General features: G+C 43.0%; 1 protein-coding gene across 2 annotated transcripts; it reads right to left on the bottom strand.

Annotated features, from left to right (window-relative positions):
• Positions 1-20,167: 20,167 nt before the first annotated feature.
• On the bottom strand, positions 20,168-86,264 carry LOC129831343 (angiopoietin-1-like). 2 transcript variants are annotated; one of them, XM_055894673.1, is made up of 9 exons: positions 85,013-86,264; positions 58,198-58,353; positions 57,583-57,704; positions 54,969-55,201; positions 44,382-44,506; positions 43,300-43,401; positions 40,636-40,802; positions 26,384-26,514; positions 20,168-22,647 (listed from the first exon to the last, which is right to left on the bottom strand). In XM_055894673.1, the coding sequence occupies exons 1-9, from the start codon at positions 85,439-85,441 to the stop codon at positions 22,484-22,486; spliced, it is 1,629 nt and encodes a 542-aa protein (XP_055750648.1). In that variant the 5' UTR covers positions 85,442-86,264; the 3' UTR covers positions 20,168-22,483. The 2 variants fall into 2 exon arrangements, with proteins under 2 accessions (XP_055750648.1, XP_055750647.1); XM_055894672.1 differs by having other exon boundaries at positions 44,382-44,509; positions 85,013-86,262.
• Positions 86,265-127,063: the final 40,799 nt, after the last annotated feature.

The following is a 127,063-nucleotide window of genomic DNA, read 5'->3' as shown; positions in this document are numbered from 1 at the left end:
CTGCACAGTGGAATGAGTCCCCATCATTCATCTCCCATCCTATATTTCCATAGTGGCTGGAGTCACTCACAAGACACTATTGGTGTGAAGTATGCCACGGGCGCTGCCGACCCTAATGCTCCTGTTCATTGTGTTTCTGGAACCCCTCTTCCCCCCGCCCTAGCCCCTGTGTGGAGGACATTCCAGACATGGCTGTCAGGTCAGCGCAGGAGCTGAGGGATAAACAGCAGTTTGCAGGCAGACGTCATTTGTTTAACCTCTGATTAGGCCCCAGGAATGTCAACGATGAAGATACACCAGAGGGCCCGACAGCATCGTTTGACACCTCTGCCGTCTGTCATTGCAGACAGCAGTGCATAGAGGGGCCGAGTAGAGGTGAAGACAAAGGCAGCTGCTCCGCACCTACGGGTCCTCATTATCTCAGCACCATTTGCCTAAACGTCCTGTAGGAGGACTCGCTCATGTCTCTCTCCTCTGTGTTTCTTCTCTATTTGACTTGGTGTGGAAGACTAAGGTATTGTCATAAGAGAGAATGGCAAAATGCCTCTTTTTGTAGAAATGTAGGACCCTACTGTGCAAACACTGGTTTAAACAAAGTTGTTTCAATGTAATTTGTCAACGTGTTGTGCCGTGGAATCAACGTGAAAATACATTGGATTTGAAAAAAAGTAATCAACCTGTACTGTTTTCATCAAATTTCAACCAGCGTTGTAAATATTCAAATTAGGGTAAAACTAGGGTAAAAATTAGGGTAAAATACATTGACTTAATCTGACTAACACATTGTTACATCAATCTAATTTCAACATAATCCTCAGGACTATGTACATTTAAATTGTGTTGAAAATACTGCGTAAAAACATTATTGTGTTGAACTTCATATTTGATTAGACATATTTGATTTGACCTTTTTTCAATGTTGATAGTAAAATGGTATGTTTGAATCAACATCATCGTTTCAACTATAATTTATCCACGGTTCATTGGATCTTTGGACGTTTAGAAGTAACCATTAGCCCTATAAATATGACAAATTAATGATACTAATAACACACTTTTGCCTTTGGATATTGACTTATATATTATTCATAATGTACAGTATACAGTTGAAGTCGGAAGTTTCACACCATAGCCAAATACATTTAAACTCAGTTTTTCACAATTCCTGACATTTAATCTGAGTAAAAATTCCCTGTTTTAGGTCAGTTAGGATCACCACTTTATTTTGAGAATGTGAAATGTCAGAATAATAGTAGAGAGATTGATTTATTTCAGCTTTTATTTATTTCTTCACATTCCCAGTGGGTCATAAGTTTACATACACTCAATTAGTATTTGGTAGCATTGCCTTTAAATAGTTTATCTTGGGTCAAACGTTTCGGGTAGTCTTCCACAAGCTTCCCACAATAAGTTGGGTCCATTCACAATAAGTTCTGGCCCATTCCTCCTGACAGAGTTGGTGTAACTGAGTCAGGTTTGTAGCCTCCTTGCTCGCTCCTTGCTCGCATTTTGTTGTCCTTAACCTTACTAGGGTAGGGGGCAGCATTCGGAATTTTGGATGAAAAGCGTGCCCAAAGTAAACTGCCTGCTACTCAGGCCCAGAAGCTAGGATATTCATATGACACAGTGGTTGGATTAACAAGAAGTTTATCTTTAAGCTGGTGTATAACACTTGTATCCTTTATGTATGTTTATTATGAGAATTTATCTTTTGTTGAAATTCACGCTCTGCAATTTCACCAGATGTTGTTTGAGACAGTGGATTATTGAACAAAACGTGCTAACAAAACGGAGGTTTTTGGATATAAACATGGACTTTATCGAACAAAACAAACATTTATTGAGTAAATGGGAGTCTTGTGAGTGCAAACATATGAAGATCATCAAAGGTAAGTGATTCATTTTATCACTATTTCTGACTTGTGTAACTCCTCTACTTGGCTTGTTACTGTTTGTAATGATTTGTCTGCTGGGCGCTGTTCTCAGATAATCGCATGGTATGCTTTCGCCGTAAAGCCTTTTTGAAATCTGACACCATGGTTGGATTAACAAGAAGTTTATCTTTAAACCCATGTATAACACTTGTTTGTTTCATTAATTTTTATAATGAGTATTTCTGTTTTAGAATTTGGCGCTCTGCAAATTCACTGGATGTTGGACGCTAGCGTCCCACAACCCCTAGTGAGGTTAACTTCTTTGCGCACGGATCCCTTTTACGGGATAACACAGTTTAGCTTGTTGTTAATCCACCTATCGTGTCAGATTTTGAAAATATGCTTTACAGAGAAAGAAATCCAAGCTTTTGTGAGTGTATCAATCAATGCTAGAACAGCTAACCCCAAATTAGCATGGTCACGAAAGTCAGAAAAGCAATAAAATTAATCGCTCACCTTTGATAATCTTCAGATGTTTGCACTCACAAGACTCCCAGTTACACAACAAATGTTATTTTTGTTCGATAAATGTTACTTTTATAAAAAAAAAACGCCATTTTGGTTGCGCGTTATGTTCAGAAAACCAAAGCCTCGTTCCGTTCGACGAACATTCCAAAAAGTATCCGTAATGGTCGTAGAAACATGTCAAATGTTTTTTTATAATCAATCCTCAGGTTGTTTTTAACAAACATAATCGATAATATTTCAACCGGACCGTCACCTATTCAATAAGAGAGAAAAAGAAAATGGAGAGCTACCCTCTCGCGCGCAGGAACTATTCAGAAGACTAACCTGACTAACTAAATTTGCTAATTTTTCAAAATAAAAGCCTGAAACTATGTCAAAAGCCTGGTCACAGCCTGAGTAAGCCGTTGGAAAAGGAATCTGGTTGATACCCCTTTAACTGGAAGAAAGACAGGCCAGGAAACACAGGTGAAAAAATATATATATCACTTCCGGGTTAGATTTTCTCAGGTTTTCGCCTGCAGAATCAGTTTTGTTATACTCACAGACAATATTTTGACAGTTTTGGAAACTTTGGAGTGTTTTCTATCCTAATCTGTAAATTATATGCATATTCTACGATCTGGACCTGAGAAATAGTCTGTTTACCTTGGGAACGTTATTTAAAAAAATTCAATAATCTGACCCCTAGCGTCAAGAATTAAGCCATTTTGCCACAACTTTGGAAGTATGCTTGGGGTCATTGTCCATTTGTAAGAATTATTGGCGACCAAGCTTTAACTTCCGGACTGATGTCTTGAGATGTTGCTTCAATATATCTACATCATTTTCCACCCTCATGATGCCATCTATTTTGTGAAATGCACCAGTCCCTCCTGCAGCAAAGCACCCCCACAACATGATGCTGCCACCCCGTGCTTCACGGTTGGGATGGTGTTCTTCGGCTTGCAAGCATCCCTCTTTTTCCTCCAAACATAACGATGGTCATTGTAGCCAAACCGTTCTATTTTTGTTTCATCAGACCAGAGGACATTTCTCCAAAAAGTACGATCTTTGTCCCCATGTGCAGTTGCAAACCATAGTCTGGCTTTTTTTATGGCGGTTTTGGAGCAGTGGCTTCTTCCTTCCTGAGCGGCCTTTCAGGTTATGTCAATATAGGACTCGTTTTACTGTGGATATAGATACTTTTGTACCTGTTTCCTCCAGCATCTTCACAAGGTCCTTTGTTGTTGATCTGGGATTGATTTGCACGCATCTCCATCCTGAGCGCGGAAACACATTTCACGACGCTCTCGATGAACATCTTTTGTGCGGACTGCTTCTAGAGGCAGTGCTTCAACACTTTGAAGGGTTGTCCATATACTTTAGTGCATCATGAATTTGGCATCCTATTTATAGGGCTAATTGTAACTACTTCTAATCTTCCAAAGGCCCAATCAACCGTGGATGAATTAAAGTATACCTAGCTGCACATTGAGACGATGGTGTCATTTGTTGGGCAAGTCAGATGTTAATGTAGCCTACATAAACATAGCTTCATTCCGAATTGACTTTCACATACAGCTTGTGTAAGAAAAGTTAGGAGTTACTTTCAACTATTCAATGCTATTTAGTTAGTCTACACAAATGATTGTGGAAGCTGATCAAAGTCTAAATGTGTTTACGTGATAGCTCAGCTGAAACGAACACAGCTTGTTTCCAAAGCTAATTATGTACGGTGTCTTCAGAAAGTATTCATACACCTTATTCTACCTTTGATTACAGCCTGAATTCAAAATGGATTAAATAAATACAAATTGTCAACCATCTACACACAATAGCCCACAATGACAAAGTGAAAACATGTTTATAGAAATGTTTGCACATTTATTGAAAGTTAAATACAGAAGGATCTCATTTACATGAGTATTCACACCCACGAGTCAATGCTGTGTAGTAGAACCTTTAGCGGTGGTTACAGCTTTGAGTCATCTTGGGAACGTCTGTATCAGCTTTGCACATCTGGATTTGTGGATTTTTTTTATCATTCCTCCTTGCAGATTTGATCAAGCTTCTTAAGTTAGACGGGGAGCGATGGTGAACAGCAGTCTTCCCACAGATTTGAAATGGGATTCATGTCTGGGCTTTGGCTTGGCCACTCAACAATTGTCTTGTTCTGAAGCCATTCCAGCGTTACTTTGGCTGTATGGTTGGGGTCATTGTGTCCTGTTGGAACGTAAATCTTCATCCCAGTCTAAGGTCGTTTGCACTCTGAAGCAGGATCTCATCAAGGATTTGCCTGTATTTTGCGCCATTCATTTCCCCCTCTCTCCTTACCAGTCTCCCAGACCCTGCTGCTGAAAAGCATCTCCATTTCATGATGCTGTCACCACCGTGCTTCATGGTAGGGAGGATGTTATAGACAGGTGATGACCTGTGCCTGGTTTTCTCCCTACATAGTGCTTTGCATTCAGGCCAAAGAGTCAGACCACATAATATTTTGCCTTATGCTCTCAGTCTTTCACATGCCTTTTTGCAAACAGGTGTGCTCTCATGTGCCTTTTTCTCAGGAGTGGCTTCTGTCTGTCCACTCTCCCATGAAGCCCAGATTGGTGAAGTGCCATGGAACTTTGTAGTTTTGTCAGAGTGGTCATTGGCTTCTTGATCACCTCCCTGAGCAAGGTCCTTCTTGCCCGGTTGCTCAGTTTGGTTGGACGGCCAACTCAAGGCAGAGGCTGGGTAGTTAAATCTTTTTTTTTTTTTTTTTTTTTTTACATTTCCCAATGATGGAGAACACTGTGCTCTTTAAATCTTTCAACACTCTAGAAATGGTTTATCATCCTTCCCCAGATATATGCCTCATCACAATTCTATCTCGGAGATCTACGGACGGTTCCTTGGACTTCCTGGTATAGTTTCTGCTCTGACATGCACTGTCAACTGTGGGATCTTACATAGACAGGTGTGTAAATCATGTTCAAACGATGTAATTGACAAGAGTTGGACTCTAATCAAGTTGTATCTCAAGGATGACCAAAGGAAATTGAATGCACCTGAGCTCAATTTAGAGCGTCATAGCAAGGAGGTGTGAATACTTTTGTAAATGATATATTTCTGTATTTAATTTTCCATAAGTTTGCTAAAATGTATAAAAACATGTTTTCACTTTGTGATTATGGGGTATTGTGTGTAGTCGTAGTGAAGAGAACCTGCACAGCAGAGCTTACTTACTTAATTTCTTATGGCTGGGATCCCGTTAACGGGATCGATATGACAACAGCCAGTGAAAGTGCAGGGCGCCAAATTCAAAACAACAGAAATCTCATAATTACAATTCCTCAGACATACAAGTATTTTACACCATTTTAAAGATACACTTGTTGTTAATCCCACCACAGTGTCCGATTTCAAAAAGGCTTTACGACGAAAGCACAACATATCATTATGTTAGGTCAGTACCTAGTCACAGAAAAACACAGCCATTTTTCCAGCCAAAGAGAGGAGTCACAAAAAGCATAAAAAGAGATAAAATGAATCACTAACCTTTGATGATCTTCATCAGAAGACACTCATACGACTTCATGTTACACAATACATGTGCAACGGCTGCTCTCCTCCTCTTCGTCTGAAGAGGAGAAGCATGGGTCGGACCAATACGCATCGAGGTATGCAGTCATAATGAATTTATTTAAATGATAGACAAACAAGAAACACTTGAGAATTTACAAAATAACAAACGCAGTCAACAGACCTGGACACGAACTTACATATAACGTGAAGAACGCATGAACAGGAAACAGACTACATACAAAACGAACGAACGAACGAACGAATACCGAAACAGTCCCGTGTGGCTTAACATACAGACACTGACACAGGAGACAACCACCCACAACAAACAGTGTGAAAACACCTACCTTAATATGGCTCTCAATCAGAGGAAATGAAAACCACCTGCCTCTAATTGAGAGCCATATCAGGTCACCCCTTTAACCAACATAGAAACACATAACATAGACTACCCACCCAAACTCACGCCCTGACCGTCAAACACATACAAAATAACAGAAAACCGGTCAGGAACGTGACAACATGTATGTTCTGTTCGATAAAGTTCATATTTATATCCAAAAATCTCAGTTTACATTGGCGCGTTATGTACAGTAATATTTTGCCTCAAAAACATCCGGTGATTTTGCAGAGAGCCAAATTGTAACGGCTTTCCTCCTCTTCAGACGAGGAGTAGCAAGGATCGGACCAATACACAGCGTGGTAAGTGTCCATATTAATTTATTATAACTGAACACTAAGAAAATACAAAATAACAAAGAGAATGTAACAAACGAAAAAACGAAACAGTCCTGAAAGGTGAAAACACAAAACAGGAAACAACCACTCACAAACACAGTTGGAAAACAGGCTACCTAAGTATGATTCTCAATCGGAGACAACGATAGACACCTGCCTCTGATTGAGAACCATGCTAGGCCAAACACATAGAAATACAACACAAGGACAACATAGAACACCAGACATAGAATACCCACTCACATCACACCCTGACCAAACTAAAAATAGAAACATACAAAGCAGTCTACGTTTAGGGCGTGACAGAAATACTCATAATAAACATTGATAAAAGATCCAAGTATTATACATGCCAGCAGCATACCACCCTGCATACCACTACTGGCTTGCTTCTGAAGCTAAGCAGGGTTGGTCCTGGTCAGGCCCTGGATGGGAGACCAGATGCTGCTGGAAGTGGTGTTGGAGGGCCAGTAGGAGGCACTCTTTCATCTGGTCTAAAAAAAAAATATCCCAATGCCCCAGGGCAGTGATTGGGGACACTGCCCTGTGTAGGGTGCCGTCTTTCGGATGGGACGTTAAACGGGTGTCCTGACTCTCTGAGGTCATTAAAGATCCCATGGCACTTATCGTAAGAGTAGGGGTGTTAACCCCGGTGTCCTGGCTAAATTCCCAATCTGGCCCTCAAACCATCATGGTCACCTAATAATCCCCACTTTACAATTGGCTCATTCATCCCCCTTCTCTCCCCTGTAACTATTCCCCAGGTCGTTGCTGCAAATGAGAACGTGTTCTCAGTCAACTTACCTGGTAAAATAACGGTAAAATAAAATAAATAAAAAATGGAACGTTAGATAAACCTCTCCTTAATGAGGTTAAGCCTCTCCTTAATGAGGCTAATAGCCCATAATGGCTCTGTACAACATGACAGTTTGGGAGTAGGCTACAGTACTACAGTAAGAGCAAAATAATCCTAACATTTCTACACCCTAATTTTAGTCTAATCAATACCCAAATGGAGATTCAGTGAAAATACAAATCTCGTTGATTTATCAAGACCAGTCCCCATGCTTGTCTCAGAGCAGTGCGAAACGGTGCTGAAATAGTTGACCACATGCGGGTAGGCTATTGCTTCAAATCCTTTTGCTTCTATCTTCAATATGCTTTAACAGCCACAATGTCACAAATAACACACACAATTCTTAAAACTCTGAGAAGGGAAATAGGAGTCTCTCTCTCTCTCTCTCTCTCTCTCTCTCTCTCTCTCTCTCTCTCTCTCTCTCTCTCTCTCTCTCTCTCTCTCTCTCTCTCTCTCTCTCTCTCTCTCTCTCTCTCTCTCTCTCTCTCTCTCTCTCTCTCTCTCTCTCTCTCTCTCTGGACAGTGCTATTCGCAAACACAATCATCAGATGCCTGTGTTACACCGAATGCGAAAGCCCGGGGCCATGAACAGGTACAGTAGGCTACAATACTGTAAAGTATGCCTAGTAATGCTAAAAACAATGCTTAAATAATTCGACTTCTGGTCATGCAAAGATTTTTGAGAAACAACAGATGTCGGTGCATATAAGTGTCTTATATCGGCTGAAAGATTAAATTATTGTTAATATAACTGCACTGTTCAATTTACAGTAGCTGTTACTGTGGAAAAATGCCCCGCTATTGTTTGAGGAGAGCTCCTAAAAACACTTTTTTTCACCGCGATAGGTTTGATAAATTCACCTCTGAAGGTCAAATGTGTACTTACATTCTGAAATCTTGCTCTGGTTTATCATCCAAAGGGTCCCAGAGATAACATGAAGTATCGTTTTGTTAGATAAAATCATTTTTCATATCCTAAAAAGGTCCATATAGCATGCACGATCGATTTTGTATTTCCACTTGTTCAATTTGTGAAGAAAGGAATCTGTGAAAATCTCACCCTAAACGTTGTTTCAACCAGTCAAATCACATTCGTATTTATTCCTCAGAGATCCTACAACGTAACCAGACTTCACTATATCATTAGGGGTGTAGTATATCCTATAGGACATAACATTTGATGTCATGGCTCGCCGATGACGCGGCCTGTCTAAATAATCACCAATCGGGGTCAAACAAAGCTAGCTAGATAGGCAATGAGCTCGGCTTTATGGGAGTATAACCCTGTATCTGTTGCAAAATGTAGGTGCTAACCTTTTACGACAGCATGCCTTTTCCTTTTGAAAAAAAATTATAAGAATATTCAGAGTTATGAAGTTATGAAGACTGGTTGTTTTGCAAATGTTGAACTTATAATATGGCTACTAATACTGGAAAAGCTAAATCAAAGTCCAAGTATACAGATTTGACGATATTCTTGCAGAAAAATGTAATATGAATGCAAATGTCTCCTTCAAATGTACCTGGGTGACTTCACACTAAATGTCATGTAGTTCGCTCATACTTCAAGTTATCCGTCTGAAACTTTGCACATACACTGCTGCCATCTTGTGGACACCATCGGAATTACCACCAGAGTGATGGCTAGAACTGGGACCTTTTTCTTGCAATTCAAAGATGGTGGTAGGGGGAAAAAAAGTTTTTATTTTCTTCTACCAGATGTATTGTGTTATATTCTCCTACATTCAATTCACATTTACACAAACTTTAAAGTGTTTCCTTTCAAATGGTACCAATAATATGCATATCCTTGCTTCAGGGCCTGAGCTACAGGCAGTTAGATTTGGTATGTCATTTTAGGTGAAAATTGAAAAAAAGGGGGCTATCCCTAAGAAGTTTTAATATTTAATAATTTCTGCCCTCCGAATTCATACAGTATCTAAGGGGCATTTTTCGTTATAGCAAATCTGCTCTGTGAGAATATCTAATAATAATAGTAATAATTACTTTGTAAATAAGGATGCATTATGAAAGGAAAATGACATGCATAAGAGACAGTGGTAATATTTTTCATTTTAGAGACTATAATACATGTTATCTAGGTCAGGATAACCAAAACATTTCTTTTTTAAAGAATATCAGAAAGAATGTTGGTACTTCTTTTTTTGATCCAAAGCCATGAATGAGTGAGTCACTCAGCTTTATGTAGGTGCCGAGGCTATATGACTGCGCCATCAACTTGATTATTTAGCAGACTTGCTTATATTCTTGCTTATATTCAGTCAACACATATACAGTATCTTAAGAATATCATGGAATATAATTGAACATTTTTGTTTCTCTTAGAATAAAAACCTTAGTGTAACAACAGTTTTAGTAAGTAAGTAACAGCTTCTTCTGACCCAGTAGAAACCAAAAAATAAATGTCTTTTTTTGGGTGTGACTGCAGGACAGAGGAATAGCAATTCTTACATTATTATTCTAAATTCAATGACATTATTTGTCCTCATCATTCAGTTCATTGAAATGTTGAAGTCGTGCACAACTATCAGTTTCTATTTGGTTTATATCGCCCATGCATTGTCAGGTAGAGACACATTAGGCCTTAGGACCCAAAATCAGTTCTCTAACTCCCCCATGGAGTGGTCTGGAGCAATGAAGCAGTGACGCAGGGTAATGTACTAAACCACAAAAGTCCTGTAGGATGCGTACACTTTCAGAGTTACAGTTACTTGGTTATACCATCCTTAATGACATCACAAAATAGTAAACCATATGACAGGATTATTCTTTAGATCCCCACAGACCATTCTTAATATTCCTATCTTATGAATATTGTGCCAACGTTCATTCTTTGGCCGTTAGAGTTTTTGTCGGCAAAGGTCTTCTGTAGACAAAGGGACTTCTTTCCCAATACTGCAGGGCAAGAAAGAGAAAGTTGTGTCTAAACTTATGACCCAGTGTTAATTAAGGTGTCAAGACCGGCACAGCCCCCCTTCCCCTCTTCTGTGGGAGAGAGGAGGTCTGGCTATCTTCAAACATTGGCCTAGCTGATGGGTCTTTTGATCAACTGTCAGGAGTCATGACAATGTATAGACTAAAAAGTACATTATTTTCTTTAGGAATGTAGTGAAGTAAAAGTAAAAGTTCCCAAAAATAGAAATAGTAAAGTAAAGTACAGATACCCGAAAACATTTCCACTGCTCCATGGCGGCGAGCCAGTGTACTTTTACTTAAGTACTTTAAACCACTGCCAGAGCGTTGATGATTCATCATGCAGAGGCCATAGAGAAGCCAGATTTAGACATTGGATATAATTTAACAGTTCCATTTTTCTTTTTTTTCTCCCACACTTATAGCACAATTTTTTTTATACGTTTTCATGTCTTTACTGAACACACCGTGTAAACGTTCACAGTGGAGGGTGGGAAAAGTATGTGAACCCTTAATAACTGGTTGACCCTCCTTTGGTAGCAATAACCTTAACCAAACGTTTTCTGTAGTTGCGGATCAGACCCGCACACCGGTCAGGAGGAATTTTGGAGAATTCCTCTTTACAAAACTGTTTCGGTTCAGCAATATTCTTGGGATGTCTGGTGTGAACCGCTCTCTTGAGGTCATGCCACAGCATCTCAATCAGGTTGAGGTCAGGACTCTGACTGGTCCACTCCAGAAGGCGTATTTTCTTCTGTTGAATCCATTCAGTTGTTGATTTACTTTTGTGTTTTGGGTCATTGTCCTGTTGCATCACCCAACTTCTGTTGAGCTTCAATTGGTGGACAGATAGCCTTACATTCTCCTGCAAAATGTCGAGATAAACTTGGGAATTCATTTTTCCGGCAATGATAGCAAGCTGTCCAGGCCCTGAGGCAGCAAAGCAGCCCCAAACCATGATGCTCCCTCCATAGTTTACAGTTGGGATGAGATTTTGATGTTGGTGCGATGTGCCTTTTTTCTCCACACATAGTGTTGTGTGTTCCTTCTAAATAACTCAAATGTAGATTAATCTGTCCACAGAATATTTGCACCTGGATGTTCCCCAGTTCCCCAGTTCCCCACTTTTGCAAACTTCAGACGTGCAGCAATGTTTTCTTTTGGACAGCAGTGGCTTCTTCCGTGGTGTCCTCCCATGAACACCATTCTTGTTTTACGTATCGTAGACCCATCAACAGATGTTAGCATGTTCCAGAGATTTCTGTAAGTCTTTAGCTGACACTCTAAGATTCTTCTTAACCTCATTGAGCATTTTGCGCTGTACTCTTGCAGTCATCTTTGCTGGACGGCCACTCCTAGGGAGAATAGCAACAGTGCTGATGTAACGTCCTGACCAGAGTTCTTATGTGTTTTGCTTGTTTAGTGTTGGTCAGGACGTGAGCTGGGTGGGAATTCTATGTTGTGTGTCTAGTTTTTCTGTTTCTGTGTTCAGCCTAATATGGTTCTCAATCAGAGACAGCTGTCAATCGTTGTCCCTGATTGAGAATCATATATAGGTGGCTTGTTTTGTGTTGGGGATTGTGGGTGGTTGTTTCCTGTCTTTGTGTTTTGTCTGCACCAGCTAGGACTGTGACGGTTAGGTCGTTTGTTATTTTGTATAGTGTCTATGTCTAACGTTAGTAGCTTGTGTATTGCACTTTCATTTGTAGCTTCACGGTCGTTTGTTGTTTTGTATTAGTTTGTCAGTATCTTGTCTTTGTGTTAATTAAATTCATGGAAAATTAACACGCTGCACATTGGTCCTCCGATCCTTCTCTCCTCTCCTCGTCCGAGGAGGAGGAAGAGCTAGACTGCCGTTACAGCTGAACTTTCTCCATTTATAGACAATTTGTCTTACTGTGGACTGATTAACATCCATGTTTTTAGAGATACTTTTGTAACCCTTTCCACTTTTATGCAAGTCAACCATTCTTATTCTTAGGTCTTCTGAGATCTTTTTTGTTCGAGGCATGGTTCACATCAGGAAATGCTTCTTGTGAATAGCTAACTCAAATTTGCGAGTATTTTTTTATGGGGCAGGGCAGCTTTAACCAACATCTCCAATCTCATCTCATTGATTGGACTCCAGGTTAGCTGACTCCTGACTCCAATTAACTTTTGGAGAAGTCATTAGCCTAGGGGTTCACAGACTTTTACCAACCTACACAGTGAATGTTTAAATTATGTATTCAACATAGACAAGAAAAATATAATAATTTGTGTGTTATTAATTGAAGCACATGTAACGATCGTCGTAATCCTCCTCCTCGGACGAGGAGGAGAGGCGAGAAGGATCAGACCAATATGCGGAGTGATTAGTGTCCATGATTATTTAATGAATCGAAACTGAACACGAAACAAAAGAACACCATGAAACAATCGACAAACAGTCCCGTGTGGCACGAATGCAGACACGCGATACAACCACCCACAAAACACACGTGAAACCCCGGCTGCCTTAGTATGATTCTCAATCAGGGACAAACGATCTACAGCTGCCTCTGACTGAGAATCATACCAGGCCGAACACAAAACCCCAACATAGAAAAACACACATAGACCAACCCACCCAACTCACGCCCTGACCAACTAAATAAATACAAGAAAAAAGGAAAACAGGTCAGGAACGTGACAGCACACTATGTTTGTCTATTGTTGTGACTTAGATGAAGATCAGATCAAAATTGATGACCACTTTATGTAGAAATCCTGGTCATTGCAAAGGGTTCACGTATTTTTTCTTGCCACTCTAAGTATTGAAAGTACCAAATCAGGATGTTATGTCCATTTGCCATATATGATCACAGGAAGTCGGATTCCGAACCCAAAAGTTAGTGAACCATGTCCAAATGGCACAAGAAATGTCCAAATGGCTTTACAAGTATTGAAAGTACCAAATCAGGATGTTTTGTCCATTTGCCATATTTGATCATAGGAAGTCGGACAATATAGCATATGTGTAATGGATGCTGTCCAATCGCTCGTTGGTGTTGATTTCAGCCTGTCCATTTGGTGATGATTGTGGACTACGGAAAAAGGAGGACCGAGCACGCCCCCATTCTTATTGACGGGGCTGTAGTGGAGCAGGTCCACATTACCAATAAACTAGAATGGTCCAAACACACCAAGACAGTCATGAAAAGGGCATGACAAAGCCTATTCCCCCTCAGGAAACTAAAAAGATCTGGCATGGGTCCTCAGATCCTTAAAATGTTCTACAGCTGCAACATCGAGAGCATCCTGACTGGTTGCATCACTGCCTGATACGGCAATTGCTCGGCCTCCGACCGCAAGGCACTACAGAGGATAGAGCGGAGGTCAGGATAGATATGACTGTTCTCTCTACTACTGCATGGCAAGCGGTACCGGAGTGCCAAGTCTAGGACAAAAAGGCTTCCCAACAGTTTTTACCCCCAGGCTATAAGACTCCTGAACAGGTAATCAAATGGCTACCCGGACCATTTGCATTGTGTGCCCCCCCAACCCCCCTTTTACGCTGCTGCTACTCTCTGTTTATCATATATGCATAGTCACTTTAACTATACATTCATGTACATACTACCTCAATTGGCCCAACCCCTCAGTGCCCCCGCACATTGGCTAACCGGGCTATCTGCATTGTGTCCCGCCACCCGCCACCCACCACCCGCCAACCCCTCTTTTATGCTACTGCTACTCTCTGTTTATCATATATGTATAGTCACATTAACCATATCTACATGTACATACTACCTCAATCAGCCCGACTAACCGGTACCTGTATATAGCCTCGGTACTGTTAAAGCCTCGCTACTGTATATAGCCTCGCTACTGCTATTTTTCACTGTCTTATTACTGTTGTTTTTATTTCTTTACTTACCTATTGTTCACCTAATACTTTTTTCCCCACTGTTGGTTAGAGCCTCTAAGTAAGCATTTCACTGTAATACAACACCAGTTGTATTCGGCGCACGTGACAAATACATGTTGGTTTGATTTGAATTGATGGTAAATCCCTCATTAAATACATTGGAAATGTACACTGTCCATTTGCAATCAATATATTACAATGGGCATTTACCAACAGGAATTGGACATGCTCTAATACTGCGAAATGCCCAATTGACTGGCTTGTTGAACTCGGGATGGCCGAGCAGTGATAGTGGTTCCTCTACATGGCTCGTTGGTGTTGATTTCACCCTGTCTATTTGGTGATGGTAAATCCCTCATTAAATACATTGGAAATGTACACTGTCCATTTGCAATGTATTACAATGGGCATTTACCAACAGGAATTGGACATGCTCTAATACTGCGAAATTCCCAATTGACTGGCTTGTTGAACTCGGGATGGCCGAGCAGTGATAGTGGTTCCTCTCCATCACTCATTGGTGTTGATGTCATCCTGTCCATTTGGTGATGGTAAATCCCTCATTAAATACATTGGAAATATACAACGGTCAGACTTCATTCCTGGCCTACTATTTGCACGGTTGCTGCGGTCAGACCGAGCAAGCTACGGTCAAGTGGGGCATCTCCTTGAACTCGGCAAGGCCTAGAGACTATGGTGATGCCATTTATTTCCTTTTCTGTGATGATTTAAACCTGCACATTTTGGGATTTCAGCCCTATTTGATGGTAAAGTTCATACTTCCCCTTTAGGATATGAAGAGAACCATTCAATCTTTATATGTTGATATCTGTAGAGGTACAAGTGACCCTGAACATGTGGCAAAAGGAATTTTGAAAATTGCCTTCACAGAAGCAGAGTTAGAGCATAACATGTAAACCCATGTTATCCTTAGGGAGAAACTCGGATGTGTCAGACTACATGAACCGGCGTGAGCAGCTAGAATAACGCTGTGGCTTATCAACTCCAACCTCCCGCTGATGAGCCCATCGAAAACGGCGTGTCTCTTTGTGACCCAGAGGCGGCAATATGTCCAAAGCATGTTGAAATCACTACTAGTCAGGCTTCATTCCGTTTCTACTATTTGCACGGTCGCTGCAGTCGGACCGAGCGAGCTACAGTCAAGTGGGGCATCTCCTTGAACTCGACATGGCCTAGAGACTACGGTTATGCCATTTGCCAACACTTTCAGTGTTTATTTCAGCCTGTCCATTTGGTGTTGGTTCATCACTGTTTAAACTTATTGGAAATTGATAATAAGTCAGCGATCAGGTCACCCATCCATCAGTCAATAAGATATCCTACTGACACCAAACCAGACTTTGTCCAACTTATTTAGAAGCCATCTATCACATATAACTATTGCAGGTAACTATTGCAGGCTCTGTGTATCTGTAAGCCCCACACTATGTCACTCGATATTGACTGTGTGTGTGTGTGTGTAAGTACAGAAAATCACAGAAATCAAGTAGAGCTCCGAAACCCGCCTTAACAGATTCGACTTAACACACCTCAACTGGACCTATAACTTTTTTGGGGAAAACCCCTCATTTTTTAAACCATCATGAAATGGACGTTGTATGATTTTTCGTAAAGTACGATAGATAAATGTCTGGTTCTATTTTTCCTTACACCCTAGGCTTATGTACTTCAACGTGAAGCGGTCAAATTAGCGCTGTATAATAGTTTTCAACCTTTAATCCCACAAAATGTGCATTAACTGTTAGAGTGTTGTGGCCTCGACACCATCTTGTTTCTGGGCTAAAAGTACATTTGGCCACCCCTGTGCTCACCGAGTTTCGTCTTTGAAATCTGCTCCGTTTCCTGGAAACAGCCATGTCCATTTGGTGATGAAATGTCCATTTGCCATATACAGCCAGTTGCCATCAGGTGAAATTTTCCAGAACAGCAGGAAAAAGTCCCAAAATTTAAAATGCTATATTGCGGAAACGGTATGTCCTGGAAACTTTATTTGTTGACTTTCCGGAAGACCAGGCCCTGGGGGACGACCTGAGGCCATTGGCCTATTTTAATAACACCCTTGGACATCTAGTAAGGGACTGTCTATGTGCCATATGTACCACGCACGAGGGAAATGCTACAAGTGTCCCTTTTTCAGGGCAGGAAAGTGGTCCAATTCACACACTTATCAAGAGAACATCCCTGGACATCTTTACTGCCTCTGATCTGTCGGACTGACTAAACACAGATGCTTCATTTGCAAATTATGCAATTTTTGCAAATGTATAAAAAATTAAAAATAAATATCACTTTTACATACAATACTAGTCAAAAGTTTGGACACCTACTCATTCAAGGGTTTTTCTTTAGTTTTACTATTTTCTACATTGTAGAATAATAGTGAAGACATCAAAACTACGAAATAACACATATGGAATCATGTAGTAACTAAAAAAAGTGTTAACAAAAATCAAAATATATTTTACATTTTAGATTCTTCAAAGTAGCCACTCTTTACCTTGATGACAGCTTTGCACACTCTTGGCATTCTCTCAACCAGCTTCACCTGGAATGTTTTTCCAACAGTCTTGAAGGAGTTCCCACATATGCTGAGCACTTGTTGGCTGCTTTTCCTTCACTCTGCGGTCCAACTCATCCCAAACCATCTCAATTGGGGCGAGGTCAATGATTGTGGAGGCCAGCTCATCTGATGCAGCACCCCATCACTCTCCTTCTTGGTCAATTTGCCCTTACACAGCCTGGAGGTGTGTTGGGTCATTGTCCTGTTGAAAAACAAATGATAGTCCCACTAAGCGCAAACCAGATGGGATGGCATATCACTGCAGAATGTTGTGGTAGCCATGCTGGTTAAGTGAGCCTTGAATTAAAAAAATCACTGGCAGTGTCACCAGCCAAGCACCCCCACCCCATCACACCTCCTCCTCCATGCTTCACGATGGGAAACACACATGCGGAGATCATCCATTCCCCTACTCCGCGTCTCACAAAGACACGGTGGTTGGAACCACAAATCTCAAATTTGGACTAATCAGACCAAAGGACATATTTCCACCGGTCGTGTTTCTTTGCCCAAACAAGTCTCTTCTTCTTATTGGTGTCCTTTAGAAGTGGTTTCTTTGCAGGAATTCGACCATGAAGGCCTGATTCATGCAATCTCCTCTGAACAGTTGATGTTGAGATGTGTCTGTTACTTGAACTCTGTGAAGCATTTATTTGGGCTGGTAACTCTAATGAACATCCTCTGCAACAGAGGGGGGAACTCTGGGCTTTCTTTTCCTGTGGCGGTCCTCATGAGAGCCAGTTTCATCATAGCACTTGATGATTTTTGCGACTGCACTTGAAGAAACGTTCAAAGTTCTTGAAATGTTCCGCATTGACTGACCTTCATGTCTTAAAGTAACAATGGACTGTTGTTTCTCTTTGCTTATTTGAGTTGTTGTTGCCATAATATGGACTTGGTCTTTCACTAAATAAGGCTATCTTCTGTATACCACCCCTACCTTGACACAACACGACTGATTGGCTCAAACTGTCACGTTCCTGACCGGTTTTCTGTTATTTTGTATGTGTTTGACGGTCAGGGCGTGAGTTTGGGTGGGTAGTCTATGTTATGTGTTTCTATGTTTGTTTAAGGGTGACCTGATATGGATCTCAATTAGAGGCAGGTGGTTTTCATTTCCTCTGATTGAGAGCCATATTAAGGTAGGTGTTTTTACACTGTTTGTTTGTGGGTGGTTGTCTCCTGTGTCTGTGTTTGTCGCGCCACACGGGACTGTCTCAGTTTATGTAGTCTGTTCCTGTTCGTGAGTTCTTCGTGTATTTATGTAAGTTCCATGTCCAGGTCTGTCTACTCCGTTTTGTTATTTTGTTAATTATTCAAGTGTATTTCGTTTCGTCTTCGTCTTGTTGCAATAAATCATTATGGCATCATACCTCGCTGCACATTGGTCTTCTGATCCCTCTCTCCTCTCCTCGTCCGAGGAGGAGGAAGAGCTAGGTGTGCCTTGTTAATGCTACACAAACGCATTAACAAGGAAAGAAATTTCACAAATTAACTTTTAACAAGGCACACCTGTTATTTGAAATACATTCCAGGTGACTACCTCATGAAGCTGGTTGAGAGAATGCCAAGAGTGTGCAAAGCTGTCATCAAGGCAAAGGGTGGCTAATTTGCTCCATTGCCCGGAAGTCGTTCATCGCCTTGACCATTCGGGAACGAAGGAAGGAGAGAAGATTCGATTTCAATCGCCCGCCCAAGGAGTCCACCTTGCCTCCAAGGCATCCCGGAAGTCTCCGAAGGCTCCGTTGCCAAGAGAACCCGAGGCTTCCCGAGTTCCCCCGAGAGTCTCCAAAGTCTGCCGTTTCACCTCTTCCAGAGCCAATCCAACTATACAGGCTTCACACTAAGCTGCCTGTATTGCGGGACTACTGGTCATTTCATCTCCACCTGCCCACTAAAAGACCAGGCTCACCGGTAGGAGCGAGTACTCTGGTGGGCCATACGGATAATTTTTCCTCTCCTCTTACTCACACCCCTTTTCATGCCATTTTATGGTGGGGAACCAGTCGAAATCTCTCTGGGTACTCATCGACTCTGAGAGTTTTATGGATGCTACCCTGGCGTCCGAGCTGGGCAACCCCACTCAGTCCCTCTCCATTCCCATGGACGTTAGAGTGCTGGACGGGTGCTCTATAGGCCGGGTCACCCACAATTCCACCCCCATCAACCTACGTGTGTCAGCGAACCACAGCGAGACAATCCAATTCCTGCTCATTAAGTATCCTCAGGTTCCCGTGGTATTGGGATTCTCTTGGCTCCAGTGACACAATGTCCCCATTGACTTGTCTGCTGGTGCCATCATGTGCTGGAGCCCGTTCTGCCACGGTCATTGCCTGAAGTCAGAGCAGCCTGCCCCGGAACGTCTTCCTGGGGGCTCGGAAGTTGCTACGGACCTCTCCGCCATCCCCGCGGAGTACCAGGACCTCCGGGAGGTGTTCATTAAGGCCCGGGCCACTTTGCTTCCACCGCACCGACCCTATGACTGCGGGATTGACCTTCTCCCAGGCACCACTTCACCCCGGGGACGACTGTACTGGGTCCGGAGACCAAGGCTATGGAGACCTACTGTACATTAAGGACTCCCCCTCCTGCGCAGGGTTCTTCTTTGTGGAGAAGAAAGACAAAGCCCTGCGCCTGTGCATCGACTACTGGGGCCTCAACGACATCACGGTGAAGAACCGCTATCCGCTACCACTCATCTCCTTGGCCTTCGATCCGCTCCAGGGGGCCACCGTGTTCTCCAAGCTGGACCTATGGAACGCCTACCACCTGGTGCGGATACCCCCTGTTTGGCCAATAAACATCTGTGATTCGAACTGACTGTATCTGGGTCTTATCCTGAGTCGTGATACGTATACACAGTTCTTATGATTATGTTGAAATTAGATTGATGTAACAACCTGTTAGTCAGGTTAAGTCAATGTATTTAAATTGATGTTTTACCCTAATCTCAATTTTTACAATGCTGGTTGAAAATAGATGAAAACAGTGCTGATTGATAACTTTTTTCAAATCCAATGTATTTTCCCACGTTGATTCCATTTCACAAGACATTGAAAAATGACTTTGAAACAACAGTGATTCAACCAGTGTGAGCCCAGTGGGAACTGAGAGTGTATGTGTCAAAGGAACTTGCGGTGAGAGAGACTTGCGACTCCAAAAGCGGTCAGTTTCAAAATCAACACATTGTACATAAAAAAAACACCCAATGCATAACCAAATTGAAAACATTAGTGCATCACATGCTTTTTTTATTTCGTCCAAAAACATGGCATTTTGACAACTTGTTACAAAAAAATGTAGTTTAAATAAAATAGCAAATCTACAGTTTAATGAGGTAAAAGCAGAGTCATTTAAGGCACGTTTCTCAAATGTTATTATTATTGCTTCTACATTTGATGCTCAACTTCAAACACCACAGTGACTCTGGAGGAACAAAAACGAAAAGGAGTAGCTTTCCTCAGGAAAGTAATTTTACATATGCACTCATTAAATTATACCATTTGAGTATGTTAATAAACATGTCATTTTATAGTAATGAGTTCCAGATACCATGTTTCCTTCAACATGTATATGTAGCCTACCCTTAGTAATACTGTATATTAAACCGTACATTCTTTCTTGTTGTTTCATGCTGGTAGTAATGCAATACAAGTACACACACTACACTTAAATGAATCATCCATTTCATGCCTCAGCTAAGCGTTATTAAAACGACAGTTTCTAAGCTGCATTGATGAAAGAGACAGATCTGTCTGGATCTGGGGTTCAGTGCGGTTGTCTGTCTCAGCAAAGAAACATTTGAGGGACATTGTGGGGTGTTTCCAATAAAAAACGGGACTTATCTTTTGGTCAGTGGTTAGAGCTCAACATATGGACAGACCACATTTCTGTCAAGGCCCTATAGCACCTCCGAAGTCATAAAAAGGCGATTACTCATGACATAACCACTTCCCCTTTTTAAAGCCATAGGATTGCAAAAGCAAAGCAAACTGACGAGTACCATTTGAAGGGAATGAGACTGTGGATTGAGTCATTGTAGACAGCATAACATTTAAACTGATAACACATTTGTTGAGTAGATTATTATATTTTACTCTAATGGCGCCGATCCAAGCACACACCATTTCTAGGTAGGGTTTTATATGTGGTCGGAATGGTCCAAATCATCTACACTTTGCTATTGCCCAATACTATCGTGTTTTCAAATGTAAAATCCAAATCTCTCAGGAAAGTTAGAATTACACCATCCATGTCTACACGTTTTAGGGGACTAGATGTATAACAATACTTGAGATGGAAAACGGACCATTATCATACAAATATACATAAGATAAAGATAAGTATGATATAATATACACTACCTTCAAATTGGTTTGGTATAACAAATAATGTTGTCCTTCTCATACACAGTTCTACCGGTTGCTGTATGGCAACGCCTTAATATTACATGCAACCTGTATTCACTACAGTATGTTCTTTTTCGTATTTAAATGAGGAATGAAGATCAACAAATATTGAGCCTTGGCAACCATTGGTTGTTTGTCAGCCAACAGCAAATGCAGATAAATCCCCATCCGTGGCCAAATCCAATAATAACATGGCATCTTGAACTTGGAGGATAATCATTGCACTCTGTCAGGACAACAACTATATGTGGCAGCAAAAACGTATACTGAGCCATACTTTTTCTCAGAACTACCTTTGGCTTCCGCAGTACATATTAGACCAACATTTTATATGGAAGGTGACCTTGTAAGCTGTAAGCTTGTGGTTTTCCCTCTCCAGAAACGATCCAGAGAGACTTATGTAAAAAAAAAAAAAAACCATCACGTCATTCCAAATGTATTAGGCTATAAAGGAATAAAAAGCATTGAAATACAAAACATTGTTCATTGTCCCAATGTCTTTGTGCAACGCCTCTATAAAAATGTATATATCTCCCGTATGGTTGTGAGGACATTCCAGATGCACAGAGTTCATAGGGAGCCATGTCGTCTGAAAGAGTCTATGCAGTCTCTCATGTAGTCTATGGGTAGTCTACATATACAGGCAACGCCGCCATGTTGCGGTTAGTTCCCAAGAAGGAGAGAAGTCCAGTAGTCCACAGGCCTGGGGTGAGAGCTGAACTCTACTTGAGTTTATGCCTCAAATATAAAAAATGTGAGCGTAGCAGTACGTCCTCCAACTGTAGCAAGTTCACCACTCACAGTTCAGCTATGTGATGAGACGGGACCCCTCTTCTCTCCAACCACACTTCCAGGCTGACTCCTGGAGTAGAGTTACCAAGCAACAGCCAGGTGGTGTAGAATTCACCTTCGCACAAACTCCAAAGTCGTTATGGTGAGACGATAGTAACAGGGTAAAGCAGGAAGACTTCCTCCCAATCTAGTTGTCCCATTGGTCTAACAGAGAGCGTGGGCAGAAGGTCTAACACTGCATCTGAAATGGCACCCTGTTCCCCATATAGTGCACTAATTTGAACCAAGTATTGCACTATATAGGGATTAGGGTGCCATTCCAGACGCACTTGATGTCTATGAGAAGTCCAGTGGTCGAATCATCATGGTTGTTGCTCGTAGCGAGTAGCTGGGACCCTTAAAGTAGTGCCACTTGATGCCATTTAGCTTCCCGACGTGTTGCCCTTTGGTGAAGTACATTCCGTTGAGGTTGGACGGGCCACAGGCGTCGAACCACCAACCTGGGCAGAGCAAGAAGGGGGGGGGGGGGGGGGGGGGGGGTGCAGGGTGAAAGACTGAGATTTTTTTTAAACCCCTATGACAAAAACAGACATTAGTGTGTGTGAAATGCTAAAAGAAAGACCATAAACGTCACATTGAATTTCTGGGTCTGCAATGTTGAACCTTGACAGTGTGCCAACGTGAACTCCAACACTAGCTATAGCAGTGGTTCAGACATAATCAAAAAGGTATCTGGTCACTGTGGTGTAGGTACACAGGGGACTGCCGATACCTGTTGTTAACCACTTTTGGGATCTGTTTACACCCAGTGGTATTTAGAGAAAGTAAAGGTGGATGGACTCAAATAGGCTCTGTTGTGAATGGCATTTGTAAGAATTGCATTCCCTGCATATGATGCTGTAGCATCCCTTCCTTCTTCTCGCTTAACCTTTGCATGTACTTTTTATCCTCTTACTAATTTCAGCAAAATACATTGCTAGCACCAAAGAGCACATGAAAATGAGCAACACAAATCTTTCCATTTCAGGGAGGCATAGTGTGGCTGGTGTGACGTGTCAATCGGAGGTTTGGGGCATAGCCTTTCCCCTCAGGCCTAAATACCAGTGCCAGTTTGGGCTGTGACATTTCACAGAAGACCTACCAGTGAGTCCCACAGTTAGTACCGCTGTCCTTGTCTTTAGCATGGGTGTCACGTTGATGAAGGTTTCCCATTGGCTCCCTGTGACTTGTGTTTCCAGGGCCGAGGTTTTACTATCTTGTAAAAACAGCTGCCCCCGCTAGAAACAGTTGGTGATCTGTTTCCAGAACCGGATAGTCTTTTGTCATTGTCACCTCAGTACACTAGTGAACATACAGTAGGTCTGGGTTAGGTCTGTTCAGTATGACTGAGATTGTACTGTATATATGTAAAATCCTCATCAATCTACACACAATATCCCCATAACAACAAATGGAAAACAGGTTTTTCGAAAATTTTGCAAATGTATTTCAAATGAAAAACTGAAATACCTTATTTACATAAGTATTCAGACCCTTTGCTATGAGACTCATAATTGAGCTCAGGTGCATCCTTTTTCCATTGATCATCCTTGAGATGTTTCTACAACTTGATTGGAGTCCATGGTATGTAAATTATATTGATTGGACATGATTTGGAAAGACACACACATGTCTATATAAGATCCCATAGTTGACAGTGCATGTTAGAGCAAAACCCAAGCCATGAGGTCGAAGGAATTGTCCTTAGAGCTCCGAGACAGGATTTTGGAACCACCAAGACTCTTCCTAGAGCTGGCCGCCTGGCCAAATTCAGCAATCGGGAGAGAAGGGCCTTGGTCAGGGAGGTGAATAGTTATGTAAATGTGATATTTACGTTTTTTTATAAATTTTTTATGCAAAAATGTATAAAAGCCTTTTTTTGCTTTGTTATTATGGGTATTGTGTGCAGATTGATGAGTAAATCAATTTTAGAATAAGTCTGTATCAAGGGGTCTGAATATTTTCCGAATGCACTGTATGTAGGTCAGTGGAGGCTGGTGGGAGGAGTTATAGGAGGACGGGCTAATTTTAGTGGCTGAAATGGAATAGTGGCTGAAATGGAATAAATGGAACGGAGTCAAACATGTGGTTTCCATTTGGTTGATGTGTTTGACACTATTCGATTTATTCCATTCCTGCCATTACAATGAGCCCGTCCTCCTATAGCTCCTCCCACCAACCTCCTCTGATGTAAGTAATTGCCATACTTCAACAGACCCGGTCAAGTCTGACCTTACTTTCTTAATCTTTTTTTCCTCTTTGGTTACTAGTGTTTTTCTCAGTGTGTCTATTTCTCCCACCGCTTACTACTGCACTGAAAATATGTAAATATTATTACGGTGAATATGGTTAAAAAAATCAAAGTCAGTTCCCTGCTAAGCACACTGCTGGGTTGTGGGACTGGCTGGTTGAATGAGGAAAATATGAGGCCCTTAGATCGGAGTGGATAGAATTGCCCGATCACCAATGTTGTCTTGCTTCTCCTGCCATCGACCATAAGCGGTCTACAAGCCCAGTCCTCCACTGGGGAACTGTCACACAGTGAGTAGGGTCCCCACTCTCCACTTACACAGTCCGAGAATTAGAGTCATTTTGAAATCTCCCTGACAATTGGTGCCCGACTCATGGACGTTTGTGGTGCTCACTTGAAACCCCTAATGTGCTGTTGTGTGGAGTGGTGGGTGCAGAAGTCAGAGGATGCAGTAAGCTCCACACACACGCCTCATTACTCTGTACTGTGGTACAATGCCACGTGCACAGGTCCGTGCCAAAATAACCCAACCAAGTGTCAGGGTTTGAGCTAGGCGGAGTCAGGCTGGTCTTGTAGTCGAACCAAGTTCTCTAGACAATTGACCAGGACGCATTACCATACGAACAAAAATATAAACGCAACATGTAAAGTGTTGGTCCCATGTTGCATGAGCTGAAATAAAAGATCCTGGAAATGTGTTTACATTCCTGTTATGGAGCATTTCTACTTGCCAAGATAATCCATCCACCGGACAGGTGTGGCATATCAAGAAGCTGACTAAACAGCATGATCTTTACACAGGTGCACCTTGTGCTTGGGACAGTAAAAAGCCACTCTAAAATGTGCAGTTTTGTCACACAACACAATGCTACAGATGTCTCAAGTTTTGAGGGAGCATGCAATTGGCATGCTGATTGCAGGAATGTCCATCAGAGCTGTTGCCAGAGAATTGAATGTTAATTTCTCTACTATAAGCTGCTTCCAATGTCATATTAAAGAATTTGGCAGTGCGTCCAACCGGCCTCACAACCGCAGATCCACCCAAGCACAGGACCTCCACATCCGGCTTCTTCACATGCAGGATCGTCTAATACCATCCACCTGTACAGCTGATGAAACTGAGTCTTTCTGTCTGCAATAAAGCCCTTTTGTGGGGAAAAACTCACCCACTCACTCACTGCCAAGTCATGTAAAATCCATAGATTAGGGCCTAATGAATTAATTTCAATTGACTGATCTCCTTATGGACTGTAACTCAGTAAAATTGTTGAAATTGTTGCATGTTGCATTTATGATGTTGTTCAGGATAAGATGAATCTTCCTTTCTGCCATGAGGTGGTGGTTTGTGGGGACTCTTCTTGTGCCATCGCTCAGTGTGGTGCATTATGGGGTCTCCCCTGCCAGATCACTAAATAGCACAGGAGGTTGGTGGCACCTTAATTGGGGAGAACGGGCTCCTGGTAATGGCTGGAGCGGAATCAGTGGAATGGTGTTTGATGCCACATGGTGTTTGATGCTATTCCATTCGCACCGTTCCAGCCATTGTAATGAACCGTCCTCCTCTCAGCAGCCTCTACTGCTAAATAGTGCATTATGGGTGAAGTAGGCAAGAATTGTCTTTCTTTCTCGGCATCAGACCTGTCTAATTCTCACTTGAAACATCGTTTTTGGTGTTTAATAGGCTAAACTACACATTATTTTACATATGACCCCAAGGTGACCTGTTCATTCAATTTGTAGTCTATAACATTTCAGATTTAGATGTGATTATTTATCCCTAAGTAGTTTGGATGTAGTAAACTACTTTTTCAAAGTAACTTTAAGGGTGGCTTTAGTGTAGCTTAACTTCTTCCATTGTGACGTAACTGGTAGCTTGGTACACTACATTTTCAACACTACATTTTCAACACTGCAGTGTGGTGCGTTATGGGGACACTGGTACTTACCCCCTGTGAGCATGAGGGCACACTTGCACATGCAGTTGTCATTGTCCATATCCTTGGTGCTGAAGTCTGCCCCGTGGATCACCATACTGCTCTGCCTGCCCGCTGTCCCACTGTGACTCTTCAGGAACAGTCTGAGAGGAGGAGGAGGACAGAATAAGGGGATTGGAGGGAGAGTGAGAAAGAATACAGGAAGTGGAGGACGGAATAGAAGAGGGGGTTTAGAGGGAGAGAAGACATAACACACTGTAAGAGACCTCCTGAGAGAGTTCTATTTTCAGCGGTGATTGACTGTGTGCATGTGCTCTGCAAACAGTCTCTCCACCTGAGTCAACATCAACGCATTAAAGAGAGAGAAAAGAGGGAGAAGGGTAGACAGAGTTGTCTGGAACGTACGTTTTTCACCTGCAGAGCTCAGAGCAGCCATTTACAGTATAACAGGAGCAGAGACCAAAGACCAAGTCATTAAGGGCTGACCCAGGTACAGCTCACTGAGGTTCCATCAAGTAGGCTACATACTGTTACTCTCCTCCTACTGGTCCTAGTCCTGTCTCAGATGCACAATGTCCCTCCTTGTGTGTTTGCACTATGCCCACTGTCTTCCCTCCTGTGTTCACACAGTACAGTATGACACAGTATTCTCTGTCAGAATGATCACAGAGGCCTCCTGCGCTTATACTATGACAGGCCTATTACTATTACCGTATAGCAGGTTATTTTTGTGGAGAGAAAGCATATTAACCCTAAGACCCTGCATGTTACAGTATGGCAGGCCTGCTGTCTGCAGGGTGGCTCAGTCTAACCTGCACATGTGGAACCTGTAAATCAACCAGGGCTCCAGCTGTACTGGTGAGAGACGCAGTGAACCAGTGGGCAACATACAGGATGGGGAGGGGGGACCAGCATGATGGAGCCCCAGTCTGGGGGCACCGTGGCTGGGGCTGGGCTGTTGTCTCATGCTGCTCCACGGACACCTGCCATGTCCCCAGAACAATGCGTTTTGTGGTGTTCTATTTTTAGGTTGAGTGACTGGCATTGCAAGGCCACAAGACAGTGTCGATTTGAGGAGGTGATTGACAAGCGTACTCTTGCATCTGAAATTGAGATTTGTGCTACGATGTCATTAGGATACTTGACATCGATTAACGTTGAAAGTTTGCTGACTCATGATTCAATTATCCAATAGAGTCAAAGACTCCAATCCATACACCTCAGAGTTTTCCTCATCGATCCACCCACTCTGTGACTACCTTTCTCAGAGCCGATCATCACTCGATCTTTCTCGCCACCCAGCCCCTAACAATTCTCCTCAACTGGGAACGAATAGGGACTATATGTGTCTGAACACACTTGAGGGTTTGTCGTTGCGAATTGTTAAATCACTCTTGGTATGAGAGCAGAAATGCTGTATTGTGGGTCTTCTCTATCCTGCTGTGACCTGCATCATTAGGAGCTCATTCTGTGGCCTGCCCTTCTCTAAACCGCATTATCACATGCCTGAGAGCTTTCTATCCCCAAAGATGGACTCTCAGAGCCAAGAAACACTGTTAGAGGACCTTGCCAATGTGTCTGCTCTGCACTCTGAAACATGTTCTGTTGAGCAAAACTTTTTCCTGAGATCCATTGCCGTCAATCGGAATGGACAGGGAAGTAGGCGGGTAACAAGTCTTAGTCAAGTTATGCTTTTTCCTATAAGAAAGGTTGGATAGGCTGTTTTTTTTGTGTGGGGGGGGGGGGGGGGGGGTATTCACCTGCAATATGCACCTCGAACTGGTGGCAGTGTTGTGGATAAGAAAAGTGTGTAGCCAGAGACATCATGCCCAATGAAAAGGAAGGGCGGTAAAATATATCCTATAAAATCTATGTGCAACGAATGAATGCAAAGATCAATTCCGTTGCCCCTCAAAATGTGGTTGACTGACACTTCTGCTTGAAGCTATGTGGTTTCAGGTTAGATTCATGAAGTGGAGACAACGGTCAGTGGTGTGTATTCTTGGAGCAAGTCTTTAGACAGCTGTGTAGATGGATGATTTGTACAGAGAAAGGTGAAAGAAGTGACTATGTCATTGTTGGGAATTCAACTAAGCCCCTAAACCAATACTGTACTATGTAGTGGAGAGTCATGGCTCTAATCAGTGGTTATATCTGAATCAAAGGAAGGTTGGATGAATTGAACATGTTGAAATTAGACATGGTAGTGGGGTGATGAAATAGTGTGCATTTATGGGAGTCGGAGTTGAGTGTGTGTGTGTGTGTGTGTGTGTGTGTGTGTGTGTGTGTGTGTGTGTGTGTGTGTGTGTGTGTGTGTGTGTGTGTGTGTGTGTGTGTGTGTGTGTGTGTGTGTGTGTGTGTGTGTGTGTGTGTGTGTGTGTGTGTGTGGTGAGTCTTCATCTGTGACACGTGCTGAAGCCCGACTCTGACCCTTCAAGTCTACAGAATTCCTCGCAGATACTCTACCGTAGGGCCTATACTACTCATATCACAAAACGCTGCTCGATTTCCTGGCAGTGTAACTTCTGCTAATTCCTAACCCACCCAATCCAGGATGTAGCCTGCTACTGCTCTGATAAAGAACAGACACAGTCTGTGCATTTAGAAGACATTTACACAGCCTTTCGACCGCACACAGAAACATCGCCAAGACACGCCATGAAGAGGGATTCTCCGCATGACACTCGTCTGACCTTTAAATCATTTTTGATCTGTATTGAATGGGTGTGTCATGTATGTACCAGACAGTTTACCAGCTAATCCAACTCAATTGACATCTGCGTCCTGTCATGTCGTGTCTATTATGTGCTCAACTGATAAGTAGGGCGATCCGAGGCAGCAGTGACAGAGTCGCTCAAGAGGAAGAGACGGTTTTCCTGTTTGAGTAGAGTTGTTCTGCCGTCTCTGTTTCTCGGCAGAAACGTTTAGCGTGTCATGTCACAGGCTGTATTTCATCTCTAGTGTCAAACATCTGCGCAACCGATGCGGGACCTTAAAGCCTCTGAGGGCCAACCGAGCCGATCTGATTGGCTCTTGAGCAAATTAGATTGGCCAAGGCTCATTAATAAACACAATGTTGGATTGTGGGAGATTGATTTGGGCTTTCTCAATGACACCCCAAGGGAGGAAGTGTTGGTGTCCTGCCATCTCATTCTGCTAATGTCTAAAGGGGATGCTGGTTTGTTAGTGCTCTTTCATCGCCGGATGTTGGGTATTAGGATATATTCAAAATGAATACAAATGGTAATAGAATTAATACTACACATCATTATTACCTCTTTGTTGCAGATTTGATTTCAATCGCAATAAGGGAAGGACTCTGGAGTATTGCAAAGGGGGAAGGGGGATACCTAGTCAGTTGTCCAACTGAATGTATTCAACTGAAACTGAAATGAAACTGAAATGTGTCCCGCATTTAAACCAACCCCTCTGAATCAGAGAGCGGCGGGGGGTCCACGTCTTCGGCGCCCGGGGAACAGTGGGTTAACTGCCGTGCTCAGGGGCAGAATGACAGATTTTTACCTTGTGACCAAAATTGGGGTCAGTTGAGGATTGTTGTTTTATGAAACTAAGTGATCATTTGAAACTTGAAGGGACAACAATAACCAACTTTTCCCAAAATATAGTCAACACATCCTTGCCGAACCATATAGAGTATTCCATTGCGCCAAATGACACGGTATGCATCGACTAGTCCACTGAACCAACCTGCCTGCAGTCTTTAACAATGCTTTTAAAGCCCACTCCAAGATGCATGATGAAATGCATTAGGGCAAGACTCTATCATTAGTGTAAAGTCAAAACTACAACACCATGTTTAGAGGCACAGAACAACGCTTTACAGCTAGGCCATATTGGCGCTACAAAGTATGTCGACTTTGCTCATTCTAGGCTGAATGACATCATGCTGCATCAAGATAGAATTGCTGCAATCGATCTCACTTCTCTTCTGTTTCAACCACTTGCATTAGGCTTACCTAAAACCTGCATTCGTGCAGCATATTTCACAGAGCAGTTTGGATTGAATTCACCCAATGAAGCTAGCAGCAATTGAGTTCCTGTATCTGTAAGTCTCTATCAAACCACCAAGGCTCAACCAGCGACAGTTACATTTAACAGAGACTTCCACTCTAGCTGGGGGAAGAAACACAGTCCCAAAGTGCTATAAGTCACGCGTGCCAGAGAGGTCCATACATCAGGGGTGCTCAGTGGAGGCGGCATTCCTCCCCAACCACTGCAAAATAAAGAACATCATAGATATGTCTTTCCCCTCCACACGGGCGAGACATGTCAGACTGCGGCTAAACAACCTGTGGATAGGCCAGGGCCACAGCCCATTTCCAAGACTTCACAGATTTGTTCCAAGATGGCGTAGCAGTCGGATGTGTGTTCTGTCTTGTCCCGTGTAAATATAATTTTCTTCGTTTTTTTCCTGATATATTTTGTATATATTTTAATTCTTACTTCCCATCTACGCACTGAATATACTCTCCTGCAACCCGCCTCACCCAATGTGGTACGGTCTGCTATTTTTATACTTTAGAACCGGAACCCCCATTCAGAAGCTAGTCAGTTAACTAGCTACTAGCTAGTAGTCAGTTAGCCACTGCTAGCGGTCTTCACCATTAACTCGGACACCAGCCAGCCTCAGCTCGATCAATACCTGCTAGTCTGCACAGCGCGATATCAACCCAGAGCATATCGGACTTCTTTTTCTCTACCACATCTCCGGATTCCTACCGCATGCTCTGAACCTTTACACTGGACCATCGCAGCTAGCTAGCTGCAATCCGAGTGGCTACTTCTGTCTAACGTCTCTGTCCCAAAACAAGCACAAGTTAGCTTTGAGCTAGCCTCGAGCTAGGCCCTTCTGCCGGCTAGCCAAAGAGGTCCACCAGCTAATTCTTGGGCTACAATACCCCTTTTGCCAATTGGCCTGGACCCTTTACTGCCGACTCGGAGCCCCGCCGATCCATCACGATTGGTCTGCCGACGTAATCGTCCAAAGTGGTTTCAACAGGCTCTTCCGTTGCAACGTCGCCGAAGGCCCATCTGCTAGCCCCGGCCCGCTAGCTGTCTGAATCGCCGTGTCTCCTGCTCACCTAGCGTAGTAGCGACTACTGAATCAGCTCCCTGACTCACCTACTGCTACTCATTGGACCCTATGATCACTCGGCTACACATGCCTCTCCCTAATGTCAATATGCCTTGTCTATTGCTGTTTTGGTTAGTGATTATTGTCTAATTTTACTGTAGAGCCGCCAGCCCTGCTCAATATGCCTGAGATAGTCCTTTTTTTCCACTACCCATACATGCGGTGGCCTCACCTGGCTTAACTGCTGGCTCTAGAGACAAAACTTCTCTCATCATCACTCAATGCCTAGGTTTACCTCCACTGTACTCACATCCTACCATACCCTTGTCTGTACATTATGCCTTGAATCTATTCTTCCACGCCCAGAAATCTGCTCCTTATACTCTCTGTTCCGAACGCACTAGACGACCAGTTCTTATAGCCTTTAGCCGTACCCTTACCCTTCTCCTCCTCTGTTCCTCTGGTGATGTAGAGGTTAACCCTGCAGCCCCCAGCACCACTCCCAATATTCAGGCGCTCTCATTTGTTGACTTCTGTAACCGCAAAAGCCTTAGTTTCATGCATCAGAAGCCTTCTCCCTAAGTTTGTTTTATTCACTGCTTTAGCACACTTCGCGAACCCTGATGTCCTAGCCATGTCTGAATCCTGGAAGGACACCAAAAATCCTGACATTTCCATCCCCAACTACAACATTTTCCGACAAGATAGAACTGCCAAAGGGAGCGGAGTTGCAATCTACTGCAGAGATAGAATGCAGAGTTTTGTCATACTATCTAGGTCTGTGCCCAAACAATTCAAGCTTCTACTTTTAAAAATCCACCTTTCCAGAAACAAGTCTCTCACCTTTGCCACTTGTTATAGACCCCCCCCCCCCCCCAGCCCCCAACTGTGCCCTGGACACCATATGTGAATTGATTTCCCCCCATCTATCTTCAGAGTACGTACTGTTAGGTGACCTAAACTGGGATATGCTTAACACCCCGGCCATCCTACAATCTGAGGAGTAAATAAAAACGTATTTTGACTTGTTGAAACAAAGTTTAGGGGTAGATTTTCGGATTAATTTCTCTGCACTTTGAACGAGTGGATTACTCAAATAAATGGCGCCAACTAAACTGACTTTGTGATATAAAGAAGGATTTTATCTAACAAAACCACACTACATGTTATAGCTGGGACCCTTTGGATGACAAATCAGAGGAAGATTTTCAAAAAGTAAGTGAATGTTTAATCGCTATTTGTGAATTTATGAAACCTGTGCCGGTGGAAAAATATTTTGATGTGGGATGCCGTCCTCAAACAATTTCATGGCATGCTTTCACTGTAATAGCTACTCTAAATTGGACAGTGCAGTTAGATTAACAATAATTTTAGCTTTCAACCGATATTAGACACTTGTATGTACCTAAATGTTTAATATCCATACTTTTTATGATTATTTATTTGAATTGCGCGCCCTCCAGTTTCACCGGAAGTAGCCCTAATACTGGAGTGATAGATGTGCAGATGATGATGTGCAAGTAGAGATACTGGGGTGCAAAAGAGCAGGTGGGTAAGTAATAATATGGGGATGAGGTAGTTGGATGTGCTATTTTCAGATTGGCTGTGTACAGGTACAGTGATCGGTAAGCTGCTCTGACAGCTGATGCTTAAAAAATGGAGAAGGAGATATAAGACTACAGCTTCAGAGATTTTTGCAATTCGTTCCAGTCATTGGCAGCAGAGAATTGGAAGGAAAGGCGGCCAAAGGAAGTGTTGCCTTTGGGGATGACCAGTACAATATACCTGCTGGAGCGCGTGCTACGGGTGGGTGTTGCTATGGTGACCAGTCAGCTGAGATAAGGCGGGGCTTTACCTAGCAAATACTTATAGATGACCTGGAGCCAGTGGGTTTGACATCGCTGGGTCAATTGTGCACCACCTCATGGTTCTTCCGGTCGCGGCCGGCTGTGACAGAGCCTGGGATCGAACCCGGGTCTGTAGTGACGCCAGTGCATTAGACCACTGCGCCACTCGAGCGCCACTCGGGCGCCACTCGGGAGACCTCGTGCACTTTTGTTATATACAGTATGTATGCCTGTACAAAAGATGGTGTCAACTTGGGAAAATATCTTAAATATTTGGAGGGAAAACAGAACATGTCTGGCTGACAACAACTGATACATTTTGATGACTCTAAAGCCGTTATCCTACACTACATACTGGTTTAAGTGTATTTTTCTCTCTCCTTTTATGTGTGTAACATAACACTAATTGTGGCAGTCTTTCAAATGTACGTCTTTCATCTCTTGACTGACACAGTTCCACCTAGCCTGCTGGCTTCCTTCCTTTTATCTGTCTGAGAAGGAGGTTGGAGACGACCAAACCTGCTGAGGTCCAGGCAGTGCGTGTTGTTGCACACCTGGCAGTCATTAGCCTGCTAAACCGCAGCCTGATTGGCTCATAGCAGAGGTTAATCACCATGCTCAGTGGATCACTTTCTACCCAGAGGTGTCTGGCTGTAGCTCATTCGCTCGCCTGCCGCTGGGTGTCAAATAACACCACGGAGACAGACAGACATACGGACACACACGTATGTGCACACACACTCACCATTTTTTACTTGCCAAGTTGACACCGACTGTAATCACTGAGGTAGATAATACTGTATGCATGCCCTGTTAATGCCTTTCAAGTAGAACCTTAAACCGCAGCCCAGCGGAAGGGCAATAAAATATCAGAATCGTACTACAGCCTCTCACCTAAATCATCTTTGAATTTTATATCAACAACATAACGTTTAACACAGCTACCTAAGCATTTGATTTACAGACAGACAGTATTCAGCGTCGCTGCCTCAGGCAGACTGCAGTGCGGATGATTGTTGGATGAGTAAACTGAGCTCTGGGAGTTAAGAGTATCAGGGATCCCATCTCAGTGCGAGGACAGAGGGGTCACAGCCGAGCTAGAGCATCCCCCCTTTGCCAAGTCCTCCTCCAAATCCCTACATCAAATACATCTGAGGGGATTGTCTGATTCCACCCGGGATCTTACCATTATCATATGGAGAAATCCCGGGATTTAGGGAACTTGGCTGGTTGGAGAGGAAGGATATTGAATAAAGATGTAATAGTCAGTCGAAGAGTAAACATATAGTGCTTTTCTCCAACGGAGAGGATTTCGGCGGACATGCGAAGAAGGAGAGCGTTTAGTGTCAGTGCACACGTTTAGCAACTCCCATACGGCTTTTTGAACATAGTTTTATTTAAAAATGTTCCAGAGTTGATTGTTTTATTCATTGCCTAGGGTGCTGCATTAAATCTTCACATGCAACATTAAAGCATAAATGTAGTAAAATATACTCAGACACACATTCCCTGACCCAAATACGGTATGGTACATGCATACAAGCACAAAATAACATGTGAATCCTTGCAAGGATTCTGTTTATAGGCCTCCTGAGTGGCGCAGCGGTCTACGGCATTGCATCGCAGTGTTGCGGCATCACTACAGCCTGGGGTTGGATCCCAGCTGTGTAACAACTAGCCGTGATTGGGAGTCCCAGTCAATTGGCCCAGCATCATCCAGGTTTGGCCCGGGGAGGGCTTTACTTGGATTATCGCACTCTAGCGACTCCTTGTGGTGGGCCAGGCGCCTGCAAGCTGACTTCGGTCGTCAGCTGAACGGTGTTTCCTACTAAACATTGGTGCAGCTGGCTTCCTGGTTGAGCAAGTGGGTGTTAAGGAGCACTGCTTGGCCGGTCATGTTTTGGAGGACGCATGACTCTCCCGAGCCCGTTGGGAAGTTGCAGTGTTGAGACAAGATCGCAATTGGATATCATGAAAAAGGGGGGGGGGAAAAAAATAAAAAATGCAAGAAATATTCTGTTAATAATGTAGAAAAATGTGTCATCCTAAAGTACTCCTACTGTAGTTTGTATTTTATATTCATTGAAACTCTAAATAGCTTATAAAGGATTAACGAGTAGCCTAAACAGTTCCATAATTCAGTACTTCAATATACATTGTTAATATGTCAAATGTTTCCCTTGGACCACTGTGGTACAGGGCCACTACTCAGACTTATGTTGAAAAGGATGTTAGACATGGGTCAGAGCCCTTCTGTAGCGTGTGTCATGTTATCAACTCTGACCCCTGACTGATGGCTGTCTACTTGACCCCGTCCCATGAGGAATAACATGTATGTGGAGCTATCTCATGCCTGGCCGACCCCCGGAAATACTCTCCCTGACCTCCCAGTCCACACACACATGCAAACACACACACACACACAAAATATCCTGGAAACTAAAAACCTTCATGTGAGGCCCCATCCATTTGTTAGTCACTTTGCAACAACACTGATGTTTTAGTTCACAGCACACCTTCTAAACAATTTACAATCATCATTTTCTTAGAATGTTATTATACAAAACTTAGTAAAACAAGATTAGACACAAATGATTAGAAATAAGATCTGTCCACAGATTGGCAGTGTGAATGGTTGATGAGTCCAACAACAGTAAGTAATGTGGTCGTTGGACAGTATTGATCCTCTTAGGTAAATTACAATTTGAACCCAAATCCATTGAGCTGATTGTTACATTCTTAGAAATTATAGACATAAACATCGATAACGTGTAAACAGATGAGTAACTAAATTCATGTATTCTGTCATTTGAATGATGGTCCCACAACTTTTGGCTGTGTTATGGACATCTAACATCGATTTCCCCTCCCTGCCCCTCTGCAGTAAGACTCTGACTCTGTCTCTGACTCTGTCTCTGTCTCTGTCTCTGTCTCTCTTTCTCTAATAAGACACCTGACAGGGTTTAAGGCCTAATTTTGAGGCCCATTCTGTAAATGTTGATAAATGAGTGTTATCAAACTAATGTGTTGATACAATGGAGTTAATTACAATGCTATTTGCGGGTCATGACTAAATGACTGTACAACACACTATTTCAATTGCAACCCACTATTTCACCAAGCTAACAATTTCAGTCCATTATATAGACTGCTCCCTTGTATGGTTTACAGAGAGACATAACATTCAGCAATTATGGTAACCTGATTCACAATGGAGCGAAAACCGAAAAGCAAATTTCTCAAGCCTGTGTGGTCATGGTTCAGTGGGAGCTGTGTCGTTCTGAGCTACAAGGTCAGCCTGTAAATACTCTTTCAACAATGTCAACAGTATTTGTACAGTTACGTTAAGCAGTGTTGTTGACGCCAGTTGACAGTATATTGTAATATGGGCATGGTAGGCATTGTCCTTTCGGGGTAAAATAAGACATTACGTAATGGGAAAATATGGGGAAGAAAAGCAATGGCGAAGACGAAAAGTAGCTGCACACACTGATTCGTATTTAAAAGTCAGAACAAGTGATAATATTTGATAATATTGATGAGCTACTGCTACTGTTTCGTCAGATGATTTCATGTTTATTTGGATGCAAGCTATTGCCAGCACAAACATCCTTAAGCAAAGCTTCAACACAGGGAAGAGTTGCATCGACTCTCCAAGACGTCTGCATCAATCCCATAATGCACTGCTACTGTGTCATCTGGAAACGACTATGTCACACCCTGAGAAGAGAACCAGGCCAAATGACTTACTTCTCCAACTACCTACTCACAAATATGCTTTGAATAACCAAGATCTACATTATGATGTATGGATTTAATATCTTTATTCTATTTTATTTATTATGCTGGCTGGATACTGAATAAAACAGTTTTGCAGAGTCTCACTCAGCCTCTGTGCTTTGGAAATCATTCAAATAGGGAGAACAGTAAGACATTTGACAGTTCTTGCTGTATATTATTTCGATTAAGGATTAGAATCCTATATTTCTCTGGGCAATAATGTCACTTCTTTCTAACCAAGATTAATTTGTCTTGCTTGACATTTAGACACAACCGAGGAGCTGGCAGTAAAGCAAACATTTCCTGGCAAAGCGTCACATTGTTTATGATAAATGGGCAACACTCGTGCATCGGTGGACTACATATTTAAACGACCGTCTACGGTTTCCAACGGCTGCGTGTGGGTTTGTGGGCCGGTATGTGTTTGTGTGTGTGTGCGAGTGTGCATGACCGTGCTATTTTTGTTTATGTGTCTTAACAAATGTGTCTGTCTGCGTCGGTGTAGATTGTACTATTCCAGTAAAGCCCCCACCATCGATGCCCAAAAACAAAACAAAATGTCATGGTATCTCTCGCTACAATCTCGTACTTCTCAGTACAACAAATGCTAATTGAAGAACTTGTCGCTGATGGTTTGGGATTCCGAAGGGGAGGTGCCAGAGCCGAGGAGAACCGAACATAGATGGCAGCCCTCTGCAACCAGTTTGTTTGAGACCTGGACCTCTGGTTTGTTTTGGCCAATGTTCCTGAGAAGCAATGAGTGATTATCATACCACAACTAGTTGCGAGAACAAATCTATTTATAGTGATCAGCCGGCCGATTAGATTGCTCCACTCAGTCCTGAACAGTCCGAGCTCAGACGAGCCTTCCTTCCCTAAAACTAAAGTGTAGGCCCAAAGGCGCCTCTTGCTGCCCTGAGGACACAAACAACCACAGTTTCCCCCATCAAAATAGAAAGAGGTTACGGTATGTGTGCGGCTCTTTGCTTATTTTTTGTGTGTGAGGGCCAGAGAGAGAGAGAGAGGGAGAAACACAGAGAGAGAGGGAGGGAGAGAGAAATAGAGAGAGAGAGAGATAGAGAGAGGGAGGGAGAAACAGAGTGAGAGAGAGGGAGGGAGAAATAGAGAGAGAGAGAGAGAGAGAGAGCGGGAGGAAGGGAGACCACATCGTCCAAAATAATGTACTGTGAGTGCAAATAAATCACTATCCCTGTTCAAGTGTCCTTTTACATAGATAAACATACCTGAATTATCACCCCTTGAACCGTATCCTACAATGTCCTCCTCTGCACTTAACAAATCTCCCTTTGCCAAACACCATGCCATAGGGAGAAGGAAGTCAGTGCCTGTGCGGTCAGTATCAAATGCTGAGAGGTAAAAAGGGAGTTATCCAATCCTCACAATGGGACAAATAAACCCGAATTTAGTCTCAGAGCAAATCAAAACAAATTGGTTGACCTTTCCCAATAGCGTTATTCATTTAAAAAACAAAAACATTTCTGTAGCCCACAGAGAAAACCTAGAGAGTGTGCACACCAGGTCCTAACCCTTTAAGAGGCAGACTTCTTAAAGTAAATCCTGTCGCCATATAATCCAAGACATTTCCACAAATTAGATATGACAATCGCCTCACTCTCTACCCGACGTTGCAAAACACCATTGAAGTATAGGTTTTCAGCCACGCTGTAAGTGTCTCCCTTCCCGGCAACATAAATGGCTATAATATATTTGGAAAACAAACAGAAGTCCACCTAAAGTTGAAAAGAGGACATTTAGAAACTGAAATAGCTTCTTATCAGAAAGGACTACAAATCCGGTGAATCACCTCAATTGGAATTGTCCGACCATCTCCTCTCAGAGACATTTGATTGCTTGGAACCTTCTGTAATATTCCAGTAGTTTTCCACATCTAACGAATCCAAGCATCTGCCACAGTTTGAAGCATATTTAACAATCTCTAAAGAAGCAAAAAGTTGCACCCTTTATTCAAGAGCCAAGTATCAGTTGGGGGAACACTTTACTTTATAGAAATATCTGTTATGACATATGATACCGATAAATGAGAAGGAATTTGGACTAGAGAATGTCAGCAATGTCTCCATTTGAAATATCAGTCAGGAATGGCGGCATGAATTCGAGGCTTATCAATAGACATACAGTGCCTTCAGAAAGTATTCACACCCATTGACTTTTTTTCACATTTTGTTGTGTTACAGTCTGAATTTAAAATGTATTAAATAGAGATGTTGTGTGTCACTGGCCTACACACAATACCCCATAATGTCAAAGTGGAATTATGTTTTTAGAAATTTGTACAAATTAATAAAAATGCAAAGCTGGAATGTCTTGAGTCAATAGGTATTCAATCATTTTGTTATGGCAAGCCTAAATAAGTTAAGGGGTAAATATTTGCTTAACAAGTCACATAATACGTTGCATGGATTCACTCTGTGTGCAATAATAGTGTTTTACATGATTTTTGAATATCTACCTCATCTCGGTACCCCACACATGCAATTATCTGTAAGGTCCCTCACTCGAGCAGTGCATTTCAAACACAGATTCAACCACAAAGACCAGGGAGATTTTCCAGTGCCTCTCAAATAAGGGCACATATTGGTAGATGGGTAAAAAAAAGCAGACACAGAATATCCCTTTGAGCATGGAGAAGTTATTAATTACACTTTGGATGGTGTATCAATACACCCAGTCACTACAAAGATACAGGCGTCCTTCCTAACTCAGTTGCCGGAGAGGAAGGAAACCGTTCAGGGATTTCACCATGAGGCCAACGGTGACTTTAAAACAGTTACAGAATACAAAAATAATGGCTGTGATAGGAGAAAACTGAGGATGGATCAACAACATTGTAGTTACTCCACAATACTTACCTAATTGACAGAGTGAAAATAAGGAAGCCCGTATAGAAATAAAATATTCCAAAACATGTATCCTGTTTGCAACAAGGCACTAAAGTGATATTGCAAAAAATGTGACAAAGCAATTCACTTTTTGTCCTGAATACAAAGTGTTATGTTTGGGGCAAATCCAAAACAACACTTTACTGAGTACCACTCTCCATATTTTCAAGCATAGTGGTGGCTGCATCATGTTATAGGTATGCTTGTAATCGTTAAGGAATGGGGAGTTCTTCAGGATAAAAAATAAATGGAATTGGAGCTAAGCACAGGCAAAATCCTAGAGGAAAACCTGGTTCAGAATAATTGGCAAATGTTGCACAATCCAGGTGTGGAAAGCTCTTACAGACTTACCCATAAAGACTCACAGCTGTAATTGCTGCCAAATGTGCTTCTTCAAAGTTTTTACTCAGGGGTGTAAATTAGATATTTCTGTATTTCATGTTCCTACATTTGCATAAATGACTAAAACATGTTTTCACGTTGTCATTATGTATCGATGGGTGAGAGAAAAAATCTATTTAAACCATTTGGAATTCAGGCTGTAACACAACAGAATGTGGAAGAAGTCAAGGGGTATGAATACTTTCTGAAGGCACTGTAGATACAGCTCGTTAATAGTACCTGTAGTTGCGTTTCTCACTGTCGATGTGAAAGCGGTCGTATAGGGAGAAGGCCTGGTGTCCGTCCCAGTCGGTCAACTCCACACGGAGGGCATACTGCCTCTGGCTGGTCAGCAGGTATACAAACTCATTCCCCAGCCAGTGCTCTGCAGAAACCGTCCCGAAGCCCTGCAACAGAGGAAGAAGAGGAAGAGGAGGCCAGAGTCATCACTCAGGCCCATAAGGAATCTTACTGTCAAATCCGGGATACAGGATATAAGTAATTCCCGATCCCTTCCTGGAAAAGATGCAATCTCTCCACCATTTGTTATTAACATTTTTGTCAGTTATTATTTCAGACCTTTTTTTGATGTCATCATCAATGACTGCTTCAGGGTTGACGCCAGAGCAAATGACATTTTGTCTTCAGACTGGGCTATCGTGTCTACCATTGATAATGTCCCTTTATACCATATAAATGCTTATACACACGTTTCTGTTCATGCACATTGGCTTGGTCTCACTAATAGTGACTGCCATGAGAGAGACTCACTCAACCGAGCGTAATAACGGAAAACCAGGTACATATTACAACATATAACATGGATTATTTCATACAGTGGAACACAGAGTATGAAATCGCGCATGAATAGCCCTACCTGTTAAGGACAGCGTAAACTGGGTCCAGCTGATAAAAGGCACACAAAGCACCCTTTCCACCTTTCCTCTCCCCACCCAAACCAAACGCGTAATAAACCCTCTTTATTACACAGTCCAGAAGAATGACAACAGACGCACGCAATGCCATGCCAAGCATTCTCATATCATTTCAACAATTACCACGTTTATATGTGATCACAATGACTCCCATCGTAGACAAAGTGCTTTTGACAGCAGCAGCAGTAACTAACCTGCAATGGGGAGTATTAGAGTCTGGTCTGGAGCTCTGGACTGTTCCATTAATGATTGGCGGGAAGGGTTGGGGGTGGATTGAAGGCGGAGATGTCTGTGTTTGTGCCGAGAGCACGCGGTGATTAAGAGAGTGGAAGGGGGAAAGTAAATATGGGGCATTCCTCCAGCCTGAGACACGTCCTGCTGTGTGGGTGGAATTAGAAAGTGGCTGGGCCACGACCTTAACTCAATCTGACTCCCTCCTCTGAAAGATCTGCTTTTTAGCGCTGACCAATGCCACCCCTTGTGACTTCGTTTCATCTCTGGAGACCTGGCTGAAGGCAGGGATGGTTGGAGTCAAACGCTAGTGCTTCCCTCCTGTTGTTCCACACTCGAGTGTTCATACACACCTGGCTGAATGCACCGACCGCTTTTCAGAGAGGAGGTTTGAACTAGTGTTGGGTAGAGAAGTCCATTTTTTTGTAAAATGTAAAAAGACTGATTGAAAGTTTGATTTCATAAAGTGTGCCATACGTTCTGACAAACGCTTATACAGACAAACACTTATTTAATAAGGTACTGCAAATTGGCAACATTGATTTGTGTCTCATACCGGTTAGAGAATGCATGCACCATTTATTCTCCCGCTACACATCCTCTATCTAGCACTGCTCATGTACTTATAAACATTACGGTCGTAAGATCACATACTGAAAGTAGGGAAAGCTACCAGAGTGCTTTCCATCCTCCCACAGAATGGGAATAGCCCATCCAAGTTTGACTGTAATATTTATGAATCCTTCAAGTGGATTGAATGTATTCGCACGAGCCCGCAGAGACCAACAGCAGTTCATTGAATCACACAATAAAACACTATCAATCACCTTCAGGCTCTTCAAGGAGGAACTCTGAGGGAGGCAAAGGACCACACCGATGGTGTGCCGGGTATTCGGTGGCAGTACCAGGGTCCGTGCTGGTTCCATTGCCACATGTATTCCACGCTCTCCATTCTTGGCTGGAGGGGTGCCATGGCTCCCTCACTGCTTCTAACCAGCTGGACTCTCTGTCCGTACCTCTTTACCCTCCAAACGAGCCCAGCCCTTTTCGCCCTTGCCAAATCTATGTTTACCCTCCGCAGATCATCTATTACCATCTGCCCAGATCGGTTATTAAAACGCCATCCATATCGAATCTGGTGTCCAGCTGCTATTCTAACTACGTTGTGGTAGCATACATTACAGCTAATAGGAACGGCAATGGGGTCACTCCTCGTGCCTCAAGCCAAACAGAGCCTCTATTAGCCCGCCAGTCGCTGTCCGCTCCCTATTCAATAGATGATGATGATGACCACAACACCTGGCACAGTTACATAAGACGAAACAAATGCATTGTTTTCGAACTAATGCTTCCCTGTGTAAAAAGAAGAGCAACAGTGGGTCAGGCCCAGGGTTGGGTTGGGCTTCACGCCAGCCTCCGACACGTAAGTCTCTAATCTGAGGGGTTGGGGAATCCCTCTCAGGGTGCAGATGTTCCAGAGGTACAGCTGGTGTTGCCGGTTGGGTCACATCTGGATGGAGTGTTCCACACGGGCCTGGCCACTCTTGAGAATACAAGAGAATCCGACCTCAATTTCAACGTCTTAAATCGAGACGGAGAGGCGAGAGTTCACCCATTTTGTCCTCATTTACCGTAACGGGGGACGTGTGCTGGAAACAGACGCCACATCGACGCATGGCTTTTTGCTGGTGGGTGTGGTGCTGTAGATTTGGGTTGTGTGTTATTCTTCTCGTCTTACCGTCTTGTACTCCTTCCACGTTTTCTGGAAGTCCACGCTGCCGTCCTCTCTGCGCTGGATGATCGTCCATCCGCCGCCAGCGGTCTCCATGTTACAATGCACCTGTAAAACGCACACGGACAATCGTTAAGTTCTCCGACCGCCTACAAGCACATTCTACGTGTTCCTATCTTACGTTTCAGAGCGCAACTATAGACATGGTAGGTTAAACTTGCTGTTGTGAACCATCATTCTGAAATACTAACTAGTGATTCCTTCTCATGAATCATCAGGGGGAATTTGAAGTATTTTGAGTCCTCCTCAAGCTTAATAAATGTCTCCTGATCCTCCAACAACTCCCGGGAGGTGCTCCCAATCCCAGGCCTGGTTCAGATTAAAGTGGAGGGGGCCGGTGGAGTGGAGTTGGACACATACCAGCGGACACCTGGGTGGAACATGGCCCTTAACCCTGGCCTCTGTCCTGTGTAAGCTGATAACAGGGGTATCTATCCGCTGTGGTGCTCTTTGTTTGAGGAGTGGAGAAGGTCTGGAGGAGGTCTCTCACCTCGGCCAAGACCCCAGCTGAACACACAGCGCCCAGTCTGGGTATAATTAAGAGATGTACCCCCCCCCCCTCCCCCCTCTGACAGAATTATTCTCAGAAACCAGACACGATGCTTTCTCCTTAATCTCCGCCTCATCGCTCACTCCTCCACCAACCTTCCCCCTCGAACGTCCCTGCCATCTGTCTGAGGTCTGGCAGCACCCTGTTGAGGTGGTGAACACCTGTTTCATCCCCCTCCTTATCCCCCGCCAACCTCTTGTGTACCCTTGCTCTCATCAGGCTACCGAGTGTATATTTTGAGCCTTTGATTATTCCTGAAGCACTGAAGCAGCCAATAACTATCATAGCACCCCTCCATTGGCTGCTCTCTAGTGGGTCAATATATTTGTCTTTCTTGGACAGAGTTGAAGCTTGCTCTAGTAAACAAAACACACTAAACTCCATTAAACACCCATCAAAGAGTGTTGGTAGCTATTGAATGAAATGGTAGCTTTTTTCACGTGGCAGTCTCTATATTAAATTCTGTCTGGCTGCCCACCTTTTTGGTCTCCTGGGCATTGATATTTATGGTGTAGACCCCGTTCTTGTGGAAGCCAGCTTGGTACAGATCGGCACAGTCCCGAAACTTCTTCTCTTCGTCAACCCTCTTCGTGCTGTTTGGGACTACTGAGGAAACATGGGACACATATTTGGCATCACAACTTCAGGCCGTGGCAACTCAGACGGGTGCCAGAAAGACTTCAGAAAATAGACAGTGTCGTCTATTGTACTTCTAAGCAAAACAAACGTCAGCCGTCTCAGACTTAGCCTTTTTAAACTGTCACAGTTAAATTGAGTTTTACTTTCAAAGTGTCAACAAGCAACTTCCTTGTGCCATCATTTTCAAATGACATATTTAACTGACAGGTGTCAATGAGGTCTTTAAAAGCCCTGTGCTCAGCACTTGGCCGCTGCTTTCTATCCGTTACCAAAATATAGTGTATGACAGCTGAGCTGTCGCTTGACATTGATTTCTGCACGCCCACCCATCCATTTGTCAGGTAACCTACATAAGGTGTGAGTTAGAATGTATTGAAAAGAGCTCCATGTTGAAAGGTTATCCAACATAGGTATGCTTTAGGTGATAAAAAGAGATGAATAAGTCAAATGGGGGGGGGGGGGGGGGGGTGCTGATGAGAGTATAACGACGTAAATAATCGACTGTTCTTGTCTCAATCAAGACAGCATGCTGTGCAATGCTGAAATCAAAATGTAGCCTACAATGACGCTGTTTTCAAATGAATTTCAGGTACTGTATATCTGCATCTGTGAAAATGTGAACGACCTTGATGCTGAGTTGACAGAGTAATATAAATACATGCCCAGTGACTGACCCTTTGACGTTCCGTACCGGCATGTCATTGATGATCACAGTATTTAAAGAAATAATGAACTACCTTTAGTTTCATGTCACATATGAGTCAAAAAGCATGGTGGGGGGGGGTTGTAATATCAAAACTGACAGTGTCCATTTCTCATGATTACCATCTTTACATTCCAGAAAAGGAATATTTTAGAAAAGTGACACAGAAGCCGAACTACGAGGTCTCTGTGTGGATATCCACATAGCTCATGATAAAATCAGAGGGGGACTGGATGGCTTATTAGCGAGACAAAAGCAGTTTGTCAAGTGGATGGTCTCCCGCCCTGAGAGAGATGGTGTCTGCCTTCGACAGGCCTGTTCAAAGAGGCAGCTGTGTCTATTTCCATCTGTAGATAATCATGGCGGCAATATTTTGAAACCAAGCAAGGGGCTGAGGACAAAATACTACAAGCTATACATTTCAAGTTCCTGTTATAACAAGTGGCTTATATTTACCCTCCAAGCCCTTGTTATATCGATGGAAATTCCATTTTTTCCCCCCCTCCAAAAATGAGGGGGAGCATCTCAGTTTTTACACCATTGTTTTTACTATTGGGATTGTTTACGCAAGGGGATGTCACTGGAAAGCGAAACGTGTCAGATCCTTAGACTCCACTTTGACCCCCCCCCCCCCTCCCCCTCCCCCCCTCAGCTGAACAGTCAGCGGAGACACAGGCTGCCTGTTAGGCGTATTATTTCGGCCATTTTGACAAAGTATTGAGTGTCAGCGACAAGAATATCCTGCTGTGACAGGTTGATGGCGTGGGACCTTGCGCTGCGTAGTCTAACACCACAAAAGCCCGGCCCTGTCGTGCCTCAATTTACCTCACACTGGGAGATGGCAGGATGCATTAGAGAGGTGGGAGAGGTCGGTGTCAAAGGGGAACCTTCTGACTCACAGTCCGTCACAGGGAGGACAAATTTCACAATTGATGGCGTGGTCGAAGTCTACCAGAGACTGGGGACTCCCTGCTATAGGAGCGGCACCATTGAACAGCTTTCAGCCTGGCTCTGAAAATATTATTTATGTCCCAATATTTATTTACAGACAAATATTTTGTGGTTCAGTGGGGACTCGTATTCAGTGGGGGGTTCATGTGAAAAGAACAGCAGGGCTGGGGTGTTTTCATAAATCAGTACCCTTGCCAAATGAGCCCAAATGGACCCAGAGAGGCCGAGAAGCAGAGCTAAAATGACTCTCATGAACCTACATGGAAGCAAGCAGACCCGAGAGGCCCCTCAAAGACCCCTGAGGATTGAAAAGGTCCCTTATGCATTTCTCTGTGGACCCTGAAGGCACCCCATGGAGTCAAACGGACACAAACACAAGAAAGGGAACCAAAATGGACAGACTCAATTGAATTTGAAAGGATGTTAAAAATAAAAGGAAATTGACTCAAACCCACAAAAAAAGATCTGAGTGAAAGACAAGCAAACCCAATTAGGGTCAATATAAGTCTGGGATAAGTCCATGATAGATGGTGCAATTACACACCTCATGGATATTCATGGATATTCTCTCTATCTCCTCCAGAGTATCTTTGCAGCGTCAGGTGTCACATCAAGACAACTGAGTATGCTTAAAACACGAGTAAAGTTCAATCGTAAAAAGGCTTTAATAGAAGCTATCTGATGATTTACTCTCACCATAAATGCCATTTTGAAGCATTGCATAGAACTCTGAGCTAAATGCAGGGAATTAAAATAAGATCATACTCCCTCCAGACATGGCTATCCCGGCTTTAAAAATGATTGATGCCTTTCATTAGGTGGGATAATAGAATACTGTGAAAGAAAATCATATTTATCGGCCAGAGATTTTTAAGAGCGTTCCAACACTGAGGTCAATTACCATTAATAACGGTCCTTGGCTCATGGCGCTATAATAAGGTTTCGGTAATAATCACGACTCAAACCTGAGCTCAGTGGCATCTGGCCTCATCAAAGATGATTGAACTAGTACAAAAGTTGAAAAGGCATTGAAAATGTAAATAAGTATATATAAACGAGAAGTACGTTTCTGGATCAACTTCAGTAACAATGTTTATGGCATTTTTCGAATCTGCACTCCCTTTTTAAACTGTTCCACATAGTAAGTGTCAACGATGATTTGAATCTGAGCATTAAAGGACATTCTAGGGCTCAGTTTTCAAAACAGAGCCTAATTCGAGGAGACGCCATCCAATGGCACAAAAAGCGGACCCTCCCCGAACAAAAACACAAATCCGTTTGGTAAACAAACAAATCCTCCCCCGAAAATCCGCCCTTCTAACTGAGCTTCATCGCATCTAGATTTAGACACTGTTGGGGAATGGGGGTGTTGCAACAGGCAATCAGTTGAGATCTACCCCTTTACCTCCACTGGACAGGACCTCCCCTTGGAACCATTATAGGTTGACTTATTCGTCAGGGGGGAATCGGGTGACCCCAGCGCCTGGTTGGCCCTCATCGCCACCGTGGAGGAAGAACGGACCAACCACAGAGCCAGAACGTCAATGTTCCATTTCATTCTCCTCTCTCTAAAGCAGCCACCATTCCCGGCGGAAGGCTGGATTGCCCCTGTGACCCCAGAAACACCCTGAGCTGACAGGGAGATAACATGGCTGACTACGTGACAAAGTGGAACATGGCAGACTACTTGCCAGGTCAGTTAGTGATTTATTTTTCAGTTAGTGACATGTTTTTCAGTTAGCGACTTGTTGTAGCTACTTAGTAAACCCTAATGACATATTTGGGTCAAAACATGGCACGTCACAGTGATTGGGTAATATGAGCCAATCAGTCGAGCGCTTTAATGACACTCAAAGGACCTCCTGCCATAAAGTGTTCCTACTGTCAGAGCTATGAAAAGAGGCCGCTGGTGATCCATTTGGCATGGAACATTAAAGCTATGAAGTAGAACATCTTGATTAATACAAAGCACGTCTTAACCATGTCATGCACACATCCACCCACCATGGCTCAGATATCCATTCATGCCTGCTCATTTCCTGTTGGATGGGTGAACAGCCACAGGAAACAGTGTGGGGTCTAGGCCGCCACAGCAGGAAGTAGCAGGGTGCAAGGTTTCTCTCTACACAACTCCACCAATCCCAGAACACACTTTTACTTGAAATCTCCTGTGAAATCTCCAATGTGATAGAAGGCAGACTTGGATTCAAGTGGGTTCTGCTATTGTGTTGAGACGGAGGGGGGGTAATGAGTTCACTACATTGACTAAACCTGAGGATCGTGTTGCTGACGGGGTCAAACGGTGGGCCGGAGGGAAATCCCTGCTCCTCCTAATTATCGCCGTGGGGAGACACAAAGGAAGAAGATAGTTGATTACTCAAAACGGTGGCTGGTTGACGTTTCACTCAAGCGGCAACCACAGCCGCGGCTGTTATGGTGAAGTATGATAAGCCATTACAGTAAAGAGAGCACCACGCTGAGTAACAAGAGTGACGTGTGCTTCCTGAAAAAGAAAAACCACTGTGGCTTCTCCCTCAAGCAGAGTTTAAGGGACTAGGTATCCCCCTGCATGGAACCATGTTTATGGTATTGGCATCATGATAGGACTGTACTGTCTGGACAAAACATGTATTGTTCTATCGCAATCAAATTTCCCCTTTGGGAGGCCAAACAGTTTCCAAACACCTTTTCCATTTCATATTTGTATTTTTATATTCTTATCTTGCACATGTAATAACAAATAAAGGAACTGTAGAAAAGGGAGTGGTAGCTGACAATCGCAATACATTTCTCACAACAATTGCCTCACATTTGGTATAGAAGCTACCTGGTTGTACTGGAGTGTATGGGGAGGGTCAGGTCCTAGGCTATTACTGCAAGAAGGATGTACAAGCTGATGCCTTATCCTTTACAGCAGTGTCTCAGGCTGAAGTTGTCAAGAGACTGTCTGGACTAAACTGCTCCAAAGCTACAGGCCTCGGCAATATCCCTGACAGAATTTAAAGAGATGGTGCTGAGCTTATTGACCCCTCTGTCGGCCTCTTTAATCAACATCTCTGAGCAGGGTAGAGATCCCATGGATTTGAAACTGTCACGAACGTTGTCTTGAAAATGACCGGACCAAGGTGCAGCGTGGTGAGCGTACATTTTTCTTAATTTCTTTTCAATGTCGCCAACAAAACAAGAAACAACAAAAACGAACGTGAAGCTCCGTAAGGCTATACCTGCATTCAACAAAGACAACATCCCACAACTAAGGTGGCAAAACAGGCTGCCTAAGTATGATTCCCAATCAGAGACAACGATAGACAGCTGCCTCTGATTGGGAACCACACTCGGCCAAAAACAAAGAAATATAGAACATAGAAGGCCCACCCAAATCACACCCTGACCTAACAAAATCGAGAAATAAAAATGCGCTCTGGGGTCAGGGCGTGACAGAAACATGCTTGAGTGATCCCTATCCACAAGAAGGGCAGCAAAACAGACAAGGGCATCTACAGACCTGTATCTATTTTGACTGTGCTGTCTTATGCACAGAAGAATACACTAGCAATAAAAAAATATATATACGAACTACAGTCTGGTTTTAGAAAGTCCCATTCCACTTTTTTTTATTTTTTTTTATTTAACCTTTATTTAACCAGGTAGGCAAATTGAGAACATGTTCTCATTTACAATTGCGACCTGGCCAAGATAAAGCAAAGCAGTTCGACACATACAACAACACATAGTTACACATGGAGTAAAAACAAACATATAGTCAATAATACAGTGAAAAAAAAATAAGTCTATATACAATGTGAGCAAGTGAGGTGAGATAAGGGAGGTGAAGGCAAACAGATATATGTATAAATAAATAAAAATACAAAAAGGCCATGGAGGTGAAGTGAGTACAACACAGCAAGTAAAATAAAAAACAAAAAAAACACTGGAATGGTTGGTTTGCATTGGAAGAAAGTGCAAAGTAGAGACAGAAATAATGGGGTGCAAAGGAGCAAAATAAATTAATAAATAACTACAGTAGGTAAAGAGGTAGTTGTTTGGGCTAAATTGTAGATGGGTTATGTACAGGTGCAGTAATCTATGAGCTGCTCTGACAGCTGGTGCTTAAAGCTAGTGAGGGAGATAGGTGTTTCCAGTTTCAGAGATTTTTGTAGTTCGTTCCAGTCATTGGCAGCAGAGAACTGGAAGGAGAGGCGTCCAAAGGAAGAATTGGTTTTGGGGGTGACTAGAGAGATATACCTGCTGGAGCGCGTGCTACAGGTAGGTGCTGCTATGGTGACCAGCGAGCTGAGATAAGGGGGGACTTTACCTAGCAGGGTCTTGTAGATGACCTGGAACCAGTGGGTTTGGCGACGAGTATGAAGCGAGGGCCAGCCAACGAGAGTGTACAGGTCGCAGTGGTGGGTAGTATATGGGGCTTTGGTGACAAAACGGATGGCACTGTGATAGACTGCATCCAATTTATTGAGTAGGGTTTTGGAGGCTATTTTGTAAATGACATCACCGAAGTCGAGGATTGGTAGGATGGTCAGTTTTACAAGGGTATGTTTGGCAGCATGAGTAAAGGATGCTTTGTTGCGGAATAGGAAGCCAATTCTAGATTTGACTTTGGATTGGAGATGTTTGATGTGGGTCTGGAAGGAGAGTTTACAGTCTAACCAGACACCTAGGTATTTGTAGTTGTCCACATATTCTAAGTCAGAGCCGTCCAAAGTAGTGATGTTGGACAGGCGGGCAGGAGCAGGCAGCGATCGGTTGAAGAGCATGCATTTGGTTTTACTTGTATTTAAGAGCAGTTGGAGGCCACGGAAGGAGAGTTGTATGGCATTGAAGCTCGCCTGGAGGGTTGTTAACACAGTGTCAAAAGAAGGGCCAGAAGTATACAGAATAGTGTCGTCTGCGTAAAGGTGGATCAGAGAATCACCAGCAGCAAGAGCGACATCATTGATGTAAACAGAGAAGAGAGTCGGTCCAAGAATTGAACCCTGTGGCACCCCCATAGAGACTGCCAGAGGCCCGGACAACAGACCCTCCGATTTGACACACTGAACTCTATCAGAGAAGTAGTTGGTGAACCAGGCGAGGCAATCATTAGAGAAACCAAGGCTGTCGAGTCTGCCAATGAGGATGTGGTGATTGACAGAGTCAAAAGCCTTGGCCAGGTCAATGAATACGGCTGCACAGTATTGTTTCCTATCGATGGCGGTTACGATATCGTTTATGACCTTGAGCGTGGCTGAGGTGCACCCATGACCAGCTCTGAAACCAGATTGCATAGCGGAGAAGGTGTGGTGTGATTTGAAATGGTCGGTAATCTGTTTGTTGACTTGGCTTTCGAAGACCTTAGAAAGGCAGGGTAGGATAGATATAGGTCTGTAGCAGTTAGGGTCAAGGGTGTCCCCCCCTTTGAAGAGGGGGATAACCGCAGCTGCTTTCCAATCTTTGGGGATCTCAGACGACACGAAAGAGAGGTTGAAGAGGCTAGTAATAGGGGTGGCAACAATTTCAGCAGATAGTTTTAGAAAGAAAGGGTCCAGATTATCTAGCCCGGCTGATTTGTAAGGGTCCAGATTTTGCAGCTCATTAAGAACATCAGCTGACTGTATTTGGGAGAAAGAGAAATGGGGAAGGCTTGGGCGAGTAGCAGAGGGGAGGGCAGTGCTGTTGTCCGGGGTAGGGGTAGCCAGGTGGAAAGCATGGCCAGCCGTAGAAAAATGCTTATTGAAATTCTCAATTATAGTGGATTTGTCGGTGGTGACAGTGTTTCCTATCTTCAGAGCGGTTGGAAGCTGGGAGGAGGTGTTCTTATTCTCCATGGACTTTACGGTGTCCCAGAACTTTTTTGAATTTGTGTTGCAGGAAGCAAATTTCTGCTTGAAAAAGCTAGCCTTGGCTGTTCTAACTGCCTGTGTATATTGGTTTCTGGCTTCCCTGAAAAGTTGCATATCACGGGGGCTGTTCGATGCTAATGCAGAACGCCATAGGATGTTTTTCTGTTGGTTAAGGGCAGTCAGGTCAGGAGAGAACCAAGGGCTATATCTGTTCCTGGTTCTAAATTTCTTGAATGGGGCATGCTTATTCAAGATGGTGAGGAAGGTATTTTAAAAAAATGACCAGGCATCCTCTACTGACGGGATGAGATCAATATCCTTCCAGGATACCCCGGCCAGGTCGATTAGGAAGGCCTGCTCGCTGAAGTGTTTCAGGGAGCGTTTGACAGTGATGAGTGGAGGTCGTTTGACCGCTGACCCATTACGGATGCAGGCAATGAGGCAGTGATCGCTGAGATCTTGGTTGAAAACAGCAGAGGTGTATTTGGAGGGCAAGTTTGTTAGGATGATATCTATGAGGGTACCCGTGTTTACGGAATTGGGGTGGTACCTGGTAGGTTCATTGATAATTTGTGTGAGATTGAGGGCGTCAAGCTTAGATTGTAGGGTGGCTGGGGTGTTGAGCATGTTCAAATTTAGGTCGCCTAGCAGCACGAGCTCTGAAGATAGATGGGGGGCAATCAGTTCACATATAGTGTCCAGAGCACAGCTGGGGGCAGAGGGTGGTCTATAGCAGGCGGCAACGGTGAGAAACTTATTTTTAGAGAGGTGGATTTTTAAAAGTAGAAGTTCAAATTGTTTGGGAACAGACCTGGATAGTATAACAGAACTCTGCAGGCAGTCTTTGCAGTAGATTGCAACACCGCCCCCTTTGGCCGTTCTATCTTGTCTGAAAATATTGTAATTGGGGATAAAAATCTGAATCTGAAAAATCTGAATTTTTGGTGGTCTTTCTAAGCCAGGATTCAGACACGGCTAAAACATCCGGGTTGGCAGAGTGTGCTAAAGCAGTGAACAAAACAAACTTAGGGAGGAGGCTTCTAATGTTAACATGCATGAAGCCAAGGCTATTACGGTTACAGAAGTCATCAAAAGAGAGCGCCTGGGGAATAGGAGTGGAGCCAGGTACTGCAGGGCCTGGATTCACCTCTACATCACCAGAGGAACAGAGGAGAAGTACGATAAGGGTACGGCTAAAAGCTATGAGAATTGGTCGCCTAGAGCTACTAGAGCAGAGAGTAAAAGGAAGTTTCTGGGGGCGATAAAATAGTTTAAAGGAATAATGTACAGACAAAGGTATGGTAGGATGTGAATACAGTGGAGGTAAACCTAGGTATTGAGTGATGATGAGAGAGATCTTGTCTCTAGAAACATCATTGAAACCAGGTGATGTCATCGCATATGTGGGTGGTGGAACTGAGAGGTTGGATATGGTATAGAGAGCAGGGCTAGAATCTCTACAGTGAAATAAGCCAATAAACACTAACCAGAACAGCAATGGACAAGGCATATTTACATTAAGGAGAGGCATGCTTAATCGAGTGATCAATAAGGATCAATTCCACTGACACGTGTATTGCTTTTTAACTGACTTTATCACGAAAGACATTGACAAGGGACATTTCTGTGGAATGGTTATGCTGGATCTGCAGGAGGCATTTGACACAGCTGATCATATGACCATGCTCTAGAAGTTAAAATGGTGGATGTGGTGGACGTTAATGAAAAACATTCTAGGCCGAAGGTGATTAGCTGTGGGGTCCTGCAGGGGAGCATCCATTGCCCACTTATCTTCCTATGAAATTATGATCTAAAATGAACGTGCTCTCGTAATTTGTTTTTGTATGCAGATGACTCTGCTCTTCTGGTCCCATAAGAACAAATTCTCAGTAAAAGAGATCTTTAGTGCAGAGTTATTCAATATCAGTAAATGGCTTTCAGATAACAAACTTTCTCTGCATCTTGCGAAAACAGAATCCATCTGATTTGGTTCCAGAGTAAAGCTGGCAAGGTCCCCTGGTTTTAGTGTCACAGTGGACAACTCAGTGGTTACACTATGAAACTCTGTCAGCTACCTTGGTTGTGAATTGGATAGTCACCTGACTGGTGAGACTATGGCCCTAAAGGTTTTAACAAAGATAAACCAAAAAATACCTTGATAGTGACACCCTAAAGACTCTGGCAGGTGCACTAGTTCAGTGTTGATTATGCGTGCACATCATGGTTCACGAGCATTCCTAAACATGAATACGCTACAGACCAGCCAAAACAAACCGGTGAGAGTTGAACTTAATAGAATGTCAAAAGCTGGCTAATGATCGAGCGATATGAAACATTTTCTTCTTCATATCTGTATGTAATGCTCTAGGCCAGAGGTACTCTTACCCTACGAGGTCCGGAGCCTGCTGGTTTTCTATTATACCTGCTAATTAATTGCACCCACCTGGTGTCCCAGGTCTAAATCAGTCCCTGATTAGAAGGGAACAATGAAAAAACGCAGTGGAACTGGCTTTGAGGTCCAGAGCTGAGTTTGAGGGCAATGTCGTCCTGTGCTTTATTTTGTTACGTGTTATCAAATCAAATGAAATTGTATTAGTCACATGCGCCGAATACAACAGGTATATAGACCTTAGAGTGAAATGCTTACTTACGAGCCCCTAACCAACAGTGCAGTGCTGGGGGCACGTAAAACGTCTGCCATCTTCTCCGGCGCCATGTTATATGTGTAACCAAAGTATACTTAGTACTTCGTGTCATTTTTTTTTGTGTTATCCACATGTGGTGTTGCATTGTGTTTTAAGTTGTCAAATAAATCTATCTACACCACATATGCATGCGTTTCACTGTTGTCTTCAGGGCCGAGCCCCCAACTAGGCATCTTCTTGAAAGAGAATACAGTATGATGTCTGGCAACACGAGACCCTTAGCTACTTACCTCCGTCTTTGTTGCAGAGGCTGACGAGGTTGTGCACGGTGTCCATCATCTCCTGCTGCAGCCTCTGCATGGCGGTGCTGTTGCCCGTCGCCCTGGTCAGCTGGGTCTCCAGCTCACGAATCACTCCACTCTGCTTGGCCACCAGGACCTGCAGGCTGCCCTTCTCCTCCCGCAGCATCTCCAACTCCTCCTGGTGACGAGACTCCATCTCCTGCATCTTCTGCTCCAGGAACCTTGGGAGTCAGAGGACCCAGCATAGGAAGGTTAGTTGTGCATATACCTATAGTTTATAGAGAACTGTAATCTAAAGCTGTAACTAACTTTTCTTTATCGGATTTGTCCTCTATTCGTAATCTGGTGCTTACATTGTTGTATGGAATTTACATAGTCGTTCCCAAATGAATACTGGTATTTCTTTGTGATTGTCAAAAACAGTGAAATTCCATCACTTTCTATGTTATTTTCCACATGCCTCCTTTTAACAGATCAAGCAAGTGAATTGTCATTCTAAATCTGCTGCAGCATATCCCCTTCTCTCTACCTCAAAACATGTTCTGAACTGTAACTGTGGTAACATGTAGAATGGGAACCCAACTTTACATAAGTATTCAGACCCTTTACTGGGAGACTCATAATTGAGTAATCATCCTTGAGATGTTTCTACAACTTGATTGGAGTCCACCCGTGGAAAATTCATTTGATTGGACATGATTTGGAAAGGCACACACCTGTCTACGTAAGGTCCCACATTTGACAGTGCGTTTCAGAGCAAAAACCAAGCCATAAGGTCGAAATAATTGTCCGTAGAGCTCCGAGACAGGATTGTGTCGAGGCACAGAACTGGGCCGCTCGGCCAAACTGAGCAATTGGGGGAGAAGGGCTTTGGTCAGGGAGGTGACCAAGAACCCGATGGTCACTCTGACAGAGCTCCAGAGTTCCTCTGTTGAGATGGAAGAACCTACCAGAAGGACAACCATCTCTGCAGCACTCCAACAATCAGGCCTTTATGGTCGAGTGGCCTGATGAAAGCCCCTCCTCAGTAAAAAGCACATGACAGCCCGCATGGAGTTTGCCAAAAGGCACCTAAAGGACTCTCAGACCATGAGAAACAAGATTCTCTGGTCTGATGAAACCAAGACTGAACTCTTTGGACTAAATGCCAAGTTTCACGTCTGGAGGAAACCAGACATCGCTCATCACCTGGCCCTTTACCATCTCTACGGTGAAGCATGGTGGCAGCATCATGCTGTGGGGATGTTTTTCAGAGGCAGGGACAGGCAGATTGTCAGGATCAAGGGAAAGATGAACGGAGCAAAGTACTGAGAGCTCCTTGATGAAAACCTGCTCCAGAGCGCTCAGGATAGACTGTGGTGAATGTTTACCTTCCAACAGGACAATGGCCCTAAGCACACAGCCAAGACAACACAGGAGTGGCTTTGGGACAGCCAGAGACTTGAACTTAGCCAGAGACTTGAACAGGGACTTGAACCCGATCTAATATCTCTGGAGAGACCTGAAAATAGCTGTGCAGCGACACTCCACATCAAACCTGACAGAGCTTGAGAGGTTCTGCAGAGAAGAATGGGAGAAACTCCTCAAATACAGGTGTGCCAAGCTTGTAGCGTCATACCCAAAAAGACTAGAGGCTATAATCGCTCCCAAAGGTGCGTCAACAAAGTACTGAGTAAAGAGTCTGATTATTTATGTAAATGTGATATTTCAGTTTTTATTTTATTTTATACAGTTGCAAACATTTCTAAAACCTGTTTTTGCTTTGTCATTGTGGGGTATTGTGTGTAGATTGATGAGGGGGAAAAACAATTTAATCCATTTTCGAATAAGGCTGTAACGTAACAAAATGTGGAAAAAGTGAAGGGGTCTGAATACTTCCCGAATGCATTGTATATATATTACGCCCAGACTGTAATATATATACAAATGTTTATGTCAGTGGATTCAGTTACCATGAGTTGCACACGGACAATAAACATACATACATTTCATCATACACTTTGTAGATGAAAGTAAACCTTAACTGTATCCAATGGTCTTCCATTTTATAATTATAATTATTATAATATAGTCTTACGTGGAATTGATTAACAAATTTAGAACTAAAGGGAAAAAAATGGGCGGTGATTTCATAATTGCACAAGCTTTGCAAATTTCTCTCAGTAAAGGAATCCCTGTCTATGAACTTTGAGTGCAGCTCTCAAACATTGGGATCAGTAGAGGCCGTTTTTTTTTCAGAAGGCATTTTAATGGAAGAATTCAGTACAGCTGTGTTACCGTATTTACAGGGAGCACTGGGGACGGGAGGGAGCTTTTAAACGGACAATGAGAGACAGTCCCACTGGACCAATCAACAAACAGGACTCTGAAAAGTCATCCAAAAGCCACATTCGATTGCTCCCATTGCAACGTCATTAAAGTACAACTTTCAAACAAAAGATTATGTAGGAAAATATAGCCTCATGCACTTCATACTGTTATACATCAGGGGATGGGGTGTCTTATTGCATATTTAGCCGATCTGTGTGTGACCGAGTCTCCGGACAAAAGGGCATGATGTCTTTAAATGTGTCACATTGTGTTGGAGGCCGCGTGAGTTTACCCGTTCTTGTCGTGGAGCTTGCTGATCTCATTGGTCTGCACCATGAGCTGCTTCTCCAGCTTGTTGGTGGACAGGGAGTTCTCCAGCAGCTGAATCTCTAGTCTGGAGGTTTGGTTCAGAACCTGTCCCAAGACAGAAATAGGTTAGCGGTATCCTGCCTTATAGAGGTGTTCCAGCGTAACAAAATATAGGTGAGATGTAAATCATCAGCTCCTCTTTAGGAAGAGGTAATAAAGTATAGGTTTTGCATAAAGAGAGGTTGTTCTTCTGACACATGGTAATACTCAGTTGCATCTATGAATGGCAGTGATTCCCCGTAGTGTACCTTGCTCTCTGTCTGTCGCACATCAGCAAAAATCAACCCCCACAAGTGCTACTCTTGTTCTCTTCCTTCTAAAGCTACCCCAGATACCAAGAGACGTTGAAAACTTAAACATACATACAGTATGCTTACTGTATCACATAAAGAGAGCGTAGCTATTTATGTCATCCATATTGTCTTTGGCCAGCTCCCCCGTTGCCTTTTGGGGTGGAATAGCTGAGTCAATGGTGCGTGAGATGGATCCCAACGGGAGTGCGATAAGGTTGGGGGGGGGGGGGGGGGGGATATATTACCTGCGTCTCCACATCCGTTAGCTTGCGCGTCTGCTCGGCCGTCTTGGATAGGAGGTTGGTGCCCATCTCCAACATGGCGGCCGTGTGGTTGTGAACGGCACTCTGCTGCAGCTGGGCCATCTCTGTCTTCATGCTCTCCTTGATGTAGTTCTCAATCTGAAAACGCCCAACGTGTAGAGATCATTTACGAGAGGATGGATGAGACGCAGAGGTTGCAACAGACTACAACAGAGGGCCAGTAACTGGGGTGTGTTGAAGCAACACAAGCAGCAGAGGATTAACAGAGACGCTACAAACCATTCAGACGCCACAAAGTAGAGAGACGGTTGAAAACAGTGACAGTTGAGAGACGGCTCATAACAAACAACGGTACGACACTTTGAACAAGGGAGTTGTTCGACACGGACCCATTCACGGCGTGAAAACAGGTGACGCTCGTAAGAAATGACACATCGGCCTTCGACGGCTTCACAGTCAAAAGAAAGAACGTGCATGACAAATGTGTACCCTCGACGTCGATCAAGATAAAAGTGTCATACGTTCTGTTATCGTTGTAATATTCCCTCGGATGGACATTTCAAAGGCTTTCTTATCAGCATCTCTATGTCATACAGCAGATCAACTGAGTGGATTGCGTCTTTCCACCGCATCATGTGAACAAAAGAAAACACCAGTGAAGAACGAGCTTCAGAATATAGGTGGATCCAGATGTAGGTCATTAGCTAGGGAGGGAAGAGACAGAGATGGCCCCGATACTCACTGGTGCTTATCTTGAAAGCACTCTTTTATCCCTTATCTCGAAAAAGTGAACGGACGACAAGGCCGAGGCAGTGTCTGAATAGATTGTTCACGCGAATTCACCATCAGCATCAGTTCATACACACGCTGTGAAGTTCGGCCCATCACATGAATAATCTATTCAAACATCAATCTGACAGTAGCCCTTCGGAGCTCACTCTCGACTAGGGTATTTTCAGGAACGCGTCAACCAGTACCAAACATTCGTGTTGAATGCCCTTAGTCAGCAACTGTTCCTGGCGCACAGGCACCCTGTTGAACGAATAGAACAGCACACACGGAGACGTCACCAGTCAAGCTCCACTACTCAGTGGAGTGTGAAGGAAAATATTTTTTCTAGAAACCACTTGTGACGTCACTCCATTTTTCCATCCCTCTGAAGGTACAGAACGCTCGTAATTGTCACATTAGCAATGATATCCGGTGATACCCTATGACAACATGGTTGAAGGAGCCTTACATGTGGGGCCCCCAGGGACCTGCCTTGCACTATGACTGGGTGACTCACAGTCCGATCATAGATAGCACGGGCACTGGGACAGGCAAGTCTTTCATGCTCATGCCAGGACCGTATGTTAGATTTCAGTGGAAGAATGATGGGGTTGTTGTTCATCATGCCCATTATAGCTAGTGTATGAGTGTTAGTTTAAACTTTAAAGACTCTGGAAGTTTGAACTTTAAAGACTGTAAAGTCTTAAAGGGGTAATCAGCAGTTGCTACGGTATATACATTTTTTTAACTCTTTAATGATATGTACCCATTAATTCTTGAAGATTATTGTCACGTTCGTTGGAATAAATGTCGGACCAAGGCGCAGCGGATGTTGAGTTCCACATCATTTATTAGAAAGTGAAACTAAGCAAAGACAAAAAACAAATAAACAATAAACTAACAACGAACCGTGACCACAGAGATGCTACGTGCACTAACTCAAAACAATATCCCATAAACACAGGTGGGAAAAACAGCTACTTAAATATGATCCCCAATTAGAGACAACGATTACCAGCTGCCTCTAATTGGGAATCATACACAATCACCAAAATAGAGAAACAAATCTAGAACCCCACATAGAAATAATAAACTAGACTAACCCCCCAGTCACGCCCTGATCTACTCTACCATGGAAAATAAGGACTCTCTATGGTCAGGACGTGACAATTATAACTTATAAAATGCCCCATCAGAACCGGAAAGCTTGTTTTACGCCAATGTTTGTAAACAAAGTAAATGTAGACAAACACTATATAGCCTCATAACATGGTTAAAACTATAATTTTGATATCATGAATGGCCAGTCCTTGCATCCATAGCTCTGTATATGAATTTGCGAGTGGTTACATTTGTCCAGCCCCATCCCTCAGCTTTTAAATGAAACAGGGCTGGGGAAAAAGCTTCGTTATTGTTTCAACTGCAGATTGCCACTTTAAAAGTTGATTATGTGTGTGTTCCATTACAGTTGTATTTAGGGTAATGTGCACAAAACCAACACATTTCTAATCCCACGGTTGTCGAAAACAAACGGTTTGCAGGGACAAAACGGAGAAGATGTATTTGGTCTAGACCCAATAACACTCTTCCTAAAGCTAAAGAACATACACATATTTGGCTGAACCTGCGTCAGTAGAGTTAGAAGGCCCGCGGTCATTAGAGCGGGGAGAGTGAAGTCACTTTAACGTGCATAACATATTCAAAAGATTGGCAAAAACGTACAAAAAACGAGGAATACTCAACTGTCATTGCAACTGTCATTGCTTGCCTATGTAAAGGATGGATTTCAACAGTCCGATCAACCCGAGAGTGAACAGACAATAACACAGACAGAGCATCGACAGTTCCTTTCAATTCTGCAACTGTGACAGCGTTCTACCCGGCAGCCATCGGCAAATCTCTGTCACTTGGAATCAGTGTTTCGCTGTAATATCCCCGTCTTGGCATTTGAGAGAAAAGCGAAGCGTGGCATTGTTTCAGGCCCGCTTTCAGATACAACAGAGCTCCTTTGGTGGTGAAGTACTGATATAAGTGTCACCTCTCACAAAACCTCCGACCTCCGTTCAAGGAGTTTGGAAGGAACATGAAGAGTCTGGTACGAAGTCTGGAATGAAGAGTCTGGTTAGAAACACCAATATAGACTGGATTGAACTGGTTTATAAACAGTCTGAATCGACAAACTCACAACTTAGAGATCAAGCATTTATCTTTGGAGACCTGTGCCTTTAATGGTGATATACTGTGGTACTCCCAATGCTTCAATGCAGCTTGTACTCTCTATATCAGTTTGCCAATCCGTTAATTCCAGCCTGTGTAAATGTTGCCTGATATGCTTTGCTTGCACCCAGCGTAAGTCACCTTGGAAGGACCACGTTGGAAGTGACACCGGCGGCCCTTCAGAAACTTAAAACTCAGAGCTCGTCGCTCACGGCCAGTCTCCCAGGGAATGTGCTTGACTCACGAATCCATCTGGCGAGGGTCATAAACGGAAAGTACCAAGGAGAAACAAGATTACACAAACACGCCCCATCATGTAAAAACACCACTTAGGAAGCAGTAAAATAGTCCAATGTGGGTGTCAAGTTATTTAACTGTTCTTCGCCCAACGCAAACGGACCAAACTTTTCCAGACAGTGAACAGCACAGGATTAGAAAGCAGGATAAAGCAAATAGTATCTTTCATTGCCAGTGGTAGAAAGTGAGTAGAGAGCCACACACTTGTCGGGAATTGGGAAAGCGATGATGAAATAAGTAAAAGTGCACGATATGTATGCGGAGCTGGCCAAATGCCAAAGTCTGATTCTCCTTGACATCTGACCAGACAAGAAACACAAGTTAGCCTAAAAATGCACTCAAATTCAGCAATGTAATTCAAATAGAAACTACTCAAAGAAACCCACCATGCTCCATCTAAATGCAACATACAAATAGCTGTTGGCCAATTAATCATTTTGATTCTTTAATAGAAATTCACATTTGATAGAGAGGAATCTGGGCTATTATCCGAGTCAGGAGAACCATGTTTGGGACCAGTACATCTTGGCTTAGCAGCAGCCGGAGCACTTGGTTAAACTCCACACACAGCCCACCAGCTGGGGGTCAGTCCAAGTAAGTTGAGGTCAGCCATAACTATGGTGTCAGGTTTAACCTCTGACCTAGACTGTGTATCATTATCAGAGCCACTGAGCATAAAGGTGATAGGGGTTGTGTGACTGATTTACGCATTGCTTATTACTTACACATGCTATATTACGGTAACATGTTATAAATGTTAGTACGTCTATAATAAGGAAAAACAGAGCAGATTTACAAGTCTGTTTTCTTTATTTTGCTATGTGCAATGTTTAGTTCCCCTGCAGACCAGTTTGAGCAATATATCATCACAAGTTCTTGCCTCAGTAGGCTTCTCAAAAATCCATTCATCGTCGTGTCCGAATCTAGACAATCTGAATCTTTGTCATGTTCATACATGATGTTTTGCTGTCTTCAACTATGTTTTTTCTACAAGAAGTTAAAAAATGTTTGTGTCCTTGTCAAGAACACTGTCACTTCATAATCAACGTGAAGCGCAAACATTTGACAGTTTGAAACCGGAAAGAAATTCAAACGTAACACCTCTTCCCATGAAAGTAACGACACATCACATATTAAACTCTCTTTTACCCGTCGCTTTTCGAGGTGACCAAGTAAGATGTATTCTTTGTGACATTCCAGAAGGTGCAATAATAATAGCCTTGCTCTGTGAACCACTAAATATTGCCGTCCTTTTACATAATCGCCGTTAGCTAAGTGAGAGCCACATAAACAGAACTTTATGTTCCCCAAACTGCTACTTAACAAAAACGCATAAAGGTTTAAGGAGTTCTGGTCTGGAGGGCCTTGGGTACGTCTAGACCGCCCGTAGCTTCACTAACAACACTGCCTGACACGCTGACCCCCTCGCCACGGCTTCCAAGGTTCCTTTGCGGCATTAAGTGGGTCGCAAAAGCCACTGTAGCTGCGTGTACAGGCCTGTCTTAGTCATTTAGCAGCTTTATGAGCTGTGGGAAATGAGTTACGGCTCCCAGTTAATGATAAAACAATCTGTTTTCAGCTGTGTGGAACAAAAAGAAAGACGACGCGAAAGCAAGGATCATGAGGCTCAGACCAGAGGGACAGTTTATCATTGAAAAAGGGCAAACATTTAGGAAACGGTCCACCGTCCTGGTTATGTTGTGAAGTAGAACACTATTCTTTCATAAGACAATACATGACTATACGAAGAAGAGAAAATCCATGGCTATACGTGACCAAGAATATTTCCCTTGATATTGTAGTAGAGGCTTCCTAGCTGTTCCTAGAAGCAAAATAACCCGATACTCCCTTACATCATTGTGACGGATTGCTATAATGTTTACCATTTTCCCGACAGTTGACATTTGCAGGCTTTCTAGCCAAGAGGAGGGATGGACACGGTTAGACTTGAGAGCTTGTTTTCTAAACAGCCCTGGTGCAGGCGGCGCTACAAGACAGACAGTAGGCCTGGACTGTTTTAATACTTACTGGTAGTGCTCTGTTGTAGCCTTGCTTATCTCTGGCTCTGTGGTGGTCTGGGGTAGTCTCTCCCACTGACGGGACCCAACCCTCTGAAGAGCCTTTAATGGATACGGTAAAGGAGCTATTGCTGTCAATTAGCACCTCGCTCTATAACACAGGGCACCTTGAGAACGGTGCCAGCAAATGTGCTAACGCCTTCTTATCGCCAAAAACGACAGCAAAAGTCAAATTAAATATTATTTGTCACATGCGCCGTATACAACTGGAAAAATAGTAACACAAGAGGAATAAAATAAAATGCACAAGAATGGAACTAGGGAGTACCAGATCAATGTGCTAAGGTACGAGGTACAGTATTTGAGGTAGATATGTACATGAAGGCAGGGTAAAGTGTCTAGGCATCAGGATAGATAATAATAAGGTATTTGAGGTAGATATGTACATGAAGGCAGGGTAAAGTGACTAGGCATCAGGATAGATAATAATAAGGTATTTGAGGTAGATATGTACATGAAGGCAGGGTGAAGTTACTAGGCATCAGGATAGATAATAATAAGGTATTTGAGGTAGATATGTACATGAAGGCAGGGTAAAGTGACTAGACATCAGGATAGATAATAATAAGGTATTTGAGGTAGATATGTACAAGAAGGCAGGGTAAAGTGACTGGGCATCAGGATAGATAATAATAATAAGGTATTTGAGGTAGATATGTACATGAAGGCAGGTTAAAGTGTCTAGGCATCAGGATAGATAATAATAAGGTATTTGATGTAGATATGTAAATGAAGGCAGGGTAAAGTGACTGGTTATCAGGATAGATAATAATAAGGTATTTGAGGTAGATATGTACATGAAGGCAGGGTAAAGTGACTAGGCATCAGGACAGCTAATAATAAGAGTAAAATAAAGAACAGAATAGCAGCAGCAGATGATGAGTGTAAAAGTGTGTGAGTGTGCGTATGTAATGTGTATGTATGTGCATTTGTGTTGTCAGGATGCGTGTGCGTGTTATGTGTGTGTGTGTGTGTGTGTGTGTGTGTGTGTGTGTGTGTGTGTGTGTGTGTGCGTATGTAGTGTATTTGAATGTGTGTGGGTTTCGTGTCGGAGTGTCAATGTAGTGTGTGTGAGTTAATGTGAACATGGTGTGTATATATAGTCTAGTGAGTGTGTGTAGGGTCAGTGCAAGATGGAGCCAGTGCAGATAGATCCATATTAATATGCTCTCTGAAACCTGTGGTATTAATTCACTCAATGCCCAGGACTTTTAAGGGTTGTGTAAATTGAGGTTGCATATCATTTTGAATAGACAGCATACATATTTAACTCTGTCTCATTGCCCCAGCTTCGGCCTAAATGTAGTGGGTTGTTCGTACAGTACAGTGCCTTGAGAAAGTATTCATACTCCTAGACTTTTCCCACATTTTGTTAGTAGAATTAAAATAGATTTAACTGACATTTTTTTGTCAGCGATCTACACAAACTGCTCTGTAATGTCCAAGTGGAAGAGAAATTCGAACATATGTAAAAGAAAAAAAAAGAAAAAAGATTAATAAAAATAAAACACTTATACTGTATATCTTGATTAGATAATTGTTAAACCCCCTGAGTCAATACATGTTAGAATCCCCGTTGGCAGCGATTACAGCTGTGAGTCTTTCTGGGTAAGTCTTTAAGAGGTTTCCACATCTAGATTATGCAACATTTGCCCATTATTCTTTTCACAATTCTTCAAGCTCTGTCAAATTCGTTGTTGATCATTGCTAGACAACCATTTTCAGGTCTTGCCATAGATGTTCAAGTAGATTTAAGTCAAAACTTTAACTCGGCCACTCAGGAACATTCACTATCTTCTTGTTTTAACCAACTCTAGTGTAGATTTAGCCTTGTGTTTTAGGTTATTGTCCTGCTGAAAGGTGAATTAATCTCCCAGTATCTGCTGGAAAGCAGACTGAACCATGTTTTCCACTAGGATTTTTCCTGTGCATAGCTCAATTCCGTTTCTTTTTATCCTGAAAAATCCCCTGTCCTAAACGATTAAAAGCATACCCATAACATGATGAAGCCACCACTCTACGCTAGAAAATATGGAGAATGGTACTCAGTAATGTGATGTATTGGATTTCCCCCGAACAATGGTGGCCAGTGACAAAAAAAAGACTGTAACACAACAAAATGTGGAAAAAGTCAAAGGGGTGTGAACACTTTCTGAAGACACTGTAAGTCCCTATGAGACAGCGACTGAGACACTGAGACGATAGGAATTAGGAGAGAAACTCAGGCTGAACTCACAGTTAACCTCTACAACCTTTACCCTCACGGCTAGCTACCAGGCATTTATCAAATCGCGACGCAATGCCTCTCGCTCTGTCTCCCCCCCATATAGTGCACTACTTTTGACCAGAGCCCCATGGGAGTCACACTCTATCCAACCAGTCTACTGCCAGGACCCACAACTCCCCTCTGTGTTTCTCTCTCTTTCTGTCGGGATGCTGTTGTGTTGATTTCGTTATCCTATTCCAAGGACATAATTAGTCTTGTGTACACAATCTAAAACCAAACCAGCCATCCCCAAACCAAATCATTGCATATAAAACCAGTGCCCAAAGTAATTTGGCAAGTACTGTAGAGCCCATGCACCTCTTTCCGTCCATCAAAGGCTCCTAGGCTCAACCTTTTCACAACAGTGAAAATCGTGCCCACTGGTGAAGACTTCTAGAGATTTGCCGTTTTCTTTTGTTTACAAAACTCCCTAAAATCTATCTGATTTACGTTCTTGTGCAGTAAGGAAAATAAGGATTTCCAAATCCGATTGGTTGCTATTTTTTTAATGCGTTTTGGAAAATTCAGATTATCCAATTTAATTTACTAATCTAATAAGATTATTTCCTTCCCAAATCATGTAAGGAAAGAGGTAAATATCTGACATTTTCAGGAACTAATTTGGAAAATTCACTTTCAGAATTTTCTCAATTTGATTTAACACACTACATCTCTCTTCCATTTGCAAGGTCCATTTACCAGACATTAAAAAATGTAATGCATAAACAAAAAATCGAAATAAAGTTTCTTTCACATTATTAAATTGTCACTATGTTTAATAATAATAATAATAATACATGGGACTTATATATGACTTGTTTCAAGAAACTAGGAGTATGTCACACGTCACTACTTCACAGGAGAGGCATTTGAACGTAAACATTTATTTGTTTTATTAAAATGTGTTTTTTTGCAGAAATGCCTTATGGAACATGTTAACTTTTATGTGCCTTTTAACAACAAACGTGTATGCCATATGTTAATACAAATAAAATTGTTCAAATTACAAGCCTAGTTGGTTTAGCCACAGAAAAAGATCGGAACCTTCGAGTGATTGGCTGAGATAATGGATGGGCTGGACATGCCGAGAGATGAGCGGATTGGTCTGCCATGTAGCGAGCTTCTGTCTATAACAAAGGGCTACAGTATGTGTAGGTAATCCTTTCTAACGCAGCTTTTTTGAAAGACATCGCGAATAACTGTGTTGCTCTCTACTTTCTGGAGGACAGAGTTTTGAAATCAGTGAAATGACCGGTGGAAGCAGAGTATGATATCTAATGAGATGGAAAAAATTCTCGTGTTTGATTGCAAATATGCGGAGGGAGTCAAAAAAAGAACACACAGAAGGCTGTTGTATAAAACACCTGTCTCCGTGTTACATCTTCAAACTAAGGCCGTGCAACTATGGCAACCGTGACAGAAAGGGAGAAGCATTCATCCATGTAAGAGAGTCTAGCTAGCTACATTTTCAGATATTATACGTTTCTGATTTTGTCAAAGTCGTTTTCATTGCCAGTTAAAGCATTCTGTTAGCTAGCTAGCTAATGTTAGCTGGCTCGATAGCTATCGTTGCATGTATGATCTGTGTAGTATTATTATTCGTTTCTCAGAGCCATTTGCATTGCTAGTTATAGCCTAATGTTAGCTAGCTAGCTAACGGTAATGTGAAGAACAACATGACCAACACCAAGTCAAATTAGAATCTAAAGTTAGGCCAACGAGACAGTGTTCCAATTTTAAAATTCTTCTGGTAGAATGCCCTGGTTTTATTTCGTTAGCTATTTTTTGTAATTAGCTTGCCGTTAACTTGTAAAGAACGATCTTGTTGTGAGTTTATTTTCCTGTAATAATGAATACAAATTAGCGAAAGTAAGATGTTTTCAGCTATATGATGTGGTCATTATTTGAACTGGCTAACCAGCTAATTTAACAATAGCTAGCTAACAAGCTAGAAACAAACCAAAACATTGTTTAGTTGCCTGGTTTGCTAGATTGACATATACAAAATGTATTTTTAAACGGATGGGTTTATTGGTGTTAAAATACACCAGTTATGCTATTTTGGACCACCAGGCTGCTGATGTCATGCATGTGAATCCTTAAAGAGATGGGTGGGGCTAAGGCTTAAGAGCATGTGAAGGATGCTGAAATGGGTGACAAAGAAGACCTCTCCAGTAAATGTACCAAAACATTCAAGGCCCATTTTCTCAAAAGTGGGGCTACAAGTTTAACAACTGTCAAAGTAGAATTACTTTGCCATTGTTCCTCAACTGTAATGTAGGATATATACTGTTCTAGCTCCGAGCCTCTATTTTTATACAATGTAAAAAACACAATTTCAAATTGTTGCCACATAAGAATCGCTTTACAATTGGGGAGAGCTGGGGCTTTAGGAGGAACTGAAAGATGGTGATGGTCTCAGAGTAACGGATGGCTGGAGGGAGTTCCCAGAGCCTAGGAGCAACCCTGGAGAAGGCCCTGTTGCCAAATCTGTGGAGCTTGAACCTGGGAATGGAAAGGTGGCCTGCCGTGGTGGAACGGGGCGTGCTTGTAGGTTGGCACGTATTACTGTTCTGTAACAACTCGAACCTGAACCATTGTACACGATTTCTGTGAAGGACAAGCGCAGAGGAGCCAGTGCATCTTGGAATACCTGGAGAGATCCTACATAAAATCCGTTAGTAGAATTATCTAAACAAAACGATCATGAGAAAAGTACAGACACTGTAGCACTGTTTATTAAAATCAAAATATCAGACTATTTTTCTCATTGGACTGAAGGATTTTAGGGCAGATTCTAGGGCAGATTGTGAAATACTTTATACACTGCTCAAAAAAATAAAGGGAACACTTAAACAACACAATGTAACTCCAAGTCAATCACACTTCTGTGAAATCAAACTGTCCACTTAGGAAGCAACACTGATTGACAATAAATGTAACATGCTGTTGTGCAAATGGAATAGACAAAAGGTGGAAATTATAGGCAATTAGTAAGACACCCCCAAAAAAGGAATGGTTCTGCAGGTGGTGACCACAGACCACTTCTCAGTTCCTATGCTTCCTGGCTGATGTTTTGGTCACTTTTGAATGCTGGTGGTGCTTTCACTCTAGTGGTAGCATGAGACGGAGTCTACAACCCACACAAGTGGCTCAGGTAGTGCAGTTCATCCAGGATGGCACATCAATGCGAGATGTGGCAAGAAGTTTTGCTGTGTCTGTCAGCGTAGTGTCCAGAGCATGGAGGCGCTACCAGGAGACAGGCCAGTACATCAGGAGACGTGGAGGAGGCCGTAGGAGGGCAACAACCCAGCAGCAGGACCGCTACCTCCGCCTTTGTGCAAGGAGGTGCACTGCCAGAGCCCTGCAAAATGACCTCCAGCAGGCCACAAATGTGCATTTCAAGTTTTAGTAACACAAACTATAGATCACGTACATGGACAGTAACATTTAGCGCAACTTGAATCAGATTAAAGGTTCTAAAGTTTATAAAGCCGAGACAAAGGTGAAACATTTATAAATGGGAAAAAAGCCTGAGAAAAGTCAAACTAAATCTGAACGTGTGACGGACAAATATGTTCTGTTCCCTTAGGGAAATATGGTCTTACATTCATTCTTATGTGATTGGAATAATTTATCCCAATCTATTTATATAAAACTCAGACATCAATTCAAGGTCTTCAACAGTCAGCATCATGTACTAAACGAAACACATCCTGGGCAACCAAGGTAACAAGCTACTATCACTTCCCAGGCAATGACAGATGGGTAAAACGTCAAAAATAAGAGCCAATTTCACAAGAAGAAGAAGTTAACATAACCAAGAAGCAATTAATTTTTGATATCCTGCCTTATAAACATGAACTTACTCAAAACATGAAAAGAGGGACGGAGAACGTGTTTGCTTTGATTTTCAGCTCCCCTCTCCGAACAGCCGGAGGGATCTTGTCCAACTGAAATGTTGACTTTTCTCTTTTTGATTTGGGTACTGTGATGTGGAAGGTTTGTTTGTTATTACAATCAAGACTCTGAAAATGAATTTGTAGCGTTGGTCTAGACAAGGATTATTTGGCTATCTTATATGACCATATTCCAGTGGCAAGACACTGATGAATCTCAGAAATGGGAATAAATTGGTGTTTTTACCCAGTCCGAAAACTAGATTAAGAACAGTAATAGTCTATTAATACATCCTAACATGTTCACTATGTATATTAATCAACATAGAATTGAATTATAGGCTATCATTGTAATAACCATATTTTACTGTTTTGCTTCCTTCTGTTGAGCTCAGGTTACTTAGCATCATTCGTGTGATTTCATCGAGAGTGAAAATAAATATTTTGCAGCCGTCATTGTGTCGGGATGTATATTTTCACAAATCCTTGAGTTACAAGGAGCTCTCTTATGTCAAAGCAGGCCCTCAAATTACCCCAATTAATTATGTGTATCTGGACGTTTGGGAGAAGAAACACGCATTCATCCAAGACATGGGAATGCGGAAAGAGAACCAAACAACCAAACAAATTGAACTCTGCTCGGAGGACTTGGACCCACAGTACCAGGGCAGTTTTCCGAGGAATTGAGCTAGTGATTCTCTCAAACATGGGAAAGTTTCCACTGGGTTTCAGTCCAAGTAGGAATGTGGCCGATAATGGCTGAGTAATCACTTTGGCACTGCCCTTTCAATCTTCCTAGCCCTAGAACACAAAGGAATACCAACCCACGGGAGGTGGGTGATTAAATCCAAACATTCAGAGTATCTCTCTCTCTTCCAGCACATTTCAGACCTAGGTGGAATTGGTTTGCCTCAAGATAGCCAGAAAACCATAATACATTTGGTATGTGTGCAATCTCAACGTTGGTGAATATGGTAGGGGTTTCTCATAACATAGTAATAACTACTATATTCCCTCACTACCAGAGGCAGCTAAACATCTATCAGAACTGCTGCCTCGTCTAATCAAATAAATGGCCATTTAATGACAGCGATTGTTACATTCAGCGTCACGTCCATGTTTATCTTCCCCACTAACATCCCGCTAAAGAGGCGAACGTTTAGAAATTCTCTAGTCATCCAGGGTTACCCAACATCCCAAGTCAAACCCGAGCCCCCCTTTCGTTTCTATGTATACATCACACAACGAGCCACACTGTTACATCAGGTCTAAATTATGAGGCACTTCTTTGCTTCATCTCACAGTGTGGGTGAGACTGGACCATGCATCATCTGTAGCTGTGTGGGTCTGGATTCTGGACAGGGGGCTTTGATGTCATGCGTCTGTGCTGACAGCGGTCGTCATCGTGCCCCGGGGTAGTATGGGGCGGAAGGGGGGCGGCACAGGGGGTCAATGGCATGGAGGCCGCAGAGGCAGTGGCTCGGAACAGCCCCTTTTCCCTCAGTTACGGTGCATGCTGAACAACAGTGGAATGAAAACAAAGCAGCAGGAAGAGGTACAGTAGCCCTCACCAGATGGAACTGCTTTGGTCTGACCTCAGCTCGTAGCAGTGTAACGAAGGGAAAATGGATGCTAATGACTGCTGAGGCCGTGTGTCTCTTTCACAGATGAAAATGTCTGTAATAATAAAAAAAGTCACAAACCTTAAGAAGATATCCCAATGTTTCTGCACTGTTATAGCTAGTTTCACATCCCAACCAACAACTCAGAGGTCAAGTCTTGTAAAGTAATAACACTGACTAATTCATCCCACTTTGCTTTGGCTAACCTGCAATCTACATGTCAACGTGGAGAGAATGCAGTTCCCTTCGAGCAAAACCCCACCCTTGGAGCTGTGGAAGCTCATAGTCATATCATATGGAAGATCCCCAGGCAGACCAGACCAGACCTGAACAGTAGAGCTCTGTTTGAACCCTGTAACATCATCATAACCCAGCGTGGTCCTCTCCAGTCTCTTACAGCTCTGCCTCCTCTGAGGGCCCAGAGCAGAGCAGCAGGCACCCAGAGGATACGCAGCACAATGTCGCCATATCCCCGGGCTTTCATCTGGCTGGATCTCTGTTTATTTTTGCTTTCTGAGACTGAAGTGCAGAAGAAGTGTGTATACACATGGTGACAAGCAGGGGAGAGATTAGATGATCGAAACCAGCGCACCCCAAAGACAAGTAGGGTAGGTGCATTATCCCCAGACTGAGCTGAAGGATAAGGGATGCGTAGGGATCCTTTCCGCTAGACCAGAGGTCTCCAACAGGTCAATTGCGAGCTACCAGTATCTTTTAGCCCAACTCTGAGTAGCCTTGCTCGCCAAGCAATTCTGAAAGTACATGCCATTTTCATGTGTTCCTCTGCAAACTGTCATAAACAAATCTCGCAAGTATTATACACCGCAAGCACCTAGCTTCTATCTAATTAACGCAACTTTGACATTATCCCACCCCTGATTAGCCACTATTGGTTTAAAAAGCCAAAGCTAACACAATATTTGCTAATTAATTTACAGCAAAATTGCCCCCGTCTGTCTGTGGTGCATGCGTTTGTCTATCAATCCATATAGTCACAACTGTCTTGTGGGTTGGTTGACAGAAATACTGTTCCCAAAACCGTATCCATGAAATGTTACCGGCGAAGTAGGCTTACCTGATTTGTTATTTGCAAACCTTGAAATGAGCAGCAGCAGTACAGAACCGTCGTTAGACCTGCACATTAGAAGGCACATTCCTCACTCACTAAATGCACAATTAAAGGGCCAGATGTGCAATTAAAGGGGGATTACACTCAAAAATCTAAATGTGTTAGTTTTCTTCCAGACCTATATAAAAAACGGGTCGTCTGATGTGATTTAAGCATTGGCATGGACTCAGAACATCCAATTTCGTTGTTTCTGTATGAACAATTGTAATTTTGAGTGTGGAAAATAAAACTGAGAAAGTATCATTTGGGAAAATATCAAACATAATTTGGGGGGGAAAAATCTCGGGCCCCTGACCTCAGCTCATACCAGTGTAACGAAGGGAAAATGGATGCTAATGGCTAGAGTTGTTTATTGACCATTATTTGACCAGGTATATTGACAGAAAACATAGTGCACTACTTTCTCTTGTACAGTAAGGACCTTGGGAGGAGTTGCAGGGGAGAGAAGAAGAAAATAATGTGGCTATTTGAAAGCTAGAAAAAATGAGTAGCTTACTACTTTTCATTTTACATAAGTAGCTCTCATGCTAGAAACGGTTGGAGACCCCTGCGCTAGACTATGGTTACAGCAAAATAGAATAGAATACTCCAACATCATTATGTAATAGCTGAGAGTCCTATTTTTTAATGCTTTTGATTCCTCTTAAATTGAGACCACGTGACTTGCAGTAGTCACCTGCAACATAACACTATTGAAATGTCCTGAATAGTAAAAAAGAAAAGAAATGGTCAAATAAAGTAAAACAAAACAAAATTGTCAGGCAGATTGACACGATGACATGCACTACGATACGTTAAGACGTTTGAGAACTCAGTGCATATTGTTTCAAGCTCGGTGAACGAGTTCTGAGTGGTAACAGAGGCAGATCCCACCTGACCTTCTACAGTATAGACCACCATTAGTCAGACTGAATCTCATCCCATGCTCCTCCAGTCTATCCAAGCGCCGCCCCTCCAGACCTGCTGAGGATTAACCCCCCGCAACCCCAGCCTGCATCTCCCCCCGGCAGATAAGTCCACTCATACAAACATCTGCACCCATTTATGACTTAACAGGCTTAGAGCTCCATTCTTTTTCCAGCTGCAGACGTGTGTTCTGGGCCTGTCTCGTTGAGTGACTCTCTGGTGGTGGTCTGCATCAGTCTGGTAGTTTCTGAATCCATACACTCGACTACTGTTACACCTCTTGCTGAAACGATCCGTTTATCCCTGAAACACTTACAGTTTGATAGTACAAGAGGTCAGTCTTATCCTGACCCAACAAAGCCTGCTAGGGCTCTATCATAAGGGTGATTGAGACTACATTGAGTACAGTTCTTCTCTTTAAAAAGTTGGGGTGTACTGCGGATTGACCTATTTTAAGCAGAGGTCTGATATTATGTGATAAGGGGAGAAAAGGGGGAATGGGGCAAGCACACTATCTTCAGTTGACTCTGCCAGCCACAGCCCTGGTATTGTGTGGAATGTGAGAAGCCTGGCTTGGGTCCCAGACAAGGCAAACACAGTGCTCTACAAGGTTAAGTTGTTCTCCAGAGCTGTTAATGTAACGTGTGTGTGTGTGTGTGAGGGGTGTGGATGAGGTGTCACGCCAATCACAGCTCTAAACTGTTAAAGCATGACCCAAACACGTCCCACTCGTAAGACGAAACCACCCACCGAACTGGACGGAGTTGCGAGTGGCCTACCGTATTGTGCCGTTTCAAACAGCATGTTAATATATCATTAAATATGGACCGCAAACAAGTTCTTCATCAAGCAACTTTTCCCTAAGCCTCACCCACACCAAAGACATGGGATACATAAATGAGTGAGGTCATTGCAAATAGTTCTCATGGAAGTCCGACGTAATATATGACAACAACGGCACAAGAACAGAGTGAGAGAAGGAAAACTGGGCTGTTCATCATGTACAGATCCAACTCTGGTTGTGAGGGAGTGAAAATGTTTATCTGTTGCCCAATATCTCCCACACTCTTTCCCTCTCTCCCCACCTTCACTTGCTTCTCTTCACTCGGTATCCCACAGGGCGTCTGCTTTGATGACTTGATAGTTATCTGCTGTTTCTGTTCATTTATTCAAAGCCTCTCCGCTTCAACTGAAACTATTCCATTGCTCTCTTTCATCCCCAATTGTGATGTTTTGATTTGTAATCATGGAGAGGTTTAAGAAGCTGAACTCTCAGATAAGGTGAAATGGTGTCCTTTGGAACTTTGGCAAGCGGCCCCCAGTGCTGACAGACAAAGGCAGCCACTCACAATGGAACATCTGTAGGACACAACCTCTAAGGGGATTAGAGCTCAATGGCAGTGTATGGGGATGCTTCAGGAATTTACCCCGACTCCTCGGAGTCAGCCTTATCTCTCAGATGAATAATTGTCAGATGGGAGAGAATTCCGATGGATTTTGTAGACGATGAAACTCTACAGTGAACTTAAAGATTGGCTGAACCCAAAAAGAGATACAAAGAAACAACGGCTCAACGGTCTCTTGCTTTTCTGCCGCATGCCAGAAAACAGAAATAGAAAGCATAGACCGGCATGAAAAAAAGAAAAAAAGCTGTATACAATTATATAAAGGCAGACTCTTGTAGGGCCTGGTGGAATTCTACAGGACTGAAATGAACCAGAACGGGCTACCCGATGGATAAGTTCTGAGAAAGATGACAGAAACTTAACAGGGCAGAAAAACTGTGACGTGAGTTATAGCCTATGTCATATATAAATAATAGAAACCAGGGATACGCCATTCTTATCACAGCTGGATTCCAAATTCAGTAATGATATGTTGTAGTAAACTGTGATAGCAGAATTTATTTGACCACTGACCGAACAATCACATTTATAGTATTGTATGGTATTCCAATTCCACAATATAAAAATGGCAACTATCTTTCATTTGGGTCAAAATCACTCACCCGTGTCATAGAAAGGCATTTGCCAGGGCATTGAACTATGGACTACGTTCGACAATGCTCGCAAGCTACAGTATTACTTCTAATCACAAGCACAACAACTTCCACTTGCTTTCCCAAAACAACATTATTTATGTTAATTCCTCTCACAGGCATGTCATACTTAATTCTTATTCAAAACAAGGTCAAATGCCACTAACTGTTTCAAAATAGTAGTTTCCTGATATACAGTTTAGGCCTATATGGTAAAATTATCCATATCACCTGAGTGACATGCTGCAGCACACTCACTTTAAAACTTCTTCAAGCCAGGGTTTATTTTTCTCCACCTCCTGTCTGACTGACGTGCCCAAAGTAAACTGCCTGTTACTCAGGCCCAGAAGCCAGGATGTGTATATAATTGGTACCATTGGATAGAAAACACCTTGAAGTTTGCAGTACTGTTACAATAATGTATGAGACTACAACACAATTGATATGGTAGGAGAAAATCCAAAGAAAAACCAAACAGAATTTTTTTTGAGAGGGACCATGCTCTTCCAATGGAAAGCTATGGGTCATATGCAATTCCAGCTCCCAGATTGCAATTCCTATGGCTTCCATTAGATGTCAACAGTCTTCGTTCAAGGGTTCAGGCTTGTTTCTTCCCAAACTAGGAAGAATTTGGAGTTTTGGTACTGGGAGTCAGAGTTGGAAATCAGTCTGTGCGCGTGCGACGAAGAGGACGCACACTTGCTTATTTTGCTTTTCTATTGAACATACTTCTTTCCGTATGAAGTCTAATAGTTTAATTAGTTAATTAATTAGGATTAAATGATTAAATAGAAACATATTTTGACTTGTTTTAACAAAGTTTAGCAGTAGCTTTTTGGATTCCTTTCTCTGCAGGATTACTCAAATCGATGGAGCCAACTAAACTGACTTTTTGGGATATAAAGAAGGATTTTATCTAACAAAACGACCATGCATGTTGTAGCTGGGCCCCTTTGGATTGCAAATCAGAGGAAGATTTTCAAAAAGTAAGTGAATATTTTATCGCTATTTGTGATTTTACGAAGCCTGTGCTGGTTGAATATTATTTTGATGTGAGGCGCCGTCCTCAAACAATCGCATGGCATGCTTTCGCTGTAAAGCCTATTGTAAATCAGACAATGTAGTTCGATTAACAATAATTTAAACTTTTAACTGATATAAGAGACTTATATGTACCTAGATGGTTAATATCCATAATATTTATGATTATTTATTTGAACTGCGCACGGTCCAACTTCTCCGGAAGTTGTCGACAGGTGACGGGCGCCTAGCCCTTAATTTATAATACCTGTGGTAAACCCAGGAAGAAAGAAGAAACAATCAGGGACAGAAGGAAACCCAAACATAATGCAGTATATTCTCAATTCATTCAACACAGAAACTAATGAGTGCAGAGCACTAAGTGACATGTCTTTGAGGGTTATATAACAAAAGCCTGACACACCTTACCAAATACAAAAATAATATAGCAATTAAAGCTAGATAAATCCTGCACAAAGCGCCCACCAGAGAGTGATTCGTTAAAATGAATGCAGGAAGTTTAACCACATGTACCCATGATGCCTCTCAGAGAGCCTCTCCAGACCACGGGTAACATTACAGAGAAATTAACTCCACCATTAATTTCGGGTTGCATAACTGTAGTATAAAGTTAAGGACTTTTCTGCCCAATATCAAAAGTTCTAACAGGTTCGAGGCTGATGACCACAACGAAATATGATTCCTGGAAAAAGAGTTTGAAACTAAGTGAGATGCCATATTGACTGTGACAAACATACTAAATGCCCCTTTCCTGAAAATCAAGAACATTAACCATGTTGTCCTCAGTGTTCACATCCATGTGGAAATACTGTGGCACTGTCGTAATGGACTTCCTTATTCCCTTGACATGTTGAGAAGAAAGCTCTGTTCTCTTTTCACCTTCTCTGCTAGTGCAAAGGAGGCAAAGATTAATTTATGGAAGCAGTAGCAGAATAGAACAACGCGTTCTGCTATTTTTGTGGTCTTATAAGTTTTGTGCTGGACAGGAAGGAAGCGCTTCTAAGTCTGGTGCATGTCCACTAAATCTATGCATCATCCGATTGTTAGTTTTGGCCCGCAATATCAGCAAAAATGTACTTTGATACAGAGGAAGTCACCCCTAAAATAGCTTGGTCTTTCCTTGGCTCTTTAGGCATGCTGTGTGGCCTTCTAATAGCATAACGAATAGAAATATTCAGCCTTCCGCTGTATTAACCATGTAGTACATCCATTAACCCCTGTATTTACACTAACCAGCATGGCCGTGTTCAGTTTAAAGGCACAGCAATGGGAATTTCACAGGGATAGCACTGTGGGACAGAGGATTTTGTCTCTCGTTTTAACTTCAACAGCTTATTCTGGCAATGCCTCCCTCTGAAGAAACATTGGTTTGAAACCCTTTCTACTGTCTGCACCAAAGTCAAAGTGTGAAGATCTATCACTTTCACTCCCTAGAGGCAGAAGGTTTTTTTTGGCTCCTCAAAATGGACCTTCGTCCAAGTTCCAATGACTTGAGTTGTCCTTTAAATGTTGAGGAAGTAGAAAGGGAATCTTGAGTGTATCTCTCCTGTCGGTGATTTATATCTTTCAAACGTTGAACGCATCTGGAAGTGATCAGGTGAGTGATACAACACATCTCACCCCAAGTCATTTTAACTAGGATTTAATGTTTTGTTTTTTTTGAAAGGCAACCTTAATGATCTTTCCTCTACAACTGACCAGGCACACGTCCCCAAGCCCTGCAGCAATAGCCTGGAGTGGGGATGTATTAAGTGGCTAGTTTCCAGCAACAAATACCCAAAGATCACAGACAATCCGATCCAATTCCCCCTTCTTTACAGGTCTGCTGGAGAAGTAATATTTAGACAAACAGAAGCCACCTTTGACTGGGCAGGAATGTTATCAGTGCCTGCTCTTCCCTGGGCCAAGCAGAATTTCAGACGGTATGATCGGGACAGCCTAACGCTTCCCAAACAGCTGCTTGCTTCATCTACCCCCAACAGTTAAGCGCCCATGCATGGGAGTGTGTGTGGTATCCTTTGTTGATTCTTTCACCAGGGTGGCTGGTGTAGCATTAGGGCCAGCTCTCCTCTCGACAAGCAGTCAAGGCTTTACGTGATTAAGATAGATAGAGTGGCTGGGACACTTAATCTTCTGTCCAATGAAAAATGTTAACTGCATCCCGATGTTCCTGCACGTCCATAATTAGGTGGAATTATCCCTGTGTGTTTTAGGGTTGCCTCGTAAAACGTTTCTTCTAATTCTTCCCAATGTAGGTGTCAACTGGTTACTGTAACTTCTCTTATCAATCAACTTTATTGTTGACAAGATTATTGAATGTTGTTCTTTCCGAATATTAAAGATGGATGCATGTTTTTTTTTGTCCTTCTTTTTTCCCCCCTTTCGTTTTTCCCGCTTCAGATGAAAAATGTCAGAGGTCTGCAGAGAACGCAAATGTGTCAGGGAAGAAACATGATGGTATTAGTGGTGATGGCAGATGCTTTCGCACACTCACATTTATACATTTGTGGAAAAGTTATGCCAGCGGTCTCATTAGTCGAGAATTCCGCACTGTTTCTATAGTATGCTGTATAGTGTGTTGAAGTCCACTGAACAAAGATAAAGACCAGTGAGATTCAATTTCAGTGGGATTTGAACTCAGACTCTTTTCTACACAGGATGGCCTGACAGTAGGCCTACAATGTAAAAAAAAAAAAAAAAAGCCAATTTAACCAATTGCTTAATCAGCATTATTCTGTGAGTTGAGCAGACTTCAAAAGGACAAGAATTTGAGCTAATCTATTAAAGTGTGTTTACTCAACAAACTCAGCTCAAATTGAGTGAACATTCAATTCAACATGAGAATATACAGTGCAATTGGAAAGTATTCAGACCCCTTGACCTTTTCCACATTTTGTTACGTTACAGTCTTCTTCTAAAATTGATTAAATCAATATAAAGCTTCAGCAATCTACACACAATATCAAATAATGACAAAGTGAAAACAGGTTTTTAGACATTTTTGAAAAAGTATTAACAATAAAAAGCAGAAATACCTTATTTACATACAGTAAGTGTTCAGACCATTTGCTTTGAGACTCGAAATTGAACTCAGGTGCGCCCTGTTTCCGTTGATCATCCTTGAGATGTTTCTACAACTTGATTGGAGTCCACCTGTGGTAAATTCAATTGATTGGATATGATTTGGAAAGGCACACACCTGTCTATATAAGGTCCCACATTTGACAGTGTATGTCAGAGCAAAAGCCAAGCCATGAGGTCAAAGGAATTATCCGTAGAGCTCCGAGACAGGATTCTGTCAAGGCACATATCTGGGGAAGGGTACCAAACATTTTCTGCAGCATTGAAGGTCCACAAGAACACATTGGCCTCCATCATTCTTAAATGGAAGAAATTTGGAACCACCAAGACTCTTCCTAGAACTGGCCGCCCGGCCAAACTGAAAAGTCGGGGGAGAAGGGCTTTGGTCAGGAAGGTGACCAAGAACCCGATGGTCACTCCGACAGAGCTCTACAATTCCTCTGTGGAGATAGGAGAACCTACCAGAAGGACAACCATCTCTGCAGCACTCCACCAATCAGGCCTTTATCGTAGAGTGGCCAGATGTAAGCCACTCCTCAGTAAAAGGCACATGACAGCCCATTTGGAGTTTGCCAAAAGGCACCTAAAGGACTCTCAGACCATGAGAAACAAGATATTCTGGTCTGATGAATCCAAGATTGAACTCTTTGGCCTGAATTCCAAGCGTCACGTTTGGAGGAAACCTGGCACCATCCCTACGGTGAAGCATGTCTCTGGCAGCATCATGCTGTGGGGATGTTATTCAGCGGCAGGGACTGGGAGACTAGTCAGGATCGAGGGAAAGATGAACGGAGCAAAGTACAGAGAGATCCTTGATGAAAACCTGCTCTAGCGTGCTCAGGACCTCAGACTGGGGCAAAGGTTCACCTTTCAACAGGACAACGACCCTAAGCACACAGCCAAGACAACGCTGGCGTGGCTTCGGGATACGTCTCTGAATGTCCTTGAGTGGCCCAGCGGGAGCCCGGACTTGAATCGAACATCTCTGGAGAGACTTGAAAATAGCTGTGCGGCAACGCTCCCCATCCAACCTGACAGAGCTTGAGAGGATCTGCGGAGAATAATAGGAGAAACTCCCCAAATACAGGTGTGCCAGCTTGTAGCATCATACCCAAAGGTGCTTCAACAAAGTACTGAGTAAAGGGTCTGAATATTTATATAAATATAATCATATATATATATTTTTTTGTAAATTAGCAAACATTTCTGAAAACCTGTTTTTGCTTTGTCATTATGGGGTATGGTGTGTAGATTGATGAGGGGAAAAAACTCTGTAATCCATTTTAGAATAAGGCTGTACGTAACAAAATGTGGAAAAGGTCAAGGGGTCTGAATACTTTCTAACGGCACTGTATGATCGTTCAGTTATATGCCCAAATGTTGAGCAAACTCACCATCCTATTACAGCTGGTTGCCTTACAATTGTATTTTGAATCAACATACTTTTCTTACAATGTATAGACGTGGTACTAAATATGTGACGTGATTTTTCTCCACTGAACAATATTTTGCATGCCAGTAGTTTTTCATAATTTATATAGTGTAGGTCACCAATCATTTACAACCCACAGCTTGTTTCAAGTTTAAAAGCAGTTTTAAACCCAGTGATGCATAGTGATATGTGCTGTTTCTGAGCAAAAGCCAAACATTTATTTGGGAATTGATATGTACTTACCCGTATCTTTTTGCTTTACTAGAGTGAAATTGTAGATAACAATTTGTTCTTAACTGACTTGCCTAGTTAAATAAAGGTGAAATAATACAAATAAAAAAATACAGCATACAGTAAGAAGGAATAACATATTTGCTACTTTCCTAACTACGAACTCAATCAACAGTTCATTGGAATGTAAGATTGAGTCATTTATAAAGAACCACTATTTCTCACAACCTGAGGAGTGAAAAGATAACGTTTCAGAGCGAGATGAAAAGCGGTAAAACTGTCGAGAAGCTTTCCCAAATTGCTTTTAAAAGGCTACACCTATTACTAATAAGCAGAGGGCACAGCATGCAAATGGGTATTGACGACTGTTAAATGAATCACACAACTCCAGAGTAATCTCCAATCCACTGTGCATTATGTGAAATGATTTGTTCACTTTGTGCCAACATTTTACAGACAAAAATAAACGATTATGTATTTAAGCAATTCATCATAGATTGGCCTTACTAATCTCATTGGAAAGTCACAATATTGTGAAAAGTACAGCAGAGCTGCTTTTCCGAATTTAGAGTTTGTTTATTTGATTCATGTATTCATTTCAGAGAGACAATCTGTCTTTTCAGAGACAGGGTTCAAGTCTCAAAGCTAAGGAAAGCAATTCAGTTGCCAAGTGGTATCAGTGATGACCTCACAATTCATTAACGTCACAGTGAAACCGTATTTGTGATCTTAAACACCTAGCTGGCTTTACAACCAAATCATTACTCAGACATAGGCAAAAGAACATGACACCTCACCATGAAAAGACTCATTCATTATTTGCAATATCTAATACATAACAGGTCTTCATTTGTTGGAGGAAAAGGACGTGATGGCGCAACCTGGTCTCAGAGCATTTCGTATTATTCTGTATGTAAATCCAAGTTGGTAAGTTTCGTATGGTATGTATTCATTTGTGGATGTCCATCCACCATTTTGTATGATATGTTATGATTTTCAATCAAAAGTTTGGACATACCTACTCATTCAAGGGTTTTTCTTTATGTTGACTATTTTCTACATTGTAGAATGAAATAACACATATGGAATCATGTAGTAACCAAAAAAGTGTTCAACAAATCAAAATATATTTGAGATTCTTCAAAGTAGCCACCCTTTGACTTGATGACAGCTTTGCAGACTCTTGGCATTCTCTCAACCAGCTTCACCTGGAATTATTGAAGGAGTTCCCACATATGCTGAGCACTTGTTGGCTGCTTTTACTTCACTCTGCGGTCCAACTCATCCCAAACCATCTCAATGGACAGATTTCCACCGGTCTAATGGCCATTGCTCGTGTTTCCTTCACACAGTCTTCTGTGAACAGTTGATATTTAGTTGTGTCTGTTACTTGAACTCTGTGAAGCATTTATTTGGGCTGCAATTTCCGAGGCTGGTAACTCTAATGAACTTATCCTCTGCAGTAGAGTTAACTCCGGGTCTTCTTTTCCTGTGGCAGTCCTCATGAGAGCCAGTTTCATCATAGCGCTTGATGGTTTTTGCGACTGTACTTCAAGAAAATTTCAAAGTCCTTCAAAGAAATTTTCCGTATTGACTGATCTTCATGTCTTAAAGTAATGATGGACTGTCGTTTGTCTTTGCGTATTTGAGCTGTTCTTGCCATAATATAGGCTTGGGCTTTTACCAGATAGGGCTATCTTCTGTATATCACCCCTACCTTGTCATAACACAAATGACTGGCTCAAACGCATTAAGTAGGAAAGTAATTCCACAAAATACCTTATAACAATGCACACCTGTTAATTTAAATGCATTCCAGGTGACTACCTCATGAAGCTGGTTGAGAGAATGCCAAGAGTGTGCAAAGTTGTCATCAAGGCAAAGCGTGGCTACTTTGAAGAATCTCAAATGTAAAATATTTTTTTGATTTGTTTAACACGTTTTTGTTTACTACATGATTCCATATGTGTTATTTCACAGTTTTGATGTCTTCACTATTATTCTGCAATGTAGAAAATTGTAAAAATAAAGAAAAACCCTTGAATGAGTAGGTGTGTCCAAACTATTGACTGATACTGTATGCTACTTATTTGATAAATGTACAATATCTTGCGAATTTGCACAACATGTTGGAATTTGCTAATCGTATGATATGTTACACATTCTAGGTAGCGTTAGCTAGGGTAGGGTTACGGTTAAGGTTAGGGTTAAGTTTAGGTGAAGGGTTAGCTAACATGCTAAGAACTTGCAAAGTAGCTAAAAAAAATAGTAAGTAGTTGAAAAATTGCGAATGATCTCAAATACTAAAGTTGTCTGTAATGAGATTCGAACTCGCAACCTTTGGGTTGCTGGACATTTGTATCATACACCAACCCATCCCCCCCTACCAACCACCCTCCTTTCATTTTTGCCTTAAGTAACCATCTGTCTTAGTTAACTATACCAAACATAACATATCATACTAAATTAAATTCACCGATTTACGTTCAGAATAATACAAAATGCTCTGAGACCAGATTGGACATAGTCATATGCACCACAGGCATCTGTCTCTTAACCCCCTAATAGATGGTAAATTAGCAACACTCAATTTGAAATGTACGCAGCTTATTTTCCTTGCCTACAATTCTTGGCAAGCCCAATGAGAAGGATATTTATTTGTTGATTGCTTTCCCAGTTGTGTTCACTGAGCACTGCGTTTCAAAATCATTATTTATGTTTCCCGCGATACTCTACCTTACCCAGTTGTAACATCATATTTGCTTTAACCTCTATTTAAATCTTAAAACTGCCCTTGCCTGTTGAGATTCCAATTTGAAGGTTACCCTTCAAAAGCATACAGAGCGTTGAAGTAAAAATGGATACACAATTTTGAACGGCAAAATATATAAAAGGGAAAATGGAAGATGCATTCTCAATAACAAGTAAATGTCCCCTTTAATAAAATAAAAAAAATATTGTTTAATGTCTTTCCTGTTAGTAAATCCTGTCCATCAATCAATATAATGTACTTTGAAAATTCCTGATTATCCCATTAAGTTGTTTTCTTTGTATTCTAATGCTACAGTCTGGACTAATGAGAAGTCCTGGGTAGCAGTACATAGAGGGAGCATTCTTCCCTCTCACTCTCACAGGGGTCTTTATTGGTTTCCTGTCATTAAAGAGACAGCACACTGGAGAACTCTGGGTGACTAACATAATACTACCACCACTTTGTGACGGACGCAGCGCGGCACGTAACTGGACGTCTTTGGAATTTGCTCAGGGAGCACGGAGATTTTCGGAGAAGTACTGAGTACTGATCGTACACAAATAGATCAGTGGTTAATACAGACAGTTAGGTAATGAAACAGCTTTGTGGATTTCAATTATATATGGATGTTGGTTATTTGTTGGTATGTGACAGTCGCACAAAGGCTTTTAACCAGATTAATAGGACCCTCATTCAGTATCGTAGGCTTCTGTATGAGATTTGCTCACCAAGTTTTACATTTGTCATAATGAGCAATCACCAATGCAAGATCCGCTCCAAGATCTTAAACCATTAATAAAAGTCTCGTAGAACACAGTTCCAGCCAATATGAACACGGACGTATCCCTGACAATGCGGTAAGGACATGAATTAAGACAAACACAAGAAAACTCTAATTGAAAGCCGGAGAACATCAGTCTCAAACACACGTCACTTTAAAGGTGTCACGAAACACCAGGGGAAAAAATCAGAAAGTCAACATAAAAGAACACCTGTGTTCGTCTAAAGTTGTGACAGTGTGACCACTTCTCACTTACCTTCTGCAGCCACTGAGTGTAGTTCTCCATGACGTGCTCCAGGTGTTGGATCTTCTGGGAGGCGAAGTCCTGTTCCAGTGGTGGAGCGTCTCTCTGCAGCGCATTGGCGCTGTTAAACTGGGTCGCGGCTTTCCCTTGTCGGCATGAATTCCCTCCGCTGCCGTCGCCCTCAGGTAGGATAAAGGTGTAGGTGCACTGTCCATGCTGGACTCTGTGGTACCTCCGATTACTGCTGCTACTACTACCACTACTACTTTCACTACTAGTACTACTACTGCTGCTCCCGGTGATGCCACCTGTGCTGCCCTGTCCTGTGCTGCTGGCACTGCCATCTGTCCCTTTTCTCTGCTCCCCCCCACCACAGCTTACTGCCACCAGCAGGGCTGCCAAGGAAAGCAAGTGGCCGGAAAACGTGTTCCACAACATCATATCAGCCTGGGGGAAAGGTTGAAAAGTAAAGTCCTTGTATCGTTGGATTCTGGATTTTCTTCCGTTTAGCGGTCAGTCTTGGGCCAGTATTCTCTTTGGCTGGAGTAGAATCAGAGCGCTATAAGGATCCCAGTCGATGTAGAATATGTGTCGCCCATCCCCGTGCTGGACCTCCTACTGTGAGAAGTTCTGGAGGGCATCGCTGGAGTGCTGTAAGTCCGGTCACAAGTCAGCCAGAAGTCAGTCGTCCAGGGCTCACCACATACACGTGTTGCACCGCGACAGCTTGTATGCTTATATAGATGATCCTTGCTTACACTACGTCAACGCAGCACGTGCATGTCTGTCTACATGTATTGAATATGAGTGTCAGTGCATACAGATAGTGTCGTCAGACCTCCTCTTGTGTCTCTGCTCTGCTCTTCCTCCTCCGTCTCTGCTCTGGTTTCCCTCTGTGACTCAACGACTGGAGCGAGGCTCACTACAGAACAGCACCGGGCTTCCAGCACAGTCTGAGCCTGCCCCTCACAGAGACTGCAGAGGAATGTGTGTGTATGGACGAGTCTCTCTCTCTCTCTCTCTCTGTGTGTGTGTGTGTGTGTGTGTAAGGCAGAAAGGGACCCCAGTACAGAGGATGTGCTCAGACTACGAGGATCGGTTTACAAGCTCTGTGACCTGAGGTTTGTGTGGTAGCCCTGCCCCTGTAAACACTAAGTCTATTCCCATCTCCCCTGCACGACGGTAAACAACAGACAGCACAGGATTCTCACTGTCCATCACTCCACTATACAACACAGGCGTTCACAATGCTGATCACACATGTCGAAGGTTGTATTTCCCAGTTTTTTAGTAAATGTAGTTTTATCCCATTTAGGTGGTAATAGAATTCGATGTTTACATACTTTATCATATTGAATGAAGTGATATATCATATCTAATGTTCTTTTCTCCTCCCACCAAAAATAGCCACAACATGGTGAAAAACTCTGCGAAAGCTGTCAAAATTCCAATCTGGGAGAGCGCTCCGTGTTTTCAGGAAAACAAAACCGAAATCCAAGAGTGAGTAGATAGAGGAGGAATGTCTTCATCGGCAGCCAGCGAGGGAGGCCAAGGGAATACTGTGGTGAAAGGGCCAGGGTCAAAAGTCAAGTCCCTATTATGGACAGTGCCCTGACATCCCTAGGATTCAGGGCAGGCTATCAACAGATACAAATGACCAGGTCCTCATCACTTCACTGTGGTCCAAAGCACCCCGATGTGTGTGTGATGTGTACGTATTCTGTCATAGTGGGGACACAGTGTGGGAAAGGAAGGGTGTGTGAATTAATGCATTGAGGAGACCCAAGATAACAAATCCCCAGAATAACCAAGGCTACCCAAGACACAAAGCATGTGCAAACATTTCTGGGAAATCTGGGTACTGTTGACGTACTTTGCTGGCGTCTGTTACAAAGTCCAAACGAAGCAGAGTCATTGAATGTATTAAATCAAAACTACTTGCACTGCCATGAACATTAGCTTAAATGCCATGCTGTCAAATAAGATATACTATCATACACTCTGCTGTATACATACCAGGGTTGAAGGCAGTCAGTTCAGGAAGTAAACTGAAATTCCAATTCAACGATTGAAAAAAGGGCATCTATTTTCAATGACTTCTCAATAAGCTATTTATGTGAGCAAAAACATTTTGGGTGGGGATTTTAAGTTCCTGAATTGACTGACGTCAATTTAAATTGAGCCCAACCCTGATACATACGTAGGCATACATCTAAAATCTAATCTAATCAAATCTACTCACATGCTTCGTAAACAACAGGTGTAGACTAATAGTGAAATATTTACTTATGGCTCAACGCAGAGGGAGAAAAATATAAATAATAAAACAAATATTAACACAAGGAATAAATACACAATGAGTACCATAACTTGGCCTTATTTCCTTTATTCAGATTATGACCTCTTACTTTCTGTTATTTGAAAATGAAATAATCTCAAAAATATCGCTAATTTTTAAAAACAAGCCATAGAAAGTTGGTTGCAATTTCAGTTGAATCCAACAGAAAAGACTGAACAAATATTACAACAAATATTATGGTTAAACTCAAATATACTAATTGATCAAAATAAAAAAATATATGGAAATGTCTGCTCCACTCAAAAATGGAAGAGGAAATTGGAAGGGGGAAACAGTAAGGAACTTGTCTGTCGTCCCTGCATTAAAGACTAAAAGTGGTTAAAAAAATTGTGACAAATAAAAAAAGTATACCTGTTTCATTTAAGATTTTTTTTTTTTTTTTTTTTTACAGCTGTACCATATAGATTGCAAAATAGTTGGGGAGAGTTTTTCAATGTACCGATTCCATGGCACATGGTTTATGAACTGATGCACAAAATGACACCAGAAACAAAACCATGAGTTTTTCAATTTAAATGATGATACAACATTCTTGCAACCAACAGAATGTTATATATATGGGGTATACAACCATCCCAGCTCTGCAGAGACAGAATCATGTTGCAAAGAGACAGAATCATTAGATCATCTGTTTTGGTACTGTCCATATGTAGCTTGTTTTTGGGTCGCAGGTCCAGGAACGGCTGAAGAATTGCAACATTTACCTGGAGCTAACTCTGCAAATAGCACTGCTGTGTGATTTAAAAAGTCAGAGTCAATTGATCAATAATACAATAATACTCTTAGCAAAAAGGTTTATCTTAAATGTACAATCTGTAGAAACTACGAGAATAGAAAGGTTCAGAACCTTTGTGAAACATCACAGCACAGTTGAAAAGTATATGGCAAATAGAAATCAAAACTGGATGGTGTTCTGAGATAGATGGGAGGGGTTAAGGGTAGCTGAAGGATGGGACTTAAAAGATAAAAGATAACTTAAAAGATAACTATTGTAAAAAATACTGTGTCCGTAAAATGTATATAGCATGTATGAAAGTAGAAACCTAAGTGTTGTTATCTATTAGTTTACTCCAATTAGGGGAGGGGTAGTAGGGTTAGTGGAAAATCTATTTAAAAATATCTATATACTGTACATACAGGAAAGAGTTAGTGCAAAAAGGGTCGATACAGATAATCCGGGTAGATCTTTTTTAACTATTTAACCAACTATTTAGCAGTCTGATGGCTTGGGGTCTGTTCAGGGTCCTGTCTGTTCCAGACGTGGTGTATCGGTACTGCTTGTCATGTGGTAGCAGAGAGAACAGTTTATGACTTGGGTGGCTGGAGTCTTTGACAATTTGTAGGGCCTTCCTCTGACACCGCCTGGTGTAGAGGTCCTGGATGGCAGGGATCTCTACCCCAGTGATGTACTGGGCCGTATGCACTACCCTCTCTAGCGTCTTGTGGTCGGATGCCAAACAGTTGCCATACCAAGCGGTGTAGAACTTGTTGAGGATCTGAGGGCCTACGCCGAATCTCTTCAGCCTCTTGAGGGGGAAGAGGCGTTGTCGTGCCTTCTCCACAACTGTGTGTTGCTGTGTGTGAACCGTGATAATTCCTTAGTGATGTGGACACCGAGAAACTTGAAGCTCTCGACCCGCTCCACTGCAACCCCTTCGATGTGGATGGGGGTGTGCCCCGCCCTCTGTTTCCTGCACCACATTGCCAGGTCACTGACCTTCTCTTATAGGCGGTCCAGTCGTCAGTGATCAAGCCAACCAACATCGTGTCGTCGGCAAATCTGATGATGTTGGAGTCGTGCGCGGCCACGTAGTCGTGAGCCTACACGCCAATACATTTGTACTATCAAATTACGAAGCAGAAATACATTGTCATATCAGACACAACCTCCTTTTAGCTCATATTGGCATAGTCGGTGTCTTTTCACAACAAGCAGCAATTGTAAGTCTACAGGAGGAAACACACAAGCTGTTCGTACTTACAGCATCTTAATTGAGTTGTGTAATCTCACATCTGAATTCTCATAGAAATGTAAACATTGAACATTGAGAAAACAAACGCAGTTTCATAGCTACAGGACTACTGCCATTTTTTTTAAACTGATGCGGTCCCAAGTGGGTCTTTCGACATAACACTTTCTTTGACAAAATGTGATAATCGGCCAACTTGTGACAATCAAGCACAGCATGGATTATGTCCGTTTTTTCAAGGCTGCTATACAGCTTTTCTAAATCGGAATCGGGCCCGTGTTGTGCTTTTGAAAAATAAATTAGCACCGTTTATTGGTTGTCAGTTGATTTCTTCCATGCGTGTGCACATACACATACACTATACATGCAAGACAATTATTACATTGAGACTACTGAATAGTCTATAAATATCAAGATTGAAAAATGTACAAATTGCGAAAAAAAAGTATGGCTATACGTAGAAGACAAGTCTCAATTGTCATAAAATGATTACGTTGTCTCCATATAACCAGATGACAACAGTAAATCACATTAGCCTCTTGAAAGAAAGATAACTGTTACAAAATGCACAAAGTGAGTTTAATTTAACCCAGAGTTATCGCCCAATAGACTTAAGCAACGTATTCAGACCCTCTTCAATAGCTGAACACCCTTCGTATACAACAAGGGAAATTTGAATTAATTACACGGTTGTGCAATCCTTTCAGAGCTCCACTGTGTTGCTGACACTATGAGGACATAAAAGAGGCTTTAGCTCCTAATCCCCAGGTTTGTCATGGCAATGCTGGACCTGCGCCAGCGACCATACCCATTCATTGCAAGTGCTAACGCGGGTCATAGCAGTGTATTATTCTCCTGTTTGGAGTTTGGAGTCCAGGGCAGACCTGTCATATTCTGAGTTCCTACTGAAAGACCCACAGTTGAGTCCCAGCATGGTCTAAGGGGACCGTAAAAGCATACACACAATGGCTGTGGTAACACGCCTCAGCGTGATGACTTTACTTTTCAAACTTGACGGCGAGAGGTGAGAATTAGGGATGAAGCTGTGTGTGTGTGTGTACGTATGGGTGTGTGTCTTGGTGTGAATGGGAGTAGCTATGTGTTTGAGTATATAATAATAATAATAATAATAATAATAATAATAGTAATAATAATAATGGATTGCATTTATATAGTGCCTTTCTACCGACTGAGGTACTCTGAGTACTTTACATAGTAAAGTAAATGAATTACTTGCACATTCATCTTCTGCACATCTTTCACTCCAGTGTTTAATTGCTCAATTGTAATTACTTCGCCACTACGGCCTATTTATTGCCTTACCTCCCTAATCTGACCTCATTTGCACACACTGTATATGGATTATTTCTATTGTGTTATTGACTGTACGTTTGTTTATTCCATGTGTAACTCTGTGTTGTTGTTTGTGTCGCACTGCTTTGCTTGATCTTGGCCTGGGTCGCAGTTATAAATGAGAACTTGTTCTCAACTGGCCTACCTGGTTAAATAAAGGTGAAATAAAAACAATTTAAAAGGGGGAAACTCACCTCATCAATGTGTGTCACCCACCTGGAGTTAACACTGCTATTCTGGTAATAGGTGCCATGGGATTGTTTTTGACCACAGAGAGTCAGGACACCCGTTTAACATCCCATCCAAAAGACAGCACCCTGAGCAGGGCAATGTCTCCTTTACTGCCCTGGGGCATTGGGATTCAATCTTAAGACCAGAGGGAAGAGTGTCCCCTACTGGCCCTCCAACAACACTTCCAGCAGCATTTGGTCTCCCATCCAGAGACCTACCAGGACCGATTCTGCTTAGCTTCAGAGGCAAGCCAGCAGTGAGATGCAAGGTGGTATGCTGAGAGAGGAGAGCTGTTCACCTACAACTAAATCCACAGGGGTACTTCAACAAGGCCTACATTACAATGAGTTCACAATGTAAGCTCACTTACCAATATCCTCGGGGCAAAAAAATGAAGTGGCTCAATCTCTCACGGATTTCCTTGCAAGGAAGTGCATTTAAAAACGACATAAGAATGGAAGCATACACACTCAACACACCAGAAACAAAAGACCAGCCGAGAGACAAAGTGGGCGTCTTGTCACAGGTTGGGCCTGCACCATGGATAACATGTCCCCGGACGAGAGATAGTGACAGACAGACAGACCTACCAACATGTTTAGTCTGCCTCCTAGCCCCTTGGACTAATTCCTGCAGCAGCAGATGAATTGACTGATTCTTTAAACAGCCTAACATGGCACATGTCTGGAGGGATGATGTCATCAGGGTGAGACGGCTCGAAGAGTGACACCCCCAAGCCATTAACTCGAGCGGGCTGCCATTCCTAGTTATCCCCTCCACTCTTGAGACCGAACTCAACACCGGCACTGGGCGCTGTCCGCTGTCAAAGCAGCCGGTTCTCCCCTTCTATCCTCCCCAGATGGCAAAGTTCAGGTCAAGTTTAAAGAAAGGTAAGAAAGTCCCTGCCTGTCAATTTTCGCAAAGCAGTCTTTTATTGTAATTTTTGATTGAGGAATGAGTCCCTCTCGTCGTCATTGGCGGTCCCCAGATGTGGCAATGTCACAGGAGGAATGTAAGGTATGAGCAGTGCTGGGATTTTTTGGGGGACTTGAGTAAAAGTAAAGATACCTTAATAGACAAATGCTCAAGTGAAAATCACCCAGTATCAATCAAATGTATTCATGAAGACCTTTTTACATCAGCCGATATCTCAACGTGCTGTACAGAAACCCAGCCTAAAACCACAAACAGCAAGCAATGCAGGTGTAGAAGCACGGTGGCTAGGAAAAACTCCCTAGAAAGGCAGGAGCCTAGGAAGAAACCTAGAGAGGACCCAGGCTCTGAGGGGTGGCCAGTCCTCTTCTGGCTGTGCCGGGTGGAGATTATAACAGAACATGGCCAAGATGTTCAAACGTTCATAGATGACCAGCAGGGTCAAATAATCATAATCACAGTGGTTGTAGAGGGTGAAACAGGTCAGCACCTCAAGAGTAAATGTCAGTTGGCTTTTCATAGCCGATCATTCAGAGTTAGAGACAGCAGGTGCGGTAGAGAGAGAGAGTCCAAAACAGGAGGTCCGGGACAAGGTAGCACATCAGGGTTCCATAGTCACAGGCAGAACAGTTGAAACTGGAGCAGCAGCACGGCCAGGTGGACTGGGGACAGCAAGAAGTCATTAGGCCAGGTAGTCCTGAGGCATGGTCCTAGGGCTAAGGTCCTCCGAGAGAAGAGAGAAAAGAGAGAAAGAGAGAATTAGAGAGAGCATACTTAAATTTACACAGGACACCGGATAAGACAGGAGAAATACTCCAGATATAACAGACTGATCCTAGCCCTCCGACACATAAACTATTGCAGCCTAAATACTTGAGGCTGAGACAGGAGGGGTTGGGAGACACTGTGGCCCTGTCCGACGACAGGGCCAGGCAGGATATAACCCCACCCACTTTGCCAAAGCACAGCCCCCACACCACTAGAGGGATATCTTCAAACCACTAACTTACTACCCTGAGACAAGGCCGAGTATAGCCCACAAAGATCTCCCCACGGCACAAACCCGAGGGGGGCGCCAACCCGGACAGGAGGTTCACGTCAGTGACTCAACCCACTCAAGTGACGCAACCCTCCTAGGGACGACATGGAAGAGCACCAGTAAGCCAATGACTCAGCCCCCGTAATAGGGTTAGAGGCAGAAAATCCCAGAGGAGAGAGGGGAACCGGCCAGGCAGAGACAGCAAGGGCGGTTAGTTGCTCCAGAGCCTTTCCGTTCACCTTCACAACCCGGGGCAGACTACACTCAATCATAGGATCTACTAAAGAGATGAGTCTTCAATAAAGACTTAGGCCGAGACAGAGTCTGCGTCTTTCACGTGGATAGGCAGACCTTTCCATAAAAATGGAGCTCTATAGGAGAAAGCCCCGCCTCCAGTTGTTTGCTTAGAAATTCTAGGGACAATAAGGGGGCCTGCGTCTTGTGACCATAGCGTACGTGTAGGTATGTGCGGCAGGACCAAATTGGAAAGATAGGTAGAATTTGTAGGTTAACAGTAAAATCTTGAAATAAGCCCTAGCCTTAACAGGAAGCCAGTGTAGAGAGGCTAGCACTGGAGTAATATGATCAAACGTTTTCGTTGTAGTCAAGATTCTAGCAGCCGTGTTTAGCACTAACTGACGTTTATTTAGTGTTTTATCCGGGTAGCTGGAAAGTAGAGCATTGCAGTAGTCTAATCTAGAAGTGACAATAGAATGGAGTAAAAGTCTAAAAGTATTTGGTTTAAATATACTTCAGTATCAAAAGAAAATGTCATTGCTAAAATTAAAATTAAAATTAAAAGGAAAATTATATAATATAATTTCAAATTCCTTATATGAAGCAAATCAGACAGCATAATTTTCTTGTTTTAAAAAAGAAATTACAGATTCCAAGGGCCATTCTCCAACACTCCAACATTATTTACTTATTAAGCATGTGTTTAGTGAGTCTGCCAGATCAGAGGCAGTAGGGATGGATGACCAGAGTTGTTCTCTTGATAAGTATGTCAATTAGACCATTTTCCTGTTGTAACCAGTACTTTTGGGTGTCAGGGAAAATGTATGGAGTAAAAAGTACATCATTTTCTTTAGGAATGTAGTGAAGTAAAAATAAAAGTTCTCACCTCATGGGTACTTGCCCCTACAGCTAATCAGTTTAGCATTGTAGCTAAAGCAAGCAAAACGTTTGAGTAGTCATTCATCTTCAGGACCAACACGTTACGAAAGCCTACAGCATTTTGCATGCTAATGCTAACATGCCAATTTAACTATAGTTCTTGCTTGTTACAGCACCTGTACACACAACACCTTCAACACTCTGCAATGTGCTCTGTACCCTCACAATACAGAGCAAGTACCGACTGTAGCACACTAAAGCATATCTCTGAATACTTCAACTTTTGCAGCGTTCATAGGACTCTTTACAAATCAATTTGATCAGGTTTGTCACATAGAATTACCTTACGCAACACGAGCCTGGCTTTTTCATTTGCAATCAACAGGTTGCCTGACCCTGCGCACCAACGAACACGTAAACAAATAACATGATCTTCGCTGCTTGTTGCCAGGCAAGCGGAATTTGGCGCTACTTAGAGATATCTGTCACGTCATACGGCTAGCTACCCTTTCCTTAGCTCCGTAATCTGAAAAACAGAGTTGACACTCCACAGTGTGTGCCTGCACGTCTGCTTGGTCGGAGAAGGTTCAAGGTGCTTCACTGAAGTGTGGACAATCACTGCATTTCCAGGCTGATTGGCTTTCCAGAGCAAACGTGTTTAGATCCCCTATAGGCCATTAGCTTCTGTAATCTAATTCATCTGGCGTGTACTTAAACAAGTGGTCAACGCTGCGATGCTGTTATCTCGGCAAGCAGAGGGAGGAGAGACCCTTCTGAAGTGTTTACGGAAGATTATAATCACACTCCTCCATTCTCCCTAACAAGGCAAATAATGTCCCCCTAAAGTTTACTTCCATTTCCACACACTGGGAAAAAAACGGTTGAATCATCATTGTTTCCGTGTCATTTAACCCAAAGATTCTATGTGATGACATTGAAGTAACGTGGAAAACTGATTGGATTTGCAAAAAGTCATCAACGTAAGGGAATGTCATGTTTTTTTTTGACCCAACTTTTAAATCTAAATCCAATGACAGGGCGACATTTTTGGTTGATTTCACATTGACAACTTATCCAAATGTAAATCGAGACTAGACGTTGAACTGACGTCTGTGCTCAGTGGCCTAAACTAATGTAGACCTATCAAATACACTGGCCATAAAGACGGATTAGAAGAAAAAATTACACTCCATCAGTCTAGGTCTGCGTAAAGAGGACCCCACCCAATACCTCTGCATTGAGTTAACGTCCCATTTAAGATCTATTGCTCTCTGTCATTAAATGGGGGTGACATTTTGGGTAAGACATCCCCAAGATTCTACTGTAGTAGTGGACTGCATGTACGAAGTGCAACTGACATCTGTTGAAAGCTGAAACCAGTTGATGTCAACAGACTTTGCCTGTACCTTTTTTTTTTTTTTATCTAACAAAGAAATCCTAATCGTAGCCGCCTAATTGTAGTATTTCATTTAGTGCCCCTTCAACATCAATTATTTTCTTTGAATAAATACCTCATCCACTTCATCAATACAACGAGTTTCGTCCGTGTGAGTGTCTATGTAGCCTACTATACTTTGTCCCTGGTGTTTGTCAGCCTTCCACAACACTGTCAAACCTGCAACCCGATCCACTATGGGGAAAAGATAGCCATGCAGCAGTAATTAGCCCCAACTCATCTAGCTGGCTACTTGGACCACTGTTTGACACGAGTCATGATGTATGTGCCCCAAAGTCACTGACAGGAAGCTTTTTGTCATCGTCAGCATTGAACGATGATGTACATCAGACAGACGTAGCAAGCCCAGCTATCGTTCTACTTACTCTTCTAATTTCCCCATTGGCAAGCCATGTTTGCACTCTTAATCTCGAATGCAGCCAGCATGCTGCCATTTGTCACGTTGTATTTTCATCTGCGGCAATGGGACTGGTCGTTCTAACATGGGAAAAGAGTATGACATCATCGCACGGTTATTTTCTGGACTCACGTTGCCTGTGGAATCAACAACACATATCAAGTCAAAAAGTGTGTGTGTGTGTGTGTGTGTGTGTGTGTGAGTGTGGATGAGATCACCCACGTGAGAGTAATAAATGTGTTCACCTATGGTACTTTGTCTTTCGTCTATTCAATCATTATTCAACCGTTCCTGACTCAAATGTAGTTCCCTATCAGGTTCACTTACTGGGATATAAAAGCACCAAAGTGGTGCTGAAACATGGAAGTCACACGCAATTAGCCACAGATAGAGTTCATGTGTGTGTTCATCCTCTTCCAGTTAACCCGTGCCTTGGTTTTCATGACACACAGGATGATACATCAACCCCCATGAGATGAACGGGGGTAGGGATGGGTACATTTCAGGTTTACTTACAGTACACTTCTGTAACGGTCGTCCTCCTCCTCTTCAGAAGAAGAGGAGGAGTAGGGATTGGACCAAAGCGCAGCGGGATAATTTGACATAATCAAGTTTATTAAAGTAAAGACGAAAACCGAAAACACTTCGACAAACTACAAAATAACAAACGAACGTAGACTGACCTAAAACATGGGAACTTACAAAATGACGAAGAACGCACGAACAGGAACAGACTACATACACGAACGACAAAATGAAACAGTCCCGTGTGGTGCACATACACAGACACGGAAAACAACCACCCACAAACAAACAGTGTGAACAGCCTACCTTTATATGGTTCTCAATCAGAGGAAAACGTCAAACACCTGTCCCTGATTGAGAACCATATAAGGCTAATTACAAACGACCTAAACATAGAAACACAAAACATAGAATGCCCACCCCAACTCACGTCCTGACCAACTAAACACATACAAAAATAACAGAAAACAGGTCAGGAACGTGACAGACCCCCCCCCCCCCCCCTCAAGGTGCGAACTCCGGACGCACCACCAAAAGTCTAGGGGAGGGTCTGGGTGGGCATCTGTCCACGCTGGCGGCTCAGGCTCTGGGCGTGGTCCCCATCCCACCATAATCCCTCCCTGCTTCCGTATCCCCCCCTCAATTACCACCCTCCAAATAACCCCACCTAAATTAAGGGGCATCACCGGGATAAGGAGCAGCACCGGGATAAGGGGCAGCACCGGACTGGATGGCGGATCCTGACTGGCTGGCTCTGGCGGATCCTGGCTGGCTGGCTCTGGCGGATCCTGGCTGGCTGGCTCTGGCGGATCCTGGCTGGATGACGGCTCTGGCTGGTCATGGCTGGATGACGGCTCTGGCTGGTCATGGCTGGATGACGGCTCTGGCTGGTCATGGCTGGATGACGGCTCTGGCTGGTCATGGCTGGATGACGGCTCTGGCTGGTCATGGCTGGATGACGGCTCCGGCTGATCCTGTCTGGCGGAAGTCTCTGGCTGATCCTGTCTGGCGGAAGTCTCTGGCTGATCCTGTCTGGCGGAATGCTTTGGCTGCTCCTGTCTGGCGGAAGGCTCTAGCGGCTCCTGTCTGGCGGAAGGCTCTAGCGGCTCCTGTTTGGAGGACGGCTCTGAAGGCTCATGGCAGACGGGCGGCTTTGCAGGCTCTAGGCAGACGGGCGGCTTTGAAGGCTCAGTATCGACGGGCAGTTCATGCGGCGCTTGGCGGACGGACAGTTCAGACGGCGTTGGGCAGACGGGCAGTTCAGGCGCCGCTTGGCAGACGGGCAGTTCAAGCGCCGTTGGGCAGACGGGCCGTTTAGGCGCCGCTGGGCAGACGGCAGATTCTGGCCGGCTGAGACGCACTGTAGGCCTGGTGCATGGTACCGGAACTGGAGGTACCGGGCTAAAGACACGCAACTTCAGGCTAGTGCGGGGAACAACAACAGGGCACACTGGACTCTCAAGGCGTACTATAGGCCTGGTGCGTGGTACCGGCACTGGTGATACCGGGCTAAGGGCACGCACATCAGGGTGAGTACGGGGAGAATGAACAGTGCGTACAGGGCTCTGGAGACGCACAGGAGGCTTGATGCGTGGTGCCGGAACTGGAGGCACTGGGCTGGATACACGCACCACAGGGAGAGTGCGTGGAGGAGGAACAGGGCTCTGGAGATGCACTGGAAGCCTGGTGCATGGTGTAGGCACTGGTGGTACTGGGCTGGAGCGGGGAGGTGGCGCCGGAAATACCGGACCGTGCAGGCGTACTGGCTCCCTTGAGCACTGATCCTGCCCAACCTTACCTGGTTGTATACTCCCCGTTGCCCGACCAGTGCGGGGAGGTGGAATAACCCGCACCGGGCTATGTAGGCGAACCGGGGACACCATGCGTAAGGCTGGTGCCATGTAAGCCGGCCCGAGGAGACGCACTGGTGGCCAGATGTGTAGAGCCGGCTTCATGGCACTTGGCTCAATGCTGGCTCAATGCTGCCCGTACTCTCGCTCTCCACGGTAAGTACAGGGAGTAGGCGCAGGTCTCCTACCTGACTTCGCCACTCTCCCTTTTAGCCCCCCCCCAAGACATTTTTGGGGTTTCTTTTCGGGTTTCCAGCCATGTCTCCTTGCTGCCTCCTCATACCACCGCTCCTGGGCTCTCTTCCCGAGAGCGGCGATTCTCTCCTGTCTGAGCCCAGGGTCCTTTTCCAGCCAATATTTCCTCCCAAGTCCACAAGTCCTGGTTTTTAGGTCGCTGCTGCTGGTCCCTCTCACGCTGCTTGATCCATGGTTGGTGGGTGGTTCTGTAACGGTCGTCCTCCTCCTCTTCAGAAGAAGAGGAGGAGTAGGGATTGGACCAAAGCGCAGCGTGATAATTTGACATAATGAAGTTTATTAAAGTAAAGACGAAAACCGAAAACACTTCAACAACTACAAAATAACAAACGAACGTAGACTGACCTAAAACATGTGAACTTACAAAATGACGAAGAATGCACAAACAGGAACAGACTACATACACAAACGACAAAACGAAACAGTCCCGTGTGGTGCACATACACAGACACGGAAGACAACCACCCACAAACAAACAGTGTGAACAGCCTACCTTTATATGGTTCTCAATCAGAGGAAAACGTCAAACACCTGTCCCTGATTGAGAACCATATAAGGCTAATTACAAACGACCTAAACATAGAAACACAAAACATAGAATGCCCACCCCAACTCACGTCCTGACCAACTAAACATACAAAAATAACAGAAAACAGGTCAGGAACGTGACAACTTCCCTTCTCTGGCTCCCAACGCATGAAGGAGGGGAAGTAGAGAATCTGTTAAGGCCTATACAGGGCAGAGTCTGTTTCTCTGTCCGCCTATCCGCTCCAGCCATCACCTATTGGGGGGCTGTTTGCAGATATCATGAGGTATGATGCAGCCAACACCAGACAGAGCAGGGTTTTGTTGATTCTGTCACCATGGTAGTATTTTAATGGAGGGAATGGGAGTCCAATAATGTTCACAATGTAGAAAAGAAATGTCCCTTTTTCAGGACCCTGTCTTTCAAAGATAATTTGTAAAAATCCAAATAACTTCACAGATCTTCATTGTAAAGGGTTTAACCTGTTGGGGATGGGGGCGCTGTTTAGACTATTTATGCTAATGTGGCTAATTTTTTAAACGGCTTCCCACAAAATCCTTGATCGTACAATATGCATATTATTATTATTATTGGATAGAAAACAGTCTATAGTTTCTATAGGAGTTGAAATTTTGTCTCTAAGTGGAACAGAGCCCATTCTACAGCAATTTCCCTGACATGGAGTCAGATTTGAGAAACGTTGGCCACTTTTCTGAAGTCATTTAAAAGGGCTCTGTCGTTGCTATGACTATACGGACACTTCTTACGTCTTCCCCTGGATGCCTTTACGTGATGACGATTCCAACGGGCTCGATTGCTCGTTCACAGGCCCTACAAATGAAAAAAACCTTTAGCTAGCAAGTCTTTTCTTGCTGCGTAACGCGCGTGGAAGACACCGACCCTCTCCTGTTCCAAGCGTTAGTTTAGCCTGTTATATTTCTCCGGTCATCTTTTCACTCGTTATAGGAGTTACAAACATCACAAAGTAGTTAATTTAAAGCGTTTTATAGCAATTTATATCCGTTTAGTGCGATTTTGGGACATTTATTTTTGCAACGATGTGAAAAGTTGGGCACGCTTTTCAGTTCATCCCGAACGTAGTTGACATTTCCACATGGCAAGAGGACAGCTTTCCACCAAAAGACGATTTCTCCCAAGAAAGGATCCTTTGCCCAAGATACTGATGGAAGAACAGCTCAAGGTAGGACATTTTTATTATGATAAATCGTGTTTCTGTCGAAACATTTTAGTGGCTTAGGACGCCATGTTTTTTGACGTAGCTTCGCTTGGCGCAAACTGTATTGAAAAGTAAGGATAAATTAAAAAATGTAATAACGCAATTGTATTAAGAATTAAATTGTCTATCAATCCCTGTCCACCCTATATTTTTTAGTCACGTTTATGAGTATTTATGTATAAGAGTAGATCACTGTCTAAGTGGCGCAAGGACGTTTTCTTTACCAGCTTGTCTACATTTCACATTGTCTAACCATGATTTTGGTGGCTAAATATAAACATTTTCGATCAAACTGTATATGCATGTTGTAATGTGATGTTACAGGAGTGTCATCGGAAGAATTCTGAGAAGGTTAGTGAAAAAATTAATATCTTTTGGCGATGTTGACTTTTATCGCTCACTTTGGCTAGAATCAATGCTGGGCTGCTAATTGCTATGTGCTAAGCTAATATAACGATTTATTGTGTTTTCGCTGTAAGACACTTAGAAAATCTGAAATATTGTCTGTATTCACAGGATCTGTGTCTTTCGATTCGTGTATGCTGTGTATTTTTACGAAATGTTTGATGATTAGTAGTTAGGTAAACACGTTGCTCATTGTAATTATTCTAGTCCATTTGTGATGGTGGGTGCAATTGTAAACTATGCCATATACCTGAAATATGCACTTTTTTCTAACAAAACCTATCCCATACCATAAATATGTTATCAGACTGTCATCTAATGAGTTTTTTTGTTGGTTAGGGGCTATAAATATCTTAGTTTAGCCGAATTGGTGATGGCTACTGGTGTTGGTGGACAAATAAAAGATGGTGGATTATGCTAATGTGTTTTTAGGTAATAGATGTACATCTTTACATATTGTGTCTTCCCTGTAAAACATTTTAAAAATCGGAAATGTTGACTGGATTCATAAGATCTGTGTCTTTCATTAGCTGTATTGGACTTTAATGTGTGAAAGTTAAATATTTTAAAAAAATATTTTTTTTGAATTTCGCGGCACTGGTTTTTCAGTGGGGGGGGGGGGGGGGTGCCGCTAGCGCCACGCTGATCCTAGACAGGTTAAACACTGTTTCTCATGTTTGTTCAATGAACCATAAACAATTAATGAACATGCACCTGTGGAACGATCCTTAAGACACTAACAGCTTACAGACGGTAGGCAATTAAGGTCACAGTTATGAAAACTTAGGACAATAAAGAGGCCTTTCTACTGACTCTGAAAAACACCAAAAGAAAGATGCCCAGGATCCCTGCCCATCTGTGTGAACGTGCCTTAGGCATACTGCAAGGAGGCATGAGGACTGCAATGTCGTACTGTGAGACACCTAAGACTGTGCTACAGGGAGACAGGACGGAGAGCTGATGGTCCGATTCGCGCTTATCATCGAAGGAATGAGCGTTACACCAAGGCCTGTACTCTGGAGCGGAATCGATTTGGAGGTGGAGGGTGGTCTGGTTGCGGTGTGTCACAGCATCATCTGACTGAGCTTGTTGTCATTGCAGGCAATCTCAACGCTGTGCGTTACAGGGAAGACATCCTCCTCCCTCATGTGGTACCCTTCCAGCAGGTTAATCCTGACATGACCCTCCAGCATGACAATGCCACCAGTCACACTGCTCATTCTGTGCGTGATTTTCTGCAAGACAGGAATGCCAGTATTCTGCCATGGCCAGCGAAGAGCCCGGATCTCAATCCCATTGAGCACGTCTGGGACCTGTTGGATCGGAGGGTGACTGCTAGGGCCATTCCCCCCCAGAAATGTCTGGGAACTTGCAGGTGCCTTGGGGGAAGAGTGGGGTAACATCTCACAGCCAGAACTCACAAATCTGGTGCAGTCCATGAGGAGGAGATATACTGCAGTACTTAATGCAGCTGGTGGCCACACCAGATACTGACTGTTACTTTTGATTTTGACCCCCCCTTTGTTCAGGGACACATTATTCCATTTCTGTTAGTCACATGTCTGTGGAACTTGTTCAGTTTATGTCTCGGTTGTTGAGTCTCGTTATGTTCATACAAATATTTACACATGTTAAGTTGGCTGAAAATAAACACAGTTGACAGTGAGAGGACATTTCTTTTTTTCTGCTGAGTTTATTTTATTGTCAGGAAACGTACAATATGAGGACTCAAGTACAACAGATGAATCGTGTGCTTGATGTAACAACTATCCAAGTCACGTTGCTGTAGAACTGTTTGGCTCTGATGAAAACACATCTTCTACTTTGATAGATAATGTACTTCTCGTAGCAAAGCCAAAGAAGACGTTCGTTCATAATTCATTCTATTAACACTGTATGTAAGATGTTCCAGCCTTGTTTTCTCATGTGATTAAATGTTTCTATGATATTCATCTTCTGGAGTTTGTATGTTGTTGTTCATCAATAAACCTTTATTTGAAATGCCACGAGTTAAGCCTTCCCGAAACATTAATTTACAAAGCCCGTCATTTATGATAATATAGTTCACATCTGTGCACATGTCTTATGTCTTGTTTAACAAAATGACATGCAAAAAGAAAAATGGGGACGTTTAGACAATTTTACATAAACACAAAAAATGCAGTAAATCAATCCATTTTCACTTGTGAACAAAAAATCACCTGTGTATGAAACAAAGGCCAACACACCTGTGGAGTAACTTGTAATCCAGCTAGATAAATGCTCACCACAACCTACTGTTTTATATCATGTTTTATGGACTGGAAATGTAAATATTTGCTCTCTGGAAAAAATGGCAACCGACATGTATGGCAACCAAGTCCCATGTGGCCCATAAAATTAAAGCCAGCCCCTTTCATGTTTTCAGACACAAACAGTGGAATGATGAATCCTGTATCCGTTTACAGTTGACTTGCTGAGTTGACTTACAGTTGACTTATTGAGTCAACCCCACCTGCTTTTGAATGGCTCACTGTAGAAACATTGAAATAGTGAAGCAATAGTCTAATGGAAGGATTCTTTAAACGTTTTTGTGGTAAATTAGAGAAAAATACAGGCACATATCAGGTAATACAATGCAATTTAATATATAGGTAAAGTGGAATTCGTTGTTATAATATAATATTTAGTTGCTTACACAATAAAGGTGGAAAAAGTATTGGGCTTGTGCTCACATCCGCTCACTCTCACATGCCAAAATAAAGAAACCATTGGCTCTATTGGTATACTTTTGGCTATGAGATGCACAAATGACTTATTCATAATTCAAAAAAATTATTTCAGAACATGTACATTTATTAACTACCAAGATGTCCTCACCACAATAGTCTATTTTGGCATTTCGCTTCCTGTATCTAGATCTAAATCCATAGAAGCACCTGCAGAGACTACGGCCCTCCACTCTCCTATTTCCCCTGCCCGGACATTTTCCATCCACTGGCACCAGACCTGCGAATTCCTGTGTGATATTAGAGATAGCTACTGGTATAAAAATAGTACCCAGTTAGATAGCCATGTACAGGGGGACAGGTTGAGTAGGCCATAAAAGGCTGACTGGCTGGCACGTTGGATTGTTTCAATGGCGTGCCTATATTTGATGCCTACTGCAGAAAATTATTAGTATCACACTGTTTTGTCAGGAGACTCCACCTACACCTGTGTGTGTGTGTGTGTGTGTGTGTGTGTGTGTGTGTGTGTGTGTGTGTGTGTGTGTGTGTGTGTGTGTGTGTGAGACTAGATTTGATTTGACTTGCCTAAAATGTATCAATCCCTACCAAAAATGTCCATTAATTATAATCCACATAATATTTCACATTTCCTGTTGCTGCAGGATAATTTTCCTGCTGTAGCAAACTGGCTCAAATTGAGATTCTACATCTGTACTGCTATCATCTGAGGTTCATTGATCTCTGAAAGTTTCATTTCATTGACTGTGCTTTTTGTCAGTTGATGGAACATTGGAGCGATCTACAAAGGTAACCCTACAAACGTGCACCGGTCAATGTGATCTATCATTGACACTTCCTAGAGCTGTTTTGACATCGCCTCCACATCTCTTCAATTCGATTGTGCATTCTTGCAGTTAACTCGGAGTCATTTGATTGTATTGCTTTCATTTTCACTTTCTCTTCACCAGATCGATGACCCGCCCAGTAATAGACCTGACCAGGTTTCGAGAAAATAAATTGTTTTTAGCTCTAGTGTTTTTGCCAAATAAGCCACAAATCTGAAGCCACAGTGTAATAATGGAGACAAACCTTGCTCTGTACCTCAAGCTGCTCGAAGCACACTTGAACTGGATATGTACAAGCAAAAGCTGATCTGCCTCAAAAAGGACATGCACTTCTCAGAAAAGCACACAGAAAGTGTAAAAGCAAGCCAAGATTAGCAACATTAAAGCAACATTCAATTGCTGAGATAAATTGTGCTCAGCAAAACCCAAATTAAGCTCTCTTGCACCGAATTATCTTCCTGTACGCATGTGAAGTGGTGACCACCTATTGAAGCTCTGATAGTACAACACTGATAGTCTGAGAACATCTGCCAAGCATGGGACTATGCCAAACTGTGATGTTTTCAAATGCATTTAGGAGAGATATGGCATGAGCTTATTCTATGATAAGACCTTCATGAAGAAAAAAAAAGCCTAGATACGGTATGACCACATCTCTACGTGTACTCCTAAAGCCCTTTGCCAAGAAGCCAAAGTCATTATTTTTATCTCTTGTTGCGAGGTTAAGTTTAGGCTTCTTTAAGATTGTGTGCGGGTTGTGTAATGTCAAAGCAATATAAATAAATGCTGTAACACACTGCTGACAGCAGCACTCCCTGAGGTTGACAAGACTTTCTGATTATGGGAGACATTTATGGACCCCAACTAAAAATGATGAGAAGAAGATGGCCGACATTGCGCCCAAGTGCACCACAAGTCCAGTATTTCCACATAGGGAAGTCAGAGCTGCTTTCTCTTAGTCCCCAAATGTGGAAAGGGTCTGTAAAGGATCATTGTGTCATGGTTGGCGACGCGTGCCTCACTGATCTGCAACACAATGAGGTGACAGAGTTTAGCGAGGACCTTAAACACTTTTCTGATGTAGGGCCATAAGCTCCATAATAATAAAACAGCCCGACGTGTCTTCAGCCAACAGCAAGTTATCCTCCTTTTGATAGGAGGGGGATCACCTGTCAGGAACACTGACCGTGGTACAAACCAGACCCACTTTCCTCCGCCACACTTTGCTTGACGATGTGAAGCAACTTTAGTACGTGGAAAAAGGCAATTTCGGAGTGTTAGATTCTTCACATGCTGACTAAAAATGAATCCACTAATTTCACCATCAAAAGCACATTTATTATTGACTTCAATCTATGTAATTTCCGTTTACATGGTTGCTAATTTGCACTAATCAATTTCATGTCAAGTCTTTAGGGTGGAAAGTGGAGGACAAGAATAAGCTTGGTCCCGCTAAGTATATGTTTACTGTGAGACTGTCACATCAAATAAAACCAGAATTGGTCCAATGGTTTACATCACGTCACTTTGTTGTATGGGTCAGGAGGCCAACGATAAACACAATCAATGGAGCTCCCTCTCTCTCTGTGCCTCAGGATAGAAGTGTAAGGGCTTCACTGGTTCTTTGAGTGTATGTCTATGTACTTGTCATGCACTGAAGTCACTATTAGCTCGTAGGGGAAAAAAACGAGAACTAAACTCCATAAAGGAGAGCCGAAAGCACCAGCACATGGTGTGCAACCTTTCTGACCCAGAGTTTGACCAGCTTGCTGACTGTGGTGGTTCTGTTTGTTGATCCTAGTATTTTAACAGTTTACAGAACTGGGGACCGGTCATGCAGTGTCGTTTCCCCGTTTTCACAGATGGGCAGACGGCGGGCACGGCTAGCGCACATTCTCTGCTCGTTCAACCGTGTCTGAGTGACAGCCACCCGACGCTCTGTACTGAGTGAAGCCCGTGTGTACTTAACATGGAAAACATTTGACAAAGCCAGAAGTGTGGATTCCAACTCTAATACGCCCTTTATGAGTAATTACCCTGGGTTGTTGTAATCAGTCTGTTATAATGACCGTATAAATTAAGACAGCTATGCATCAATAACATATTCAGTAGCATGTTACAACAGGCATTCTATTCCCATGTGAAGTCAAATTCAAGATCCTTTTTAGGTGAAGTAGTAAAGCAGTAGCCAGCATATGGTTGTGTGGATTTGTGAATACTGACGATAGAGGTGAGTTGTAGTAATAAGAAAGTTATTAAAAAAATTCCAAACAGATCATTTCAATTGACTGTATACTTTCTCGTGACTTTGTCAGACTTCCTTATCAAAGATATGATTAGAAGCCAGCAAACTTGATGTAAAACATATCAATCGGTTTCAGATGGAAATAAGATGATTGAGAGGAAAATATTAGAATTGCGGCCAGAGACTGAGTGTGATTTTGTGGACAATGTTTCGTTTTTTTCTTTTCTTGTGGAAGGCTTTGGCATGCCAAACCTCAGGTTGTGGGCAGGCAAAAAAAATACAGCATTAGCAGTATTATGATATATAAAGTGAACAACAAGGATTTCATAGTCAGCCAAAACCAGAATCTGGTCGAGTGTGTTACCATCACAAACATATGTCTCCATGTCGGCAATGGTCTTCTCCTGGGTGTAAAGGTGGTGTTGTGGTGCCTTTGAAGGAAATGTAAACGGTGCATTGAAAGTTTTACTCAAAGACATTGTTGCCATGGAACATGACTTACCATAATGGAACATGGCAGCCATTTTGTTTTTGCTAACCACACAACCGTCTGGGGGTGTCAATGTTCTGAAAACAGTTGATACAATAACTGCAACAAGGAGTAATCTCAAACCTCCAACTTCCTTGTTTGTTTTTGAGTAGCAATGGAAGTTGTTTTGCTGAAACTGAGTTATGGCCTTGGGAGCCACACGGAATGTCTCCCAAAATACAATGTTCATAAAAGGGTTGAAAGGTCGTTACTACAAAGTTTTTTCTGTTTATCACTTCCAAGCTTGAGTTGGGTTTAAAAACACATAGTTATATTTGATGTGAAGGCAACACTCCAATTCTCCTGGAATGTCAAAAATGCTACTGAAGGTCCATGGTTCGTGAAGCAAGGGGCCAGTATTGAGAAGGTTGAAGGTAATGTTGAAGCTCACACTGTGCCAAGTTTGTGTTCAAATAAAACACTGTTGCAAACAATATGAACCAAGAACATTTTGTGAACCCATCCCAAGCTGTTGAAAATATTATATTTTATGAAACATTGTGCAGAAGCGTGTGGTTTACTGATCTAGGTCCATATCTTAATTTAAATAATTAATTATCCAACCACACAGCACAAGACAAGTCTTTCAGAAGATGTGATCGTGCCAGAGATACTATTTCTTGTCAGATATACTTTTTCATGCCAAAGAGATACTATTGCCCAATTTGAATATAATGAAGAGCGGATGTGCGCCAAACGAAAACTTGTATATCATCTATAGCTTGTCTATAACATCACACCATATTGAGCATTTCATACTCCGTTGGACACTCGCCAGCCTTTCAACACTTCATCCAACTCCTGATGCTCTTAACATGCTAGCTCTTTTTTTCTTCCTGTCCTGCCATGGTGAGGGAGAGTGGGAGAGGTCTTGCGCTAAGCACCTTCATATGCTGTGAGCCCGTTGCCAAGTTAGCTCTCAACACATGGAGAACGGCCCAGAACGATGAGCTCCTCTGGACCAGAGTCCGGGTTTCGTCTGTCACTGCCACTTTCCCCGTTAGCACTGAAGAGGAGGACAATGGGTGAAGGCAAGAGCCACACCTGACTGTATGACAGAGTGGCTCCACCGAGGTCCCCATATGACATGTACTGAACTCCGCAGGCGGCGTGACAGGTAGGTGGGTCGACAGGCTCTGAGAATAAGCTGACACTTTCTTTGGCAATGCCACATAAGGGACATCACAGGAGATGATAAATCAACCGTATTTTTACCCCCATCCTTCCCGCCACAGTGATATGTTCTTGATTACAGTATTAAAGTGCTCTTGAGGGGATTACAACACTAAATAGACATAAATCCAGGTCAGAACAAACTGTCAGCGCTATCTAAAAGGGTCTAAATGGCCGACTCAAACCCTACGTGTACCTTCGGAGGAATTCAGCATCTAGCTCGCCCAGGAGGGGCCTGACGTGGAGACAGACAGTGGGGTTCGAAATTATTTTTGACTTGTAAATATTACTTGTTAAAACAAAATTCTTTCTCTGAGCTATTTTATTAGTATTTAATAATATAATTTCCCCATTTATTTGAGCATACAATATAGCTCAGTATTTGAATTATATATTTTATACAGTCATTATTACTTATCTTTATCGAGGCTGTCAAAAATGTAGGCTTCTACTTTGTTGGCTGATCCCCAAAATGGCATTTGACCATTGAATTGAGAACATGGTCATTTTTTTTTAGTTCATTTTTTTTATTCAACATTTATTTAACTATAGGCAAGTCAATTAAGAACAAATGTGTTTTTACAATGACGGACTATCCTCATAATAAGTGATTGGAAAGAGCCCAAACTGAAATATGTGGCAAACAAAAGGAAAGCCTTCCACATCTCAGATTCCAGGTCTTGCATTATGAATCCATATTCATTAGTGGGAAATTGGCATGCTTGGTTAGTATTGCGCAAGTTGAAATCTATCTGTATAAAGGACTTAAGAATACAAGTGGAAGGTTAAGAATACGGTTGACAGAGAGAGGTGAAAATCTAAGACTTGTGGAGGTTGTGTTTCAGCTTTCATTGAACATGTATTTTAAACTCCCTCCACTGGTTATTTGGTTACTGTATCATTCATGTATTTCATGTAGTTGGTTGTGTTTAGGCACCAGGTCCAACCAATAACCCAGTTTAACCTTATGGATGTAGTATCACATATCTTCCATGCTGCGCACACTGGCATTTTCTTGCACACTGGCATGTTCCTCTTCATGCCACAAATAACTAGTGATTGCCACATGCAGAAGAATCATTGATGTATGACTGTCTGTACTCCAACATGAATATCTAAAGAGATAAAATAAACCTTTCAGGTACATGTAATAGATCTGTAAAATAACAGTCATAGTGCAATATCATGCCGCGATTAGCACATTGGTGACCTAGATCTACGAGGCCTTAGATTCAAACTTTTATTAACGTTCTTTATACTCCAGTAGCGTGACATTGGCCAACGGAGCCACGGGGGGAAAGGTTAAGGGCAAACAGATAAAGAGCAATAGGGAGGATGGGGCTGGTGAAAGCAGCACCAATATATAAAAAGGCTAGCCAAGGGCCACAGCCCTAATAATAACCCTGACAACAAGATTACCAGCTGTGAGGGTGTGAGAGAGAAATGGAACAGCACAGCCAGGTGTGTGTGTGTGTGTGTGATTATTTAGTGAAGTACGGAACGTACGCCAAGTAAGCCAAGAATAGTAAGTCAGGCTGAGCAATGGAAATACTGTATTTATATTTGAACGGAAATAGAATGCTAAATCTAATACTACATTCTAAATATATGGTTGTAATTCAAATCCCTTAGAGTTCTTTCACAGAGGTAGAATGCATTTGCTTGCTACACTTGGTGTCACGCCTGTCACACTGGTAGGAAGGATTTTGGAGAGAGGCGCAGGAATACACAATCAGGGTTTTTAATACACCCCAAACAAACACGTATACAAAAACACTGGGCTGCAGAAAAGAGGGAGGTGGCAGAAGTCGTAAACAACGGACATGGGGACATTAACTGACAAGTACAGAGGGAACAGAGGGCACATATATAACATACTAATCAGGGGAAATGGGAACCAGGTGTGTGTAATCAGACAAGACAGTCCGGGGTTGATGATAATGAATCCCGTTCAGTGAAGCCTAGAAAGCCGGTGACGTAGACCTCCGAAACTGGTGAACAGAATGAGCATCAGTCCCGGGGGATCCGTGACAATGCCCTCATCTGTTTCACCTGTCCTTGTGCTTGTCTACACCCCCCTGCAGGTGTCGCCCATCGTCCCCATTATCCCCTGGGTACTTATACCTGTGTTCTCTGTCTGTCTGTTGCCAGTTTGTCTTGTTTGTCATGTCAACCAGGGCTTTGTTTCAGCTCTTGCTTTTACCTAGTCTCTCTTTCTCTCGCCCTCCTGGCTTTGACCCTTGCCTGTCCTGACTACTCTGCCTGACCCTGAGCCTGCCTGCCGTCCTGTACCTTTGCCCCTACTCTGGATTATCAACCCCTGCCTGGCTTGACCTGTCGTTTGCCTGCCACTGTTGCTGTAATAAACATTGTTACTTCAACACAGTCTGCATGTGGATCTTACACGAAACCTGATAGTGAGAACTGGCCATAACTGACCCAGCAGGCTTCGCGGTCTGATGGAATGGTTTCAGGACGTGGCCAAACATCACAACCTAGCATTGGACGCATTGCGGGAGCAATTCCGTAGGCAGCCTACCACAATGGTAACCTCCCAGCCCCTCAGTAACCCGGCTGGTAGCGGCATCATCACCCCGGGATTCCCGGGAACCCCGCTTACCTCCCCCGGAGCGCTATGATGGAGATTCCAGAACCTGCCGGGGCTTTCTCTCCCAGTGCTCCCTCGTTGTCAAGCTGCAGCCTTCTTCATTATCCTCGGACCGCTCAAAGACAGCGTATATTATTACTCTGATGTCCGGTAGGGCACTCGCTTGGGCCACAGCGGTGTGGGAGCAACTATCCACCGTCTGCCTCTGTCTGGAGGTATTCGTGGCGGAGGTGAGAAAAGTCTGAGGCTCCGGTGTCCGGGAGAGAGGCTGACAGGAAGTTACTCCAGCTTGGGCAGGACTCCCTCAGTGTGGCAGACTATGCGGTGGATTTCCGCATGCTAGCAGCGGAGGGTGCCGGGAACCCGGAAGCGCTGTTCGACACATTCTGCACGGATTATCGGAGGAAGTAAAAGACACGCTTGCAGCCCGGGAACAACCAACGGATCTCGACTCCCTCAACGCTTTGACCATCCAGATCGATGGGCTACGGGAACGTTAGGAGGGAGAAGAGGTCCCAATCGCTCTTTCAAGGATCCCACCTTGCATCTGATGAACTCCGGAAGTCCCCGGTGTCTACGCCCCCGAGAGGATACGAGTTTACCCAAGTTCCTCCAAGAGCCTCCGAAGTTTGCCGATTTACCTCTTCACGAGCCGATGCAGCTCGGTATGGCTCGGCTGTCTCCAGCAGAACGCATACGTAGACTTAACACCATGAGTTGTCTGTATTGCGGTACTGCCAGTAATTATGTGTCTACCTGTCCCTTCAAGAGACCTAGCTCATTGGTAGGAATGAGTATTCTGGTGAGTATAATGTTGCTTTTCCCCCTACTTGCCCCCCTCTCCATGCCACCCTGCTGTGGGGCGACCAGTCCAAGTCTCTCCTGATACTCATCGACTCCGAGCCAATATGAGTCTTATGGACGTTTTCCCTGGCGTCCGAGTTGGGCATCCTTGCTCAACCCCTTTCCATTCCCATGAATGTTAGAGTGCTGGACGGGCGCTCTATAGGCCAGGTCACCCACCATACCACCCCCATCAACCTACGAGTGTCTGGGAACCAAAGCGAGACAATCCAATTCCTGCTAATTGAGTCTCTGCAGGTTCCTGTGGTATTGGGATTCTCTTGGCTCCAGCGGCACAATCCCTCGATTGACTGGTCTACTGGTGCCATCGTGGGCTAGAGCCCGTTCTGCCATGCTCATTGCCTGAAATCAGCTCTGCCTGCCCCGGGACGTCTTCCTGTCGGCTTGGAAATTGCACCAAACCTCTGCGCCATTCCCGCAGAGTACCAGGACCTCAAGGAGGTGTTCAGTAAGGCCCGTGCCACTTCACTTCCGCAACCGACCGGTACCTAAGGATGTTAAGCCGGATGCGCTGGCACGCCGCTATAGCCCCGCGGCTACACCCCCCGAAGCCGAGACCTTTCCCCCCTGTTCCTGCTACACCCCCCTCTGCTGTTCGTCCTCTGTATCTAGATGTAAACCCATGTCTCACAGCCCTTTGTCTCCTGTTTCCAGAGCCCGCCTGCCGTCCTGTACCTTTGCCCCTACTCTGGATTATCAACCCCTGCCTGCCTTGACCTGTCGTTTGCCTGCCAATGCTGCTGTAATAAACGTTGGTAATTCAACACAGTCTGCATTTGGGTCTTACCTGAAACCAGATACTTGGCTGATTCCCCAGAAGCAAATGAAGCCAAGTAGATAAGAGTGACTGATAAAAAAAATCTAATTTCATATTAAATTTGCTTTGTCACATGCTGTCACGCTCGTCGGAAGAAGACCAAGGTGCAGCGTGGTACGTGTTCATGCTTCTTTATTAAAAGAACCGAACACCAAACAAAACAAAAAAAGAACAACGAACGTAACGTCTTCAAGACTCATCAGAGCTAACAAAAACAACATCCCACAACAAGTGGCAAAACAGGCTGCCTAAGTACGATTCCCAATCAGAGACAACGATAGACAGCGGTCCCTGATTGAGAACCATACCCGGCCAAAACATAGAATCCCAAATCATAGAAATAAAGAACATAGAATTCCCACCCCAAATCACATCCTGACCAAAACAAATAGAGACATATAAAAAGGCTCTCAAAAGGTCAGGGCGTGACACATGCGCCGAATAAACAGTTGTAGACCGTACAGTGAAATGCTTACTTACAAGCCCTTAACCAACAATGCAGTTTTAAGAAAATCCCTAGAAAAGTAAGAGATAAGAATAACAAATAATTAAAGAGCAGCAGTAAATAACAATATCGGGGCTATATACAGGGGGTACTGGTACAGAAGCAATGTGCGGGGGCACCGGTGTCGAGGTGATTGAGGTAATATGTACATGTAGGTAGAATTATTCAAGTGACTATGCATAGATAATAAACAGAGAGTAGCAGCAGCGTACAATGCAAATAGTCTGGGTAGACATTTGAATAGCGGTTCAGGAGTCTTATGGCTTGGGGGTAGAAGCTTTTAGAAGCCTCTTGGACCTAGACTTGGCGCTCCGGTACCACTTGCCGTGCGGTAGCAGAGAGAACAGTCTATGACTAGGGTGGCTGGATAGTAAGTATAGTGGCAATTTTTCCCGGATTAGGGACCTATATGGATTTGATACTGTCACTAAGTAATGGAAAATTACCAATCTCGATCTTGTAGGCCAGAGTGGAGATGTTGGATTTGGATAAGATGGAGGAGTGGAGGATGTATGTGGATGAAAGGATGAGGATATTTCAGATGGAAGAGAGGAACTGGTTAAACGAGTCCAACAGAAAAGAGATTGAGATCAAAATCAAAGACTTCCAACTGGATTGGACACAGCAGGAGAAGAGAAGGATGGAGTCCAATTAGGGAGGACGGACAGATGAGATGAAAGACAAGGAGAAGATGTGGAGTTATGGAGCAGAGAGAATGCGAGAAGAGGAGGTATGGAAGCGACAGATGAGAGAGGAGTTGAGAAAGGAGTCGGCAGGAAGTCAGACAAGGATGAAGGAGAGAGAAAGCAAAGTGAGCAACGTGAGCAAAGGAGGAACATTGGAAGCAGAAAAGAGGGAGGTGGCAGAAGTAGCAAAAGAGCTGCACTAACACAGGAAGTGTCGGGAGGATAGAGAGAAATCCATTGAGGAAGAGGGTAAGAAATACTGGAGAACTTCGATAAGACGATGGAGAGAGAGAACAGAAAGAGGGAGGAGGAGATGCAGAGAGAAATAAAGAGACAGGTTGAGGTGTTCCAGAAGATGATGGAGAAAGAAATGCACGACAGTCTGGAGAAGAGAAATAGGGGGATAGAGAAAAGGAAGATGGAGGAGAAGGTGCTGAGGGAGCTGAGCCTGACTACAGAAGCGAAGCTCACTCAGGCAGTACGGAGAGAGAGGGAGGAGATGAGGAAGGAGAAAGAAAGCGGGATTCGAGTGAGGGCAGAACTGAGAAGCGATATAAACGGAGTGAGGATGAAGAGGATAGCATGCCAGAGGAGAGGGAGAGGAACGGAGTGGGGGGAAGGTAGAGGAAAAAGTGAGAGAGGAGAATAGGAGGAATGGCAAGATGGAGGAGCAGAGCCGTAGGGGAGAGGTGGGCAGTAGTGATAATGTACAGGAGAATGAGAAAAAGACCCGTCAAGACAGTAACTCTGCCACTGAGGCCTCCATCATGCAAGAAACGAAAGAAACGAAAGGAAGCGTGTTCACCAGGTGGTTCTCCACGAAATGGTGATCAGGAGAAATAAAACACAAAACTATTCTATTGACAGAAATATTACCCCACTCCTCATTTTGATCGAATTACGTTCAAATGTTCATTACAAAAATCATACGGTGTGTGTATACTGTATCATTTCTCTACTATAAATGGTCATGGGTACTGCGGCTCCTTTTCTTCTCACGTCAAAACAGCACCACCACCGTCGCTAACAAACAAACAGCATCGCTGGTCGGGAGTCAGTTACATTGGCAGAGCATGTCAGTTTATGTATCTGGTTGAGAGAATGTCAACAAGATGTTCCTATAAACCAGTATTGTGATTGTTTCTGTAAGCCCCAGCAGATTAAGGAGACAGAGAGGCTGAGCTCATAGGAGAGTTGGGCACCAAAGTTTATTCTCAGTAGCAGAGCGTGGGGGCTGTAATTTGTATGTGTGCGTGTCCGCACATTCGTGCATTTATGTGTATGTGTACATGTTGAGGAGGGGCCAAAGGAGCCTTAATAAATGAGCCTTATTTTTCTTGTTGGCCACTCTGCTGTCTCCCCATTTGGCAACGTAGGATAGCAGTTGTTGACTCAAAGACATTAGGATGAGTACTGAAGCCCCAGCTGCTTCACAAACACTAACATCTCTCTCTCTCTCTTCACTTTTTAGATAGAGGAGTTGATGACGCCGAAGACATTAGTTATTTACGTTGACAAACAGGTAACTGACAAAATGAAGGAAACACTTGAGTAAATGAGGGATATGAAGTATTTTGAAAGCACGTGCTTCCACACAGGTGTGGTTCCTGATTTAATGAAGCAATTAAAAGATCCCATCATGCTTCAGGCCATGTATAAAAATGCCCAGTTGCCCATTATTTTTGCTACCATGGCTAGTAGAAGAAATTTCATTGACTTTGAAAGATGGGTCTCGAAGGAGCATAGGGGGTTTAAATGGTGTGTCTGTGTCTTAGTCACAAGATCTCAACCCAATTAAACACTTCTGGGAGATTCTGGAGCGGCGCCAGAGACAGCGTTTTCCACCACCATCAACAAAACACTAAATGAGGGAATTTCTCACAGAATAATGGTGTTGCGACCCTCCAATAGCGTTTCAGACTCTATGCCAAGGTGCATTGAAGCTGTTCTGGCGGCTTGAGGTGGCACTCTGCCCTAGTAAAACACTTTGTTTTGGTGATCATTTTATTTTGGCAGTTACCTGTACATTTAATATATAATCTAAATGACATGTTGAAATTCTATAGTAATGGATTTATTGTTATAGGTACCACAGTGTTGTGTCGATGGCAATATTTTTGCCAGAGGATCACATGGAAGGCTTTCTAAGGCTGCTTTAGGCCTGTGTGTGTATTAGCCTGCATTAGCATTGTGGCTAACACCCCACTTGTGATATCACCACAGCTTTCCTTTCACCCTCTGCAACTAGATAAACACCCCACTGAAATCCAACTTCTTCCTGGAAACACTGAACTGTGACCCAGTGTTGCCCCAGCCAACTATTTGGCGCTTTGGTTTGGTAAGGATACACAATGTTAGTGGCTCTATATACAGCTCTTCTGGCTGTTGTACAGTATCATCCAGTTGGATCACTGCGTGAGGTCATCTTTTAGGTGGATTCATGTTTATAGAGAAAATGTTTATGTCAAAGTACAGCATCTGCAGTGCAATGTACATTTAGAGAAAAATGTTCCAAAAGGGTTCTTCAGCTGTCCCCATAGGAGAACACTTTCTGGTTCCAGGCAGAACCCTTTTGGGTTCCATGTAGAACCCTATGTAGAAAGGGCTCTACATGGAACCCAAAAGGGTTCTACCTGGAAGCAAAAAGGGTCCTTCAAATTGTTATCCTATGGGGACAGCCGAAGAACACTTTTAGGTTCTAGATAGCACCTTTTTTTTGTTAGAATGTGCTGTGCTGTGTAAGCTAAAAGATAGCTCATTTAGGAGCCACTAGATTGTGTGTGTGCATGCCTGTACTGTAGATTGGCAATGTGCATGTGTGCATGTGTGCATGTGTGCGTGTGTGCGTGTGTGTGTGTGTGTGTGTGTGTGTGTGTGTGTGTGTGTGTGTGTGTGTGTGTGTGTGTGTGTGTGTGTGTGTGTGTGTGTGCGTGTGCCTTTGTGCACGTATGCATGTGTGTGAGAGTGTGTGTTTTGATGCTTGTGCGCGAGTGTGTGTGTTGGATAAGATACATCGAATGACGAAGGGATAGACCAGAGAGTGCTCACCCATACTGTTGAAGAGTCCCACTTTGAAGCCTGGTGTCACAGAGGTGTGTCGAGATTAGACACACACCGCCTTACTCAACTAGCTCTCACAGTCTCACATCAGAATTAGACGTTCTTCCATGTTTCTCAAACGTCAAATTTCAAAGTTGTTCCAAATGTCAAATTTAAAAGTGTTTAAGGTTAGGTTTAGGCATTAACTCTGAATTTGTAAGGGTTAAGTTCAGCCATTAACTCCAAAATCTTAAGGTTAGACATGCACTCCGAAAGGTTAAGGTAAGGGTTAAGGTTTGGGATAGGCTTAAAACTAAAATATATAAAACAACTTTCTATCTTTGGATTCCAACTTGCAACCTTGGGAATCAGAGGCAGATGCTCACACCCATCTGCCATTCCAGTCCACAATGCCCTAGCAAAACCCGAAACATACTTAAAGGTAACAGTGCTCACTGCTGCTCCTAGTGGCCGGTTTACACGTCATCTCCCAACGTCCTCAGATATGGATGGACGGGTGACCTAGCTGGCCTTTCCTGTCAAAGGTTAATTCCTTTATGGACGAACTGCTCGATTAATTGTGAGTGTCTCAGATCTGCTGAAAGGTGTTGGATGAGAGGCCTTGGTGAGGTCCTTTTTCATTTCGGCACCGGCCCTTTCTCTTTCACCCTCTATTTTTAACCCCTTGACAGCTGCATACATGTATAGTAAACCAGCACATGAAACCTTTTCCAAAAAGGTTGGAAGTTGGAACAACCGGATGCAAGGCCCAACCAATGGAATCCCGACTCGCGTGTGAAAGAATTCTAAATATTGATACAGTCCGGATTTAATGCCTTTTAAAACCCAGACGTGCCATTCCTCCTCCAGTTCCTCATCAGTTTGAATGACGCCCATGGGATTGTTCACATTGCTCCTTGGTTATTGCAAAACTCACAGGCAATACTGTACTGGGCAACTGTGGGCGTCATCCCTTTTCCAAACACATCTCAATTAGCAATTTATACCAATTAAGGTGGGACTTTATGCTAACAGACCTCGGGTATCACTGTCCAGGAAATCCAGGATATATGATGTCTTCGTTTATCTGTAATTATGCATTGGCCTTCGCAGCTGCAGTGTATTAGGGTCAATTCTTTGGACACGCTCTGAGCCGAGGCCATCAGACAGTGCCATGGGTCCGCCTGGGTAATGGCGTGTTTGCGTTGGCTTCGCTCTGCACACAACTGTCTTTTTGACGTCTCTAATATGAGGAGGAGTCATGAAAACGATCAATTATCGACATTTTACGAAATATTTTCTCACTAATTGCGATGGTTTGCACGGAGTGTGTCTATATATAGATATATATATAAATAATCAGGTATGAAGAACTCGATTCATCTGAAAACCGACGGAAGGTCCCTCGAGCGACTTAATAAATCTGACCTCAATTTCGTGATTCAGACCAACTGCTGCTTCATTTGACTATTGTATTTTTTGTCCCACCTTAAATATACATACCTGAGCCATTTCAGTGTTGTTGTCTGTTCACACTGCTATGCTTTATCTTGGCCAGGTCGCAGTTGCAAATGAGAACTTGTTTTCAACTAGCCTACCTGGTTAAATAAAAATGAAATAAAATAAAAAATAAAAAATAAATAATGGATGAAAGCTGCCCAAAAAATGAAATGCGTATTATTGCTGTGACTCGACTCGACGTCCTGCATGCAGGTGGAAAGATGATATCTGCTGGGAAATGGTATTTCAGGCCCAGTTAATGAATGGAGCCATTGTGTTACTACATTAAAGTGCTACTCAAGTTGTTATCTGAAAACGCAAAAAAAAATGGGTTCCAGACTTGAAGAACAAGAAACGTTAGGTGTTATTTGTTATTTATGGACGTTTGGTAGTTACATTTTTTTTTTTTTCGCTCAGCCTGGCAGTGTTGAAAAGAGTTCCTAATGACACCACCGTGTTTTGGTTAGACTTGGATGGAAATTGATGATCATTTGGTAAGGAAATGAAAGGTTTCCTTTCCCTTTAAGTGATTTATAAACAGCCTTTGAGAGGTGAGTGAATGAATATGCCTGAATGAAGCCACATCAATCATTGTCTTAATTTACACTCTGAATTCAGCTTTCAGCTGGAAATAAACATCAACAACCTTTCTCTCAGCATTGGCAGTTGAACTGAGGCAGCAACCATCTCGTCCATGTTCACCCCCCCTACTCACATTTAGCCCTCGCAACAATGCACAAGAGCCTTTTGAGCATATTACCAAACACTATCGTTGGGTTATGTATGGTCCCCCTTTGAGCTCAAATCCAGAGAGAATTTTTAGGGAAAATTAGTGTCCACTATCTCCTTGGTAATTTATTCCTGTGTTTAGTATGTGTGCGGTGTGCAGTGTAGCTATTTGTGTTTAAAAACATGTGTGAGTGGAGGTACCCAGTGGGCCTGCATGTACAATATGAAGACTGGACTTGTCCTTGTTCAACCTTGCTTTCAGGGCAGCTGTGCCTTGAGGGTAGAAATATGCACTAGCTGTATGTGTGTTTATGTGTAGAAGTGAGTATGGTGTGTATATAACTAATCCACATAAGTAGGTTTGTATGTGCGAATGTACACACAGCCATCAGTAGCACTTTATCCATAAAGTTACACCGTTAGCTCAGCTGTACAGCCTCATGACTCTCTCCCATTCTCCCATTGCCCCATAGCTGCAGTTATCACCATCCTCTCTAATTATGCCTTTCACTAGCGCAGCTAGCCGAGGGGAGACCTATACTATCCACACCAGCCCTTTATGGCCATGCTAAACTAAGGACGTAGCTCCCACTCAGCCAATTGACAGGACTATGCAGGCAGATAGAGGGGTTCACCGGTTCATCACGCAGGGGCTCTGCCACAACTTGAAGCCTGCAGGGTTCCATTGATGTGGCAACACATGTAAAGAATGCCGCAGAGAGCGCCTGAAAAAGGATGGTTGACTGTAGAAGACTTTGTTTGGTCTGTTGTTAACCCCTATGTGAAGGAATGCCTCTCTGGTCTCTGCTCTGACAACATACACCCAGAATACATTCCTCTCTATTTATTAAGCGTCTATCTTTCCTCGTCTCCTCATTGTAATGTGCTGTGCCGTTAGGTGTATCCTCGAAAATGGAGGGGTTGTTGTTGATTTGATTCGTAGAAAAACAAATGGGATGGTCGTATTTTAGATTGTACAGAGCTTGATACTCAAGCTTGCGGCTCAACTAGGGATGAGGGTAGTTCTAAAATCTACGTCAAGGGATTCAGGTTTGAGGCTGAGGGCTTTGAATGATCATATTTTGCATGTTAGATATTTTGAGTTTGGGTCATTTCCATGTCATAGGACCCATGAGCACCAACATGTGAAGTTCATTGGAGCATTTCAAATTGGGTGTCAAATAAAAGCTAAGAGACTAAATTTGTTTTAAATGAGGGCATATATACGTTTTTATCTAACACTTCCTTTTAAGGGGTCCTTATCACAGTGTAGTTACATGTATAATAACACTGTAACAAGCATTGTAGTTCATTGTAATAACTCATAGTTACACTGTAATAACACGTAGCTGGTGGTAATTGCAGTCTGTAATTACAGAGGTGTAACAACAAGTGCTTGTCACCATGCTTGTTACAAATGGGCAAGTTTCCACTAAATTCACCAATACAGTGTTTTATTTCTTACTCAGCAGCATCTGGTTCAGGAATAACTATCACAAGGTTGTAATCTGTTGTGGACAGATATGCTGGGTGTTCCGAGATTACATGGGCTCTAATTATCTTCCTGTGAAGGCACACTTCAAAATTTCCTCTCAATGTTGTTACCAGCACCTGCCCCCCCCCCCCCCCAAAAAAATGTACCATCTGGGTTAACTTGGTTGAATTTACAGAAACAGATAAGATGTAGGTCAACCTCACTGTCTGGGGTCGACCATACGGGTGTCATCCTCAAGTCAAATGAAGTCAAGTCAAATCAAATCAAATCACATGTTATTGGTCGCATACACACGGTTAGCAGATGTTAATGCGAGTGTAGCGAAATGCTTGTGCTTCTAGTTCCGACAGTGCAGTGATATCTAACAAGTAATCTAGCAACTTCACAATGACTACCTCGTACACACAAATGTAAAGGGATGAACAAGAATATGTACATGTAAATATATGGAAGAGCGATGGCCGTGCGGCATAGGCAAGATGCAGTAGATGGTATAGAATACAGTATATACATATGAGATGAGTAATGTAGGATATGTAGACATTATTCAAGTGGTGTTATTTAAAGTGACGAGTGATAACTTTATTAAATCCATTTATTACAGTGGCCAGAGATTTGAGTCTGTATGTTGGCAGCAGCAACTCTGTGTTAGTGATGGCTGTTTAACAGTCTGATAGCCTTGACATAGAAGCTGTTTTTCAGTCTCTCGGTCCCAGCTTTGATGCACCTGTACTGACCTCACCATCTGGATCATAACGGGGTGAACAGGCCGTGACTCGGGTGGTTGTTGTCCTTGATGATCTTTTTGACCTTCCTGTGACATCGGGTGCAGTAGGTGTCCTGGAGGGCAGGTAAGCTCAGCAACAAAAAAAAAAATCCCTTTTTCAGGACCCTTCAGAATCCAAATAACTTCACAGATCTTCATTGTAAAGGGTTTAAACACTGTTTCCCATGCTTGTTCAATGAACCATAAATAATTCATGAACATGCACCTGTGTAACGGTCATTAAGACACTAACAGCTTACAGACGGTAGGCAATAAGGTCACAGTTATGAAAACTTAGGACACTAAAGAGGCCTTTCTACTGACTCTGAAAAACACCAATAAATTGCAAACCCGTACTGTGAGACGCCTAAGACAGCGCTACAGGAACAGAGGGCGGACAGACGATCGTCCTCACAGTGGCAGACCACGTGTAACAACACCTGTACAGGATCAGAACATCCGAACATCACACCTGCAGGACAGGTATAGGACGGCAACAACAACTGCCCGAGTTACACCAGGAACGCACAATCCCTCCATCAGTGCTCAGACTCTCAGCCTATTGCGGACAGAGGCTGGACTGAGGGCTTGTAGGCCTGATGTAAGGCAGTTCCTCATCAGACATCACCGTCAACAACGTCGCCTATGGGCACAAACCCACCGTCGCTGGACCAGACAGTACTGGCAAAAAGTGCTCTTCACTGATGAGTTGTGGTTTTGTCTCACCAAGGGTGATGGTCGGATTCGCGTTTATTGTCGAAGGAATGAGCGTTACACCAAGGCCTGTACTCTGGAGTGGGATCGATTTGGAGGTGGAGGGTCCGTCGTGGTCTGGGGCGGTGTGTCACAGCATCATCGGACTGAGCTTGTTGTCATTGCACGCAATCTCAACGCTGTGCGTTACAGGGGAGACATCCTCCTCCCTCATGTGATACCCTTCCTGCAGACTCATCCTGACATGACCCTCCAGCATGACAATGCCACCAGCCATACTGCTCATTCTGTGCGTGATTTCCTGCAAGACAGGAATGTCAGTGTTCTGCCATGGCCAGCAACGAGTCCGGATCTCAATCCCATTGAGCATGTCTTTGACTTGTTGGATCGGAGGGTGAGAGCTAGGGCCATTCCCCCAGAAATGTCCGGGAACTTGAACGTGCCTTGGTGGAAGAGTGGGGTAACATCTCAAAGCAAGAACTGGCAAATCTGGTGCAGTCCATGAGGAGATGCACTGCAGTACCTAATAAGGCATACACCCCCGTCCTTCTTCTTACCAGAGAGATGTTTGTTTCTGTTTGCGCGATGCGTGAAGAAACCAGGTGGCTGTACCCCGAGTGAGCCATGTTTCTGTGAAACAGAGAATGTTACAATCTCTGATGAGTCTCTTGTTGGCAACTCGTGCCCTAATTTCGTCCACCTTGTTGTCTAGAGAATAAACATTGGCGAGTAATATGCTCGGAAGTGGTGGATGGTGTGCTCGCCTTCTAAGTCTAACCAGTAGGCCTCTCCATCTGCCTATTCTGCGGCCACTGCGTTGTTTTGGGTCGGCCTCTGGGATAAGATCCCATGTCCAGGGTGCAGGTCCGAACAAAGGTTCTGCTTCAGGAAAGTCATATTCCTGGTCATAATGTTGGTAAATTGACGTCGCTTTTTATATCCAATAGTTGTTCCCAGCTGTATGTAATAACACTTGAGATTTTCTGGGCTAACAATGTAAGAAAGTGGGTGTTATCCTCAAGTGGGAGGATAAACACACAAGTACACCACAGAGTACATGTAAAAACTGTGTAAGTACAATGTAATTACTAGGTGTTAAATGGGATTACGCTAGTCAATACTTACTTGTGATTGATGTGTACTTACATAGTACATTACCCATCCTGACAACCTGGCCCTAATTGCAAACTTTCTGGAAGCACCATAAAAGTGAGAAAATAAACACACTAGTACATGACAAGAGTACATATAATATCTGCATACGTACAAAAGCATTGCCGCTAGTTGTAACACAGGATTTACCTGTGTAGAGTTAAGTGTAACTTTAAAGTTACCTATGAGTAATTTCTATATAATTACCAGGTACTCTTTACCAAGTCAAAATACCTACAAACAAAAGGTGAGCTTCTCCATTAGTCAACTTTATTGCAACATGTTACAAGACCTTACATTTCTTTGAAAATTACAAGATTGCACAAAGATATAGACCTACTCAATAACATAAACATAAATATTATAGTTGGGGTTGAGTAGTAGTCTAGGGGTGCGTTCCTAAATTCCTAAAAATCTACTCCAATTTCAGAGCATTCATACTGCCAAAGCACCCAGTGTGCGTTCAGAACGCCCCCGAGAGCGAAACACTTTGAATTTATAGCAACGGACAATCTGACAAAGCTCTGAATTTAGGAATGGCCAGAGCTGAGCGCACTCTGGATTGTCTATTTCTTCCCTTTTTAACACGACAAGTAACAATGGAAATGATCAACTCTGTCTCTGTATTCATCTGTTTCTTTGTTGTAAGCATTTCCCCATCCTGTAGTCTGAAACCTTGTGGTATTAATAAAGAAGAATGTAGCTATGACAATTTGCACGACCCTATACTTGTAACGGCTCTTCAGACGAAGAGGAGGAGTAGGGATTGGACCAAAGTGCAGCGTGATACTTTGACATAACGAAGTTTATTAAAGTAAAGACGAAAACCGAAAACACTTCAACAAACTACAAAATAACAAAACGACGTAGACAGACCTGAACATGGAACTTACATAAATACACGAAGAACTCACGAACAGGAACAGACTACATCAAACGAATGAACAAACCAAAACAGTCCCGTGTGGTGCAACATACACAGACACGGAAGACAATCACCCACAAACAAACAGTGTGACCAGCCTACCTTTATATGGTTCTCAATCAGAGGAAACGTCAAACACCTGTCCCTGATTGAGAACCATATAAGGCTAATTACACCTGACCTAAACATAGAAACAGAAAACATAGAATGCCCACCCCAATTCACGCCCTGACCAACTAACCACATACAAAAATAACAGAAAACAGGTCAGGAACGTGACAATACTAGTTATCATCATAATGATTTCTATATATTAGACCTGCTACTTAGCTAGTTGTTGTGTTTTCCCGCTAGCAATAATAGTGCTTGCTAACACTACTAACACAACTATTTGCAATCTTTAAGTAGTTAAGTAGCTAGTCAAGGTTAGAAAACTAGCTTGCTAATCCTAGCTAGCTAAAGTTAGTTGGTAGGCCTAACAAAAACGGCAGAAAACAAACGTTAGCTAGCTAGCTACAGTTAATTAGCTAGCCAACACAAGGTTAGCTAGCTGGCAAATGCTAACTAGCTAGTTAACTACCTGTGTTAAATTGTCCAGCAAAATTAATGTATACAAAAAAGTTAAACAAATTGCATGTAAAACTTACTTTCTATCTCCTGTGTTAACGTGTGTGTCTTGTCTACAACACTTTGTTTCTTTTGCAGCAATCTCTCATGTCTAGATTTTGCACACTGACGTGTTGTCAGTGTCAACCAATTTGGGCCCGTTCAAAGTCGTAGTAATTTCGAGCATGTTGTACAGATGGGTAAATGTTGACATGATGCCTTAAAGGTGCACTATGCGGAATAGTTCACCTAATATCAGTTTATGTAGAGAATCATTGTAATGTAGAGAATCATTGTACAATAACAAACAATGTTGTATTTTAAGCTTTTTGAAGCTGGACTGGACTATTCAGGACTTTAAGTTAATTTCTTTGCCACCTTTTTTGCAGTATTACTTAAGTGCCTTTTTGCAAACAGGATGCATGTTTTGGAATATTTATATTCTGTACAAACTTCCTTCTTTTCAATCTGTCATTTAGGTTCGTATTGTAGAGTAGCAACAATGTTGTTGATCCATCCTTAGTTTTCTCATATCATGTCCGTTCAACTCTGTAACTGTTTTAAAGACAATATTCGCCTCATGGTGAAATCCTTGACAAGTTTCCTTCCTCTCCAGCAACTGGGTTAGGAAGGACGCCTGTATCTTCATAGTGACTGGGTGCATTAATACACCATCCAAAGCCTAATTAATAACTTTACCATGCCTAAAGGGATATTTACACATCTACCAATTGGTGCCCTTCTTTGCGAGGCATTGAAAAACCTCCCTGGTCTTTATGGTTTAACCTGTGCTTGAAATTCACTGCTCGATTGAGGGACCTTACAGATCATTGTATGTGTGGGGTAGTTATTAAAAAATTATGTTAACCACTATTATTGAACACGGAATGAGCCCAGGCAACTTATTATGCGATTTGTTAAGCACATTTTTACTCCTGAATTTATTTAGGCTTGCCATAAATAAGACTCAAAACCTTTCCTGTGGACTTGGGGACATCAGTCCCTCAACAGTACAAATTGGGTCAAACCCTGATGGGGAGTGTCTGAGTACTGACTAAGTGTATCTCTTTTTGTTTAAACACTGGTTTCTCATGAGATTACAGATTATTCAGGAAGGTGGTATGTGTGAGTGTGTGTGTCTTCCATTTCAGCTCCTGATGCAATGGTTCAGGCGACCTCTCTTTATCTCGGCTACAGTGTCCGGACTGAGGAAAGGTTACAAGCACTGCAGCACTGCTCATCATCAGGCTGGTAATTCAAACCTGCTGTTTTAAGGGCACGCACAGGCACGCGACTGGAATGGGGTCAGAGGTAGAGGGCTGGAGGGGGGGGGGGGGGGTGTCTAATCTAAAATGAACTGCGCTGGAGTGCTTTGTGGGGAAAATCAAAGGAGCGTGTGTAGTCCAGCTATTGTCCACCATCTCTGGGGGTAGATTGGCTTTTAAAGAGGGGCGATAGCCACTGCACCTATAGGGTGGGGTAGTGGGTTATCGGTCAAGGCTGTTTGCTATCTGCACTGAAGTGCCGGTGAAGTTGATCAAAGCTAGCAGAGAACAATAGTCAAACATCTGCAAGAAGATGACGGAATTCTCATAAGGTGAGGACTTCTAATTTGTCTTGTCGTCTGTGCTATAATTGTTGATAGATGAGTATTTGCTAGAATTAACTCCGTATTCGTAAGTCTTCATATGATGTCTGGCAGTAGATAGTGTTAAACCGATGTTGTTGAATCAGCTGAAGAAATTTGATTTGATGATTAATCCAAAACAAAGAAGAAGCCACAAAAACAATAATGTGAGTCGAGAAAACTTTGCCAATTTCACAAAGACCTGCTAATTCCAATTGTGTTTCACAGGACTTGGGTTACAACCCCTCTTCCTCACCCTGGCCCACCTACAGAATAAGAAACTGTAAAAGTTGAATTCCTATAAATCATCCTTATGCCATGTGCTCTCTCCATCCTCCGTGATCATTCTGGGAATGGCTGTGGAACGCCGGGAATACTGTAGGAAATCTAGGATTGGAGTGTAATGGATTGTTGCACTGGGAATAAGGCTGGGATAAAATGTAACATTCCCGAGACAAGGCTCTGAAATATTGATTTATCGAAGCTGTGGAATATATTCCAACGGGTGGGAGCCCAACACAAGGCAAGAATTCATCTCAGTCAACCCAACAGATAGTTTGAGATATTTTACATCCACTCAGAGAGTACCCTCATCGTTATGAACATGGGGTTTGAAGCTATGCAGTAATAAACGCAGACTGAGTGTACAAAACATTGGGAACACCTTCCTAATATTGAGTTGCACCCCCCTTTGCTCTCAGAACATCCTCAATTCAGGGCATGGACTCCACAAGGTGTTGAAAGCGTTCCAAAGGGATGCTGGCCCATGTTGACTCCAATGCTTCCCAGAGTTGTGTCAAGTTGGCTGGTAGTGGATCTCTACTCTGAATAGTTCGCTCCATCTCATCACACAGATGCTCAATTGGATTGAGATCTGG

This window comes from Salvelinus fontinalis, chromosome 32, assembly GCF_029448725.1.
Source record: "Salvelinus fontinalis isolate EN_2023a chromosome 32, ASM2944872v1, whole genome shotgun sequence".
Lineage (NCBI taxonomy): Eukaryota > Metazoa > Chordata > Actinopteri > Salmoniformes > Salmonidae > Salvelinus > Salvelinus fontinalis.
Note: the sequence above shows the minus strand (reverse complement) of the source record. Positions and strands in the feature narration are given on the sequence as shown.

Coding starts and splice junctions, on each gene's coding strand:
- LOC129831343 (XM_055894672.1), bottom strand. CDS start 85,441: ATGATGTTGTGGAACACGTTTTCCGGCCACTTGCTTTCCTTGGCAGCC. Junction 43,402..44,381: donor ATGCCCAGGAGACCAAAAAG/GTGGGCAGCCAG, acceptor TGCGTTTTACAG/GTGCATTGTAACATGGAGAC. Junction 22,648..26,383: donor TGCCCTCATGCTCACAGGGG/GTAAGTACCAGT, acceptor TGCTCTGCCCAG/GTTGGTGGTTCGACGCCTGT.